The 133,505-nt window shown below is 32.1% G+C and overlaps 1 protein-coding gene across 1 annotated transcript; it reads right to left on the bottom strand.

The window, feature by feature from the left end:
* Nucleotides 1-46,540: 46,540 nt before the first annotated feature.
* LOC110999102 (neuroligin-1) lies at nt 46,541-103,783 on the bottom strand. The gene is made up of 15 exons (XM_045631745.1): nt 103,457-103,783; nt 66,893-66,953; nt 66,357-66,670; nt 65,803-66,020; nt 63,885-64,043; nt 62,985-63,173; nt 61,424-61,509; nt 60,134-60,301; nt 59,175-59,295; nt 58,316-58,512; nt 51,375-51,497; nt 50,777-50,922; nt 50,449-50,576; nt 50,118-50,270; nt 46,541-50,053 (listed from the first exon to the last, which is right to left on the bottom strand). Exons 3-15 carry the CDS (start codon nt 66,545-66,547, stop codon nt 49,167-49,169), a joined length of 2,766 nt encoding a protein of 921 aa, XP_045487701.1. The 5' UTR covers nt 66,548-66,670; nt 66,893-66,953; nt 103,457-103,783; the 3' UTR covers nt 46,541-49,166.
* Between the last annotated feature and the right edge of the window lie 29,722 nt (nt 103,784-133,505).

The raw sequence follows: 133,505 nt of genomic DNA, 5'->3' as shown, positions 1-133,505 counted from the left end.
TATAGTGACTGACGTTTCATGTCAAGTCCCACGGGAACGCTGTCGAACGGGATAAAAAGTATCCTATGTCCGTCTCCTGGCTCTAAGCTACCTCCATACCAATTTTCACTCAAATCTGTTCTTTCGTTCTTGAGTTATAAGTGGTGTAACTAACACGACTTTCTTTTATATATATAGATTTATTGTTAAGTAAACTAAGTAACAGAAAATTAATAATTTTGTCCTGGTAGTTATACAAAACAGTATGTACCAAAGAATCTTTAATCATAAAAGTTTCAGAGCAAAATTTAAACCTAATATATTGTTCAAGTAAACATAAAAACTTAATAAAATGTAATTTGTTTTTAAATTACTTTTCTAGATTTTATAAGAATATTATACCTATTAACTCGCGTTTTCAACCATCGTTCTTCTCCAGGATAGTGTATTTGAACCCCGACTAAGTACGCGCACTTAGTAGATTGAATAATAGAATTGTGAAATACATATGCAGGAATGTGAGGTCCTAGAATATATACACATTAGAACTATAACATCAATATATGTACCTCGTAAGCCAAACCCACTTAAATTGTTAATAAAGATAGATTAGTGAAAGCACAAACAGTTCAAAGAAAACGTAGATTCATGGAAGCCAATTTGCAGTTGCTGTGTTCCGTAGGCAATTTACATTAGTTCAACTTGCGAGCAAAACTTCGCCTACACTAACGAGATTAACGTGAATGCATTCGCGCCTTGTCGTACTTTTTCAGCAAACTCTGGATATCCGAAGTTCAATTTTCGATTTAATTTTTAACCAGTGGTTTATGCAGTATTGCGGTTTGAAGCAAAATAGTTGCTGATCGCAATTTGCAATAACCTTTTACTACTTATACGTGGAATTATGGAGTAAATATTCCTTTCGATATTAATAATACACCGAAGCTACAACCCGGTACCCTTTAGGATACATTACATGAAATCTTCGTGATGGATAATTATTTTAAGCTGTTTCTACAACTTTTAAAAAGTTTAGTACTAGATATGAAGGTTTGAAACTGCATCCGTACTTGATATCTATCTATCCGTATACAAATATTTTCTTTTTTCTCTCTTGTAAAGTAAAGATTTTTGTGCGCATTGATAATATGATCGTAGTATGTGAGAAAGTTAATTTCCTGTCAAGAAAAAAACACAGGTCACGTACAGGGTCTGCTCTTTGAATAATTTTATAAACTGTACAGTTCCTTTGTCAATGGGGGATTATTTCTGTTATGTTAACTATTGATTATCTACTATATATAAACTAAAGTTAATTAATTAAATGCTTAAGAGAGTACCTGCTGTAGTAATGGGACGTAACTATGATGATTTAGATAATAACAGCGGATAGAAACATAAGAAAGCATGTGTGTGCAAAATGTCATGTCAAAAACAAGCTTTGGCTTGTAAATACATAAGCATATTTGTGCGATTTATAAAAGTCATCATAGTGCGACATCCCAAAATTCTTAAACAAGTATGTATATACATTGCTATCTTTCATAATTTAATAGAAAAAGTATTTAGCTTGTTTTGTAAATTCATAAAAGCCTTGATTTTATATTTAATATGTCAAGCGTTTAACGATAGTGAGATCGGTTATTCATTTTATATTTTCTCGAATTTAATAAAATTTAACTCCTTTCATGTCATGTTTAAAATATTCAGTTACGTATTGTGCATGCACGCCAACTCTTTCATATATCATCGTCGAAAAAATGTATTTGTGGCATTTCGCCATAAATATTAATGACTTTGTATTTTGATGTTGAATTATTATGCAAAGTTCTGTATACTACACATTCCGAATATTAACTATAACTTTAGCAACTAAATTTTAAACTTATTCATTCTATAAAAATAAAATAGCTAAAACTAAACGGTGGTGCGTTTTACTTAATTGTGATTGGTTATATCGGAAAGGTGGACGTTATACGTGCTTGATTTGAAAACTCAATTGAGAAAAAAAAAATTGTTGTTATTCATAAGAGAGAGTAATCTCCGAAATCATTATAAAACATATTATATAAATGTAGAATTTATATATCCTACAACTTTTGATTGAAAGTTATATTATATATTTCTGTTCAGATAAAGTCAGAAGTATGTGTTAGTGTTTTATATAATCAATAATACACATTAAAGCTAACATTATTGCAGTTGTCATAACCTAATTTCAATATTAATGTGCTATTTATCTAATACGATAATTTGGAGTATAGTTTGCTATTTATAATAAAGATTTTATAACAACATTGAAATTATATTATTTTATGATATGAATATTTTATAATTATCCTTAATTAACTACTCTGCACTAAGTTTTGGTCTGCAGTTCTCTTTAGAAAATAAAGAGAACTGCAGACCAAAACTTAGTTATCGTTTAAATTATTTAGGAAACAATGAATGTTTGTTAATTTCGTACTTGGCATCCCATGTGAAGACATGCGCGTGTCTAATCGCCAGACAAAAGTCTATCCTCCGCATCTTTCAATTTTGTTAAGAATGATGAGAGCAGTTCCTGGAAAAAAACATCGATGTGGACCAGAAACCATGACCACTGTGAAAAAAATGCACGTTAAGAACAGAAGAGAAATCTTTGTTAGGATTAAACAAATTATGATTTTTTTAAACTCTATTTCATACTAATAAATCATAGTATGGGAATGCTTTGTAATAAAATTTGTAAGTCACTCTCGGCTGAGTACCTGCTGCCACAAATTAATTAAAGATCTTAAAGGAAGAGGATAAAGGACTTTAGCTTAAATTACTTAATAGATACACTTAATAATTGAGGTAGCGTATTACGTAATGGTAATTGACTCATTGAATTAAAATTACAAATTAGACATATGTTCAACGTGTTAACATTAATTAATGTTGGCATGAAGGGGAGGAAATCAAATGAATGTGCGGGCTGCGTAGCATCGTAGAGCCGCAACAGGGTATCGGCGTAGCGTGCTCGATGGCGCGTAGCCGGTTACAAATCTCTCCCGCGGTCCAATGTGTTACGTTCATTTGTTTCCGTTGGTAATTAAGTACCACCTCTTTTTTATAAATTAAATATAAATAAATAAATATTTTCATGATGCAGTTAAAGTATAGGCTACGCTAAAAATCTTTGCATTTTGATCCTATGCATAAAAATATTAGGTACTTACACATGAAATTGGCGTTTTGTTGGTAGGAAAAATAAGTAGATTGTTTTAAAAATAGATACGACTATTGCTAACAATGTGCATATTTGCCATCTTATAGTTAATTCAACGATCCTTTTACTAAAAAACTATTCGCACAGTTACTTTTTTTTACCTTGCAAGAAGTTATCCGATTTCGTAATCTAATCTAAGAGCAGGTTCTGGGGAGTACGGTTGATGTCTTAGACACTTCAATTAAAGCTCCTCTAATTCAGTAGCAGTGTCTAGTCTAGCCTTGTCGTGGCAAGCAGTGAAGCACTGGCCTCGAGTGATTGACCAGCCAGCTGGTTGCTTAGCAGCTAGCGTTTTCATTATATTTTTGGTTTGCTGACAATAGCCATCTGCCATAATCGTTTGGCCGGAAGCACCAATGAAATAGCTGTAAAAATTAATGTTTAATGTTTAAAGAACTTTATTTCTCATTACAAAAACAGAAATATTTTATTTACATGAGAAACTTAATATTAATATGTATATATTATATACGAGCGAGATACACGTCGCCATTAGCCGTAACAATTTTAGTCAGCTATGTTCATTCTAACATGCATCTTTAATGCCTTTTTGAATTTGTCAAACACTCCAATATTGCGAATTTGAGATGGTAATTGGTTAAATAATTGCACACCCTCATACCTAATAGATTTCTTCAAATAATTTGTACGCGGCTTCGGTAAGATAAGCAAACTCGCTCGACGAGTATTGCGTGTCGTTGTGTGTTTGATTTTTTTAAACGACAAGCAACTATGGATAGAGTTATTTAAAATTTTTTTTATCAAAATACAGGTGCTATATACATACAGTTGTTTAATTGTCATAATTTTGGTTTCTTGGTAGATTTTATTAGTCGGTGTTAAAAAATTGTATCTAAATAATGATTTTATTAATTTATTTTGTAGTGTTTGTAAGTTAGAAATTATGTTTTTACATGCCGTACCCCATATTTCAATTAGATATATGAAATGTGGCTTGACTAAACAATTATAAATTAAATGACGTACGGATTGAGGAATACATTTTGATATTGACCAAAATCTGCCTATAAGTGATTTTAGTTTGGTAATTATGTGTGATATATGAAAGTTCCACTTTAAATATGTATCTATTCTAAGACCCAGATATTTTTCCCATTTTTTGTTAGTGATTTCAACGTCTTGAACTTTTAACGGTTGAAACATAGGAATGATTTTATTTTTTGCTCTGAATATTACATAAGATGTTTTTGAGATATTTATGGTTAGCAGATTTTGTTGAAACCAAGAATATAGAGAATTTAGGTCTGACTGAGCTCGAGCAACCATAGTCTGGATATTTATACCGAAATAAAATAAGCAGGTGTCATCAGCGTAGAGAGTGATTTGGCCATGTAAACCGAGCTCGTGAATGTTATTAATATATTAAATTAAATTTGGAATTCCTAACCAAAGAGGATATATTTGAAGTTGAAGTGGCCAGTATGACAAAATACCAACATTTCATATGTAAGGACCTTATTTTAAATATTATAATTACCTTCAATGTATTTTTAGTAAATTATATGTACCATCATTTAGTATAATTCATAAGTATTGATTATACATACTTATGAATTATACTTTACTTACTAAAATGACGGTACTTGTATACAGTAGACGCTCCTAACTGTATATATATAACTGTATCCATAATTATCATATTTATAGAACGTCTTGTAATAACCACAGTTTTAAGTAACTTGATTTAACTTATTTTGTACATTTCGTATCAATACTTTTAACTTTCTTATTTACAAAAACTTAATTATGAAATTCAACGTGTTCTTTTTAATAATAATGTTAGAAAATGATGTACGCAAAAAAGTTTTTAAAGTTAAAAATGTCAAGTTTTTAATAAACAATTCATAACAAGCCGTATTCAACACTTACCGTATTTTATTTGAATAATGTATAACCAAATTTTTCTCCCAACGATATCCCCATTCCCCGGACGAGTCAATTGCATATACACACTTGCAAACTAGATTCTCTATTCAAGTTTGGAGTGCAATCGACGCTTCGTACGATGTGTGTACAAGCTCTGGGACTGTCCCTCGTTGATATACAAGAGAATTTGCAAAGATATCTCCGATCTCAAGCGCTTTACATAAAGCATACGAATGTGAATGAAATAATAGCTTTACCTAATATTTGAATGCGAATAAAATTTAACAATTCAACACGCTGAACATATAAAACGTGTATTTGTACTTATTCAAATTTCCGCAAGAAATACGATACTAATTAGAGATTACAAATTAGATAATAGTCCTAAACTTTTTACTCAAAATTACAACTCGAATTATCGTTAAATACATGTTTTGTCTGGTATATTTTACACTATATTTTTTAGTACAGGGGGTAAACGGGCGGTTGGCTCCACGGATTTTAAATCATATGCCGCCGCCCATGGACACTCATACTGCCAGAAGGCTCGTAAGTGCGTGAGCTTTGTGCGCTTGTTAGAATGTGGTCCGCTCTAACTTGAAGAACTCTAAGTCGAATTTGATCGAAAATACCTACTTTGTTAGGCATCTGGTTCCACATAGTAGATGTGACAAAAAGAGGGCCAGAAAAAGTGCTGCGGAAGGATGGACGTTGGTGGCCCAATGTGAAGTACTGTCTCATCTTACTGAGCAAACCAAGCTACTTGGAGTCCAATTTAGCCTTTCCCTCTAAATGACCGCGAATTATAATGTCGTTCGATATATTAATGCTCAGTAATCCGATATTGTCTGTAGCTTTAAGGAGAGTCTTCGAAAAGAGGCGCAGCGACAAAAGGTGTATTTTTGCGGAAAATGCGCAAAATCTTCACAATTAAGCAATAAATAATATATTGTATGATGTTATAGTCTGCATTTTTTTTGTAATTTATGTGAACAATACATTAACAGAAAGAAGTGGAAATAAATTATTAGCATTTCTGTTAATTCGGTTTAGTATATGCAGCTCGGGTAAACGATTATAATACTTAGTCCAGTCCAAAGTTCTGTTACAATGAAAATGCATTCTGAAGTTGTGTTTATTATTAAAATTTAAGAATACATATTTATTGAAATATTACAAAAAATAAAAAATAAACTATTTGAAATGGCCACCTTTGGCTTTTATACAGGCCTTTAATCATCGGGCCATTTGCCACGACGCTATGGACTTATGCACTGTTTCCCAGGGAAATGTTGCCACTACTTGCTCCAAAGTTTTTGAAGAGAGTCCATGTCGCCGGGTCGTTTAGAACAGGCCCTGTCCTCTAAAACTGGTCATTAGTTGAAGTTTAAAACGTTGAGGGCTTGTCAAAATAGACCAGTGATAGATGAAGCTAAGTTACAGGGTTGGTGGCACAATTTTGCTGGAAAGTCAACGATAGATAGATGTTTACATCACTTTTTATTATATTTATGGCCAGACTAGTTATAATAAGCAGTAGATGGCGTTAATTTGACTACAAGTCAATATCGCTAATATCAAAATCTAAATATCTGAATATCAATACGTATATTTTACACTCCATACGTAGAGTTATGTAAATAATCAAATAAAAATAAAATAATATACAAAAAAGGTTAAATTAAAAAAATATTGAAGTTCAATAAATCAAATTTACGTAATTTTTATTTAGGTTTTTGTAATCGGAGTCACTTGAAAACCATTACCCTCCACGTGCTACCCAAGAACATAATGGGCACTAATAATAAAAGTAAATGAGAGTCCTAACAAATTGCATTATCTGCCGAATGGCTTCGGGGCCGTTCTTCCCGCCAACTAACTCTTCGGTTTGATCGCTCGTAAATTAAATCGCACTAATGACTTCTTCGTAGCCAGTTAAGAGAATATAGATTTTCTAAATTAATTAAAGGGCAGTAGCTTAGTAATTAAGGATAATACAGAATAAGTTATATATTCAAAATTATACAGTATAATTATAAAAGTAAAGTTATTGTAGAAAGTTGCTATTGGAAAAACTTATCCGTTTTTACGAAATAGACAGCTACATTATTTCTGACTATCATGTTACATATTCGATTGTAATTAAATTGTGTATTTTTCAGTTTACTTCCACCGAAGGGCCTAAGGTTGTTACATCATATAAATCCGGCTCCTCCTCTGTTCGCTTGATGATTCCTAAGCAACGTGATCCCAATCCTAGTATGGCAGATGACGACAAAGCTTCTAACTCTGACGACCTCTAGACTGGTATTGAGCCGAAGACGCTTTTGTGATACTTAGGTCCTTCTCATTAGGTAATTTTCCTGGTAAATTTATATTTCATTCTTAGATATAATTCAACCGTTTTTTATCATTAAAAGTTCTTCAAGCGACACGATAGATAGACTTAACGTTTTCGATTTTGAATATTATTCAACTTTACATCGTTAATGATCTATATTTAAACTAATTACATTTTTCCTAATTGATTAAAGAATGTCAAAGAACCGAATATCAATTATTCGCTTTAAAACAAAAAATGGATAATTTTTGAACATCTAGTAGCTTTTTATTAATATATTTTATTTGTATTTATATTGAGGTTATTAATTAATTTTAAGCCCATATATTATCCATACATGAAAATCTTGCTTTAATACGTTAGTTTATTATACGTACTTGTAACAGTCAAAATGTTATTACAAAAACCAAAGGATTCGAATATTTTACAATATTATAATTGATATAAATACAGTAATTGGTTAGATAGTTGTTGTTGCTAACAATTAAAATATAAGTTGCAATATAATGGAAACTGTATGGTTTCATATCGTACTCCGCAATTTGCTTTCCACCGCAAATAAACTCGTGAATTTTATTGAAGCTGCGCTGAAAAGTAGATAGTTATTTGAATTACATGAACCTCTTAATATACATATCTGTTTTTATTTCACGATTTATTCGAAAATATTTTTTTAATTAGTGTTTATCTATGTCATATAATTATTGCGTTAAATATAAGAAGTGTATATAAATACCTCACAATAGTATATTTCTATTTATGGGCAGCTAATATCGCTTTTAACCTTGAGGGCCCTCTATTTCGGCAAGTGGAATTTTCAGTGTATACAAGGAACAAGATACAAAATGTGTCAAGCATAAAAATAATTATATGCAATCTGACTCCAAGAACCATATAGGGATATTATTTTTCACATATAAATTTAGTTGATTTTCTTAATTGAACTTAGTCTAATTTGTGCCATTTGTCGCTTAAGTGAAACTAGCAAGTCTCTTTGTAACCACAACAGTAAATAATGAAAATCCAGCAAACATAGTAATTCATTTACATCACCCCGTTAATGCAGTTTGAACATGCAGTACTCGAGATTTTGTTGTTGTTTTATGTAGCTATAAGACTATTCTGGAAAGAAATCTTCAAAAAAATCAGCTTGGAAAAAATACAACAAAATGTAACTGAAACACGAGTGTTAACGATAGAATACAATGTCACGTTTAAACTTTATAAAGTTTAATAAATGAAATGAATGTTGTGAACGACATTTAAAATGAATGAACACATCCGAAGTTATTTGAATTGTGGTGCGAATATCTCGTATATTGAAAAGATGAATGCAAAGATGGCATCTTGGGATGAGATTAAATTCCATACTTGTCGCTAAACGCTTCATCTGATCCTTATGTATAGGAATTATTGTATCTGTGAAGTCTAGTGCTAGATTGATATGATTTGGAATTCAAGTAGTATTATATTAATATGATTAGGAAATTAGGTATTATTTCCACGTAAAAAAATCTTTTGTCTTACCCGGCTTTTGCTATTTATATGTATTATTATTATTTTCAAAAATCTGCAATCAGTCTCTTGGCTTTTATGAGAATCAAATAAAATTGATAACACATTTCATTTAAAAGTAGTAAAACAACTGAAAATTTTCAAATTGAAGTGGTCATTACGCCGTCTGTGAGAAAGAACGTTATGATTGCATTGAAAGTGTCGCTTTAACTTTTACAAACACAAAGTACGAATTTGCATTTGCGACAGTAAGTGTACTATCAGCAACGCTCTGCTTTTACACCGGAATTTCTTACAGAAATATTTACGCCCCAATTTTGTCTAATCCAATTAAGTTGTTTGCGCTTTGAGATACACCAATATTTGGAGGAGTTGCTTGGTTGCAATTTAAATATATTGTTTGTTAAAAATGGACAAGATTGATAGCGTCAATTCAAGTACATATAGAAATGTTTATCAACAAGAAGTATTGTCTTTTATTAACATAACTTTTACACATTTAAAGAAAACACTTTTTAACGGATTAAAGTTACGCATTATTGTAAACTTATAATTATATTTATTTTATATGCTGTGAAGGACGCAAAACGTCGGTTAAATTTAAATTATGTTTAAATAATTATAAGTTTACAATAATACAAAACTTTAATCCGTTAAAAAATGTTTTCTTTAAATATCAACAAGAAGTAGTAGATCTGAGAGACGTTGTCCTGTATACATGTCTTAAATATATAAAAAACATCTAATAGTAAAACTTAACCATTCTCATAACATCACAACAATAATTCTCCCTCAAAAGAAGAATGACAATTATTTACATACATTAATAAATAGTTGTAACTTATCATGTATGAAGTTTTGTGAAATAACAAAGATTATTATTATTATTCTCGAATTCACTTTAAAAGAAATCATCAAAATCGGTCGTATTGGAAGAGTTTAGTTACCGTCAATGGGTTTCAACAAGTTTTACTCCCGCCGATACTGTTATTGTTACGGGCAGAAAGATTCAATATATTTTTAATAAAACACATATAAAGCCCATTCCGGGCAGTCATACTAATACTAAATCCTTTAATTAAATATCCGTTGATGTTTTATATTCACCGATATTCCATAATTCATTTAAGTTAATTGATTTTGCCGACAGTACGCCTAAAAGCCTCGATGCCGTAACACTTTGGTTACGAAACACCTGCCTATGCGATCGTCTTCACAAACTTGCGTATTACGAATTCTTTTGTCAGACAAACAAATAAATTGATGTAGGTCTTTGTAGGTGAAGGAACCTAATTTTGAAACATTTAGAATTGTATTTGTCTTATATAAAAAGTAATAATATATTTTCATAAAATAGTACTTTGCGTTTATTTGTTACAGTGAAAAGACACTGTAATTATGTAGTGTATAATACAATTTGTATTTTAGTTAAGTAGAATTCAACTTAATTTGGAAATGAAAAACAGTAATTACGAGAAATAGGGTGAATGCATAGCATGCATGACTCACGAGGGAACAAGCTTCTTAAGATTTTCCTTTAATATTTCGTGGAACCCTTCTTAAGTTTTAAAATCTATGTAAGGTAGCATACATAATAAAATTTATGAGCGGTTTTTTGAAGCATGTTCACCCAAGTAATGACATTGAATTTATGATATTATTTTTGCATGGCCAGTGAGGAGTTGGGAGTTTGCTAAGTAATTAAGTTAAGATCTATTTTTATTACTCTTTAATGTATAATATTCTACGGTTTCGATATTTATAAATATGTGAGGAACTTGTATACTTACAATACAATAACAGACCTATATAGTAATTTTATTTTGGAAGTACATTGTCTTCACATATTTATTTAACAAATGTATATGTTACAGCCAAAGTAATTAATCTGGATATTATGTATATTATCTAGCCATTATTTTAATGTCTACTCAATTTAGATAAAGTGATAATTGACACGGAATTAATCACATTAAGTAGGTACTGTTAAGGTTTATATTAAGAATTAAAATGACATTGCCATAGATAATAATTCACATTAACATTGTTATAATGTAATTAAACTTTATAAAGTAAACTTAAAGCTTACTAGCCGTTAAAAACAACAAAAAAGAACAGATTAATACAAGTATTTGGTATCTATCGTTGAAGACTACAATAATAAAATATTTAAAATGAACTGACATTCATTAACTGAGTCATAAGTATTATTTTTGAGTCATAAGTATTATTATTATAGTCAGTTAGACCGTATTTATTACTTTGGCTAACTTTGACACGCTATTATGAATAATATCCGGATGAAGTGATTAATTTATCATATTGTCTAGTCAATTTTGTTATTATATATAATGACCAGTCATTATGTATAATATCTATTTAATCACTGTGACTGTAACATATATAAATATTGTAAATTCTATTTTAAAAGAGTAAGTCTGAAGTTTCTTGCCACTCAAAACTAGAATCATCTTTATCTATTTAACGTTCAAAAGTTGCATTTTAGGTGGTCTAATTGGAATAAATGATTTGATTTGATCTAACCTTCTGCCAGTTTTTCTACACCAGTAACCTGTAGATCACATATACGCGCACCGCTTATAATTTCCTGCTGGTTCTTAATAAGTTATTTTCTTTAAACTAGACGAGAAACTATTCACACCTCTTGAATAAAACATTACGGAGTATAGCCTGATTAAAAAGACGACATATCAACCAGCCATATTGTACATTGTGCTTTCGACGTCTCTAGATTAAAAAGTGGGACAGAGACAATGAAGATCTACCCATAACCTATATATAAGATACTTGAATACACACCTGTAGCTACAAAGTAGCTGTTTTTGCTATCATACGTCTAAGTAGAAATAGAGCGTATATAGGCTGTGCACGTTCGTTTCGACAACCAGCAAACAATAAAACTGGTACATGTATTACAGGGTATGGTTTCTAGGTTATTTACTACTTTTTTTAATTGTGTACTGTAATATTGGATAATAGGCGGGTCCACACACAGCGAGCAGCCTCCTGAGGCATTTGCCACGCGAAGCAGCTCGGTTAGTGTGTACGTGCCTCGGCCGAGGCAAGCGCGCGCTGGCACGGGCTAGCAACCCAGCGCCCGAGCCATCGAGTGTCGGCTTTTTGATTTGCTCAAAGGCGCCTCGCCTCATTCGTTTGCTGCGCGCAACCGAAACGAAACCGAAGCAGTTGATTGATTGATTGGCTCGGGTTTACCGCGAGCGGTCGCCTCGCGTTATTTTTCCTCGCGCGACAAATGCCTCTCGAGGCTGCTCGCTCTGTGTGGACTCTATTGACAAGTTATTTGCGTTAGTATGTGAGGATATATGTTATATTTCGTGCACGTCTCAAGACTTCGACAATGTTTAATTTGGTAGATGATCAATTCTGAAATGTCATTTACTTGAATATGTAGCTGCTGCTTACAATTTTTTATTTAGTCTCCAATAAATCCTCTTAAAGGATCAATTTAAATAATATTACCTTGGTATAATTATAGTATGAATATTAATTAGATATATCGCAGATTATAAAAAAATGCTGTGAGCCATTTGAACAAATTGTTGTTAGCCAAGTTGTTATTCTTCCATGTTCCATAATATTTTGTCATGTTAATTTAAAAATGAGTCAATCGCGAGAAAATTTGCAATTAGTTCAAATTCTAAGACGTCTATTTCTTTTTTTGGAGTTTATGGACCTTCTATTAAAATGCAAGGTGCTGCTATTGCAAATAAAAGCCATCCCATATTACATTATCTACGCCATATTTAAGTTTTTCTTCTAAGAATTATTTACATTCTCAATTTGTATTGTCTGTTGGAACATGTTAATGATTACTAGGGAAAGTTCAATTTCTAAGAATAGATAAGATAAAATAAACCGTTACCGTAATAATAATACCGTAAAATTCAAAGAAAAATAGCATGTTAATACACAGAAATGATTAAGCCATATCTACGCAAGTAACAATTATGACGATTCATGATACTTGGAATATGACGATTAGGGATTAATTTACTGGTAAAATATTCAAGAAACCCTCGTCTTCCTTTTTCGCTTATTCATGTTATTCTACTCACATTGGGACTACATGAATGATAATGTTGTCATCTGAATATTTAGATTAAGAAAATATATCAATAATTACATTTTACTAATTATATCATTCATATAATGTTGAGTGAAAATGTTTAGTTAATTAACATTTGTCATGAACGTTGATAAGAATATTAAACGGATAACAAAAAGTTAATTATGTATGTTAATACAAATTAATATCCGGAATTGGATTGTTTGAAATTTTTATGCTAGTTAAATCGGTGCACTATTTTTGAGTGCTGTAATAATTATTACATATTTAATTGTAGTTTATATTTGTGTTTACCACCTACTTAGTTATGAGAATCTGTTGAAGCACAATCTGTCAATCGCTCATTGCATTCTATCATTTTTTAAAGTTAAGAAGATACTCTGGCAAATTCATGATAAAAATTTAATTGTGAGTAAAATTTAGTATTGAATAAGTCGTCTCATTTTGGAAATTAATATTTGCAAAATTTTAAGATGAAATTGATAGATATCAAAAGCACATGCCTACTTCAAATAAGGAACCAAAAATCAATATTGAAGTCTTGGAAGAAAAGAAAATACTATCAGTTGCAGTTGTATCAAAGTTCATGAGTATTTATTTCAAGTAAACATAGCAGATACCTTTAAGTTTCATCCACTTTTATAGCGCTGCATCTTACTGAGACTTTAGAACTGAGAAAGATTTGCTATACGACCCTTTTTAACTATCACACTTGGCAAACAGACAGCAGGAATTACGGAAACACTCGATAAATATTTGAATCGAAATATAAAACTATTATGATATAATTTTTATATACATATGTCCACATCATCAACTATTAGATACATTAAAAATCGGTTTCTTATTATATATTTTGCTACGGACTTAAAATGTGTAAATTGTCTCTATACAAGTATGTCACGACACATAAGTACTTTGGGTTACATAGTTGCTGAATCGTTGCATAAGTCGCTGAATTTTCTCGTTTGAAATAAATAATACCATAGAGTTTGCTTGGTGGTTTAAGCGTTCATTCGTTAAAATTCTGGCTGTATCAAATATCGGATTGTATATATTTGGTTTTGGTTTAAAGAGGTAGGTGATCTACAAATTTAATCAATATGTATTTAATCAAATTGGTAATTATGTACACTTATGACTGTATTAAAATATAGGAAAATCTAAAAATTATTTCCCAAATTAGGGAAGTACTAGTAAATGTATAATCAGCACCTAGAGCAGCGGAGAATACTCTTTATTTTATATTCTATTTCGATTAAAAAGAGTGACGGAGGACGCTCAAGGAAAATGTAAGGAACTGCAACCATTACACTGTGCTCCATATTGAAACAAAATGTTATAAAAAAAGTTATAATCGCTTGGCAAAATAGAAGCCCTTTTGTTATAGTAAGAACAAAACACAAACACGTAGTAGATCAAAGTTAAAACAACTGGACTGGTGACTTGTTGGAATTATAAATAATATCACCACATACACGAGTTCAAACACGACTAGTCACCACAAGTAGCATCCATTCACGAGCATGACGCATGGCCATAGCTTCCTTCGTATATATTGCAGGAAGAGGAACTCCCCGACTCATGGACAATTGACTTTCTATATGACACAAGTGGATTTTTGCAGGTTTACGATATTCTTTCACTGTACATAAAAACAAATAATAATTGCACGCATTCAGTCAGTTGTCAATGATTTTCGATAGCCTAAATCAGACATTTAAAATGGACGGAAACTTATTTTGGAGGTTTACAATTTATATCGTTTATTGTCTTGCAATGTTGATACAAAGTGTAAGGAGTAAACACGAGCTTCGCTTAAAGATCGTTTCGCACTTGATGTTCACGGCACAAAGTTTTGGTTTGAAATGTCGCAAGTGTTTTGATAAACAGGCAGCCTTACGAATATTTGGCTCATGTTCTTAATCAATTTATTCATTGATTGAGCTCGTTGTAACTATCAAAATACCTTTAAAAACTTTATATGTACTCCGACTCGGACACAGGAAAATGGTATCAAACTAACGAACATTATAGAACACTAATAATGTTAATTACCTAGTTAGTTTAATCTTTTTATTGGTATTCTAAAAATTTAAGTCAACAGAATATTACTTATAGGCCATAATTATTACATAGGCGATACTGAAGTCGCATTATTTTTTGTTTAATTCTGTAGATTTTTTTTTATTATTTATTATAAACGTCGCTTTTTAGCGATAAGGCTGCCCGATATCCTAATTTAAGTCTCATTGTACTATATTGCAACGATGTGTGAAATTAATATAATTCATTGTATATTGTTTTTTCTTCGTTAATGATTCATGTTCAAATTTAGATAACATTTAGACAACCTATTGTAATTTCTGTAACACTAAACTATGATAATATTAATTGGTGTAAAAAAAGAGTGGCAGAGTGTTTATTGGCAGTTCTTGTCTTCCGTTCTAGAAAAATTTGCCCTTGATTTAAGAACTGGCAGTAAATGTAAAATATGAAGAATTGAATGTATTATGTAACCTATATGAATAAAAGATTTTTGAATTTTGAATTGATTTCTATCCAAATTTTCTTACAACATATTATTATCAAAAATCTACTAAAATTGTATGGACTTAAAGGTTATATTAGACTTCGTAGGTAGGTATACGTAAATAATTGGAGGGCGCATTGAGTCCCACATACTTTATACGCCTTTCATATATGATTTCACTTCACTCTATATACCAAGCAAATACTCTATAATATTGGCGAGGCATTGTATAATTTTCTCAAGTTGTGCAATCTCAAGACACTAAGGCTGGGCGAGTTTACAGAAGTGCAGTTTTTCCGCTCGTGACAGACGCCAGAAAGGAACGTATATCTTATAGAATTTATTTCTTAAGTCAATTTACAATTGTCTACTTAATCTTAAAATTCTTAGTAAAAAATAAATTTGAACAAATGATACATTATTTATAGCCGCACCTAGTATCTGGCTGACACACACCATACTTATAATACAAGTAGTTAATAAGCAGATAAAACACTATGTAAACTTATTCAAATTACGAAAAAAGACCGAAATTATTATTATTAAAGGCTATTTCTATGACCATACAATAATTATTAATGTAAGATAAGGAAAAATAGGTACGTATTGGTCTTTCCACTTATTTCTATTCTCTGCATTATGCAGATTGTTTGCCCAAATTGGGCTGCCATTCGAAAGTCCAAAAAAACCTAATTTTTTTAATTCAAAAACAAATTAGATTGTCTTAGCAGATATTGGGGCCCCTGAACTAAGTCTTGATAGATAGATATATCGGGTAGTCTATTTCTTTTAAGTCAAACCAGTAGTAAGATAAAATCAGCTGGACCGATATTAGTTATCTCTTTTTGGTATCTTTTGAGATTTTTCAGCACCGAATAGGAAAATAATTAATAAAATATCGGATATGTTGTTGAATAACAATAAATTAATTTTACGAATGCAAACAGCATGTGGTGCCATCTGTTTACAAAACTACGCATCATTTTACAACGAATTCGTTTTCGTTCAAGAAAGTCCTATATTGAGATGAACGAGGAGATGCATAACCAGCCTTTGAACTTGATCGAAGACATGTGTTACCTCATCAAAAAAATTGTATATCAGACAGTGACATACAGTATCGCAATATTGGCTTTAGAGAGAAGAGGATTAATGTCTAAAACTGCCATTCTTCTTTCGCAATGGCAGGCAATAAAACATCTCTGTATTTGCAAAGAAAGTTTTATTAATGTTTTACTACCTTCTTACCTTTAATTACCATAATGAAATCCTAAATTAAGTTTAGCTAAAGTTAACACGATATTATTAGACTGTTAGGCGGAACGAAGTTAGCCGGGTCAGCTAGTACAAATTTAAAACTGAGACTATCTACTAAAATAAAGATATAGGTTTACATGGTTGAATCGTTTGTACACACTAGTAGTGAATGACTGTGATAATGATTGGGAAGTAATTATTGTTTTAATTTCGTTTAATAAATTACGGTAAATATAAAGGATTCTATAAATTTTGTAATGATACTTGTTCTGTATCCCACGCCTGTCATATACCCTGGCCATTGCTATTATTATTATTAAACAAAATTTTATTAAGAAAACTTAGTATTTAGATATTAACGTGATATAATAACGGATGTTGTCGCGAATATCTTATATCTACATTACTTGTTTCGAGTGCTTTTCAGCAATTGTGGTCTGCAGGCATATGGGCATATCGAATTGACGATCGACAAAAATATATTTATGAAATAAATCAATCAAACGTTAAATTCCTTTTTGGACATAGTTTTGGAGTCATCCCATGCTTAGATTTGTATCACGTTGAACCATATCAGCTTAATAGAAATACTACCAATATTTTGAAATTTCTGGAACATTCTCGTACAATTCAGGTGTGCACGTATCTGGCACGCCCGACGACAGTGTCGAAGAAGCGTGCATCGTATTGTACGAACATATTGGTTGCGAGGACACCACTAGATTTATAAGTTGATATCTGGCAACTATCCCCGACTTCAAGTAAATAAATGACTTTTGAAGAGTCTAATTAAGCTATATTTGTTCCTTTAAATTAATTATAGTCAAGAGATATTTTTATAAAATGCCTTAATTTAGAATGCAAATTTATGTATCTCTTTCCAACAGTGTAATTGCGCCGTTTTAACTATAGTATATAGTTGTGTATCTTTTCATCAAAGCGTACATACAATTTGACACATATGAAATAGTTCTTTAGTTAAAGAATGCATTTACACAGGTTAAGTGCTTATAAATAAGGCGGTAATAAGACTCCCACCTCCGTGTATTTGTTGTGTAAATTGGTTTCGGGAATAGTATTGTTTTGTTATTTGAAGACTTGCTTAGCTAGCTTATATGTTTCCTTGAATTTCTTTTTTAGTATGTAGAGAAAGAAAATTGCCTTTTAATTGCGTTCTAAAGCTCTAATATTACAAATTAAATAGTATAGTTATGTCTGCATTTATAATTCCTTAAAATAAAGTGAAACATGAAAACGAGATTTCGTATTGTTAGTCTAATTTATCAAGTGTTCGTTACAAGACTTTTATAATCTGTATAGTAACAGATTTTCCTTATCTATTACTATAAAGATAATTAAACTAGAGATAATCTACGAAAAATTCTATTGGGGAAGTTATGATAGTTACAGTTATTCTTTTCAAGCATGTAAATTTATCAACGTTTCATTTAAACATGAAAATAAAATAGTAATGCTAAAGCCTATAAATGGCGTCAATCCGATTTAGCCAGAGGGTTCGATCGCAGGCAAGCATCATAAATGCAGTAATCGGGTTCAGGCAGGATATCACTGACACCAATCCCAACCGCAGGCTAAACGCCATCATATCGAGTTACAACGATATTTCAATAGATTGTCGACCTACGTCTTAAGCAAACGTAATAAATTATACTTCACGATAACAAAATAAAGTAATATATATTTAAAATAATATGGTCTAGGTTCTGAATATGATTTTGTCCCATTCGGTGTCGAGACCCTTGGTCCGTGGGGTTCCAGCGCGTTAAGGCTTTTTAGGGAATTATCAAAAAGGTTAGTCGACATCACAGGAGAACGAAGAGCTGGCAGCTACCTCGGACAAAGAATTAGTCTAGCTATTCAAAAGGGGAACGCTGCCAGTATCTTCGGAACCTTGCCTAAAGGGATTCCTTTTAATAAAATTTTTTAATTATAAAAAGGAATCCCTTTAGGCTAAATATAAAAACTAAATTTTAAGTTTAGTTATTAGGTATATTTTTACGTATTATGTTATTTGTTTTAAAATAATACATAAATAAATTAATAAATAAACTAATAATCTGATAGTTACATTTTGATGATGTGATGAATATACTCATCTGTTCTATGTCGTACACGAAATCTGCAGAAACAAGTAAAGGAGGACTTAAAAAAATTACTTTTAGACTGACTTTGAATTAGGTGACAAAATTATTATTATATATTATTAGTTATCGATCAAATATATAATAAGTTACAGAATACAATGCTTTGTTTTTCTTTTATGTTTTTATATCAATATACTTATATTATATATCTTAAAAGCTTATAAGTAAAATAATAGTTAAAAGGGAATTAGTTCTCATCTAAAAAAAGTTTTTTTTTAAATTTATTGTAATTATTTGGAGCTTTCAAACTATTAACATAATTATTATCAATGTTTCTGTGAGTTCATTAAGCAGCTGTGCAATCTTAAATTTGCTAATAAGTTTGACTTTTCGCGTAAATAGATTAACATAGAATGAAAAAATGCGACGTCAAAAAGTCTCAAAGTAAATTGTCAAATTCGCAAAGGTCCTTCTTTCCACGACTTTAATAGAATCTACTTTCATCATTATTAATTATAATTTAGTTTACTTGTCTTTGTTAAGGCAGAGTGGGAGTTTGACTAATTAACGTAAATATATCATAATAGATGATGAACTTATTCCCCAAAGATTGGCTCCAAATGAGTATAGTTCAAAAACCTGCATTCAAGTTACTAGAGAAGTAACAAGCATGCCTGTTGAATCTCATGAAGTAATAAATATAATAAAGCGAGACATGTAGTATAACAGGACCGTAGCAAGTGGAGATCTTTGGTCTCTGGCTTCCAGCGTGTTACGAACGAAGACGTGAAAAAGAAACCAATAATTTTTGTTTTTCAAGAAACCCTCTCCGAGTCTTTATCTGCGAAAAGATGACCTTGCGCCCAATTAAATAGCTGATACATATACAAGGAACGTAAGGTTCGTAATAATAACAAATTCAAGAACGATTCCATACTAACAGAGATATTTACGTGAAGCTAAAGGCCGGCAACGCACTCACGAGCCCTATGGCATTGAGTGTGTCTATGGGCGGCGATATCACTTAACATCAGGTCTCCTGCCCGTTTGTTTTATAAAATAAAATGTGTACAGCTTTACTGTAATAAGAGTATAAGGCATACATAATTCAGTGTCTGCCTCATCTTAAAGATATACCAGCTTTGTTTTATTATTATTGTTACGACGGGAACAAAAAAAGTTAGTGTCCCTTTCAACTGACCCATCTATCACTTTATATAAGAAGTAAATCATACATGTTAACTTCAATACTATTTCTGTATGAATGATATATAATATATGTATGGAGTAATAAAGTGTATTTCATATCTGTAATGTCGGCAAAAACGCAATCTTGCCCACATATTACTCTTTCATATTATTAGATACTTTACGCGTCGGGCAGTCTTTTATTTTATCCGCTCATAAAGTGACCGTTTTGGTAATAACGACACGGTATTTGACACGTTGTTATTTAATGTTTTATTAGTTTTGGCGCAGTTTATCTAAACGTAAAAATTCTTTATAGTTATCAGTTTAAATATGACGCTTATCGTAATCGGTTATTACTTAAAACATGTGCGTACTACTACTACCTCACTGGCGCTGCGACCCAAAGTGCTCCACGGCATATTTCCAGTGACATCTTATGATGAAAGATTGGAAACCTTACGGACGTGTGCCTTAAGAAAATATATTCAAATTCTCTGGGTGTTTGAATTCTCCAGTACTTCCCCATGGGGTAGACTCCTTACATTGAGGAAGAAGGTGATACATCCTTTGATGTATTAGCCTTCTATTCGAAGTTATTATGGTTTGCGCAAAACCAAACCTGTTCGGCTTTTCTGCCATGAGTAAGATACGAACTATATTATTTTCTTTTTATATTTTCCAATACTTAAAATATGTGTGTTATCAAACACACATGGCTTTTGTAATATGCATGGTCAGACAAATGGTAAAAAGGCTTAAAATTTTCCGCACAAACCCACTACGAATATTTCAAAGGCATGCGATCTGTCAGCAGTTGTTTTTTGCTATTGCACTGAAGTTACGGTCCATAAATTGTAGCAAGTGGCATTATTACGATGTTTTAAAACCTGTATGATATTGAAAACATCGTATATAATAAATAATATTTGTATTGAAATCCATACACATTTTGTGTTGTCCTATAGACTAAGCTAATTCGATAGTGGTGAACGTGCCATTAAAATTCTTTAAACATAAAAACTACAACATTTTCCTTAGTGAGCACATATAGTTACAAACATGAAGAAATTATTTAAAATAAAATAAAAATAGACACAATTACATATTCTTACAATGTTATATTATATCTCAAAATTTTAGTACAAATTATCATTACTGTCCGTTTCTCTATACATGCACCATAATATATATATATTATATATACCATCGATTTCTAGATAAGAAACTTAACGTACCTTACGGAAACGTGCGTTAAACATTCAAAGCAGAATTTAAGTAAATCTTGTTAATTATATTAATAATGTTTCTTATACCTATTCAATATTCATACACAGTTTATCTCAATTAAGACTATTACTAAGGCTCTTAAATGATCTACTGGATCTATTTTATATACCTTGCTTGCTTTCATAAAGCTAGTAAGAACTTTTTAGGCAGGCATTTCATACATACTTTGCTCAGGATTTGAACTTTACGAGACGAGTTTAGTCGTAATAAAAGTATAGGCAACACTCGTAAAAACAAATGAAGTACAAAGATTAAAGGGAAGCATTTCAAAAGTATTTGATTTTTATAAAATTCTTGAAAACACATGCCTAACAGTAAATCTTTAATGCAATCAAGAGCGAAGTCTTAAGTGTCGAGGGAGCGACCCATGACACTTCAAGGGGTTAAGTAACAACTTTATCTTCAAGTTATTGGAAACAATAGTTTGAGATTCAGAACTTCATAGATAAGTTAGATCTTTATTTTCTTTCTTTTATAACGCTGAATATTTTAATATCTAATACAGAACCTATTTTCTACTTTACTTAAGTTGAATATTTGTATTACAGCTAAACAATCAAAAAGAATTAATAACCTACACAGTGCAAGTATAAAAGTATAATTCAATTTAAAAAATGTCATTTTTAATTAAGCCAATTCCATGAACATATAGCTTGTGAACAATATTCTCTTTTACGAATATTTAAGCGAATTAATTACATTTATATATTACGTTACATTCCATTAATAGTATAGTACTACGTGCATACGTCTAAGCAAAAAAAGTAACCTTGCACACCATGGCCTTCATTGCCAAAAGATGTGCAGGTGGTTCTTTTCGCCACGCCCCGCTCAACCACATTATACACTCTCTTGCATCCGTCAATTTTCCAGCAGTTTTGGAACCAACAGGCATCGGCAAAGTGGCCGGATACGATGTCATTGTCGCTTGGAAGATGGGACGGGCTTTGGCATGGGATGCGACGTGTTTGAACAAGCTGTCGGACAAGCAAAAGAGCTGGGACGGCCTTCGCCAACTTCGATTTTGTTCCCTTTGGAGATGCTCTTGGGCTATGGAATTCAATTGCATGGACGCTAATTAAGTTGGCGCCTAGTCGATAGCATCGGGTACACCAGAGCTGTTGCTTTCCTCGTTCAACGAATAGGTATTGCAATACAGCAAGGAAATACTGCCAGCGTTTAAGGTAAGGTACACTGTAACAGAGAACAAACTTTTTAAATTGGTTTTAATTATCTTTTCATTAATTTTTAAATATTTTTATTATTACTATGTCAAGAGAATTGTTAATTAATTGTTATGATTAGTATTGAACATTATATGTATTATTGTAATCCTGTTAATATGATTTTCATTGAATTTCAATAAATATATTTTCAGCCATTTCTTTGTTTTAAAAATTTATGACTGAAAGGCAGTTAATATGTATATTCTTGGTTTATAAACGTTTTAATTCTAATCACACCCGTATATTTTAACCAAGTTGTGAAATGACAAACGAAATGTGCCATAAAATTGTCTGAATTGAGTTGTATCTTCTGTGAGCTATCGTTGATTTTATGATTGTGGACTTGCAACATGTCGAACAATGAAATCGTTGTGGCCACTACTACGCCGCAAATTGGATTGACTCGAAATATACTTTCCACAGTGCATTGTCGGCATTACACGCCATGTTCTTCAAGACCAATACGTATTTTAAGACGTAGTTACGTTTTATTTTATTACTATTGTATCGATGTAATTACTGTTACTAACCTAACCATTGAACTATTTACTAGATTGTTTTACTAGTAATATACTTATTTCTGCCTCCTCTGCTTATATATTTTACATGCTAGTTTATATCCATAACATAAGTAAGCCATTGGCGCAACCTTCTAGGTTTGGGCCACAGATATCTGTATATGTTTTTTCTAATAGGTAAATAGGCTACAAATAATACAGCAACAAATAGGTACAGCGTTCTTGTGCCTTACACATGTTTCACACCTTTCTTGTTCCAAGGTCCACCGCTGTACACATCTATATAAAGTCCATACAATAGTAAGGCCGGGAATCAAACTTACGGCCTTAAGTATACGCTGTAGCTGTACGCGTACGCTAAAGGTACTGCCAACAATGCTATTCCTCTATCAACAAATGTTTATTAACTTTACATTTATGTACTTTGAATATTCTGATTATAACTCCTAACTTCCCTGACGGATTATTTTGCTCACGACTCAAGTGAATGCTTAAACGATATTGTGTGTGTTTTAATTAGTAATTTTATGAGTATGTAAATGGAGGAGCATTTCTGCGTCGTTTGTGATAAAAGGGTGATCAGCCCGCTTTGCATGCCAACCCGAAACAAATATTGCTTCTCCTAGTAATGCAGAACATCTTACATATACTGTATAAGCGATATATCAAAGGAAAAAACTAAAAAAACGACCACAAAATAAACAAAAATAAATTATTAATAATAACTAATAACATAAATAATAACTAAAACTAAAAGATAAAAATAACAGTAATAAAAAAACAAAATTAAAACTTAAACCACATTAAGATTTAAGAGCCTGCAAAATAAAGTTACGGTATGTTGGTAGATACCACAATATTAAAAAATATATTAGAAGGTACATTTCTTACTGGGATTAGGAAGTTGCAAATTTGTAAATCTAAAAACTTATTGAACAGTCCTCATATACTAAAAGCAAACAATAAATACATTTTATCCACCTACAGCGCAGATAATGTTGCGCTTTATCATACGTAATGCGATCTTTATTATTTTCGAAAGAGGATATTTAAATTTGGGTTGTTTCCAAGTGAATTTCTTGCCAACGACCTTTTCAATGAATTTATGGTTATGAAAGGACTACTAAACTCAAATACGCTGAAAATGGCGGAGTTCGCTAAATGACCACACCAGTTTAGTTTAGCTAATGATCTTGTGGATATAATATGTGAGTGTTTGCGGTAATTGATTGCAGATTGCACCTATATGGACAGATAAATTTTGTATTCAATTAGTATTACCGTTTATTCTACGAAATAAGCTAAGTTCGGATTATTTGAGACTTAGTCATAATGACTTAAGAACAACAAAATGCGATACCTTTATACCTTTATACCATAGGAGTTATTTTTATTTTATGGCTAAGTGTCTATAGTGAATGTGACCCTAAGAGCATTGGCCTAGAGTTTAACGTGCGATGAGTCGCGACACTGAGGCTACACAGTCTAACACCGGTTGGTTGTTAAAACACAACCGATTTTTCCTTCACAGTGCACAACAATATGTTGAACCCAAAAATCGACGTCGATATTTGCTTACGAAGAAAAGTAATATATTTCATAACCTGCGTTTTCATTTTGTTCTTTATTTATATGGTTTAAGATAATATTTAATCAATTTGTAAAAAGTCAATCAGTAAGCGGCCTATTGGGCACAAATCAATGGAAAATAAAGAATTATGTACAAATGTTAGTCAATCGCTGTATCAGTTGAACTAATTAATTATTCTCTTTTTTTTATTTTTTTGTTATTATGATCATCACATGTGTGTGCGTGCCAATAGAAATAATTTCTTATTAATAGTGGAAACAAATCAACCATTAGCCATAGTCCATATATTTTGTACGGATAATGTAAATTTTAGCACCAAAAATTACAAGAGCAGAAAAGACCGCAAGGAGCCCCTAATATTATCACTGAAAGCCATATTATAATTAATTTGCACAAAGCTGAATACGAAAGAACTCGAAGCTGACGACAGAGATTTATTTTGCAATTCCGGTAGGTAAAAGGAAACCTAGAATCGAGAGATTCGTCGACGCAGTCACTCTGAATATTCATCTCTATCTATCAAGTCGCGTAAATAACCGAGATGAGACAGATATCTCGTTATCACTGAAGAGTTATGTCCGTCGGTATAATTTGGTTCTTTGTTCAACTTCTATTTGGCAAAATTATTCGGCCGAAGTTTTGTTCCTTTTTTAAATCACTCAACTTTTCTATTACGTCAATGCAGCCTCAAAATTATTCGTCACTATTTTCAAGTGATTTATTGATACTGTTTTATTTTAGTTCTACTGTTTATGTGCTATGTTTCTGCACAGATTAAAATATGATGTTTATTACCTAGCTAGTCAAAGTCAAGGTCAGTGTGTCAGGCAGATAAGGATATCTTTTTGTCTATTAGAAACGTATATGGTTTATAATATATATATATATATATAAATGTTGTTGAAACGGTTTAATTTACTATCTCTCGGTGCTCTTATCGGGTCCCATTTTGTAGCGCTGAATGAGGATAAACCTGAAACTATGTTAATCCTCTTCCCAGCCTCAGGTAAAAGGTTTAATATTATTCTATACGACATACATATTTAGAAATTTGTATGAATTTTCTACTAGGTACCCGCCCTGACTTCGTGCGGACCCAGTTCTGTTGTGGCGCCTATGTGTGTTCAAAAAGCTGAAAAACGGTAAAAACTGCATGTCCGCACTGTCTTGCAGTTTATAAACTGGTGGCGAATATACACGATGGACGTTTTATTATAGTAGTCATAGTGAATTGTGATATATATATAGTTGAATAAACTGCGAATTCCAGTTAATAAAATATTAAACGTATCAGAAACTAATAAATCGTTTTACTCACGTTTTGTCACTTTTATTCATACAAAAATTACAAATTAATGGTATAATAAACCTTAATATGTATAGATATATAAAAAAGTCAATATTCTGCATTGTAGATCGCTAAGTTAACATTTAATATATAGCCCCAAATTCATCTTTAGAAACTTTAAATCATATACTGTGTTATCATATAATCCTCGATTTCTCCGTAAGCTAGTTCTGATCGCTTAAGTAAAAATACATATATAATATAGATATACTATTCAGTACTCTTATGTATAAAACACATGAAAATTGTTATGTGTAACAATTTCAGAAGATTATTTTATTTCATACTTGCTGTCTTTAAAAAAACATTACGATCAAAACGATGTGCAGCACTGTATAATGCTGGCAAAGTGTAGTTCTACGAAGTTTAGTTCCCTAATCTTAATTTCCATGAAATAAAATGCAAATACAACCTACGTTAAACTCTCCAACCAACTTGCAAATTATATCTCGCAGTAATTTCAGAATTTACTACAAATACACTGCAAGCTTCGTTAAGAGTAGTAAACTTTTAAAATATATAAGCGTAAACATTTTCAAGGGCCAGCAACGCACTAGCCATGATATACGTTGCTTAATTCTAAGTGTTACTGTAATTGTACTAGCTCGTCTGTGTTTGACTGTAAAAGATAATATTCGATGGAAGAAATCGCTCGAAAGCGATAAGGCCACCAGTTGCTTTTCATTAAATTTGTTTATTTTTTTTTCTTATATGTAATGCAACGAAGTGTTAATGATAAAATAAAAATAATCAATAAATTTTTTAAGTGTGCTGACTGATAAGGGCTTACCATATATCAAGTAAGTTTTTTTATATTACAGCAGCCCATACTGCGATTTAAAAATTCGTTACACGTCTTTAAAATCAACTTACCTAAGGTTTGGTTAACATTGAGAACATCGTTTCCTCAATTATGCACAAGGACTCGTTATATTGAGGACGGATTTGAGATGACTAAGAGATAAGTTGTTTTTATTTTTTAAGGAAAAAAAATTTATTAGAAATTAAACTCCGTATGTCAAAAAAAATATTGTTTGCCACGTATGCTGTAAATAATTAAAAATAAATAAATCTTGCGATAACAATTGCAATAAAAATTATAGTTAACTATTTTTTTGATTATTCACAGTTGGTCTTGGCCTCAGAGAATCTATTACCAATATTTTCATTTTATAAGCAAGTAGGTAAACAGATTTCTGTGTCTGATACATGCCTTATATATACTTGATTCTATCAGGATATGAATGAGTACTAAGTACCTTCATAGAAAGAAATCACACACCAAACACTAACAATGCTTTAACTATTGTAAGACTCAAACCACAAGACAAATAAATGCCATGAATTTTTATCAAAATTATGGTTAAAATGCAATAAATAAATATATCATTAATTTTAATGATGTAAATGTGGATATTAACCGTTATAATAACAATTTCTAATTGAATGATATCATGCGAACAAAACGTATATAAATTATTTAGATATTTCAATGAAACTACTAAAATTAATGTTAATACTATTGGAATAATAAATTTAACTGCACATTTAGGTACAACTTAACTGCAGGTTAAATGAAAACTATAATAAACAAATGAGAAAATAAATGTTTTGTGCTATGGGTTGTAAGCATTCTTTATTTGGGAGTTACTCTGACATATCTGCTTCATAGATATGTTTAATTGCTCCTCTTATATATTTTGTTCCTTTCTATAGATATATTTATCTCAACATCTGAACAAAATTCATACGGTACACGTGTGTTTTAACCTCACGTTTTACGATTCAGGAGGTGGATTCCGTAGTTCCCAATACTTCACCGACTTATGCATATATGAGTGATAACATATATCTAAATTATATGAAAAATAATTATTAGTTTATAATAATACATAGCTTAAATCGGTTAAGAAGGGGTTTTCTTTAAATATATCTAAATCGTTAAAAGTCTTATATCAAAGAAAACGTGGGAACTGTCGTCGTCTGTAATGTCGTCACCTCGCTTTGTTGATATGAAGGGACTCTGTTATATCCTGCATATATATATCGCCAGTGCCCTACATCTGACACCTACATCCCAGCAATATAAGCATTAATGCTTAAGCCGCTTGTAGCTTTATTAAGGATGATTTATGTCGCACCGATTCAATACTGGGAAAAGAACGTGTCGGATACTAACGAATTAAGAATTCATCATCAGTCGAAAATGAACTGAAGACGTTTCAATATTTTAATATATAATTTGGTGTTGATTTCATTTTAGAATTAACTAAGAAAAACGAAATCACAAACCTGAAAAAACAAATTTGCAATTTGTGCGCACTCTCATACAGGTTTAAAAATGTATGTAGTAAAGTAACTACATTACATAATAACTCCTCTCGACTACGACTGCAATATTTTATAAAGACACTGACAATTCATCTCAAGATTTACATTAAACCTTCGTCACAGCGCTGGGAAATAATCCGTATAAAATAAGTAGGATAATTCATTTTAGTATGTATTCTTTGTAATTATCAAATAACCGGATGACTTCGCAATAATACACCTTTATATTTAGTTTACTTAATATTCGTAACTCTATTTACAGGTAAGTTACAATTTGTATAACGGCTATATATTTTCCAAACCTCCGTTCACTCAGGAACCCTCTTGTGCGCCTACCATAGTAAAATAGTTTTATTTTTTGGGATATACGCAGCGTACGCTTACTATCAAGCAGCAAAAAATATATAATAGTAGCTCATTCAAATTGTGGGTCCTAACAAAGGGGATAACTTTTCCTTGAAAGACATATCAAGTTATCATAATGCTAATTAAACTGCAATTTGCCTTCGTAGCTTAGTTGTTCACGAATTGCTTACGCATTTGCAGTTCAATGAATCAAGTAACTGATCTTAGATAGGCTTAAGACACACTACAAACTAATATTAGGGTTTAATAACTGACTAGCGGGCCGTCCCGGCTTCGCAACGGAAAATTAAATTTTTGTTCTAAAATCAACAGTTTTCGCAGCGCATGCGATAATAGATTTTTTATAGGCATTTTTTTACCCCTTGGGTATATTAAATTAGCATTCAAATGGTGAAAGAAGTTTTAAAATCGGTCTAAATATTTGTATGTAAGTATTTACATACAAATATTTTCCCTTTATAATATTAGAATAGATGTAAACGGCCGTATTCATAGTTTCATTTAGTTGCTGAATTTTACTACGGAAACTAAAACATATAAATTAGGGAAGCAACATGATGTCAATAGTAAAAACATTCCTTTACATTCACGTTTTCAATATAACAGATGACGTGTCAAAGAGCCCTTTAGAACCCCTCAGAAAATTCTTAATATAGTAGGTCTACATTTCCTGGTTTTATTAAGCATACTGACACGTAGTTAGCATTTAGTTTACTCTATATAATAATAATATAATTTTCCATTTAAATTATTTACACTTCCGAATCCTTGTAGACCCATTACCAAACCCGTGAATATTTCAGAATCAACGATTCCTTTAAAAAAATTCAATTTCTCATTGTTCTTTATTTGGAACATCCCAATCCCCGGGGAACTCATAAAGAACTGCTCAGTGCTTATCCCTTTCCTTGTACCCGCATCCCTCAATTCATACATGAAATTCAGGTGCGGAATTCTCCATACTTTCTTGTCCTTTACGAAATATTAAATTCCTGATATATTAATATTCACCCGCGATCTTTTGAAAATATTTTGCTGACGAAAGTCATTTGTACCAAAAGCTAATAATCTCTGAACTTTTCTTTTAACTTTATTTTGTAGAATTGGGAAAAAAAACCAAAGTCTTTACTTTCGATTTTTTATTCGAAGTAGTTTCGTTTATTATTGAATATACCAGAGGTGCTGAGTTTGACGTTTGTTGAAAAAAAATATTTCAGGTCGTCTATGTATAAAACGGCTTAAATGCATGTAGCGGCATAGATTGTGGTCATTTTTTCTATGTCATCACCTATAAAGAAATATATCATAAATATAACATATATGCTTCTAAAGGTGTTTCCTTTTAGTATGTTAAGTATCTACTTTATGTAGCAGTCTAAGATTTAGCTACATATTTGTGTTTTTTGAAATATAATCGCTTAACCTGAACACAGAAAAACTTCTATAATTATTTATGTATGGCCAAGCTGACATACCTAGAAACTATGTCAACAATTCTATAGCGAGTGATGAAATTTAAAACTAAATATTTAAAATAATTTCTCTTCATATTCCGATATCAAAATAAAGCAAAATTCATTTGAAACCGGTTGCTGCTAACCACGGACTTACATAAATCATAACAGTAATAATGCCAGCACTGATGATCCAACTTATCTGTACAAGGCTTAACGATGTTTACCTCGTTATCTAAGTTTCGACAGTTAGTACAAGTCTGCCCACTAAGTTCTGACCAAAATGAATTATCGTCTAATCACTCGGTTAATAAGTAATATGTTGATCTTTATTTGTTTCAACTATGTCAAGGGAATGTCGTTATGAGACAAGACGTGTGAAAAATCTTATAAATATTTTTTTTGTTCCATATTTGAACTTAGCATTAATGTAGTTCATGATTCTTTACAATAGCTTTATGCTTGTTTTATTTTCTTTTTTATTATTGCAAATTTATCGTTGTTAATTTAATTATAACCGTTTTTCAATAATAGGAGTGATTGGAAAAGAAAAAATTATGTTACCTCATTAAATATCGTCAAAACCGTTTACATCGACATGGTTTAGAACAACATACTGGTACTATTGACCAAAATCCCGGTCCCGGCTTTTCTTATTGTATTGAATATAGGTTTAGGTATTAAATCCTCTTCATCCTGGGCTGTTTGACTACCGGTTTTTACGACCAAATATGAGAGTAGTCCCTTCAATGTCGTTATAACAGATTTGACTTTATGTTATATTATTGTTGTAAAAAATGTAACTCTATGTCTTAATGTCTTTTACAGCTAGCATTGTGTACAGTGTATACATTACTAAATATTTTGCAACTATGTAAAAATAATTGAGGATAAAAAACAAAAAACGTTTCGTACGGCGCATACATGAACATTATGATAGTAGTTTTTGATTTACAGTTAAAGTTGTTGGAGAAAAACATCGCAATCCAAAATTTCAACACCATTTGTTTCGCAGTGCGCCACGCATATTGTCGTCGATAAAAGGGTGTAGGGAAAAGTTGAAATCGAACACTTAGCGGCCGTACGTGACCAAGGACCGCATCAATATTACATAATGTGTTTGAGTCATATACTAAGGATGACTGAACGGCGACCATATAATGTAAGTCATTTTTATTTACATATTAATATACATGGACGCTTAAGAATGTCGCACTAAGCCAAAGATCACTGGCTTTCGTATATTTTGTAATTTTTTCTATGAACTTGAGTACCTGACGCGGTCTTCAAATAAAGTCAACCATCGACATTTCTCTTTGCTTTTCAATCGGATCCATACTGTCTTGGAATGACAGCTTTACTCGTCTTATAATACACACTAAACAAAAATTTAAAAAACTAAAGTATTAAAAAATAACACTAACATATGCACTTATTTCTAAAAGGTAGTACTTGTATATATAGTATCCGCAATACTTTACACAAAAGGTTTACCTTTGTAATTAGAAAATCCATTATTGTACTTACAGTAATCTCTAAAGTAGATATGAAAAGTATGTATTTTAATTACAATTATGTAAACTAAAACGTAATGCACTTGCCTTTAGTACAGGTTTTTTAATATAACTTTTAAAATAAGTCACACAATAAAATACATTTTTTCTTTCAACTTATTCCATTGTCTCCGCGAACGAAACAAAAGAGGGGCCGTCATAAAAATCAGTACCGCAGAATAAAGACTTAGGTAGCCTCAAGTACTCTCCAAAAGTACACAAAGTTTTGTTCGATGTTCTCATTTTGAAAGTAGGCGGAGGATTGAACGTCAACTTTTCTTTTTCTTACAACAGACACTAAGGTGTACAAAAACTCGCATCGCTCAATGAGTAGAAACTTTGCTCATCCGCTGCAAGTTTCAGTATTAAAATTTCAATGGAACACAAAGTAGAGTGCACAAAAAATGTGTTCTAATAAACAATTTAAGTGATTACTGTTTAGTATAGAAATGTAATCTGACTGATTGCAGTTAACTTACCATCGAACCATCAACGGACTGTGTGATTAATTAGGATATATAATTTAAAACGTTTGTGCCACTATGAGAATAATTATAGACTAATCGTTAGTAATAGCACTGAATTTAACGGCGAGTAACTCGATTCTAAACAGAATTTATTACAATCCCCTACTAGTGTAGAACAGTAGTAGTAGTGTAGAACAGACCAATGTTACAAGTTAACTCTCATACACTACACCTTAAACATTTATCATCTTTAAGAGCCATCAACCCGGCAAATGTGATTGATGAAAAATTTTTTAATCTTTATTTAATTTGCCGTGATGTAAACAAAATTTTATTTAATAACAAGTAAACGAGATCTTCTCCGGATAATCAAATAAATACTAGCGGCCAAATTTTGATAGGCAGATATATATTTTCCTTATTATAAAAATATACATCAAAATTTGGTTTTTAGCAATTAACAGATGAACGCACTAATCCTGCAGCCGGATTTCGTACTATCCGGCGCACTCTCTGCCCCTCGGCGCACTACCCGATAAACTATCCCGGGTGTCTGCCGCACTACCGCACTCAGAGGCTTTCGCATTACAGAAGGAACTTGATACTACCTAATACTTTACTAGTTAAATGAAAAATATATGTATATGAAATAATTGTAGTGGGCAACCCAGGGATCACTCGTAGCAATCAGAACGACCTCATTCGAAGCGAATAGCTTTTGTTTTATTTGAATATGAAGACTATATATGATGTGAATTTTTATATATGATATTTTTCTTGAATATTAAAATGTAGTATCTAGATTACTTATTTTCGTGATTTTTGTAACAATTTTGAGTAACATCTTGACAAAAATTTTCTTAATATACTTAAAGAAAATTTAATACATGAAGACAATGTCGAGAATTTTTTTGGGCTCAAGTGCTCATTACATTTTTAACTTAAGTACTCTTTTGTATCTTTCCGTGTAATTGCACGCTACGGTAAAAAGAGGCGGAAAAATAATTTGTCAAAACGATTTAATTGAATGGATTTTTTTGGTTGAGTCATATGTTATCTATAAAAATAAATAATCATGTATATATGCTATATTTTTCTATGTTATAAGCCTGACACAAATTAAGACGTCGAGCGTGCGATTGCATACGATCATTGTTCGCAGCACCTTACCTCGCCTCTTGACGTCATGTCTACGTGACCGCGCAGACAGCTGCATTAATCCCCTTACCGAGATAATGCATGTGATGTAATTTGAAAAAATCCTATACCAAGACATTACCTCCAGAAAAGGAATAATAACTAATAAGGGGATTACTTGAACTTAACGAAGAGTAATTTTTTTTTCTAACTGTAACGAGCTTCTAACAAAATGGAATTCAATTAATGATAGAAATATACAGTGTATTTACGATGTGTTTTAGTTTTACGTCTTAAGTTTTTTAACTTTAAATATCAAAAACCATTGTCCTAATAAAAATATTCTTCGTCTGTAACACATAAACTAGATAGGTCTTTAAACGTAGTTTCATAAATAACTAATACACATAGGAAATATACTCACAGGTATGTAATATTTTATCTCATAAATAAATGTAGATAATACATATTGGTCGAATAAAACATACATTTAAAACAGAAAAAAATTTGATACTTCACTTGCAAATCTGAAAGATGTGCGTCGTAAAACTAGAAGATATGAAACGTTCTTCCAACTTATTCAAGGGCACACTTTTTATTGTTATCTGATAGGAGCGTGGTCCTCGGTGTGACTGATACGTACGGAATCGTAAAACGCGTCTCAGAATGTCCTTTGGAATTCCTTCTATCATTTTGAGATACCCTTGTCACTTCCATTAGGTTTGCGAGACCCCCGTCCTTCACTTGCGCGAGTTATGGTCTTCTCATATTCGAAATGTCTTTGCGAATTGCACGTCAATCTTTGTTCATATGTTCAAAAGCTTTTAAGTTACATCAATTATTACTTCTGATATTATAAATATAAAATATATTATCTATTTTATTTACCTAGAGCTGAAATCTTTTCAAACGTGCAACACCGTCCGTATTGATACTGAAAAATCACATAAACATATCACTAAAAACGGCTAGTTAAAGGCAGTCTATTATTTAATTAAAATGCAGTTTTTCAATAATCGGAAGATAACAAATTCTTAGAAACCCCATTCAAAGACTTAGATCTCACATTTCCAAACACATAATAGCGAAACTTGACTTTTTATTCAGATTTATTGCAAATGAAGCCGCAGACGAGAGCTAGTTTCTAAATCACTGTGATTTACGCTTTGCCAATGACATATTACCTAACTGCTAATAGATGTGTGACACACGGGCTGTTTTCAAAGCAATATGGAATAAATATTCATGGACATTTATCGCGTACTGGAACATTCTCGTATACATTTGTCTAACATCTTACAACTGGAAGAAAATCGCTTCTGTATCCAAGGTTCATTCATTACGAGTACATATTCAACCATATAGCGAAGCTTTGTAATGTAGTATTTAAGAGCTCGTGTTTACTTTACTGCATTTGTTTGCCAATCTGAAGAAACCGTCATACTACGTAAATTTTCCGATTTTGATCAATTCGATTTCATCAAGTAATTAGCATATAGTAAATTTAGACATACAGAAAGGGGTCATGTTTTTAGTTTGTGCTGAAATGAAATATTATGTTACGACTGTGGTTTCGCGCTTACTGAACCATTTTGTAATTGTAATGTAATACACGTTGAATCACCTAGTAAATTTAAAATAAACTATAAATGAAGTTGAATCCTTATAAAATATGACTGATTTTATAAGAATTACATTTACAATATTTAGTATGAATTAATAATGCTTATTAGATTAAAATCACATGGAATACCTCGAAGCTATTGCTAAGTCGGTCAACCGTAACTTCTCCAGATTGGATTGGATCATCTGACTTGCGGCGAAGATTCAATAGCAAATGTTTGATGCCAGAAATTTATTGAAAATTTTCACAAATTTTAGTTTTTAGTAGTGAAGTCAACTACGGGCATAAATCACTCTATAAATATTTTTTTTAGAAGTACAGTACCCCAGATCTCGCAATAGACGTAATTGGGTTCGACCAAACGATATCCATGTAAATCGAATTCGCAAGTCGGAGTTAATTTTTTTGCATGTACAATATACAAAATCAAATCAAATCATTTATTCATATAGGTAACATAAAGTACACTTATGAACGTCAAATATAAAATATACATTAAATGATTCTAATTTACCATTTACTGCCAGTTCTCAAATCAAGGGCGTAGAACGGAAGAGAAGAACTGGCAATAAACTCTCTGCCACTGTTTTTAATCGCCAAGTTTTTTTTACACAATTTATGTAAGGAGCTGCAACCATTACACCATGTTCCATATGACATCTTAAGTAAGTTTGTGTAATCGGGACAAGAGTCTAGAGGGAACAGTAATTTTGAAGACACATGTTTTTATTATTTAATTACTACAACGGTAAATAATAAAAACAATTACTTTACTATGAATAAAATAATATAAACCGAAGTTATTTGACGGCAAAGGGTTCATATATTCTTCTTCAATTATACGAGACTGATTGCAGGTGGAATAAATAAAAATAAAATAAAATATACGAGGAACTCATTCGAACTTGTCGTAAGCCGAACCCTGACACAGCGGAGAAGGCAAATGTAAAACCGCGTATCTCCGAATTCGTGTATAACCTAAGTCGAGGTCTTACTGTAATATAAAATTTCTCACATAACTGTGAATTTGTTTAATTTTTATGTATTGTAAAATGTTACAGCCCACACTAATATAAAAATTATTATACTATTAAAAATACTAAATTTTTTATTCAATACAATAAAATAATCATAATGATGATTCTTTAATTCCATAATATAAATATTACAAATCAGATGGATGTTAGTTTTATTATTTTACACAAAGTCTACGTTCTTTGTTGTTATGTCCATTACTTCGTGTTCTGCAGTATGGACCCCTTTTGTGTAAAGGCCTACTCCTGAATTTTTCATTTGGATCCTGTTCTTTGCGTTCTCTATCCATTTCTCTAAATCAATATTAGAATGAATAAAGAAACCAAAATGGACATAGTACTATACATATCTCTGATCTCTTGCTCTCCGTCTCTGATGACTCTCTGTGTCTTCTTTTTCTCACGCTTTTATTGACCAGCATTTTTGTACACCTAGTGCGCAAAATAATCAACAATACTAGATGTCATAAGGCTACATCGAAGGATGAGACCCAGGACGAGTGTAATAAACTCGAAACACAGCAAGATTCCAGGGTAATTTTGAGTTTATATAGTGTTTGTTGAAAAGCAAATCAACACGGCGCTGAAAAGCCATCAAATGAATGGCCCATTTTTAAAATTAAAGTATTCCAACTTAATTTGGGGGTCGATTTTTAAACCTTAAAAGTCAATTATATTAAAGCGATAGTCCACTTTCTATAAACAAATAACACTTAATTAACTTTAAAGCAAATTTGTATCTTAGAAAGAATGCAACTTTATTCGGAAAAAGGAAACAAAAGCCTTCCTAGTTGGCGGCTTAACCTAAATAAGACGACCTCAAAGACAGTAAATTAATGTGACTCAACGTAAGAACTGCGCTGACTCTGTTTCAAATTATATACGGATTAATATCAACTACATTTGAAATGGTTTTTCATAGATATTGCGAGTTTTAATTTTTCCGGTTGAATTTTTGTTTCAGATATTATAAACCATAGAAAAAAATTAACGTCACAAATATAAGAGTCTTTTCTTCAACTTTGATTTTGATCCCTTTGGAGTAGAGACTCTTGGGCCATGGAGTTCAAGTGCACAGGCGGTAATTAAAAAATTAAGTTGGTGCTTGGTAGAACGAATAAGTATAATTTGTATATATACAAATTTTTCGTTATTATTATTATGTAGGTTTATAATATTGTAAACACTGTATACTTGTGTGTTTATAGTAAGAAGAGAAATTGATTAAAATCAGTCTTGTATATGCGTATATGCGATGCTAGCCTGATTGTTGATGGAAATTATTAGTAAATAGGGAAGTAGGAAAGTGCTGTGCTTTTCCTCTGACTCCTGAAATGGGACGTTTTCGACCACTTTAACCACTGATTGAACAGCCCCACGACCCCAGGGGATAAGGTCAAGAAGTTGTAAACACTATACAGTATACACCCTTCGCGGTTGGTATAACATATCAACGCGATTAAAGGTATGACGTCAGTACGATGATTGGAGTTGCATGTTGTAGGTGTAGCTATATCAATGAAGGTATAATCATAGCGGATGCTGTTTCTAAATGTGTAGCCTGATTTATACAAATCCTAAAGAAAAAGTTCAGATATAATACTTATTTACGTAATTGTATGTGTTGTATACACCGACACCTAAAAGTAAGCATAGTCAACATATTAAAATAAAAAAGTTAATTTCTTTAATTATGTCTATTTTTTTGTGACATTTAAAAGAACTCTATTTAACTAGAAAATACATTTGAATAAATCTTTCAATGTTTTAAATATCTTTTTTCTATTGTTAGTGTCATTTTTTCTACAAACGTAGTAATAAGGCAGGAGGCTCATCTAATGTTAAGTGATACCGCAGCCCATGGACACTCTCGATACCAGAGCGTCCGCGAGTGTGTTGCTGGCCTTTTAAGTTTGTTGGTGCTTAACCGGGGTTTACCTACAACCTCAGAGATGAGAATCACACTCTAAAGCCACTAAACCAACACTGCCCTTATTTTATTTTAAATCTTGAATATCATATCCCATTATTAAAATCTCATTATTTAGACTTTAATTAAAATTGAAGCAAAGATATAAATATTAAGAGAGACGTAAGGGGTACATCTAACGTTGCTAATCCAACTCATGTTGTGAAAGCAATTTGAAAATACGCAAACAATTCAAAGTGATAGACGGCTGTGAGATGAAATACAATTTCACGCAGCTCAAGACAAGGGTTGACATATATAAAATAATTTTCAAAGCGCAGCGAGGGCTTTAATTGTCGCCTTTATTACTCCATACGAGGCTTTGATGCTTTGAATGTCTTCATTTTTAGCAGACCTTAATTTAACTGCAAATTACTCTTGAATATTTGATAAATGATTCAAAATTTAAAAAATCTTACACGTTAACTCTCTTAGGTGTTTTTCAAACATATAAAATGAAAATCATATATTCATATAGCTAACACAATGTACACTTATGGACGTCAAAAAAGAAATATTTATTAAATGTTTCTAATTTTATATTTACTGCCAATTCTCAAATCAAAGGCGTAGAATGGAAGAAAGAACTGGCAATAAACTCTTCGTCACTTTTTTAATCGTCAACTTTTTGTTTTACACAATGTTAGTTAGGAGCTGCAATATTATGTATACAAAATTAGATGAACTTATCTTATCCTCGTGCTTTAGTTATTACATGTTCAAGGTTTTTAGTTTTAGGTTCATTGTCCTTATAATAATAGATAACTTCATTCGCGTCAAATTGAACCGCTGAGGTACGTACGTAAGTGAATACTTGGTTGAATTTTCTAAGTGAAAACCGTCGTCTTATTAAACTTCGCGTCATCTCGGCGTTTATTATCACTTAACTCATTTTTATGTGCTATTTTGGCTTACTTGCCGTCCCAGATTCGCTATGAATACAAAATGGATCCCTATAATTCAATACATAGCCCACATACAAAGTTCTTACCTAAGTTTATCTATTAGTAACTTGTGACATCCCTTGCGTAAGATGAAAAATATATTTATACTAGCGGATCCGACAGACGTTGTCCTGTCTACACGTCTTTAATTTCAAAATTTCAATTTTTAATGAGCCATTTTGATGAAAATTATTATTCAAATGTTATGACAATATCTAACGATCCAGCACATGGCCACACACGATATAACACAATGATAACAAAACTTTTTTTAAATTTCGGGACAGACTAAAATTCGAAAATTCGAATATTATTTAAAATTTGACACTGCGATGGTAGCGCCGTCTGTCGGATCCAATGTAAAACATTCCAAAATCAACAACAACTAATAAATTGAAAATTAATTAAAAAAACATTGTCCAGCGGACAAAATTGTGAATCTAAACCATTCCCAGATCCCCTTGAACACACACAAAAAATTTCGTCTTAATCGGTCCAGTCGTTTAGGAGGAGTTCAGTCACATACACACGCACACAAGAAATATATATATTAAGATATTATATATTTTAAGTGGCCCGATGAATTATTTTTCGTAAAATGTTTATGATTGCCAAATTATACATAATTGTATTATAATAATAATAAAACTTTTATTTCCGAATTACAAGAATTATATCGATAATAGTTAAAAGCTCTAAGCAAATTCATTTATAAAATAATTCGCAATCAGTGTGCCTTTTTTTCTGACCCAGCGAGTTCTGTGATTGGCAACTCCGGTCCAGTCTGCCCCCAAACTCAGGCTTATGTCATCTCGTGATCGAAAAGTATCGGCAACTTTCTACATTAAACTGTTTTTCATTTTCAAAACATTTTCAGTTTCACCTAGGTATTATAAAAATGTGTATATCGCCAATTTTTACCTTCCTCGTGTTATTCTCATAAGAAAGATAATTACATACGAAAGGTTGTTATTAGCAAGAATTTTTTTATTTCCTTTTCTGTTGTTGTAATTACAACATAATATAATAAAAACTAATAGCTGTTTTAACAGGTTTAGCCAGGCTGGGCGCTGTCTATTTCAAAATTTTGTTCGGACGTTGGATGCTTTGTCTTCTTTTTTACCTGTATTGTGATATAAATAAATTGTTTATTATTATGTATATTAAATCACAAAAGTCTGATTAACTATAACTAGCACGGGCTGATGTGGTTGATAGTCGTTACATTAATAGTCTTAATTCTAAGTACTAGATGATTCGAGATGTTGTAAAAGTATGTGCTGCTGTCAAAACCCCGGCGGAGGTTGGCTGTGGTTCCCCGTCGAATAATTAACGAACTTCCGCGATTTCAGAGTTTATAAATCGCCTCACGATCTTTTCGACCGCGGCTCCCTAGTATAAATTATGTGTGCTCAAAATTAATCTAAGGCTTAAGAATTTTTTATAAGGAATTAAATAAATTTTAACTTAACATATAAAACAAGTGAACAATTACTTGAAATCGGCCTATAAGACCTCAAACTCATTTGATCTTGTGAAATATACGATACGAACACTTCTTAGTTCATGTATATAGTACATAAGTATGTGTCTTTTGTATATTGTCTTCTGAACTATACATAAAACATGCGGAACTGACTGTGTATTTCTGTTAATTACAAACGCGTTATTTAAATAAAATTAAAATCATAATTAAACTCATAAATTGAAGTAGTTACATGATCTGAAACACTTTACATAGGAAAACTATTCATCGCTTGAAATAAACAGTAAGTACTATTAATCTAGTTAGCATACATAAGGGGTCTATAAAAAACAGAATTTTTTATAGACCCCTCCAGCTTGTACGATTAAATACGGAACAATTCAGAAAAACTCCTTGCATTCATTTCTTCTTTTGACACCACAATACATCTCGACGTAGCTTTCAGCATTCGTTGTAAAAACAATTTATTTCAACTGTGTAGGCGGATTTCATGAGACGGGTGATTATTGAACTTCTTTTTCTTCGTATATTGCACTACAATAGATTGTTTTTTAGATATGTGGCATTTAGAGTGTCCATGGGCGCTGTCACTTAACATCAAATAAGTCCGTTTACCCCCTTTTCTATAAAAAAATATTGCAGACGAACGAGTTGTAAAAATATCAACAAAAAACACTTTCATATTTGAAACAAAGAAAGTTTTGATTATATATAGATGGTGTTAGCAAATTTAACTTAAAGGCTATTTTAAAATAAATAAGAATTTTTTAATTCGATATTATTGTTATGTTACTTAAATCCTACAAATAACTTGTTTTAATTATAGCAATTGCTAAATTATCAGTTGTTAAATACAGCTTATAATGAATGATTCTCTAATGATAAGCCCCAACTAAATAGTCCAGGAAAGTCAAAAATATTAAAGTGAATAGCGAGTGTAAACAGAATTTCAAAAAGAGTTTCATTTAAATGTAAACAAGCTTTCATAGTGCAAATACATCGTCGAAGCTTAAAATGTGAGCTTCTAGGAAATACGACTTTTACCGGCTCCCCTATTCCATTAATCTATTCAAACCCAGGACTCGGAATTTTTAAAAGCCTAACTCATATGTGGTAATTAAGGGTTTTTTATAAATAAATTTTTCGTAATATTTTTATATATCGGTGTAACCTTTCATTTTAGAGTCAGGTCTCGCTACACTTATTCTTTGCTAGAAACCGCATATTATTAACTATCTATAATTCTATGGAAAGTAGATATCTCTATAATCTTTTCATCGATGTGTGCATGAAAAGTTACATATCAAACAAATTTTTGCTAGCAAAGTTGTTAATTTGTATTGAAAAATGGTTAAGCAAAATGTCAATTAAAACTTTTACTCTGTTTAAAGCCGCACACATGCTATATTGGCCGATAAGTTGTTACTCAATAGCATGTATATTCAATATTTTATTCACAAGATCGAAATCTAATGTAACTCGAGAGAAGAACTGGCAATAAACTCTCCGCCACTCTTTTAATCGCTAAGTTCACTAATTAAAATTAGTATATAAGAATATTAAAATATTCGTCAAATTTTTAAAAACTTTAGTGATTAATTTACGCTTAACAAGAGCTTTGAATTTATTAAGTGATAATTCTCTAATTTCACTTGGGATTTTGTTGTACAAACGAATACAATTTCCATATAAGGATTGGTTTATCTTCTGGAGCCTGGTTGGTCGTACGCTTTAATAATTTCTGTTTCGAGTATGATACTGGTGAAAGTCATTAATTCTTTTAAAATCGTTTATACTTTTTTGTACATACAACAAGGCTTCAATGTCAATATTGACCAGATAGTGTCATAATATTTAATCCCTTAACATTTTCCGTACCGACTCCGCTGCAGAACAACAAACACTCCAAACAGCCCACTTCTGCAGCACAAATATGGATTGAGCCTCTGCAGTAGCAGCCCACAGTAGAATACGCTGTGAAAGTAGCTATAATGCACAATTTTAGCCCTGCCCTTATCAGTGAACCGTTGTATTTTCTTTATTACATATGCTGCAGAGCTCAGCCTATTCGAAAGAGCCTCTATTTGTGGGACCACTAGAGATTACTATCTATTGTTATGCCTAGAAATACAGTTTTGTCAACAAAGTTTAGTTCACTGTCCTTAACTTTCAGGTTACCAATATTTCGCTTTACGCTACTTGTAAATCTAACATATTTTGTTTTATTCTCATTAAGTAGTAAGTTATTTACATTAAATCAGTTAACAATAGAAAAGATTTTTTTTTAATATTTAATTTTTTAAATCGTCCTATAAAACGTTTCTCCTATTCACCTTAAATAGAAATGAAGTGTCTTCAGCATCTCATGCACTCCGTTATATAAAGTGGATAGTTACTGAAACTGAACATCATGAGAAACCAAGCCAGCTAGTTCTAGGTGTCGAAGCAGCTGTCAGGCAGTATTCGCCTGTGTTAAGTGAAATTCACACTTGCTAGTACGATAAAGGACAAACATCACGAAACTAAAAAACTAAGATATACCCAGGACTATGAACCAATTGTAAATGTACAATTCATACTTATGAATGTTCTTTTAAAAGTTTTAACATTGTTTAAATAAATTTTTAACACTACATTTAGCTCTTCGTTTTGTTATATGTTTTGCGAAAGCATCAGGCCTGGTTAAGGTTCAGTTGTTAGAACTTGTGAAGACTTGCACTACATATGTAATTTGACTCGAATAAGATATGGAGTGGATAATTCACGTGAGAGTCAATGTCGTAAATCGACATCTTTTACTTAACCTCTATCAATTAACCCGAGTGAACCCGATATCTGATAGCACTTGCTATAAAGATGCGTCATCAAATTTGGGATCTTCACATACAAAAATATTATACCTACAATTTTTTAATATATTCTTAAAACGTTTTCTTAACAACTGGTCATCTTAATCGCCTACATAACACCAGTTTTATAGTCTGAACTACTATATGACCGTAAATAGTTTTATAAGTTTAGACCCAAATCTAGTTTAACCACTAGAATGAGGTATATTATATTAGTTGTACTCAAATAACCGCAACCCTCCTTACTAGTGTCACCCTTTATAAGAACACATATTTAAAAAAAAACACTTTTTTATCTGCGGCTTACAACTCATTAAATAGTAAAATGAAAGGCATACAAGTAACCAACTCGTGTATTATGTACTAGCGGCTTATGTACAGCATTAACCCATAAAAACTGGTCTTTTAAAATGGACTTTCATAATGTTATCTTATATATTTAAGGCATTGTATTGTTCAATAACAATTACAAGAAATATATAATGTTTTTACACATTTAATTAGCTTATATGTTAGAGCCAACATTATAAAGAAAACAGTAAACAAACTCTACCCAGGTTAGGGAACAACATGGGGTAGAGTGGCCTTAGAAAGGCCAGAATGGAGTAGATTGGAGGAGGCCTTTGCCACCTGGCAAGCGGACAAGCAGAAATGGAAGAAAGAATCAATCTACGAAAAATAAAAATAAAGAATACGCCGAAATGTCCGATAAAAAAGGCTATTATTATTATTATATGTTAGAGCCGGGCTCGTAGTGTTGCAAGTATCCAGGGGCGATGGCACTTAACTCCAGAGAGTTACCCACCTGCTTGTTTGCCTGCTGTCATAAAAATATTGGAAAAAAACGAAAGTCGCAGTGTCATAGCTAAATTTTAATTACCTATTACGGACTTGAAAAACCACATCCTTCTTTAAGGACTTTTGAAAAGCACCAGTAAAGTATAACGATCCGTCCACGGTTGTATCCTAACAAGTCCTTTGCAGACAACATGAACAAGTGTTTTTTTATAAACCACACTCAACAATTAGTATCGATTTGACGTACTGTATTCCAATATATGGAATAAGTGAACGCGTACCAGTATAACAACTCGTGCATGTTCATAAATTATTTTAAACCTCTCTCAAATCACGGTGTGAACTGAAATCATTTTACGAGTGTGGGAACTGGCGGCACGATATACATATATATAGTCTCGTATAGGCGGACCAGGGTAAACAAATTGGATGCTTAAAATTCAATTTGAAGGTTTCACGGTCCGCATCATTCGCCTCGCTCGTTACAAACTGTTCGCATGTCCAAAATGAAAGCTGTAAGTTGGTTATTTTTAATACGCCACTTGGTATAATTGACGTGGAATGTAATTAAAAAATGTTAAAAGCGGAAGTGTACTAGTAACTTTTATAGTGTGCCTTCTAAACTGGTGTTCGGTAATTTTTTTTTTAATATACTGATGATTTAATTTTGAGTGCATGAATTTTTATTGCCTAAATAAAAACGCCTAGATACTAACTTATGTTAAATATGGCATGGCGCCTTTAAACTATACCCAATTAGTTTAATAAAAATAATGTTTTTTAATAATAACTTATTATAAGTGAGTAGTGTTGGCCTTGTGGCTTCAGCGTGCGACTCTCATACCTGAGGTGGTAGGTTCGATCCCGGGCTGTGCACCAATGGACTTTCTTTCTATGTGCGCTCTTAACATTTGGTCGAACGGTGAAGGATAAACTCGTGAGGAAACCGAAATGTCTTAGACCCAAAAAGTCGACGACGTGTGTCAGGCACTGGAGGCTGACCACCTACTTGCCTATTAGATTTAAAAATGATCATGAAACAGATTCAGAAATCTGAGGCCAGGACCTAAAGAGGTTGTAGCGCCACTAATTTTTTTTCTTATTAAAAGGAGCCCTTTAGGAAAGGTTCTGAAGATACTGGCAGCGTTCCCCTTTTGAATAGCTAGACTAATAGTTAAATTGGTCAGAAATTAGTTGGTTTAATATGCTCATATTTAAATATTTATAACTACATAGACTTACATATATATTATATAGGTTAAAGAAAAAATTAGGTATACAAAAATGTCTCCATAAAGTGTGTCTCCTACTTTATATACATTATTGTTGTGACATCTATCGCGTTAGTGTGTCAAATTCATCTAAAAAGATGGTAGAAATTTAAACACGTTAAATTCTCTAGATATTATTCGTTGTTAAAGTGGAAATCCAAAGGAGTTCTTAAATAAAGCCGGGATTGTGGTACACTTTTATGAAGTGAAATCTGAAATAAACTGCTAAGTAAAGTTTGCGCAGACTTTGTACGAATAAATTAAAGGGGAATCGGTATACTAAAACAATCAACAGAAATTTAAGAGCGTTGTAATTCTGAATCGGCCAATTTTAAATTTATATTAAAATTTACTAGGTGACCAATATTTTAGTTAGGAAATGTTATAATTTATTCTTTATAAGCATATTAGCATTGCAAGTATTTCCGTAGCAATACTACCGTAATTACAATAAATCACTTAATTTGCAACAACAAAATAGACGTAAAATCAAAAGCACGGCTTTTTTAGATTTAAAACATGCTGATTCTTAGCAATGATTTTTACCGTTTAAATAATTAATAGTGTGCTACACATAAAAATCCGTTCTGTATTAATTCCATTATAGGGCGCGCTCTATTCCATAATCTTATACTAGAATGGTTAGACAAGAGAAGACCCTTGATCGACTTTACGTGTTTATCCAGATGTGTTCAATCATTCCAAACTTAGCACTACCATTCAAACTTACCACGAAAAATCGAAGTTTATGTAACTTTTAGCTTAATCTGGGAATGTAAGCCGAGAACTCATGGCCTGTGGTTGGACATGGTAATATTATCTTAATAAAAAAAAAATCTTAATAAATTTGAAGAAATCTATTAGGTATGAAGGTGTGCAATTATTTAACCAATTACCATCTCAAATTCGTAATATTGGAGTGTTTGACAAATTCAAAAAGGCATTAAAGATGCATGTTAGAATGAACATAGCTGACTAAAATTGTTACGGCTAATGGCGACGTGTATCTCGCTCGTATATAATATATGCATATTAATATTAAGTTTCTCATGTAAATAAAATATTTCTGTTTTTGTAATGAGAAATAAAGTTCTTTAAACATTAAAAATCATAGTTACTTTCAAAATTTTATTCAATACTATGTTTTACGCACTCCACATAACACCAGACTGTAACAAAATGCCATCATAAATTATTTACATTCAATTAAAACCAATTTTCAACTGATCTTATTGCATCTAAATAATGTTTATATAAGCTATACACTCAATTCACTAGAGTTAATACATAGTCGACAAATAAACTTTGAAGAAATCATTAAATATATTTTATTAATAGCAACAAGCAGCTTAAAATCATTTTTTTAAACTTCAAATTACATAACAAGTGTAAAAAGAAAAGGTTCATGTTTTGGACAATAACAAATTGTTTATTTTACAATCCTAATACTTACATACACAAATTGATCTTATAAATTAATTTATCATCATAACCAAGAATTTGTCTCAGATGTCTTATTTATAAAGATAAATGTATACACTACAAATTGTGTTCATCTCCGGCGCAGATTTGAAACGATTAAATTATTTTTTCACCTATTTTCAGTCATTTGATTTGAATAAATAAAATATAATAAAAATGGGTGTTATCGCAATATTGCGTTTGCATGCCACACTTGCTACATCAACGTTCAACAGTCAACAAATACACCTGCTATAAACACTGTCAAAAGCAGTAATTATATACCAGAATTATTAATTAACGTTCAAATTTAACATTTGGCATCGAGTTAAATAATTTATCAAATCGTTGCAATGTAATAATCAGGGTGTTACTTTTTCGTGAAATGTTATAAAGTTGCACTAAAAGTATCTGAACTGTTTCAAATTAATAGGAACACTCATGAGCTGGGTTATCCACAAGAATATAGATTTTTTGCTTCTCTATATAAATGAAAGCAAATGTTTTTTGTACATATGCTATTATTTGAACTAAATCATAGGCTCGGATTTAAGATTATACTAAATAAAATGAAGTTATCCCGACGGGAATATTAACTTACTCGTAATTACTAACAGCAATACCGACAGATTCACAGATCAGAGCTGATCCAATAATGAATTTTATTTGATATTAATTTGTTTTAATTGTATTGAGAGAACTACATCAACTTTCATACAAAAAAGGTAACGACAAAAGAGAAAGTGACTGATTATATGTACTTTAATAAGATATTTTCAATGATTAAATGCGCATACATCATACCTGTAAACCTAAAACCATCGACTTTAATATTTAAAGTCTAAAATCTTAAAACATTAACCATAATCAAGTGGTTAAATATTTAAAATACTAATATGCAATTCCTTTTAGGAAGATATCTAATTTATATAATCAATATGGCAAATAATTAACAACAGAACATTTTGTCACAATATGGATACTTTACTTAATATTAAATCATTCAATTTAGATTTTTAAATACTTAATGCTCATCAATTCCTGCAAAGATAAATTATGGACGAACACAGAGCAAATTAAGTATCTATAAGCTGTTATTTTCCAACAATTTAAGATATTATTTTTACGAAGTACAGGGTCACCCGCCTGTCATTTGTTTCATTTCATGATATAGCGATCTTATCAAAGATTAGATAGTGCGGAAACAATATTGTAAATACGATTCATTATACGTTAAATTGATTGAATCGAATTAATTTTGCTTCGTTTAAACATGTACATAGATAAATTTATTTGCAGCGGGATTTGCGCATTTTCAGCGATTTGAAAGTGAGATATGCGTATAAAACTAAAAAAACCTAAGACGAAGTAAGTAAAGGCGATTGATTAAAAAAAATCAAACGGATATCTAAAAGGATTACAAATACGGCTGAAACTTTTATATTTAATATTTTAAAATATGATTTCTTGTATGAATCGTATTTCACAAATTCATTCAATTGATGGAAACTGTTTTACCCTGTTCACCTCAACATATTTAATAAGAATTTGATATTGCTCGTCCATAAAGTATCAAGTATTTAGTTTATACGTTTACTTATCAAAAACTACACACTTTTTAGGTATCATACTTAAATTAAATTTACAAAAAATCACAACATACGCATTGTTCTTAATAATTACTACAACTTTGAAACACTTTGATATATACACCTACATTGGCAAGTTAGTCTTAGTACACTTCTAATATTATTATTGTAATATTCACACATTTCATGTAAAAACAGGATACTTAAATTGTAACAAATGTGCCGCAGTCTGTATTATTGTAACCTATATATTTTCATAGCTAAATGGTTTACAAGCCGGTAATATGGACCCCGGTCAAATTTACTGTCTCTCTCTTTACTGTATCTGTCTCATTAACGTTTCAGAATAATATGATCGTAAAAGATATCCTATATTTTTATAAGTAATAAAATATAGTTAGGGCGTCCATAATTTAAATTTTAAGTAACAAAAATCAGTGTTATTGCTGTATTTATTTTAATATCAAAAAACATCCTATCTATCGCTTAAAGCATACCAAGCTTTATTTATTTGATTTGTATGCATCATATCAGAAACAGTGCGAACAACAATTCACATATTTACAAACATTAAGATTTGTTTCAATTTACATTATATACATTTATTAAGTATAACGTTCATAAAACGTTTTTCACTTTATAATTCAGTCCTTTCATTAACAACCACTTCCGCAGTGTCTAATTTCTCCAAATCTCATACTGATATCTCTTGTATTTGAACTCTTTTCTTCATAATACCAGGAGGAGCTGGTGTTGTTGGTGCAGGTGGAACTCTTAAAATACCTGAACCAGCTGCACCTTCGGAATCCCCATTTGAATCGGAGAGGACTTCCTGGCCATCACATAAAGGGCCAAACTTCACTTGTGTCGAACTATCAACAACCCGAGGCTCGAAAGTACTAGTCCTGCTTACAGCTTCTTGAATGCGTGCTTCTATTCTTTGTATATCTGGTTTTTGTGTGTCTATACACACAACATTACCAGCGTCAATGGCACTACCAACACTCACATCTGGCAAGGATCTCCTTGCGGCCAAATGTTTTTCATCATAACAACTATATTCACCGAAAGTTGGTTCACCACAGTCTGACAAAGTTCGTAAATCAAATTTGGAACCTGACCCACGCGGCACATGAGCCGACTTACAATCAAAGCCAAACCCTTTCCCCTCAAAGGCTCTTACATCATAATCAATTTTTGCGTCATAATTATCAGACGATGAAGAACTTCCCGCCTCAGTAAGATCATCTTTGCATCTTCGAGGTCGCGTCCCTCTTTGATGATAAATCCCAGCAAAAATCAGTACGTTAAGTAGCAATAAAAAGCATCCCACGGCAATTGTAACGGTGAGAGCTGCTGTATATGACTGGTAATGCGAGGAGGCAAGTCTTCGTAGAAGTGCGTCATCAGTTTGTATGGGGGTGACTGTAGCGTTTGGTGGACATTCAGTTGAAGCTGGAGGGGCGGGAGATGGTTTCGGTGATGCAGAACGACTCGAAGGCGTAGTTTTATCACCACCACGTCCAATATTTATAACGTGTGGAACGTGAGCTCTTGACATCGATTGCTCTCTAACTGCTCCTATTGAAAATATGATTTTTTAATGTACTTAGTTAAAGGCTAATTTATAGTAAGATATTGTTACCTTCATAATAATTTTGGCTGTCATCTTGAAAGTGATGGTGCCTCATGGCGGCGTCAGGCAAATCGGAACCAGGTCGGTGCAGTTGTGGGATCAGTGATAACCATAATGACATTTTATGACCACGATAATGACTTCTCATACCAGGCTTAGTACCTAATAAAAACAACATTACCGGTGCATAAGAATTACAATAAAATGAAATAATATCCAACTAAGAATATTTTCTCTGTGGTAAATAATTGATCAGAACTCAGATTAAAAATTTAAATATATTTGTTTTTTTTAATAAGTAATTATATATTTATAAAAAAAATATTTAAAAGTAACTCACTCATTTCCATATAAAGTTGGTTTATTGTATCGTAGGTGTCCCAGTAAGGGATATCATCAGGGCCTACTGCGACAGGTTCACCTAACATTGGGTTTGGTGGTGGAGTCGCTGAGGGATCATTTGGGTTCCTAAAATTATTTTTTGTAAAATAAATTCAATCTTGTTAGGTAAGATCAGGTGATTGGAAAAGGTCCCAGATAAAGCCCTTGTTTGACAGGGAATCGAACGAGTCTTCGGGTTAATTTTCAAGAACGCAATATCCGTGTACCACTAAAGCACGGGGACTGATCGGAAGTAATCTAAGTAATAAAAACTATAAGTTACTCACCCATAACGAACAAAATTAGCCACATAATGCATACATAATTTCGACACACGCTGTTCTTGTAATGTAAAGTTCAAGTGATGGTAGGCCTGAGATAATGGCATTCCAAGGTAGAATGGTACCTCCTCGCCGTGCACCGATCCTGGTCGCTAATTGAATACATTAAGTGGTAATTAGATAAATTAATTGGTTTTAATGTGTAGGTAGTGTAGATAGTTGTGTTTTAAAAATTCTTGTTTCTTTGAAGTTAGGCTTCTTTATTATGTGAAGACATTGCGTCGATAATTATACAGGCAAGTGGCTAATCATCTAACGTCTCGACTCTAGATCAAAAAAAAAACTTTTTTTAATTAGAGAATATATAAATTAAAAAATATATAAAGATTCTGACAATTTCTATATGTTACTAAATTATATTAACTTATACTTTTGTCGTTCTTTCCCAATTCACAATTGAAAGATATTCAATAAGGTTATAACGCAAAATGCCTTTACAACGTTTACTATGTTTTTATTAAATATCAATTTTTACGCAAGCTATAAGTAATATAATCATAAAAATTATGCCTCCTTATTTTGTTCCACAAATCATTATACATACCTGCGGATAGTCCTTCTCTGGAGAAAGGTAGTGAAAATGTGTGAAATAGGTTGAACCGCGACGTAAAGCGTGGAGGTATCCCAATCTTATTAAAGGCGCTGCCGTGCGGCCATCGCTAAGAATCTGGCGAAAAATTCAATTTTCATCACATATTTACGTCATTACACAACCAGTAGGGTGGTTATCTTAATTAACGATGCAACATTGTTTCAGTGGGAATGACCTTTTTGGTACACTTGGTACTTACTATATTATGACTTGCATACCGTTTTATTTAAAACTGAGAAGGCCAAATTTGCTCGCTTAACATAAGTCGTTTAGTGTCATTAACGTGTTGTCATGGTAATTAAATTCAACGTTATATTACGGTTACTAATGTATTCAATTGTATTACTGTATGTTAATAAAAGGATCCTGTTAAATAACGAATCAATATCAAGGATATTTTTGGTTTCTTAGTTGATTGTTCTATCTAAAAACTAATTAATATTTCCACTAGTGAAAGTCAAATTGAATTCAAATAAATGTGATAAAACATTCAAATACCATTTGAGGTTTATATATATTGTCTACATGGAACTAAGACGTTACTTCCATCAACTTTATATTTGGCTTACAAGTTAGTATTGATTTATATCTTATCTGTAAACTAAAACTATTCAAAACTTATTAAATTATAAGTAATTCCAAGAGCGTGCTTAGTTATAGCCTCATATTATCTAAATTTAATTTAATTTGAAATTTTTTTTTTATTCGCTCTACCAAAAGTATTTATTTCCTATTGGGGCGCTAATCATTGAGTTACATTCCAATAAGTGCTATTGTCGCTTTATATTTGACAATCATTTGGACATACGTAAAATAAAACCATATATTTATTATTGTTTCAGTAATGCATTATTTATTCATTTTACAATACTTAGTGATGTATAAAATAAGGACTAAAGTGGAGCAGACTTTTCTTTTGTAGAAAATATCACTCTTAACGGCTGAAGCCACATTAAGCACGCAACAAATGCTACTATTTCATTGCTGCAACGATTTTACAACTCAACTCAATCTCAATGGATTTTAAATTACTAAAGTAAAGAAATTGGATGTTCTTTCCAGTAACCTTTCTATAAATAAGCTTAGGTTCGTTCTAAGGTGAAGTAAATGAAATTTATTTTAGTGTTCCATTTGTGATTGGTTGTGACTGTGGTAACAACACATCATGACAAATCTTTTTCTTATAGTACCATCTCCTTATCGATGGCGATCATAATGGCTATTTTTTATTATTTACTTATAATGAAATAAATAAAAAGAAATAAATAATGGCTATTTTAATTTTGGAACAATGATTTTACACTGGCTATGGCAATGACTTTCAATGGCTTGGCCAAACCACTGTCTCAAGTTTTTCAACCACGACGTGCGGCCAGGTCTCCTTCTACCTGTTACTTTGCCTTGTGTGATAAGTTAAAGAAGCTCGAGTGGACTGAACGAGTGGCAGCTTAGTAAGCCTGTACCCTGTAGCCTGTGTAATGTCGTCAGACATTTTGTTGGCAACACCGGCAAAACAGCGGTGCGTAAGGCAACGGAAAAAGACAACATTATTTTTTCCCCAGGATATCATTATGACAAACGCAAGATCAAATAATATTGAACGTTTAACCATATAAATAGTAAGACATATTCCCTACAGGATAAGATAAATTATCTAAAGCCATTTATGTGATTATTCACTACTAAAGCATTGCTATAGTTTTATATTGCTATTTAGGTCAGTAATAAAATATACTCGACACAAATTAATAGTAGTAAATGAGTTTTTTAAGAGACTTCAGTATTGTTTATTTATAAAAAATCTTAGTGTTTGTAGTTGTACATGAAAGAGGTTATAATAGAACATTACAAGGGAAAAGGTTATCATTAACTTCCATTATAATGAAGTCTCGCCGTAGCGCTGACATTTTCTTAAGCTTACTATTTAAAAATATCACGTGTTCTTTATCCTTTGTTCTGCTTAATCTATCTATATATATGAAAATGAAACCCGTTTTCCGTTGTCACGGCATCACCCCTGAACGGCTGGACCGATTTCGCTAATTCTTTTTTTGTTCTGTTCGTTATTATCAGGAGAAGGTTCTTATGAAAGAAAAAATTAAGGAAATTGCGCGGAAAAAGAAAATTTAAAATTTCTTAACCACCATATAAAATTATTTAACTTTTTAATGTAACCTTTTTTTAATGTAACCTTAAGACATTTGACATAGAATTGACTGAATGCGTGCTGCAAATATAGTCAAAGAGAATGAAAAAAAAAATTACGTTTAAAACCGATTATTCTGTCAGTCTTATTTTATTGATAAACTAGCGACCCGCCCCGGCTTCGCACGGGTGCAATGCTGATATGTACTATTTAGTATCACTACAGAGGACACACTACAGAAAATGTGTGAACGTTGTATATAAAAATGTGAGTTATCCATAAGAGATAGACATATACCATCATACTTAGTACATTATTTTGATAAAACAAGTAGGGTTCAGCCTGCGTTTGCAATGTAAGCGGAAAAAATGTAATTATTTACGAAACCTCAAAAATAACAGTACTTCTACACTATCATCATCCATCATAACATCCATTAAATGTAATACATATAAACCTTCCTCTTGAATCACTCTATCTATTAAAAAAAACCGCATCAAAATCAGTTGCGTAGTTTCAAAGATTTAAGCATACAAAGGGACATAGGGACAGAGAAAGCGACTTTGTTTTATACTATGTAGTGACTAGCTGACCTGGCAAACATCGTTTTGCCATGTACTTATATCATTTATGGTTATTGTGCCTCACTCGACATAGATAGGTATAGTGTGTTCGGGACTTTTTTGTAGATATTTATAAGATCTACAATTACTTAGAACATTTTATGGTTCTATCTTTAATAGTATAGGCAGGGTACGCAAAATAAGTAACTTTTTTGGTTGATTTTTTACACCTTGTGTCCGAAAAACCCTAATATCTTACGGAACCCTATTTTTGTTCAAAATTAAATATAGCCTATATTACTCGTGGATAATGTAGCTTTCGAAAGGTGTTTTTAAAATCGGTGCAGTAGTTTATGAGCCTATTCATTACAATCAAACAAACAAACAAACAAAGTTTTCCTCTTTATAATATTAGTGTAGACAATACATTTAAAATGTATGTGTGTTGTATACCGTAAAGCATTAGAATAAAAAACACTCTTTTTATGAATTATACCAATTCGAATTCAATATTTATAGTCATAACTATCGGGTCAGCTAGATCAACCTGACAACTTTATATAATAAAACAATTAACTTAATAAAATCAAAAATCTGCTCATTTATGGCGTCTAAGGCGGAACAAAGTTCGCCGGGTCAGCTAGTTGTAATAATAACTTTGTAATTTGTATGGCAATAATTATTTTTCAACATTTGTATGTAAATTTACATTTTCTTATAATAAAAATTGTTATAACAAAACACGACACAGATTGTATCCTATTCCGTATCCTTTGAAAATTCAGCTAGCCCATCTCATTTACAATTCGTCCTTATAGATTTCGCAAAATAGCCGCAAAAATGTTTTGAGGGTTACATTGCGTAAAATCTAAACACACTGTCTCCACATACATTCACGCATACTTAAGGTGTTATTTGACTTATGTAATATTCGATGTAACACTTTTTCTAAAAGAAATGGTTTAAACATGTATCATGTACTACAGTATAAATGAAATCTAGTGTAGGAACTGGCGTTAGGTCAATTTTATCACAAATATATTTCTATCATGAATTAAGTTAAATACCGCCTGCGTCAATCACCCTATCGATACAAGTTTATTTTGATGTATGATAATTAAAGAAATATAATATAAATCTACAGTGCTTACGACATAATTGCCGACACTCGGAAACACTTGTTGACAAAATTCACAAGAACCACTTAACCGACTTTGGATTTTTTTTTTACAAAGAACTCTTCATATTTCATTGCCATCTGTAGTTTATTGGGTAAACTATTTCCTAAGCTATCGTTCTACGTCGATAAAAACGTTTATTTCTAACCTCAGTTTGAACTAGATGTTATTTTCTTAAACTCGTCGTTTTGTTTACTGTAGTACCCATGTACGGTTGACGCCATAATTTTTTTGGGTACTGTACGTACATAAGAGTGGATATGTAACGAAATCTACCTTTTATTCTTCAACCCAGCCTGTTTACCACGTAGCATTGTTGAGAAATAATAACCATAAGTAAACGCTAGGTTGGTATTAATAAATAATGTTAGGCACTTTCTCTTGCAAATAAAAAATGAAGGCTCAAACGCTTTATTAATCATTCTAACTACGACCGCAAAAGCGTTCCCTTACCCACATCGTTTTGAAGGGTCTGAAATAAATACATTAAGCCGAATGCCGACAATCTCTTATTTTGGCTTGATTAAAATTCAACATAAACAAGAAAAGCTTTTGTAGCTTAGTTCGAGATGGATTTAATTTATTAATGCTTATTGCTAGCCGGGTCATTAAAGTGAAATTTCGTAATGTATCTATATACATCCAAAGTTACAGTTAAACTGAGATTAAAATACATCTATGGTACATACTCAAAAAATACTGTTCGTTTGACTGTTAGTTTATGAAAGTTGATGAATTTCATTATTATGTAATCGTATCGATTATGTAATCGTTGCAGCTTACAAGCATTTTTCAAAACAAAACTCTTGGCGACTAAAAAGCGTAGCGAAGAATTTGTAGCAGGTTCTCATATTATGTTCTAAGACTTTTTATTTATAGAACAGGGGCAAACGGGCAGGAGGCTCAGCTGATGTTAAGTGATACAACCGCCCATGGACACTCTCGATGCTAGAGTGCTCGCGAGTGTGTTGCCGGCCTTTTAAGAATTTGTACGCTCTTATGCACATTTTTTTTTTCTTTATCTTGAGAATCTGATAGTAAATATAATTTCGTAATAATTTTTACTGATATCATAAGTGTTGTCACCTATATAAATGAATGCTTTTCCGTTTTTTTTCTATTGAATACGTTAAACTTCGAAGCTTGTAGCTCAGATATCATTTGAGTATTCAGGGAATAATTATACATTAAATTACTATACAGTTTGTAATGTATGTCCCCAAATTTAGTAAAATTATTTGGAATTTAAATGACAGTTATTTAATATAATTTTTATAGTTAACAATTTAGTGAACAATTCTTTTTATATATTAAAAGTTATGTTACGAACGGAAGCGTGGCACAAAAAAGGTTGAAAAAATCGGCCTAGAGTCACACAAAACAGAGATGGTTCTAGTGTGAACAAGAGACTATATGAATAAAAACAATGTATTTTTGAATGAATAATATTGTGATGCATTGCCAATAATCAAAATTTATAGTCGAACACAACACCCACTAAACTAACTTATTAATGTGTTGTGGGTGTGAATTAATTTAATTTTATTTAATTTTATTATTCTTTATTACTTAAGATATCATATGGAACATGATGTAATGGTTGCAGCTCCTTATATACGTTGTGTTAAAGAAAAAACTAGGCGAATCAAAAGAGTTCTTCACTTCCTTTATACGCCCTTGATTTGAGAACTGGCAGTAAATGTAAAATTAGAAGCATTCAATGTATATTTTTTTTGAGATTCATAGGTGTACATTATGTAACCTACATGAATAAATTATTTTTGAATTTGAATCAAACCACTTGTATTAAGTGCTAAAATTAAAAAAAAATATTTACACATCAATGTTTTAAGTCCATGAACCAAATTAAATTGTTCTATGTCTACGAGAGGTTACAAATTCATAATAACTTGACACAAATCATTTTGATCTCAATTTGGAATTACGTTTTCGATCTTCGCCCCACATGTTATTTTTATTTCCCTGCGGAAAACACCAGTACCTACTCATTACTTTATGAAAATGATATTAATTTCTTATATGAAAATTAAGAATTTACACAACATTTTTTTTATACAACATTTTTTGTGTCAAACCATTCTCGACTTTAATTGCTGTATTACAGAATAAGGGCCTGTTTCACAATGTCCGGATAAGTTCCAAATAAGCTATTTGTTACTTATTGGTATGATAAATAGTATTTTTGCGTTTCACGACTGTCAGATAGCGCTATACGTCATGAAATTCGAGGTATCTTATTTGGAACTTTTATCTTTCGAATAATTTATCTGTTGCATAGCTATTTGGCACTTTATCCATACATTGTGAAACAGGCCCTAAAACTAATTTCTATTCAAAATATTATGAAAAAAAATGTACAACGAAAATACACTCCCTAATACGTTTCGATTAATTACAAAGAAGAAATTTTCTACAGATGAAACAAAACACATCTCTGTTTGTTTTGATTTTCATTATAACAACAATAATCTTAATATATATAATTCTTGTGTGCGTGTGTATGTGACTGAACTCCTCCTAAACGACTGGACCAATTTTGATGAAATTTTTTGTGTGTGTTCGTGGAGATTCGAGAATGGTTTAGATTCACAATTTTGTCCGCTGGACAATGTTTTTTTAAATTATTTAGTAGTTGTTGATTTTGGAATGTTTTACATTGGACCCGACAGACGGCGCTACCATCGCACTGTCAAATTTTAAAAAATATTCGAATTTTAATTTTAGTCTGTCCCGACAGTTAGCGCTGCGATCAAATTAAAAAAAAGTTTTGTTATCATTGTGTTATTGTAGACCATGTGCTGGATCGTTAGATATTGTCATAACATTTGAATAATAATTTTCATCAAAATGGTCCAGAATGTTTTAGCTTATTAAAAAAAGTTTGAAATTTTCAAATTAAAGACGTATAGACAGGACAACGTCTGTCGGATCCGCTAGTATTATATATATATATATATAATAATAAGCAAAAAAAATCGCCCTTACCTCTAGAGTAGCGTCACGAACACTCAGCGGATTCTGCACGGGTTTATCCCAGTCAGTATACTCGTTTTTGAGAGTTGAATAAATCTCGTTGAGATGGTAGTAATAAGCGTTTCGGACGAATGTACGCAGAATGCGGTCGCGGCGGCTCTCATTGAAGCCAAACTCCAAGTCTTGAGCATTGAATTCCAAGTAAGACTCTGCAAGTAATGGCATGTCATTCATTTGCATAAATTTATGAGTCGACGCTTTGGCATTCACGTCTATTTAATTAAAAAGTGAAAATTCATCCATTTCATAGAATATTTAATTTTAGGTTTTATTTAAAGTATTTTAAGTGCGTCAAATAAAATCAGTGGCGCTACAACCTCTTTAGGTCTTGGCCTCAGATTTCTGAATCTGTTTCATGATCATTTTTTTATCTAATGGGCAATTAGGTGATCAGCCTCCAGTGCCTGACACACGTCGTCGACTTTTTGGATCTAAGAGATGTCGGTTTCCTCACGATGTTTTCCTTCACCGTTCGAGCAAATGCTAAATGCGCCCATAGAAAGAAATTTCATTGGTGCACAGCCGGGGATCGAACCTACGACCTCAGGTATAAGAGTCACACGCTGAAGCCACTAGGCCAATACTGCTCTCTGAGGAGGCTTTTTTATACTTTATAGTATTTTATAAAGTATATAGAACTTTGATATATTACAACATTTTAATTTATTATAAGGTAAATTTATTTTCTTCGTATATATGTAAGTGAATCATTTCTTAGTCCTAAGTCGTTGGTTCTCCGTGGGTTCGAAGATTTCAGTTCAAGGGACGTTTTCAAATAGTTTTATACATCTAAGCTACAACGACCCCATACCCGTAGTAGTGAGTCCAAAAAGCAGTTCTCTGTGCGGGAAGTCGGCTAATTCATGACCGGCGGCGCTGGCCACAGCCGCCGCGCCGGCCCCTAACCGCGAACTATCCGTGGGAGGGGGTGCCTGGTTACAAATCATTTAAATGCATTAAATTTTTTAAAGTCATTATTTTACTAGTAATTTCATTTTATAAATTCTAAAAAATAAATACGTTTATTTTGGAACATAAGAACATGGTATCACTTATTCCACGTCATTAAATTCGAACCTGTTGGCATCTCTAGAAGACAGAGGGTATAGGCCGAGAGAAAAAGCCGGCGTAAAAAACTATTGATACTGTTTAAAAAAAAAGCAAATCATCAAATCTACAATATTTAAAACAAATATAGCAAATTAATTACAAGTAGCCTGCCCAGCACTAGTCCCAGGACCTGTTATCAACTAGATAATCGCTAACTTTATAGTAAGCCTTTTTACACAGCTTTTCTTTAATACATTTCTTAAATTTATTATAAGGCTGAAATAAGAGCCCCTGGGATTTTATTAAAGACATGTTACTTATGGTAATTATATTCCCTGGGTTTCAATATCCAAAATACCAATTGTTATTGCAACAAGTAGTAAGCTTTGAAATAGGAACCCAAACGATAACTATTCATTACGTTATTTCTACTTGTATACATCTACGACTCGTAGCAATTGCGATAGATACTTCGTTAAAACCGAACGTTAGTCATCTCTCATCATTTGTTACATTTATTAGAGAAACTTGATGGCGTAAGGTATACAATTAAAAATATTTTATCTTACGTAATAAAAAATATATACTGTAGCTTCTGTCCTTGTTCACTTACCTACGTCGTAGAATTATTGCGTAACTAATTAAAATGTTATATAATAAATTATGATTTTTTATATAACAACTTTTATTACTGAATAGCAGTATCTAAAGCTCACTTACATGGGAAGGATTAACTATTACTGTTCCGTCAACAAATGGTGCGAAGCCTGCAAGAAATCTTGGAGGATCCAACCGAACAGACAGCAAATCACTCAGAGGCTTGTTGCGGAGGCAGGGTGCTATATCATCTTCTAGAAGGTCACCATGGCAACCGGTATGCTCTGCCACCTAGGACGTCAAATATCACTATAAGTTTATTGTAGGCAAATTCTTGATAACATTACAATATTGGAAAGATGATCGCTTGATTCTTTAGACGTATTTAATGTAATTTAATATTTATAATGAGGCACATTCTCCTTGGAAATAAAAAAAAATCAAAATGTGAATGCGTTACCTAGACAAAATAATAAACAATCAATTATCTTTTGTTTTTTAAATGCAAACATGTACCTAAAAATGGATGAAATGTACGTTCTCGCTAAAATATAATAAACTGCATGAATTTGTTTACTACGGAGCTGGTAAGTCAGAAAAATTATGGGTTCATTCTATGTTTGCGCAGTAGTTCAAGCTTCAAGAACTTCCAATAACATAAACGACGAACGACTTAAGCACGGGACTACATTAGTGGTAACTGAACAAGTGATTAAAATAGTTGAAAATACTATATCTCTTTTTATTTTATATACAAAGAAATGAGGATTTCATTAGGACGTATTCATACACAAGAAAAACGTGTCAACGGTCTGGGTGCCCAAATGTTTTCTGATGCACAGAAATAAACGACTCTGAGTATTTTGTTTTGAGTTTGTTATGTGGGCTTTACTATTATGACACGAAAACGAAGAAACAGTCCATGACTACCATTATCTCCAACTCTAAAGAAATGTAAGGCGATTCCATTCGCTGGTAAGATGCTGTTTTTTCAAGAGGTCGTATTAATCGAATACTTTAATCGGACCTTCTGTTTTAGGGAGCTTGTACGTAGGTAAAATAAGAAAGTTGTATGGCAACATACGCATGCAACGCAGTGGCAAACTCACTAAATTTGTTTAAATTCGGAAAAGCTTTAAAAAGAAGATATACAAAATATACAAAGCTGAAAGTATAGTGCGTCGAAAAATAAAATAAGATTGAATAAAAGATTCATACTCATTATTACTTTATTAAACACCACTATATCAATGTCATAATTTTCCACATGTATTCTTACTACTTTTAATATGATAGCTAACATAACTAAGTACCTAAATCGAACTCTCCTTAACATATCGCATTGGAACAATCTTAATATTCTAAATGCACACAGATAAGGTTATAAGTTAGTAAAAATATATAGCTTCGAACCTTTCGTTTTATTGACAGAGGATCCCTTTGCAGTGCCCATGAACTGAGTCCGGATCCGCTTAACAAAATGACACGCCTCAGCAGCTCTGAAACGAATGAACGTATTTAGTTTTGTTATTTACGAAATGGATTATGTAAATAGGCCATCCATATTATTTGTGAGAGCCATATTTAAAATGCGGCAATGTGAAGTGGCGCGTTAATAAATCTTAACAGGTATTGTCATTGATATCTTTCCGTGCATAATCTTTTTACTGACCGGCATGTTTTGAAACAAAACACAAAATTAAGCATGATGGCAATTATATATTAATACTTTTGGATTATTTTTAATCGACATTTTATCACGGCACATTAATCAATACAAGAACTTGTAATATATTGTCGTTATTTGATTTTAAGTTTTCAATAAGTATAAAATAATTTAAAAAAATTTTATCAATGGACTCAAGTATTATTTTGCAAGTATACAATTTAATTTTTTTTTATTTATTATTATTTATAAACCCGTAAATTATTATTTATTACAAAATATAGTCTCATTATATTCGAATTAAGTGTAAAAAAATCTCTATTTCAGTAAATTCAAGGAGCAAAATACAAAAATATATTATCATAGTGTATAATAGTACCCTAGATAACGGAAAGTCTCGGCCTAATTACAAACAATGGGTCCCATGCGTCATTCATAATCACAGACTCAACAACGATCCAATGTTACCATAACCGCAATTTATATTTTTATAGCAATGGACGGGATAAAGGAAATGACGATAATTATAACCCCAACATCCATTGTTTTGGGGACGTTTGTGTAAATAAACCTAAAGAATTTGTTACAGTATTATAAAAGAGAAGTTTCGTTTGTTTTTTAAACAACAATTCAATACAATATTTGCATGATTCTTTGTGATATGTCAAAAACGAGCGCAGCACTAGACAAATGGCAATCGCTCTATCTATGAAACTATTCATTCTACACAAACGTGTACGCTTCATATAGATGACAAGCCCAAATGTTTTTCAGCCTCTCATCTAAAATTTAACTGCACTAGAACATGTTTATTTATGGAAATTGATTTGAATCTACCGTGTGATACTTTTTTTGTCGTCTAGCGTACATTCAAAAATAATCCAATTCTTAAAAGTCCTGCAATGCACTCGCGAGCCCTCTGGCGTTGAAAGTGTCCATGGGCGGTGGTATCACTTAACATCAGGTGAGCCTCCTGCCCAGTGTAGATATAAATGCTGCCTATAGGAAATTAAAAAAAAAGTTCTATTATAACTATTATCAGATTTTTAGACAAACATTAGAGAGAAATACACTGTTGGATAAAACGTATTTATACGCTTAAAATAAAGCATCTTTTTTAAATAAGTCATTACTGGAAGATTAATAAACTCAATAGTAAAAATTTATGTATGTCATTTGTGGTATCATTTGTGTTAATTCAGAACTTATGAGACAAACTGTAAACAATTATTTCTTTAAAATTATAAATTGTTCCGTCATTTCGTATTCTCAGTATTACTAATTCTAATGTTAATTTATAAACAATACCTCTAGATACAGGTGATACGGCCAAGAAGTTAGCCAATGCGGCACCAGTACCATGACCCATCAGAGTCACCTTTTCAGGATCACCTCCAAAAGCAGGTAGATTTTCACGTAACCAATGCAGTCCGGCAACCAAATCCATTAGGCCAAAGTTACCCTGCGCTGACCCTTTAGCACCAGTTTTTAAAAAACCTGTGAAATTATAGTGACAAATATTTAAGAACAAGACTGTTGTATATTTACCCGTATCACTTCAAAAATATAAGTTGAGTTATTTTTGTAATACTGTTTATAGATAGATAAGACTTAAAGTTACAGACTTATATATTTTTCTTGAGATTTTGTTGTACATAAAGTTTCTGAAATCCTAGGTTTTTGAAGTTATACTTCTTTAGTCGCGTTATGAAAAATTTATGAGGGTGAAATTTTACTTAACTTTTTTTTAATGTGACACAAAATTAACAGAATGAAGTTAGGTCAAGGTGGCATGAAAATCAATACCTATTTTCAATTTGTATATACTAGTAATTTTATATTTAGAACTCAAATAAATAAATAAATAAACTCGTGTTTTGTAACAGTACAATTAAACAGTGTGAATCAATAAATATTATTTTGGTGTTTTTAAATCAATTTCATATACGACGGTGATAGTATTTTTGATTAATTTTAATATTTATTCTTGATCACTACTGCATTTTAGTTATTTTTTTTTTGATACGGCAAAGAAGTATAACTTCTAACGCGTGTACATAAGTACACACACTCTTTTTTTTACGTATTGTACGTACGACGAGTGTTGTAATAATAACAATAAAATGTATTCTTATAGCTTCCGTCTAACCTTTCAACGTTTATAAATTTGATTATGGTATATACAATATATGTATTATTTTAACTTACCCAAAACACCTAATCTAAAGTTGATAGTAACTACAATGATGTTGCCATGTGCGGCTAAAGTTGTTCCGTCGTACGCATTGCCCGAACTCCATTCATAAGATTCCCCGTGCACGAACAAAAGACATGGCAATCTTGCTTTCTCAGACTCCATCTCTGCACCTGTAGAATAAGTTAAAAAGGCAACTTCAACTTATAGTAAAGAAGGAACTTATAACAAAACTCACTATTTCGTTACACAAAGGAATTTCTTCCATTGCTATATTCAATACATTATAGTGAGTAGAACGAGAGCCAAACATATCTAGACTAACCAAAATAATATTACTCTTAATGTTTATAAATATGCATTGTTCATTATTATTACAATACAATAATTATTTGTTTCAATTGTCTATGAATAAATACAGTAATCACAAAACTTCCGATCCGGTAGAATTTCAACCCGGGTCGAACAAAATATATTGCTCTTAATTACCTCCGCGAGTTGCTATGATACAACTTCAACTAGGACTAGAAGTTTTGCGATAAATTCATAAATATGTGCGCACTAGTCTTCACTCTACTCTACCAATGGGACGCTTGTCTGACATAACCTTGTTGTATTACATTAAAAGATAAATAAAGTTTATTATATAATCATACCTCTTATTCTAGGCTATAGTGGTTGGTGGTGAACATGGTTTCAGAGTAATATAAGCAATCACATTTTTTATATCACTAACTTACTGAGAACTAGTTAGGACTCAGTTGGTTTTAGTATTAAATCTGTTGTCCTAAGTCAACTTCCTTTAAAGCAATTATTTTGTCACGTTTGCTAGAACAATTTGTGAGTAGCGTAATGGTGTTGTTATCTTAACATTATTGTTTATAATAAAAACTATTATTTATTAGCTACATGATATATGAATCCTAAGGATGTTGTGCATTAGTGCAGTTATAAAGTAGTTTAAGAAACCGCTATAAATTGTCCTGGGAGTCTTGAATCGCTGCTTTAGAGTGTCTTAACCTCACTTCCGCACTGCTTGCAGGGGGCAAGATGCACTGCAATGCACTACGGAATTGAGGTCTTGACACCCTTCGTCGCCCTTCCACTCTATATAATTATATTGGTCGCCGTCTCCCTTAAGCTGTTAACAAACTAATTAATCTGTAACAAAATCTGCAAACTAATTTACCATAATAGCATAATAAAATTAAGAAAACTAGTCTAAGCAAAGAAGGCAAGGTACTGCATCTTAATGTTGACGTTTGACTACAGGGAAAGAAAAAAAATTAAACAATGTTTAGTACGTCAACTATTAAGCGTTGACTATTGAAACGTCTGTATACTGAAAAATATTCAGTCCAAATTCACAAACCTAAAAATTAAATTAGCCTTTCACGAACATCAAATGTTTAGAGTCAAAATTTACTTGCTTAATAAACACAGCAAATGAATTCCTAAAATGTTATTACATGCAAGCATAGCGATGCATATTTAAATAGCACCTTATTTAACGGACACTGAATTAGCGGCGAATGATGTGAATAAATTACGATTAAACTGGCAAGGAATAACGAGCCATCTCACCTATCTCTTATTATATATTTTTTGATATCAAAATGATAATTCCGTTTTAATGTACATGTCACGCATATATATCGAGTTTTATGTTTTCACCTACTGCAAGTAATTGAAATGTACAATACGTTTTTAAATTTTTTAATAAATTAATTTAAGATAAAAAATATATAGTAAATTGACTTAAAATTTAGTAAATTGTGATCAAATTCGAACTATAAACTCTGCGTCACTGCTACACAAAATGTTTCTAAAGGAGCTGAAGTTTTTACCGAGGTTTTATAAATCATATATAGCTATGAAAAATGTTGTTCAATATGCCTTAACTTCTTAAAATATTAAAATTAATTAACTTACCAGTTACAGGCACGTACAGGTTGACATAAAGGCAATCTTCACTCTGGTTAGTAAGCATGGGTAGCAGTCTCTCAATCTGCTTGATTCGAGCGCGCGGGTGGATGAGCAAGGCGTCGTCCCATGGGGCGGCGGGGGGCGGACGCTGCGGGCAGGCGGGACCCGCGGCGTCTGCCAGCCGTGGAGTACGCCACTGAGACGGCGTCACAGGCGGCATGTATCTTTCGAAAAGGGTATTGTAGAGTAGTCGTCTAAGACTGTAGGTTATGATTAAGTACAAATTTCGAGACTTATATTATGCTGTAACTACGAAAGTGCCAACAGTTTTTAGTTTTAGATTTTTTTATTTAAATAGAACAGGGGGCAAACGGGCAGGAGGCTCACCTGATGTTAAGTGATACCGCCGCCCATGGACACTCTCAATGCCAGAGGGCTCGCGAGTGCGTTGCCGGCCTTTTAAGAATTGGTACGCTCTTTTCTTGAAGGACCCTAAGTCGAATTGGTTATTCAAAAGGTCATGAATTTTATTATTTCGTTGCGCTCAAAATGCAATTTACCTAAGGCTACCGAGGGGAGGTGTGGCATACGGCACTCCCAAGTAAGCCTCTACTTGCGGGTGTGCATGGACCACAATGCCCCGTAGGGGTCCGTATTTGGTGCGAACGACGCGCGTGCTGTACTTGTGCGTGGAGAGCGCGACGGCGCAGCAGACGAGCCACGCGTAGAGCGCGGCGCGGTCCGCGCGCATCACGCGCTGCGGGCGCGTGCGGGCGTCGCGCCGCCCGGCATCACGCGGCGTCGCGTCCCGCCCAGCGAGCCCCGCATCGCCCTTTCATCTTGACACTAAACTCTTCTTGCGTGCTCGCGCCCACTAAGCATACATACAATTAACGTGTAGCATGCTACATAATATATATTTTACTACTCATGAAAATTCAAAAATGGTGGCCGAATTATTAACGTTTAGCTTTAACTAATTAGAAATAAACGATTATTTATCAAAATAATAAATACTAAAAATTTAAAATGTTTTTTTATTATTACAAATAGTTAAAAAATTACGGGTTTTTTATAACAATTGCTTACGACTTACCCAAGTCATGCTGTCCACTTAATATAAAGAAGTGGTATATTGAAGTCAGTCATCGGAAAATCTGAAACAATATAATCCCTTTATAAATATTAAAATGCTACCAAACATTGATTCTAAATCAGGCTTTATTTATTAAACAGCTATAGATGTTGCGGACAATGGTGTCGAGTGTAGGCAGTTGATGTTTATCTTAACAAACCTAACTCGCTGTTCGTAAAATTTAATGGAACACAAACACGACAAAACGAAGCTATTTTAAACGTTACCAGTGGCAATGCATGCTTGATGCTAAATATGCGTGATTCGGTGCAATAGCTTTTAAATTTAAAACAAAGGTCAAACATTTTATAAAATGTTGTGTACTAGGCATGTAATTAAGGAATTACATTTTGGATTTGTTTTGTATTTTTATTACTCTCAACACGCTGTCCTAAAAGGCTTTGGGGCTTTGGGGGACAGTGCGGTTTCGCTATTGTTTTGTATTACGGCCATCATGTACGTAATAAACATATATTTTTACAATTTATAAAAATAATAATGTTAATATGGGACTGCACTATTTCCCATTTAATATTTTTAAATTCTGAATGTTTCAATTCCATAAAGACAATTCATAAAAATAAAGCGTGAAAAACGTAGCTTTATTATGTATATGTAATATTAAATAATTGTAATATTTCGTGGATTTAACGATGGGTACACGTAAGCAATAAATAAATTAACAGTATCAATCAATTATAATAATTTATTAATCTGTAAATTATGTACATAATTCTACGTGAGCAAACACTACACAGTCTGTATTGAGATGACTAAATCAATAGCATAGAGTAGGCAACATATAACTGTTTTGTCAATGAATTATATTAAAAAACATGCGTTTGTACGGTATATGTTGCCATGGTTACCTCTCATTATATTATGAAAGTGAAAATAGCATCGTACCACGTTTTATCTATTGTATCACTTTGAATGTGATTATTGATCGTTTTGAATCAAAGTCTTTACCTATGCAATAATAACTATGGACACATAACATTTAAATTCAACTTATAAATTTTGATTATTTTTTATTAGCGCATATTTTATATGAGATTATTAAATTTAGTACGCGAAAAGTGAGTAATTGAAAGTCTACTTCGACACTACAGTCGACTAGAGTCGACTTAGAATTCTATAAGAATAAAAACAGTTTCCATAGATTGTTTACTTACATAGAAAGATATAGCATCGAAAGTTGTGCCCGTCACTGCAGTGATTGATGTTCACGTCTTTTTACAAAACGCTTGGGTAACCAAATAAGCTTGTAAATACCTACAATGACTCTTCATGTCAAAAAGAGAAAACTCTTTTAGAATATAAGCCCCTTTCATTCTCATTCTTGATACAAATATAAAATTGTAAAACAAAATCTCAAAAGGTCAAAGAATCAAATCTTTTCCGATTTTATTTTCCTGTTTCTGATGTAAACGTTAAGCTTATTGTATCTTACATCAAACGATAGAAAATATAGTATCAAAAACGATTTATTTCTACGAGAATATTTATTATTATGTTCGATTGACGTATTAACTTATTCGAATTGTTTTTGTAATATGCATAAATTATAATGAAAAACTAAAGAGAAACAATCTTAAGAGACTGCGAGAGATATAGATTAATAAAAATATCCAGATGTAAGATATAACGAGATGCGAGTATTACATCATTTTAAAGTATCAATTAAACGAAGTAAGTTAGTTAAGATTATAAATTTGCTTGCTTTCTATATAGGAGGACATCATAATACTATTAAAGTATTGCATATAATCTCAAACCATTATGCTCAATGTTTTAAAACATACTGTAATTTTTTTTTATCATATACTTGGTGTATGATCACTTGGTGGTCAAATCTGCTTTGTTATTTTTGATTGTCTTCGTGTTAACCACTGATTCATCACCATTAACAACACGTGCTTTTGTAAAATCATTTCTCAACTTAATTTATATTACTTTATTCAAATTCTATGGGCAGCGATGACTGACTTTTATGGGCGTCCCATAGTCTCGTTTGCAATTATAATAAACAGATTTATTATAAATCTATATGTACAAATTATATTATTTTTTATTATTATTATAAATATATATGTACAAATTATATTACTTTTACTGTAACAAAAATCTGTACTTCTCTTATAAGATTTTAAAAATATTTTTTTAAGAAATGAACTACTGAAACGTTTGAAATAAATGATAACAGTCTAAGACACTAGAAACCCTTGCCTGTAATTTTTAGATAACTTGGTACTTATCGGATTCTACAGCGAAAGCGAAACCGAGCTAAGTAACTAGCTTATATAATGACATAAGCGTTGATATTTCTGATAAGTTAACGTCGATTTGCGGGCAACATGTTAATCTTGAATGTGAGCTCAGAGCGTCGTATCTCCCTGAAGATAACATATACCGATTACTCAGTCCTCGATTCTGCGAGCGTCAGTGATCGATGGCATAAAACGTTCGATCTCATCTCGATTCAATTTTCCATTTTACGATTTTTTACGTTTATATTGTTGTTTTATAATGTATATAGATAGGTTATTATTTAAATATATTTATTTATAGAAAAACAAGTAACTCCGCCCCGTCTGTGTTAATTTTTGTTATCTAGCTCAAAAAGCTAATTAAAAGTTCTAGACTGACCTTTGACAAGTGTTTCTTTAAATTTCAATTTCACTAGAGCTCTAAATAGTGTATATTTCAACTTAAAAGACTCTTTAATAATAAGTTTTAAGCGTAGAAATTTTGTTATTATTTTTGTTCACTGATTTTTTGATTATAAAATACCCTATAAATTATAATTATTTAAAATAGTTAGTAGTAACTGGCCGGCCGGTATGACAATTTGCCTTGTAAACAATAATGGTATTTCAAAGTTTTTAACATTAAGGGCCTGTTTCACAATGTATGGTTAAAGTGCCAAATAGCTATGCAACACATAAATTATTCGAAAGATAAAAGTTTCGAATAAGATACTTCGCATTTCATGACGTATAGCGCTATCTGACACTCGTGAAACGCAAAAATACTGTTTATCCTACCTATTGGTAACAAATAGCTTATTTGGAACTTATCCGGACATTGTGAAACAGGCCCCAATTCTAGAATTTTATAAGCCGACTTTTAACCGTGAATCCGTAGGTTCCATCCTCGGCCGTGCAGCAATGGAATTCTTCTCATGCGGTGAAATAAAACATCGCGACAAAGAAAAATCGACGTCATGTTTCGGACAGGTTGATTACCATCTCCTAAGAACTAAAAATAATCAAAAGAAGCTGGTGTAATCCTTAGCCAAGACCCATATAGGGTTATAGCGCCATTGGATTATTGTTATAATTAATGATACCATAAGTTCAAGTAATTGTACCAGAAGTTTCTCGCACAGCTGTAAGTGTTAATTAATATATGTGAAAATTTATTTCCTCTAACTTAATTGATAAATACCAACGAACTCGTTACGAGCATTGCGGTTTCATTAAAAGAGAACAGAAGAGTTCCGGGCGTAATAAATTAAATTAATAGAAGGTACGCTGAATTCAGGTGTTGCGGTGGAATTAAAAATATCTATTGACTCAGGTATACTTTTAATTTAGGTCACCTTAGTTTCTAGAAAGGAGTTATGCGACTGAATATATAAGAATATATTTATTATCTGATTATTTCACAAATGTTTTAATACTCGTAGTTCAGTCGACGTGTAGCTTTTCTATAATTGCAGAAGCAAGTGAATATATACACAGTTTTGAATCTACATGTTAATCCGCGGCCCATAGATAGCAAGGTTCATTTATAATGAAATTGTATTTTCTGTTCTTAGATCATAAATGGTATCTGTTTGAAAATGACTCAAACAGCTCCGCAAGCTCGCTTTAAAATAATGAGAGCAAATCTCTTATCTACAAAGCATTGATGAAGCTTTTATAGAATTATAATATACTTGATTTATCAACTACTAATACAGTGGTTCCTTTGTACGGTTGTATTCGATTCTTATTGTCGTATTTTTAATCGAAGTCAAGCTAGTTCGAACGTTAAATAGAACGATTAGAACTCATAAATATCAATAAAAAATGTTTAATAAAAATAATATATGTTACAATATTTTGGTAACTGTTTAAAGTTATCCCGTCATTTTATGTTTAATGATCGGCATTTATCTAAAAGTACCTTTCGCATTAGAACAAGCATATGTTGATAGTCAATTTATAAGTGTCACATTGTCAAACTTTTCTCAAAAAAAATGGAGATATTACAGTAATAATTGTTGGATAGATGTTTTAGAAGACATACATGGAAACAATAACCATGCTTCACCTATAACCACATAAGTAGCGTGTAATAGTGACAGGCAGGATAAAGCTGCGGTAATGGCGGTGGGCAAAGTGTCCAACGCCATACGTTGCGGTAGGAAGCGGCTACAGTGGAGAAGTGGCGAATTAGTGTCATCAATCACCAGTCGCTCTGACAGACGAGTTTAATGGGTCCGGACCCCGATCTTACTCTTATTTTTCACAATAAATATTTGGCCTTGTTTTTTATCGATTCATGTTTATTTGTTACTTAAAAACTCCAAAATTATTGCATAATTATTTATCAATTATATATTACCCCATTGATATAGTCGGTGATTGTCAAGACTTTGATATGGAATCGTATCTATTCCCGTCGGCGATAGTTACTGTCTGAATTAAAGTTTGTAATTGTGTAATACAAGAAGGATATTTAACACTTGAAAACTTCAAGTTTGTTTATTTGCTTATAGGCATGGTATGTCACAAGAATTGGTGCGACGCCATCTTGCCTAGAGTAGAGTTCTAGCGGATTCTTAAAGTATCAATGTTTAATACGAATTCCTACATACCTTAAATATAACACTCTGTATAGGTATAGTACATATATACCTATATAGTACCTAGGCTGAAGTGAATTTAGTAGTCACTACAATTGTTTTTGATAAATAGCACTAATAGGATCGATATAATCCAAATCTTAATCACCGAATAAATTTCATACTCTGTTTACTTCACGCATATATGTCACTTGTTTATTATATTTATCAGCCTATCAGAAGCCAGACGTATAAGAGATTATAATTAAGTGTATGCAAAGTCACGTTTACTCATTATTTATATCCTTAATATCACGAACCGCGTGTGTTAAATCACCAGAATAAAGAAGTGCCCGTGTTCGTTAAACTTTAATTATCGAAGTCAATCGCAATATTAATCAGTTTACCTTTGCGTGATTGTAAGATTATGCTTTGCCAATGGCGGAGCTGGGTGACGTAAGTTAGAACTGAAATAGTTTAACACGCCCTACAAGTTTCAATTAAAAGTATGTACGAGTTTTATCGGTATAGAGTAACTATCAATGCCGCCACGACCGCTGAAGCTCCTAGATAAAAAGTACCAATTTCTATTAGAATAACAAATCTCTAACGAAATGTTTGGAGATTTAATACTGATTCGTTTAATATTTCTTAACAAAATAAAGAATAACTAGCAAATACTTTCAAAGTGACAAGCGCCGGAAATAAGCCAATATGAATTACAAATACTTTCGTCTACAATATATATTCGTATTCTTTTAAATTAAATCTAATTAGTCTCCGAGATGTATTTTTTTATACGTATATAAGATATATGTTTAAAAAAATCGCCGCAATCAATCACAGCCGCAAAATGTGAGATTTTCCACCGCATCAGTAACTAAAAGCGTTTTATCACAGACGAAAAAGCTCAGTTTTCTGAAAATTAATCAAATCTCGGCCATCGCATCGGCACGTCATTAATCTTCTTTTATAATCCAACTTTTAATATTTGTTGAATACAATAAGTCTTTAGCCACTTTCAGCGATTCATGGAAATATTTGTTATAGTTACGCTGACTGCTCCTTTGTCTTTGGATAATAATGACTTGATAGATCGATTATACTAGAAAGAGATATATTTAAAATACTAGCCATGGTTTAGCGGTAAACACTTGGAAAATGAAAAGCCTTTCCCGGTGAAACAGTGATTCTTTCTGATTTATACAGAATGCTGAGTACCTTAATATACCTTGAAATCAATAAAACAGAGCCAAAATATTTTCCCATGTGATGTCATTGAGCGTTTGGGACTTTAGATATAAATAAAGTGTTGTTCAGAATACGTTATTTTTTATATTTAAAAAAAAACTTTATCATTAAGTGTTTTTGTTTTAAATTTAAGAATGCTTTCTTCCGTCTAAAAGCTGAAGGGTGTTTTATAGCGGTTTGCTACATGGGTGAAGCTAAGATGTCTCAATACAACCTTTTCTAATGTATCGTGTAGTGCTATAATATATCGGCTGTCAGATTGAGTGGGTTGTAGAAGAAATGTGAGGCTATTTGCGCTAGACCCTCGACGCGTCGAGACTCGAGCCCTCTTCACGACCGCTACGCCGAGCAAACAAGATACGACCTCGTTCTAAACGTTTGAATCAAAGTAATAATGCAACTCACTATAATTATGTTAATTATTTAGAATCATTAGCAAAATGAACACTAATTCTATAGACTTTGGGTTAAAAATTGTTTTTGTCGTCATACGTCGTATGAGATTTTTTATTTTACAAGCTCACGAGACTACAACATATTGTGTGAATATTTGTGTTATAATTATTATTAAGCTGTTTGCTCGCAAGTTTTGAAGATAAGTACATTAAAGCAAAGTATCTCCACCCTGAAGATGTTGGTTAATATTCACAAGGTAATTTAATATTTTTAACAATTAACAAAATATTGTAACAATAACTGTCTTCACCATATTATGTAATTCTTCACAATATTATTTTGTGTACAATTAAAACGTGTTTACTTTTGTACGCACGTTAGAAGTTATACTTCTTTGGCGTAACATGATAAGAATCTTTTAAAAAATGTATCTTTCGCCTTATTCTACTTTTGAAGACACTAACAATAGAAAAAACTAAAATGTTAGCTACAGGGTGTCGGTTGTTTATGACGGTGTGCGTTGTGGTAAAAAAATGCTCTCATAATTTTTCCCTAACACGCCAAAAATAATTAATGAAATTAAATACAAAATGGTTACATTCTAGAATGACCTATTGTATAATACTCTGAAATTATAATTCTTAAATACTGAAACCCTTTAAAAATACGTTTTCCTATTATTTTAGTGCTGTATGGCCCTTACTTTTACGAAAATGACTTACAAATGTGCTCATTTACATTCAATGCGCACATAACGGCGGCATGTTGATCTTCTAAACATAAAATCTAATACTAGAGATATAAACGCTCAGACTAAAGTAGTCTAAGTTTTCCCAGACAACCACAAAGCTAAGTCTACAATACACATAAAATCAATTTGGAAAAGCTACTTTAGGCTGACCCCTTGGAATCGTCCCCAGATAAGAATAAAACTTACGAATTTACTCGAAAAGTCTTTTAAGTAAACATGTCTACTCTATTTTTTTCTTCTTAAAAACAAACATATTTTTGCTTCAAAAAATTATATAGAGAGCTATAATTTGATTATATATATATCAGCAATATAAATAAAATTATTTATTCTAATGAAACTTCGTAGCCTATAATGTCTTTATCACAATACACTTAGTCTTTTGGACTTGATTTTTTTATTTTCAATAAGGTGGTCAAAAATTTGATCATAATATATTTATCAAATTATGTTAAATTATACAGATTATAATGTATGGTGGTAATGTTATTACAATTACATTATTTTGAACGACGTTAAAGTATAACACAAGATCATTATAAATTTATTATTGATTTGCCAACTATGCTAGACGTGAACTTGAGTGAACGTTAGGTGGAACCCTTTTAGAGGGCTTCGTACCCTCTCCATTTTTGCACTCTTGATTCTATAAGCACTATTTTCATTCATATAATCTTATTCAGTGGCTTGTGAACCATAACAATTGAGAGAAAAATTCATTGGGTTCAAGTTACGATAACAATGGAAATCTATTCACGTTCCAATTTTAAAACTGAGTAACCAGAAAATTATATTAGGGAAATACATTATTCATTAATCATCCAGCACTAATGAATGCAATGAACTCTTCTTAGACGTGGTCTAACTTCAAATGCACTAACGGACAAACTTTGTTATCCCCATTTTTAAATTAGCGAAAAAGGGTAAAGGTTTTTGCCACCGCCCATCACCAAGAGACGTAATTAATAAAAATTGTGACGGTAAATTTTTTCCAACGCCGATAAAGAGTTTCACTTCAATAAAAAATAGTGAAGTTAGTGCACAGGAGAATAGTCAGAAGCTGTCTCGTATATTTGCAATGACGACCTTAACGTAAAGGACGTCGCTAGAATTATTAAAAAGATTGCTGAAGCCCACGAACAAAGGCTTGACCATCCCGTATTGTCAAGGCTTTTTAACATCTTGACACCACGGGCCTAGCGAGAAGATAGAAAAGGACAAAATCAATCGAATTTGTGAATTAGTTTAAGTACACGTCTTAAGTCGTAAACAGTAATAGGTAAGTGAAGAAATGGAACACAAGAACATAATATAATATATATAAATGGGTTGTGTTATTGGACATCGGAAAAGTAGACTATTTCATGATGTTTAAGAATTCTTACTAAACATCCTCATCATGTTAGGCTTAAATTGCTAATTAGTCTCAAGTTAGGCTATATCGTAATGTTCAATGATGGCTCAATGAAGATATAATGTATAAAAAAAGAACCAATACAGGAAAAGACACAACTTCCAAATTAGCGACGTCGAAAAGCAAAGCGAGCGAAAGAGACGTTTATTTCTGCTACGTCTTTGTAAACATAAAATAAATGCAATTTATCTAGTATCGCTAACTTATTTTAAAAGTAATTTTCTACAGCTGTGATACTTTTTGACATTTAACGCATTTGTCTTCAGTCACCGTGACCACGCACGCGAAACGTCGGTTAAATTTAAATTATGTTTAAATAATTGTAAGTTTACAATAATACATAACTTTAATCCGTTACAAAAGTGTTTTCTTTAAATGTAATTTTTTACCAAAAATGTAATTGAATTTTGGTTAAAAAAAAACTGAAAATTATTGCCAGTAAAATGTAATAATATGTCTGCCGTCAGGTGAAAATTAAACAGATTTTTACGCAGAAAATTTAAACGGTACAGCTAATCCGATCGACATCTTTTAATTCTCAATCTATCTATATACCTTTTCTACAATAAAATTATTTCAAAAAACAAGAGTTTCGTAGGAAAAATACTGAACTGAAGTAAACATTCTCAATTGAACAACGTTATACTAATGGTTGGATTTAAATGCAGAAACGCTGTATCGATAGTTCGACAAAACGTCTCTATCGCATTGAACTTGTTCATAAATAACTAATGACTTGGCAAAGTAAAGGAAAAATACTCGCAAATTGAACAATTTAAATAATAACTTAACGTTAAATATTGAGTATTACAAATAGTCTCGACCCGCTTGTTCGGGATAAGGTGTTCCAAGGTTAAGGCTAAATAAGTTAACAAAAAATAATACAAAATATTTATTTAATCTTGAGCACCCTTACAAATCATAGAAACAGAGAAAATTTCATGCTTCATTCATTTACCACAAAGAACGGTTCTGTGGCTACATAATTCATACTATAAAATAATAGGTCCTGAGTTCATACCTAGTTATAATGTCCCCTTACCATCAAAATAGACACAATATAGTCAGCCGTAAGGATTTGGAGAAATTCTATTAGTTTGGGAACAAAGAGAGGTTAGACTGATGCTGATTGATACCTTGCCTCACAATAGCTCTCAAACACGCACTAAACACTCACTATAAAATTCTAAATAGTGGACGTAACTATTGACAATTAAAATAAACAAAAAGTATTTATAAAAATGCATTTAACGTAAGCCGATGATATCTCAAAAAAATTGGGATCACCGTCATCAAATATTATAAAATTAAAATTTCGAACAACACGTGTGTACAAAAAAAAAACAAAGCAAAAACTATTTAAAAAATACATAAAATGTTATTTAATCTCCTAGATAAATGTATTTATTTAGTGCGATCTTTGTGGTTGGACAGTAATTGGTTTTGGCAGCCTGCAATAAAAAAGAAATAAAAAAGTATTTTTCGTAGTAAAACTTGACATCAAATAATTAAATATTTGTAACGAATACGATTCTATACAATTAATATCGTTAAATCGACATTGTTGAAAATCAATTAAATTGACAACTTTTGACTAAAGTACTCTCTCGTATCTTTCTATTAATAAAAGACAAATTTGTACTTTAGCTAAAACGGTGAAAGATTGGCTCCTTATTTGAAGTCGCGTGTCCTCTATGTGAGTCGAGTTATTTCAAGGTAAATAAATGTTAATTATGGTAATTTTAGTACCTACTGCATAACAATAAGTGCTTTGACAGTTATCGAAATCAGATCCACCGGGCTGTCGTGCAATAGTATTAATAGGTGTTAGATTAATGCAATTTTTGAGCAACTCCCATTTCCGATAGTGTGTGATCAAATTAAACGAAAAATAAATAAATTAATAACATATTACCAAGAAATTAATCATGATTAAAAACAAAACTATTTTTATACACTAAATTATGTCAAAAACTGTATATTTTTTATTACAAACTAACTAGTTTGTACTTAACTAAGTCAAAAATAAAACCTAGACATAAATTCATTGGTTAAATCGTTCACTTTACTAGCCTTTGTCTGGCCGATGCGGAAAAGTGTATCTTAGTGTAAATAGTTTCATATTTCAAAACTTATTAATTGACAGGGCCTGACTTGAAAAAAATCTTTGAAATCTAAATACACTATAAGCTATTCTTATTTTCCTAATTAAAATAATAATCGCACCTCGGATAAACCATATTGCCCCTGCACAGTAAGTTAGTTAGTCTTTCGGTCTTCTTTTGAAAACGTACAACGTTTGTCTTGAGGTAACGTAATATATTAATTAAAGAACATAATTAGTGTCTGTGGGCTAATAATAAAACCAACAAAGCCACAGGCTTTGTTTGATCACAGCTTATTATAGGAAAGGATTAAATTGATCAGGATCGTGCGCACAAAGCAGTTTTAATCTTTGTTTAACAATAACAACTTTTTCAAAGTTCTAGAAGTATATTACGTAAAAAATAACTATAAAATGTGAAAGAATAGATTTATTGTAAACCAATTCCATACACCACGTTTATAACTGATTGAGGGCTAAAGTTTTGAGGGATATAAGAACGAAAAGTAATAAAAACAATTTTATTAATTTATTTATTTTATTATGAACCCTTGATTTAATTGCGTATTAATCTTTGTTTAATTAAAAAGTTTTATTTTCACTTCATATTTAGTCATATTGTATTGAACACATGATCAGAACATAAAACCTAAAAGCGAAATACAGACACAAACCTTTGTATTACTTGTGAACAACGGGTCTATAGGTACTAAAATAAATAAAAAAAATAGACAAAGTACAAACTGCTATTAAGAACTACGTCATACGTGTTGTGTGTGAAAAATAAATAAAAAGTCAACAATTTGTATAGGTTTAAACAGTATTTTTAATGTAATTACTTACATCGCGGAAGGCTTAGTATTTCCAGTTGGTTGCATACGTTGGCTACGCATGTTGTAATGCAAATCAGGCCGCACCGCGCCGCTTAGCCTAGATTTTATATAAAATATTCGTCGAGGATTATACAGTATTCTGCATACGCAAGTACGTATTGTTATTCTCCTATTATTTCATCGGGGATGGTTTTTATATCAAAAATTATTTTTCGAAACCAAACAGTTCTTTTGTCGTGCATATTTTGAATTTATGACGCAATACATTTTATCTAAAGACATTTTATCATACATTGAAAACAAGTATATATATCATTTGGGTCATTAACACTTGTTTATAAAATTCACTTAACCCGATTTAAGTGAAAATGTGTGATAATCATTTTTCACCTTTCAACATTTTCATTAACGAGACAAAATTATGTTTTTACCACCTCGAAAATTATTCATGGTTATTAAATAGGTTAGCTAGAATGTTTTAACCAAATAACGATTACTTTGAACTGTGATAAGCTGAATTTAGTATCCTGATATTATTGTTATTCGATATATCTTGAGCAATTATCGAAACTCACGTATTAACTTTAATCGTTTATATACTAATTAAATTATTCTATAGAGCGATATAACGGATAAGTAGCATTCAATTAAATTAATTATTAGGCACTACCTTTGTATAGCACTTTAAGTTCTGTACTGATATCGGTGAAATGACAATCAAAGGTCAATCTTATATTAATAAATATCCGAGCGTTCACCACATAAGATTATATTATATTTTAGTTTATTTTATTGAACTACTAATAGAAAACATAGCTTCTTATTCAGATAAGCCCCAAGCCTATCACGGGTAGAATCTAAGATTCTATTGGTAATTATGTATAAATATTAAGTTTCAGTTGGTATTATGTGTGTAACGATTTCTGTACCATTAAAAATATTCTCTGTAAATATTTCCTGTACATTTCCGAGAGACTGCGCTAAACTTGCTAATGTGGCGTCTTTTAAAGCTAACTTTTGTCACAACAGTGTAAGAGGGCTTATTTTGGATTTAACTTTCTACACAGATTTGATATGTAAAACTATCTAGTAACTTATCGCCTTTATTAGCATTTATGTTCACAAAACTATTACATTATAAACATTATAATATACGAGAAGAGAGAATTATGGAGATGATTCCATAGAATTTGAAATCTTTTCAGTTAATATCACGATATGTGTAGCCATTTTATTTAAATATAAGTAAAGTACACTATATTTAAATAGACTTTGTTACTCTTGTATAAACGAATGCGACATAATATCTTTCGCTTATGTTCCTTACCTTTATATTTACAAACTTGATATATTATTAGTAAAATATAATAGAATATCAACGGAATTGTAATTAAAATTGTTGCAACAATTCATTTTGAAAAAACAAATAATTTCGGTCAAAAAATGGCATTGTTTAATCCGGATAACGTAAACCTCGAATTGTTTTTCCTGTAGTTTGTTGTTTTCTGAGGGAAATAAAATCGGTCTGTGTAATTACTGGTTTTAGTTCATGCGTATATAGTCTATCGGTTACCCATTCATGAAATTTATATATACTGCTGCTATTTTATTTACATTAAACATTATTCTTTCATAGTTTTCGATCAAATTCCCATCGATTCAAAACTATTACACGTGAAATGTAATGACTGAAACATAGGCTAACAATCATAAGCCACAAATATAATAACCAACAATACACTCCCATGTGCAAAAAAGATGAGATCATCTTTAGATGACCATAATGCTATTTTTTACATACAATAATTTTCTAGCTATTGGAAGAAATCAATTATTACAAATGAATTAAATCAGTTGAATAAATAGGGTGTCTTGTGTATGATCTGTTTTAAATTTCCTATAATGCTTCTAATGTCACTTGCTAAGACTTTGCAAAGATTTAATGAAGGCCTAAATAGCGATTGTTCGTACTTCGTAATTTCAATTAACAACTTCAGGGCATGAATTTTCCAAATGGAAATAACTAGATTAAACTGGCATAGGTTTTTGACGTGACAACGTCTTGTAATTCGATGGAGCCGGCTGCATACACGAAAAAACATTCATGCATGCTGCGTTACCTCGCTCTTGACGCACGCGGAGTTACCTCGCTCTGAGGCGTTCCATTTAAGGCTTGAAGTGCAAGCGAATGCGCGGAACGAGCAACAAAGAGGCGACTAACCATAAACTTAGCAATTCAATTCTATTTACTTTCTTCTTTAAATCCATACAAAATATCTACCAAACAAATAAAATTAAAGTTTTCTTTTGAAAAATGCAACCATTCCAACAGTACTTTCTTATGACGTTGTCACGTTCAACTATCGTTAGTAAACCGACTTTACAGACAACCGATTTTTTTCTAGATTCAAGTTTGGAGGCAGGAGCAAGAGCTTTCTCTGTGAAAGGATATAAAAAACCTCGTTACTTATTTATAGTTTATATTACACAAACCAAAATGCTTCGTTATTTTCAAAAATCACCTAATCGTTATTATCTTAGATCTTCATACATACGAGTAAGCTGCTATACATGTAGAATTCATTTTAATATCGATTAAAATTAATAAAATATTAATGTTATTAAGATAAATATATTATATTAATATATAAAATAATATATATGAATAGTCTAGAATGTCCTAAAAACATTAACAAACCCTTATAAAGCTTACAACGAAAACTCTTGCCAACATTTTAACTATTTCAGAGTAGATGTAGTGATAATTTAATAATAAAACATTAAGTGGATAGTTGAGTACATGAGAGAGTTTCAAGTACACGAAGGTTGAGGCTTTTGGCACCGGTCAAAGGTAAAAGGTTGAAAGTAGTTTCGTATCTTTTTGTATTTTTAGCATGGCCATTTGGTTCAGTCGACTTCCGATATGTTTAAGATGAATTTTCTCAAGATAATTCTCTCTTTTTGCCAAGGCAAATAATGAAAATTTATGTGAAGTACTAACCAATGCTTTCCATCAGTAGCTTAGTGGAAGCATAAGAACAGTCCGAATTCCTAGGTTCGATACCTGATAAAACCATTACGAGATTCATGTATCAACAACAACTTGATGATGATCCAAACCGCTTACTGTTTCTTTATTATAACTTTATTGTCATTAGAAAACTTTGTTAATTAAATTATAAAAACAAAAATACATAAATATTTATGTACAGTATTGGTTTCTATGTGATTCTATTATTATTATATTTTAATTATTGCTTTAATTATATAATTAACTTCAAAGCTACGCTTAGAATCCTACAATTTAGCTGGCCATAACACTATATTACTATTATATATAAGATATACCTAATTATCATAGTGGGTTAAATACGATGTAATAATTCTACAACCATTAAGGGAGAAGGAATTCGACAAATGAATTGCGTTAACTTTAAAAATGTCTATAGAAAAAGTGTACAATAGCTGTTCCGGAAATAGTAGAAAGTTCTCTCGTAATTGTGAATTATAACTTGCATAAGAACATGTGCTGCGATGAAAAATAATAAAGTTTCTGCATAGCAGCTTTTTTACATTTTATTTCTGCCTTTCATAATATTAACAATGAAACCTATATAACTACATATTTCATTTTAACAACATGTGCGTATTAAACTACATTATGATATTTTGCAATATTCACAATTTTATTGCCAGTTCTTCTCTTCCGTTCTACGCCCTTGATTCGAGAACTGGCAGTAAATGTAACATTAAATTCATTTAATATTGCTTTTTTTGACGTTCACAAGTGTACATTGTTACCTACATGAATAAATAAATTTTGAATTGAATTTTAATAGTTTCGTGACAGTTTAGTGGTTTAGCCACCGGCTCTCGCGATAACTTCGAAACCTGACTGTTTGACCAATAGTATTTTCCTAATACAAGTGCAAGTATATGTGATGAAAAATATTATGGTAATTGTTTCTGACAAATTCAGTATACTTTACATATAAATTATTAAAAATACATAAAACTTTCTAATTTGTTTCAAATTTGTTAAGTATATTTAAACAATAATAAAGTATGTACACTGTATGAAGTGTGTAATGCATGTTTGATTGTGCCCCGTGACTTACACACGTCGTCGACTTTTTGGGTCTAAGGCATAGCTATGCGTGTGGACTCAACATGTTTTCCTTCACCGTACGAGCCAGTGTTAAATGTGCATATAGATACAGATCAGAGATTGGTGCCCAGCCGGGAATCGTACCTACGACTACTCAGGGAAGAGAGTCGCTCGCTAAAATCACTAGGCTTTTATGTGCAAAAGAGAAGCCAATGTATTATAACGTAATACTAAAATACACGTACCTACTTGATCATTATTAAACAATAATAAATAAGAGAAATGCGATCAAAATTAAGTAAAGCTGGTCTGTTAACGCTTTGTTAGAAGATATTTACAGAAGTAGCGATACCCTTATTTAGGAAAGAATACAATAACATCAGAAATATAAACATCAGTTCTTTCATTTATTTCTACCAACGGATCTGCCTCATAAGTAGGTACCCAAGAAGCGAGAGAGACCTACAATTCTAGTTGGCGCAGCTGAAGGCTTTTATAAACCTAATGTCTTTTTTTCTTTTAAATGTCGTGAAAGGACTTACCTTTCACGACATTTAAAAGAATAATGATTTTTAAGTGCAGCTTACGTAAACTATTTTAGAAATTAATTTTGCTGGGATAGCTAGATACCAATAATACAGCTTTAACGAGGTTCCAATGCCTAGGCATGTACCTTTAAGTGAAAGAGGAAGTGCTCTTAGAGGTATTGTATACTGCAGATGAGGCAGAGCGTGAGGTAACCGGTCGTATTAAGGAGATAGAGCTTTGTCTGGTTAAAACGAACAAGCGAACTTATGCATCTACTTGGATATTAAACTTGATACATTCCTCGTGACTCTTGCTTGAGGTAATTATAAAAGCTAAAAACCTAAAAAAATTGTAGTTTTTGAGTTCTCAAAGAACAAATATAATCTGTTTAGAAGCACACCAGCTAAGTTATTCATTTTCGCTCTTTAATCGGCCTGAGAGTCATTGTGAATGTATCCTCTGCAAGTTATTAATTAGAAGAAATACTATCTCTTTAATTTACTAAAACGTCATCGTCTAGTGTATCTATCGCTGTCAAGGGACAAGCTCAACTTTCCAACCCATCTTAATTGAGAAAATACGATCAATTCCGTAACCAGTAACAACTAAGTGGATAGATTTTCATCAGGCAAAGTTCGTAAATAGTTTTCTGAAAATTAAACCTTTAATTTATAATTTACAAATGGGTCAGTCGTCAATCGGTTTAGTATATAATACAATAGTTATTACAATGATTTTAATAATATAGCTAGGTATCGGTCGTTATTAAATTACTTAAAAAGAAAAATCAATTTTTTATATTCGTCATGCTTTTTTCAAAGCAATAGCTTATATTTGAGCCGTTCTTATTTTTTTAATATACCTTAACATCAATTTAGATTATTTTTAATATATCAATGAAATTATCTTCAATTAAGTTACTAAAGATTATTTTTACCAACAACATAGATAAAAAGAATCTTAATCCATAGCTAAATGTAGCTAATTACAGTTACAAGAAGCCACCGTCTGTTAATGACATTTTTATTAAATATCTTGTGATTGCCCTTTAATTAATAAGCGTCTCTCTTGATGTATTTTTAATTGTATATTAAGTATTATAAAAGCTTATAGTAAATACAAAATGTAATTTAAATTAACGTATCGTGGAGCGTGACTTTATTCGTTTGGCACGATTTAAATAGTGATAGACGTATCACTACAGCATTTTAAAGAAAATTGCGTAGTTAAAAATATTTTAGTGTCAAGATGACTACGGCAAACGAATTTCATCGATTTTTATACTCATATCAGCCGGAGATATAAGTCCAGCCAATTTTCTTATATTAATTCAAAAAGGTTTTTTCCAATAACTCATGACTGATGTAACATAATCAAAAACATCAGCTGAAGTTACTACGTAACATATACGAATATCACATCAGTACGAATGTATTTTAATTAAAATGGTACCTCTGTGTAATGCATAGGGATTCAGTAAAATTTAAACAAACATTTGAATACTGATTTTGCTACTTGAAGTCGGAAAAACGCTTTCCCGCACTCCTAACAAGGATCCTTGCAGGATATTGCTTTCTTTCTCTTTTCTAATAAGATTAAATTTTCCTAATGAAACAGAAAATGAGGAGATCTTCACCAAAACGAAATTCAAAACAAACGATTCGCGAACGCCGTTTCGAAATAAATTACAAATTCAAATTTATCTCTTGAACAGTTTTATTCATTTTTGTAGCGTAATAAATGAAAAACTGTCGGTCCTACTTCTTTCCTAAAGTAGGATCCGGTCTTTAACTGAATAGGAATAAGAATACCAAACTGTACCCCACTAGTCCTCGAATTATTATTTCAGTGACTGCAATTGTCAATGTGCTCTTTACTAGTTTAAATTTAAAAGTCAGTATTAATTTATCACCTGCGTGGCTTTATAGAAAAATAATAAAAGAAACGGGAACTCAACTCTCCTGGGGAGTTCTGTAACATCGCCTAACTACGTCTACATAATACATACATTAAGAGCGAGAATCCATTGTTTGTACTAGTATTTAATCTATGTTTGTATTACACACTTTTAAATAACAAATATTTTACCTGTGTGGAAGCAGTAGCAAGGAAGTAATACCTTGTAGTTATATCATAAAATCTAAATTAAATAAATATTATCAGCATTAGCATCTGGTATAAGTATTTTTCTTAGTATTATTATTATATAAATGCAATTCGTTGTTTGAAATTTTATTCAATTTGGGTTAAAATAACAATTTACTTTAAAATATTTTAAGTGATAGCTCGCGAACAATATAATGGTGGCAGAAAATATTTTGAGGCTGTATTTTAAACTAGACAGAGGTGAATATAGACTGTGACCTAGATCCGGTTTAAGATGCAGCCGAGCCAAGTGTTTCACGAGATTCCGTTAAGCCTAAGCTATTTACATTATGCAAAACATAATTTATGACATTTTTCAAATTAAAACTACAGGTTGACAAGTTTTTAGGTCAGTATTTAGTATTTATATAGAAATTTTATAGATTTTAATACCGTATTTGTGATTTTTTTGGAAATACCGGTTTTGTTGTCATATAAGTTCTTCTAAAGGGTTTTGCTTAACAAAACATAATTTAAAAGCAGTATTGCAGCGTGCGATTCTCATGTTTCAAACCCAAAAATCCATATGTGTGCCTTATTACCTATTTGTCTACGAAAATGATCAAAGAACGAATAGCAGTACTATGAGGGCCACAGGATTACATTATTATTATTCTTACAAAAATTACATTATTGGCATTACTCGAACGAAATAATTCGGTAGGTTAGTGTCCAGCTATGAGTTTTTTTTAAGAATAAGGGGCAAACGGGTAGGAGGCTCATCTGATGTTAAGTGTCAGCGCCCATGAAAACTCTCAATGCTAGGATTCGCCAGTGCTTTGCCGGCCTTTTAAAAGTGGTCCGCTTAAAAGGACCCTAAGTCCTTCAAGAACATACCAATAAGTTTAATTGGTTTTTCGTGTGTCATGTATATATATATATTTTCATGTAAAAGTATCCTGAACATTTCAATGATATACATATATAACGTATAAAAAACGAAAAGAATTGTGTGTGATTCTTATATATCATTTCCTAAATGAAGATAATTCGTCTTATCCTTAAACAATAAATCAATCTTAGACTGTTTTAATTAAATTGCTCTCACTGCCAAATTGTGTTTACCTACTGATGGAAAGAAAAAGAATTCAGAAATAAAAGAGACAGTTATGTTTCTATCAGTGTCATATACAACACCTAGGGAGCTGGCAAGTATTTAAGAATATGATTTGCTCGTATTTGGGATTAAATTTCGGATGAAAAGGACATAATTATCTTCGTGAATAATCGTCGTATGATGCATTTTCAAGCTACAAGAATTTAAATTTGTAAATATATCTAACATAGTAAGGATGAGTCATGTAAAAAAAACTCCACAGACTAAAAATAAAAATAAACGTTCCAAAAATTCAGATGCTCTGCTTTCAGAATATGGCTATCTATGTCTGCCTCATATATGTTTTTTTAAAGCAATGCGATAGTCAAAGAGGCAAACACGAGCAAGTCGTATAGTAAACCTGTTTTTTACGTTTTTAATTGATTGACAACGCAGCGCTGCCGTGGTGACTGAGGTAATCCTTAATATTCCTTATACTGTAATTATCGCTATTAAAAAAATAGTAGGTATATTTAAAATCACAACCTGATTCAGACCAAGGCTAGACAGTTTTAAGCTAAACAAACATTTATATTTTGTAAATTATATTTTGAACACGGCTAAACAATTAAACAAAGCAATTATTGTCTCTTACTTTCCTTGAATAACTGATATCTTAATTACAATACTGAATGAAACCTCTATCTTTATTAAAATTTCACGAGAGATTCGTAAAGCGAGGTTTGTTCTTGAATTTCCTTTAATTGGAATTTATCGGTGATAATGAATTCGTAAATATTAACAAGAATTGAATTATTACATTTCAATGAATTGGAGTTCCCAATCACTTTATAAACTGTTTTCTTCTACGATATAAAATAATGGTGTATAAGCAGATTCTGATATCAATTTCCGATAAAATTATTCATATTATTTATATTTAGTGGCAAAAAAAATTATATATTTCGTATTAATTTGCAGAAGCCCGATCAGCTACTTGCTTTAAATAAACAATTAACAGACAGAAATATATGGTCACGGGATGTAACAATAACTAAGCCGAAAGTTTCTCTTCTATTTTCGGTATCATTGATTGGCAGTATCTAAATGAATCTATATTATATTATTTTATATAATATAGTTTAAGTATATATTTAAATTATACCGTAACTAGTATGTTTTTTAATACCATAAACGTGTCAAACGCGCTAAAATCAAAATACAGTACGATTCGTCATAAAAAACGACGAACTCGTAGCACTTAAGCAATTCTGACACCTTTAAGTAACTAAAAGCAAGTTTTTTTTCAAAATTACAAATACCCAAAAAAAATTACAAAATATTTTAGAAACAAGACATTATTGCAGTATACTTTTTATAAAACTTCTAACACTTAAGTTTAATACCCTTTGAGAAACTTGTATTCCTCGTTGAATACCAATTTAATTCACACTGAATACGTATAATTTTATCACGCTCTGACCAAGCAATTTTAGCTAAATCCACTCAAAGAAGCCGTGGACAGCAACTAGTTTAACATAAAATGGAAAATCGCCAGAAAAACTTTGTAGCCGCTCCAGTTTGCACTAATTTAGTAAACATGTTACATGAAAAGTGCTGTTTCCCATACTTTATTAAATGCTATTTTATGGCAAGGGTTTTTATTTTTTACCGTATGAACTGTGAAATCAGTTATAGCCTGGCCAATGCTTTATCGCCACAGAATATATTATTTCATGACCATTTTTTTGACGTCTTATTATTCGATGGAGCCGGCTGGCGGCACGAAAAAATATGACGCATGCGGCGTTACCTCTGTTCAATTTAACGCTTGAAGTGCAAGCGAGAGCGCAGAACGAGCGACAAAGACGCACAATCGGCTGCGTTAGACAATCGGCAGCGTTCGCTCGTTAAAAAAATGACATAATTGTATTTATGAGTACAAATGAATGAAACTTGATGAATTCAATTGTGATTTCCATTTATTTTATCTCTATATATATCCATACAAAATATCTATTAAACATATAAAATTAAAATTTTCTTTTGAAAAATGCAACCATTCCATCAGTATTGTTCTATTATCTATCTAAATTTCAATCGCATGTTATTTTGTAAAATACAGTTAAAGTCTTTTCACATATTTTATATTCTTTATTTAAAACTGACTTATATTCATCACTAGATATCAAACCTAAAATCGGCTTTGTTTGTGAAAACCCGTCAAAACGATACGACATTATCGAGCCCATAGGTTGGGTATCTCTGCCTTTGTAACTGTTATCTATTCAATATTGCAGCCCCCATTTGACTACTTCCACTAGAACGCTTTTAGAACCTGATTTCACATTGACATGTACATTGATCTATTTTGGCCGAATTCACACCGGTTTTGCTGCCTACAATTTCCAATTTGTACCTACCATGTTTAGGAATATGATAAGGATCTTGTGTTGAGCTTTTTCTTCTTATCGTATTGTTTACGCAATTAATAAAATTCTGTTATAAGTATATACATACATATTTAATAATATCTCACAACATTGCGTCATCGGTGTAAGAAAAATAAAATCTATCGAGTAATCGCATGACGTATGAAATCTTGTAACATAACGAACTACATACAATACTCGTATTCAATAGCCAACTATTATGACTCATACATTATATACGTCATTTGTATAACTCAAATAGCTATTTAAATCTTAGTAAATGTATAAATATATAACAATTATATGAAAAAAATGTCACAGTTAATACCTGAACAACATCTAATCATTGTTTTTAAATTATTATTAGCTTAGAAAGTATAAATAGGTAACACTTCAATTTGTTGAGTACGTATCTAAATATTCAATGGGTAAAATACTTCAATATTAAATATTATCTCGTATATTCACGTACCTAACGTAACATTTCATTAACAAACGCCATATTTGAAAGAGAGGATAGCTTACATTTATATATAATTCTTATGTACTTGTGTATGTCACTGAACTCCTCCTAAACAGCTGGCCCGAATAGAATTATTGTTTTTGTACGTGTTTGGTTGGAGCCCTGGTAAGTTTAGTCACAAATCAGCCTGGTGCTGCAGTTGGTACTTTCATATTTTGTTAAATATCCTAATCGCTTGAAATATCATGAAAGACAACGTCTGTCTGGTCAGCTAGTTAAATATAGAAATATCGAAACATAACAACCAATCAACAATGGTTAAGGCTCTAAAGAAACAATATGCCGTAACATAATATTCATTAAATCATGCCCAAGTAGCGAGCAGTATTGTCCTAGTGTCTTCAGGGATGGACTCTCATTCTCGAGGGCCGTAGACGTTCGACCCTGGCTGTAAGCCAATGCACTTTCTGCATGCCTTAGAAGGGAAACATCGAGAGATACCCGACATACCTCAAATCAAACAAATCAACCACATGTGGGAGACCAATCACCTTCCAATCTATAAAAAATGATCAAAGAAATGGATGCAACCAGAAGCCAAAGCCTGTATATAGCCGTACGTACCCGTGGTAGAGCCACTGAATTATTATTATTATTTGGCAATAGTGCGGATCCGACTGGTACCAATACAGTTTGCAATACTGAATAATATTAAATAATTACTATTTCGTACTAAAGCCCGGTAAATTTTTAGCCTATTCATTTTACATTTTACACTGTACAATAGATACCCAAAATTAATTATATCCTACTTTTATTTATATTTCATTGCTACAAGTAGAAGATTTTTCATTACTTAAAGCCTTTCAGGATGCTGAATTAAGTGACTTAGGTAAAGCTGTTTGTGAACGGACCATAGCTAACGGCAACGATCGCCTCTGGCCATGATTTGTATCGCTTCACTCCGTTTCTGGCTTTGATGTTTGATATTTAGATGCGAAAAAATAGACGTACATATAGAATTTTTATCATTCATAGTGAACGATAGTCATCTGTTTCTTATCTTGAGGGTTAAAATAATTCATTCATTGGATAATAGCTGTAAAGCCCTTTTCATTTAGCAAACTTATTTCTAGTAAAATAACTGTAATTAAAAAAATACGTTTATTTTGGAACATAAGATCATCATGGTATCACTTATTCTACGTCATTAAATTCGAGCCTGTTGGCATCCCTACTCATCGGAAAAGAAGACAGAGGGTGTTGGCCGAGAGAAAAAGCCGGCGTAAAAAACTCTCGGTACTCTTTTAAAAAAAAGCAAATCGTCAAACAATTCTACAATATTTAAAACAAATAGGTATAGCAAATTAATTAGAAGTAAATTAATACTCGCAAGTCCAAATTTTATCGCAACTATTTGTATTCTTCTAAATCTTATTTGTTATCACATCATTAACCAAAATTCGTGACTCAAGCTCGTAAAGTAGAAACATAAAAATTCATGAGGGTTCTAGATGAATTTCCTATGACTTTACGATTCTAATAAAATACTTGCAACAACAGCGGTTTATTCGCCTTTAATGTTAAGTAGTCATATATTAAGTACTTTAAACCTAAATTCCTTCACGGTAGCTCTATTTACTTGAGATTAGCAAGTTTTGGTGCAGTGCAAACATTACGGTATAACTTTTCATGGCTTATCGAATTATGTACTCATTTTTTTTTTAATTGTAACGATCTTAGTAGATACTTTTGAGAAGTACTTAGTTATAATGGAAAATAATCGAACAGTACCAGTTTTGTTACAAGATAATATTTTGTTTTGATCATAACCAGTAAGTTTTTTTATGTTTGGAGTTTTATTTGTATAATTTTATCGAAACATGTAGATGAAAGGACTACAGTTTTTTAGTTTAATACCATAAGTTACAAAATAATAATAAATACAGCCTGTTTTATTTATCATATAGGTATAAAACACTAGTTTTAGAATGGATACTAATTAATTAAGCTGCTACAGTCTGCAATCCCAATTAATTATCTAAAGTATTATTAGGCTAACGACTGACTATAAGCAACATAACAACTAACTTAACCTAACACCCGTTGTTATAATTATGTGTGCACAACTTTTATGTAAACTTAAGGGCCGTCTAGATAAAAGTGCATCAATACCTTAAGACCCGTAATCGCACTTACAAACCTCCATGGTATCCATGGAATGCGGTAATCGGTTAAGTTTACGTGACCCACTGCATTACTCATTTACCCCATGTCCCATAAATAAAAGTTTTAAAGCTGCGACTATAATTTTCCTTTTAGAACAGTGAGTAATTTTGTCATGTAGTCGTTATTTAAATGAAATACTCGCATGAATATGCCTATCATACCTCAGGTATGGAATGCGCATGATAACGCTACTGCTGACACAACAAATTTGATATGAATGACACTTTGCTGCTGAGCGGCATAATTGCATTTCCATACGTCCATGAATACAATGTTGCCATCAATTTACCGGTACACTTGTCACATAGATTCCATTAGCGAATAATTAACTAACACGCGTGAAAAGAGTTTGTATATTCAAAATTACTGCAAACACTACAAGATCGCTTAATTATCTGCAGTGTCTATTAAGATTACATAGATATATTTTAGGTAGGTAAAGAGTAAAGAAGAAAGTAAGTGAAGTGTATAAGAATTTGTCGAGATATTATATACTCAAACGGTAAATTATTAAATTACAGTATCATAAATAGTAAGTTAGTAGTAATAGTATAATAAAGTAATTCATGTTGCAAACTATGACGGTAAATATATATAATATATAGTTATAAATTATATTAATCTCGCAAGTTAGCGACGAAATTGAGTGCGATAAGTAAATATCTAATTCAAGGAAGCATTGGTCATGGAACTTCGAATCTATCGATTTAACTTCGCTTAATCATATACATAATTTCGTTATGCTTGTTTAATATTACATATTTTATATAACAAAAACAAATTTACCGTTTGAGTATGCTACATGAATTACTTAATTACACTATTACTACTTACTTACTATTTATAGAAAACTGAGTCGATACCAACTCCGGGGAAATAAGTAAAGATAATACAACATTTTCTACAGCTGTGATACTTTTTTGACATTCAACACCTTTTGTCTGTCGGTTACCGTGACGACGCACGCTGTAAAGCACGCGAAACGTCGGTTAAATTTAAAATTATGTTTAAATAATAATAAGTTTACAATAATACACTACTTCAATCTGTAAAAAAGTGTTATTCTTTACATGTGTAAAAGTTATGTTAATAAAAGACAATACTAAATATAACAATGGTCTATGTATGACAGTCATTTACAGAATTTTAACCTAGAATTAAAAATCGTTTTACAGGCTTGGTATACCAACTCTATATTAGAAGCAAATTGTCCCCGTGTTTTGTTTCCTGTTTTCCTGGTATCCGCCAATCCTTGAAAGGTTTCTTATTAACATTTATTGCATTAACTCACACAACGTAAATTGATTTTCACATCGAGGGTATCTTTTATATAAATTAAATTATAAATATAAAAGCTTTTGTTCCTTTATACCTTTTTTAATTCCATAAAAAGTAGTCAATTAACTTAACATTAAAAAATAAAACTTTTTTCTAGTCCAGTACACCATAAATAGCAGTTTGTCTCTCGGCTTTCGGAACTATAATAAAGGCGTGTTTGGGACAACTATACACGGTCATGTGTGCCACTGGAAAAACAATTATTTTGTATTATTTTCAAAATCAAATACTAAATTAGGCATTATTTATTAATCTTATTTTAAACAGACAGTAATTATAAAGTAATTTGTTAGCAGTTTTTCATACAAGTAAAAAGTAATCAATTACGTATACAAACATGTTTTTAAATCTTGCTGAATCACATCGTATTCTAACGTCTAAAGGTCACTTCATGGAATATCGAAATATCAGTAACAAAGTAATAAATTATTTTTAAAATATTTTACTATATTATTATTTATTATTTTATATATTTATAATTTTCTTTAATAAAAAAGTAATAAAAAAAATATTTCAACATTATTAAATTAAAAAATTTAAAAAGTTTGGTCCCTGTGGCAGTATACCTATATTATATTTTTAAATCACAAAAAGTGTCGATAAAATGAAAGTTAATGAACTCTTCCTACTAATGAAGACAGATAATTAACTGTAGTGGTTGGCAACTGTCGATAAATTAATTAATTATCAGCCTGTCCGAAGCGACACTCAGATGCCGCGAAGATTTGTGCAAATATTGATTTTAAATGACATAAGTTGCAAAATTTTCCTGATCAAGTTGATAAATTTGTAGATATTTTAAAATAAAAAAATCAGTGGCCCAGTGGCTACAACCCCTTTTAGGTCTTGGCCTCAGATTTCTGAATCTGTTTCATGATCATTTTTAAATCTAATAGGCAAGTAGGTGATCAGCCTCCAGTGCCTGACACACACGTCGTCGACTTATTGAGTATAAGACATGTCGGTTCCCTTACGATGTTTTCATTCCTATTAGTAATCGCACGAAAGAAACATTCAGAAGTCTAACGTCACTACTTTTTTTGCTAAAATCTATGGTTAACACAAGATTTTAAATTAGATATTAATAACGGATATTAACGAGCACTTATTTTCATTACTTTTGTTACTCAACAGCGCTAAATCGCCTGCTTACTACTATTCTGATGTCATTTGTACAGGCAAAAATAATATCTTACATACATACATTTTCTTTGCGTGCTTTTGTAATGAAACTGCTCCGACTCGACCGATTTTGATGAAATGTTTGAATACGAGAATGTTTTACAATTAGTTTTTATTTTAAGTTTGAATGATTTTAAGACGTGTGTACAGGAGAACGCTAGTCGGGTTAGCAAATTTATTATAAGTATGTATTTACACTGCATCATTTGAAAAATTAAATTCGGAACGATACATAGATTGCTTTTTTTATTTCGAAATCGACTTTAGATTATTTAATTCTTTAATTTTATTACATTCAATATTGTTATTTAATGAAAACATAACGTGCGGTTGTGTTAAGTTTTTTAGTTAAGTTTAACTGGAGGAGGTAGGTATTGCTACAAAAATAAAACTACTAAAAGTGGTTTCGAGCAAACACTCCCTACATAAGTTATTTACAAAAGGGTTAGATGTATGGAAAAACAAATGCACGTTATTTTTGCGAGATTGGTCTAAATGTCACGTTTCCTTTGCACGTACTTTCATGTTTATGCTTTATGCAAAACAATAAAATTGAGGCAATGTTACTCTTCTAACGTTTCCATAGATAAATAGTGCCTATAAGCTAAGATCTTGCTTATAAAGTAATGGTAAAGCATGTCTCCTATAAAAACAAATGAAATTATAATTACATGGAATGGACCGTACGGATTGCGAAGGATTGTAATGATAAACGAGGTTCTTAATTACCTCGTATAAATCAAAATACAATAAAACTGTCACTCTCAGTCGTACATTGTAAGAGAAATACCGAAACAGAGGTGCTAACCAGCCAGTATATCAGAAAATCAAATAACAAAACCCCAAGTTTTGTTTTGCATATTTTTTTAATTTACCTTCAAATTTACGCACGTATGTATGAAGTTTTAATCGAAATATATCTTATCTTGTGCAACGTTTGCATATAGAAAACCCTGGATTAAGAAAAATTTGCGATAAGCCTATAGTATTTTAAAAAACTCCTCGACATTTCACAGTGTGTAGCTTATACTGTACCATGTCATACAGATTAAATGAAATATAAACGAAATTAAATTGTTTTGACGTTTGGACAATTACATTGTTTTAAACATATTTTTAAGTGTAGATTAGTCCTGATGTTATGTGAATACGTATACTACTTGGAGTATGATATTGGTCAGCCTCGTAAAAATTGCCAGACTCCTAAAGCCTCCTCTTATTGAAAAAGCAATCTCACCAAACTACATTATATAATATTTTCATTTAAATTGCATAAATTGTCTCTAAAACATAACAAGAATGTAGACTATGATTAACCTTTATAAAGAATACCTAGCAAAAGCATTAACTCAACAGATTGACTAACAGGAATTTAAACAAAAATCTGTAATTTATACTGCGATTTTTGTGACTGAAAACTTCTGGGAATTGACTGAGCTCACTCTTCATTCTGTGGTATTACTATAGTCATGTAATCTATTCTACAATCTATGAACAGAAAACAATAGAATAAAAGAGCGATCGTTTCAGAACCTATAACTATTGTTCAATAGAAATGTAGCCAGCTTCGTGTATCGCATTTTAAAAGAGTTGTATTGTTTGTTCGTACAATATTTTAATTTTAGTTTTTCAAGATGTAAAACCATGATTTGAGCAGTTTTGACCTAGTGGCTTTAGGGTGTTACCCTAGTCCCTGAGGTTTGATCCCACGGCTGCATGGTCCATGCCCCAATGGACTTTCTTCCTATGTTTTCTTTTCATTTAACATTCGCTCGAACGATGAAGGAAAGCATCGGGAGGAAACCGGCTTGCAGAAGCAAAAAGTCAGGCACAGAAGGCTGATCACCTTCTTTGCCTATTAGACAAATGATCATGATTGCGAGTGCTTTACACAAATAATCAAACACAGAAATGTGTCAGGCCCTTGTCTTTTTACGCAAAGGTAGGTATGTTATTTGTCAATTTCACGGCAATGGTAATAATTGTACTACAAAGGTTTACCGGAGTGGTTAGGGTTTATTATAGTATGTCATGGTTCCAAAGCGAAAGTTCAAGTATCAATTAGTGAGGTGACCTGTCGTTCATAATTCATGCGTCTGATGCACCTGTTGGTAACGGTTACCTGGCTTGTCAACAATTTTGCACGAAAATACCTTGAACCATATTTTACGAGTTAAATTGAGTTTATTTTTGGTTTTTATATGTATGATAATTACTTTTATAATCCTATGATTATTAATAAATTTTACTACTACTATTAATATTGCTCTACATAAATATTTTATTGGAATTATTATAAGGCACGACTGTCCTCGTGTACAACTTGCCTTTGTGGCACAAATTCAAGCTAACAAGAAAACCTTAAAGAACTTTCTTATATACATATATATTTTTGTAATCTTTCTCTTGTATTAGTTGTAATAAAGGTTTTGAAATTGAAATTACAAAGCAAGTAATAAAATGAGTCGGAAGATCGAGAACATTTCGTTTATAATGAAAGTAGTTAGTAGCAACAATAATATTTTGTCCTTTGCCGCCAGTTGCACATCAGAACACAATATCAAAGAAATACCTTTAACCGACGTTGATTTTATGGCGTATCGACAATAGAGTAATCAGAAAACGCATCTTTCGTAGCCGTTAGCCGATTTTAGAAGTTATCGAACAGTTTCCTTAAACTTATGTGTTATTTTTCATTTTCGTTAGTTAAATTTGAGACGTACATATAAATATATTTTTTGAGAACGACAACTATGCTTTGTATCTATGTAAAATTATCTTTTGGAAAAAAATAAGAAATAAGATTTTCGTTCAAATATATTCGCTTGTAATCTGTATTCCTATACTCGTAAAATACTGTCGAAGAAACTTCTGAGTGACCTAGATATGTTGTAATATAAAGCGCTCAACTCCCTTCTGCAAGACTTAAAAATATTGTTAAACATTTTGAAGCATAACATATCATGTATGTACAATGTACACTTCTTAAAATAGACAATAAAATACACATGCCGTTGGTAAAATGTTGATTATTAGGGCTAAGAATTCACCGCGACTCAGATTGACTAGACGTACTGTCTCTCTCATTAACGAAAGTAGTTATAAATACTTGCTTGAAGGTAATTCAATTAAAATAAACGTGTAACATTTCTGAGTTTTTTAATAAAAAAATATTTTAACTTAACAGTGATAACATACAAAAAAATAGCCTCTTAGTTTTTTTAATAAGTAAGTATACCTAGTCTTGCCATAAATACTGAAACAAAGAAAAATATTTTTTTTTCTGTTGTAAATAACATTTATTACTTTTACAGTGTGTTAGTTTAATACATAAATAAGAAACAATTTATAATATAAAAAGCTTATTCGTAGTGGTCTCCATTGGGCGCGATACAGTCCTTAAAACGTTGAGGCCAGTTATCGATAGAAGCACGCACTCTTTCCATGGGAAAATTCTTCACTGCCAATCGTACGGATTGTCTTAGGGCCTCCAAATTATTATGCCGTTTAGAGCAAGCCATACTCTCTAAAACTGACCATAAATCATAATCTAGCGGATTAAGATCGGGACTAGACGACGGCAAGTCTTCAGCGCTGATGAAGTCCGAAACGTTCATTTCCAACCAAGACTGCGTGGACCGAGCTTTATGACCCGGTGCCGAGTCTTGCTGGAAGGACCATACTTTATTATTGAAAATGGTGTTATTAAGGGGCTTCACTACCTTCTCAAGAATGGTATCTTGATACACTTGTACCGAAGTTTTGCTACCTTTTTCACAAAAGTATGGCTCAGTCTCTCCTTCATAGCTAATACTCCACCAAACCATCACTGAAGTCGGATAGTGCCCACGTTGCACTCTGTCATCTAATTGGGAAGCTTCCATAGAGCTTTGAGAATAAATACGGTAATTTTGTTTGTTAAAATGTTGCTTGATTGTAAAAAAAATTCTCATCCGTAAACAAAGCTTTTCTGTGACCTACCTTTGCGTACCGCATCAGAATTTTTTACGATTTTATCACCCTAATCTTTTTAAAATTATCACTTAAGACATTATTAGTACGTCTCTTATAGGCTACAAGTCTAAGTCAATTTTTAAAATACGCGACATGGTCCTAGGTGCTATCTTCATCTCCCGATATGAAATCTTTTGCTTTCGGACAGGATTTCTTCGAATTCTTTTCCTTACTGCTTTGACCATCTTTTTCGTACGAACACTACGTGGACGGCCAGATATTTTTCAGTCACAAACAGAGGAGGTCTCATTGTACCTATTAATAGCCCGGTACACAAATATTTTTCTAATACCAAGCGTATGGAGAGTTTTAAAAATTGCATTTGGCTCCATACCTACTTTGTGTAATCTAATCACAGCGATTTAATTCTCTTCATCACCCCACTGCATTTTAATATCGCAAAATATTATATAAAGAATTGGCGCCAAATGAGAAAACTTAATGGACAATCATATAAAAATGACACATTCCAAATTCAAATGTAATATTTTGTTTATTTTTAGTTGTATCAGTATTTATGGCCAGACTAAGTACATAAGTATACATTATGTTATGTACCATCAGAAATTTGAGGCATAACCCAATGGATTTTTTTGATATTGTTTTTTTTCTGCATAGCCGTAAATTATAATAATATATTAAGGCAATCATTACTTTTAAATACATATTTATTAATTAACACAATTTACCTATTTCAAATCACTAATTCCGATATTAGAGAAAATATTATGATGTGGTACTAGTAAGAATTTAATTTCATACATTCACCTAGAATGCCCACTATCTGCGCGGACTTGGTTTTCTCGAAGTGTCCGGTGAAAAACAATTGTTACGGATAAATGTAAGGCAACGAACAAGGGTTTTGTTCCAGTCACTATGAGGACGACCTTCCTTTTTAGGGACAGGAGGCAAATGAGTAGGCGGTTAACTCAAAGTTTACCATCACCATGGCCCTCGACACGAAGAGGTTTGCAAGTGCGTTGCTGGTTCGATAAAGTGATGACTTCTCTCATGACTTAGTATTATTTCTTTAGACTATGATCTTGATGCCTCGGTTACATAATCTGTTACGCAAAACGGACCAAATTTGAGTATAATTGCGGAAAATAAGTCCACCTACCTCGGTAGCCATTTCATCACAAGAAACATCAGCCTACGCTTGCGGATGAACATAAATCTACTCATGTAGCTCAAGTCATTGCAAGCCGAACGTACTTGGTGTACGTTCGTACAGGATATTATTTGAAAAATCAAAATTGATACACATTTGTTTACCTTTGTTTTAATCAAACAATGAATAAGGTATACATTATCAAAAGCAATTAATGCCTGTCCCTTGTTGTCGAGCCAAACCAACATCGTTAAGAATTGTTTCAATTTCCCAAAATTAAACCCTTTATGTAATTTAATTCTCAGTTTAGTTCATTAAATATCGTATTTTACGCTCATTTTATACGGAATGATTGGTGTTGTTAGGTGAATCTTCGTAGGGTATATTAATTATTATAATTTATGTTAGTATTTCTGAGACTTTCAATATATTGATATAAGAGTTATTTTTATTTAATTAATATATGTATTATGTCAAATTGGCAGCTAAAATAGGCTTCCGTTATTTAGTTAAAAAAAATGCATTGTAACCGTTGGTCGTACGGGGAATGTAAGCATCGTGAGGAAGTTGGAATGTTTCAGCTGCCCACTGAAGTATTTCCGAACCAATTCGACTTAGGGTCCTTCAGGAAAAGAGCGTACCAATTCTTAAAAGGCCGGCAACGCACTCGCGAGCCGTGTGACATTGAGAGTGTCCATGGGCGGCGGTATCACTTAACATCAGGTGAGCCTCCTGCCCGTTTGCCCCCTGTTCTATAAAAAAAATGTCGCTAAAATAAAATGTTATTCTTTGACTCCTTTCATAAATTTTATCAATGACATGGGCGAGACACGAAATACTGATTATCAAAAAAAGCTATAAACATAGTAACAAATTTAATATATATCACGAAACGGCTAGATACGTATACTGACCTGATTTAATGTTATATTATTTAAATTTTAGTTTCTTTTTGGCGGTTTTCGCACTTAGGAAAATGAGTTTTGCTATCGCATAGCCATCGTGATTAATTATAAAAATAATTACACTGACTAATTAAATTGATTTTGCAAATCACTGAATCATCTAGTTAGCATAAACTTGAACAATAAACAATAAAAAACTATACCTATGATAAAAGATACCCACGAGCAACTAGTCATGATAAAATTAAATATGTATCAGGTGAAAGGATTGTTCGGAACATTCGAAAGTTACCCTATTTGCGTACACTCAGGCGAATGTGAATAAACAAGCCTACGCACGTGACCAGAATATTATCCCTTATATTCACTATAACCAGGAAAAGCTCCATAACCGCCTAAAATATTGCGATAAAATGAAGCGTGCTCAAATGATTTGCCAGAATAGCTAATGTGATGCAGCAATCCTGAACAAGTTAATATATGTAAATAGTTATTCTATATCCCACGATGTCTCCTTAACAATCTGTATATAATAATAATTAAAGAAATAATAAGTAATGTCATGTTTCTCTTTAATTATAATGATTTCGTCGCATACCCCTCATTGTAGGGTGTAGAACTTCTGCAGACGTTTCCATGATATAAACATAAGTCTGTCCAATATAATTTTTCAAGTTGAACTAATGGGTTCAACCAGACGAACTCTTCAGCTTTATCGTAGTAATGATTCTTAGTAATATTAATCTATTTACAGTTATCTCACTGTGTTTAGTATTTAATTTTTTTATTATACGTTTCGTAATTGATTTTTATTAGCTAAGGCCGAATACGCTGCCGATAAAACACCGGCGCTCACAAAAACTGACATAAAAATGAAAAACGTTTTTGATTGACGTGACATTTGATAGGATTTGGCGTCCAAAATAAAATATTCTATAGTCTTTTATTTAACTTATATCAGTTTTTATGTGATTTCTAACACACGAAAATTACTAGTTAAAAAAAAACAATAAATATGATTCAAACGTTTTTAAAGATTCCAATCTATAAATTAAACATATAACAACAACAGTCCAACTTTGACTTGCTTTATAGCAAAAACTATCACTGGTTATCCTGGTTTGAACTCGGTAAAAAGACTGCTAAAATATGATACTCGTCATAATAAATTCTTCGCTACGCCTATACAAAATCTGTTTAATTTTATTGTAAGTATGTACAAAATGTTACTAAACTATAAGTGTCGTCTTTTCCTACAGCGGATGGACGGACTTACGACGGTCATACCCAGAATAGGAAGGGTCCTCACTCCTATAATATTTATGCATGGTTTTGACTGACTGTTTTCAAGCACATTCCGAAACTCTTCGTGTACGAGCAGGTCTACCAGCCTCACTCTTACACCCATTAATATTGTTCGCCAAGTTCGCCTTGTAAGTACATATACACATTCAATCCTGGAGCTTAGACTTCAGAGCAGGACGTCAAAATCCCCCTTATACATCTTCTATTCTACATTCTAGGCGTAATTCACTACTCATATACAAGAATATAAACTACATTTCTATACAGCTATTAGGGATATGGATGAGACCCAAAGATCTAGCATATTCCAGTCCATTATATTAAACGCTTTGAGAGAATTTCATGTATTATTGACGTGATTTACTAATTGAAATGATTGAATGAAATAAATCCAATAATAGGCGGCGTATAGCAACGTAATTAGTAATCGCTGACTGGTTTTTTTAGTATTCACCGAGTAGCGGCAATCAAAGGTAATTTTCGCATTTATACGCGTCGAGCTATCCCCACAAACCATTCAGTTTTCGGTCAATTCACTTCTTATCACCTCTTTATGGTTTTTCTTTACGGCTTGAATAAAATTGTGATTCTGAGGCACCTTGAACAACTCTACACGTAACAAGTGTTGAAGTTTCAACAAGTTTAATATACAACATATAAAAATTATAAAACATATATACACTCTATATAAGACTTGCATTTTAACTCTTTTAGTAATGACATTTTGAAAATGCAATAAACATGCCAACTATAGGTTAATTATGCATGCATGGTTAATTAAATGCTTTTAAAGTTATGAAGCTCCCAATGGAGCATTAGACAGCTACTACTCCTGGCTTTACTTACCATAGCGTAGTTTTTAAGACACAAAAGACCGCAGAAGTATTTCCGAACTGATTGGACTTAGGGTCCTTCAAGAAAAGAGTGTACCAATTTTTAAAAAGCCGGCAGCGCGTTTGTGAGCCTTCTGGCAGTGCCAGTGTCCATGGTTTGTGGTGTCACTTAACATCAGGTAAGCATCCCGTTCATAAAAAAAAACAAAAAAAATACTACTTACGATAACAAAAAAATAGAGAAGAATAAACATAAACAATAATGTGATAGTACAAATCATTATTGAGGTTTAAACTGTACTATAATTACAATTAATCATCATCCGAAAGCAATTTTGAAGTTTTGTTTTAGGAGTAGACACAACACAGATTGCGTGGTTAATACTTAAGTTGAAAACGTAAAATGTCCGATTAAAACTAACTCTAGCACCTAAGGATTTAAACTATATATAGGTCTTAGGTAGAAAATAAAAATGAACGTAGTAACCAAGGTAAGTAGTAAGAATTCCACCATATTTATTTAACAGAAATCCGAGTATGTCCTATTTGCTTGAACTCCACCAAAGTCAACTTCCATTACCCCTTGGCTTTGAGGAAATACGAGATTTTAACAAATAAACTTCGCGCTTAGTCGATATCAAATTATTCTGAAACCATAAAGATTTACAAAAGAATTATATTCACAAAATAAAACTTTATACGTTCTTCAAATCATAAAAAGTAACGAGTTATTTTATCTCGAGAACCCTCCTATTGTTTGAAATTTTTAATCATAATCCTAGAACTGAGAAGTATCTTTTCAAGTCTGCCTCAGTTGCGGTATGCTTAATCAAATCCTTGGAGTTTAGTAACAGTAAGTTGCGAATAAATGAAATGAACATCGGTTTGTTTGTAACGTGTTTCTTTTGTTTCTATATGTAACTCCGAAACTAATTGAAATACTTTTCATAGTAACTTATCTTGTACTTTTTTCTAGTAAAAAAGAATATACTATTCTGGCACGCCGAAAAAGTTTCGCCTTAGTTTTCTATAATTCATATTAATTGTCCTTTAATCTTAATTTTTTTTAATTCGTCCAACAAAATATATCTCTTATTATATCTTATTATAATATCTCATCTTTACTTGTATTAAGTGTAGCATGCTCAAGTAGATGGGTAAAAGCAATTTTATTTATAAAATGGAATGGGTTGTATATAATGGAAAAACTAGATTGATCTCAAAGCCATTCTACTATCAGTGATCGGTTCAGTAAGCCCACAGCTCTGCCACAGCGCCTGCCGCGATAACCCTTATCACTACACGCTCCTTACCGTTTGTCATAAATTTTATCACTCCAATGAGCGGATGTAAGCGACGATCTTTTTTCGGCTTTTCTCCTCCGAGTTAACGAAGCGTAAATTCACAACCTTCCGAGTGTCTTTTTCCTTGTCACAAACACACGAAATTTTCACAAAAAGTCTCTTGCACAACACAAAAAATGTCTAATATATTGATGAATTCAGTTGAAAAGTGAAAAAAGTTCAAATGTTTATAGTATAGCAATTCCTGTTAGAGGTAAGGTTATCGTGTTATCGCGCGCTGGGCAAGTGTCAAACCGATTAGGTTCCTGTTGCAGGCAGTCGCTCGCCCGGCGGCCAGCTGCGAACTGCGCGGCGCTGTGAAACTGAGTGAAGTCACAAGGGATGCCTCCCGCAGACACCGCAGCGCACGCGCCCGCCCAGATCGATACCCCGCCCTACGCCACCCTGGGGGGAAGCGGCCCACACACGCATTCGTCGCGTCACACTTAAGACACGTTCGCTCCTTCACTGCGTCTTGATTTTTTTAATAATTCTATTCAAAATTCTCTCTAGAGAAAAGAAACTGTTATTAATTAAAATTATTTTTGTCTTACTAAGGCATAACGTTTAAATAGAATCTTAAAGGAAAACTGTAGCTGTTTATTATTTAATGTTTAAGTTTCAATTCATTAAAAAAGTGTTAAATTTTTTTTTATATACTTTATTAAAATAGGTTACTTTAACGTTATATTTGTATTTGTATATTGTTATTATAAATAGACTTTGTCTTTGTATTAATTATTATAATATTATATCGTAGAACTAATCTTAGTCATGCCCGCAATGGTTGGTCAGTTTTGTGTCCCCATCGCATAGCTAGGTCAGGTATATGAATCAATTCCTTACTGAAACCCAGAATGAACAATAACAGAATGTACAATAACAGAATCGCTCTACAGGACCAACTCTAACTTTCCTTGGTAATTACGGACCCTTAAGTCTCAAGGGTTAAGTTATCTGAATAAGCTTTCGCATGTGTAACTGATCAATGCAGAATATTAAGCCAAACACTTATATATTTATGTCACTGATCATTTTACTTTATAGGCAAGATATAGCTATATATATTTTTTCTGATATACTTTTCCATCTAAAACTATTATACATACTTACTTGAGTAAACCTACATATTGCATGAGAAAGCAGTGTTAGTCGAGTGTTAAAAGCATTGGCTTCTCGGGATTTATATCGTGCGATCAGGAATCCATTAATTTTTCTTTCTATGCTGACAATCATCTCGTATTTGATAATACAAGCCGAATAAAGATCCTAAAAGGGACAAGGTGAGTCAATAATTCTGATGCCCTAAAAACAAAAATGCTCAAAGTAACAGATGTGCACGTCTATCCCATGCTCAATATGGACAGTATATAAGTAGATATTTAAATTTCTATTCCATATCCCGAATATAATAAAAAGTATAAAGAAGTACTTTCAAATACCAGGCCATATTTATTCTATTCTACGATTGCTACGAGATTTTTTTATACAAAAACTATAATCTTAATAAAACAGTGTTAAGTGGTATTCGTCTATTCAGCTGTCTCGTAACAACTCGGTCTGTTACTAAAATAATGCCCGCTTTCACATATTTATAAATGCAGTCACAAGAGAGAAACAGCGTGTCGAAATATTAATTCCACATGAGTTATTCAAGTGCTTAATTAAATGTTAATGTGATTCTTATTTACTCGTTACAAGTACTTCTGTTAATACAAAATAAATATTATTTTAACATAAAATTTGATATTTGAGTGGGATTAAAAAGGGTTTGCTACGAATAGTAAACAGTGTGACATATATATTATAAGTTGTCGAACAGGTACATTGTATAAAAAAGCAAACAAAAGCATTAGTATGTGTATTTATACATATACTTAACTCTATACATCTTTATTTTACGCTCTATTCTATTCGATTATTCAACGCTTGGCGCACTAATGCATACACTAATACACTAATACAAAAAATATTTTTTGTGTAGTAGTAGTAGTAGTAAAAGTGTTTTTAAGATATAAGGGCATAAGTACGTGTGAAAACAGTATATAAAATACTGTTTTCACATGTACTTATGCCCTTTGTGTTATGTTATAAGATGTCAAAACAAAATGTATACGAAAGACTTAAAAATAGTATAAGATTCACCTAGAATATTTTTTTACTTCAAAATCTATGACGTATACTACGATTATAAACAAACACTTGTTGAAATCTATTGTTTATTTACTAAAAGTTAATGTTTATAAACGATCGATATATCGATCTCCATAATGTGTATCACGTATTGAAATGTATGTAGTATGTTCTAGCTTAATTATTATAATTCTATCGTGATTACCTTTTTTGTAAAGTTTGTTGAGTTAAATGATTTTTTTGCTAGTACATTTTGCCCAGATTTGCCCAGTTACACAAACTGTTAGTTCAACAGTTAGTTCGTGTACATTAAGTTGGTAAGTAAGGTGCACGAATATAAGTCTGTCAAGTTAATTTTTATCCTTATTCCTGTATTATTAGATTAATAAACCTTATGCAATAAGTAGAAAAAAACAAGTAGTATTAATTAATTGCGTAGATTTACCCAGCTAAATTGTGTGTTATAAAAAGATGAAAGATAAACGTTGAGAGACACGTGAAAATAATGATAATACAATTATATTATGGAGGGAATAAATTTCTCGAGAGCGTCACACACGAGCGATGACTTGAAGCCTGGCAAAACGAGTTCTGAAATACACGAACCCTTGCAACATCTGGGCAAACTGCTAAAGAATTTTACTCTTGAATGCATAAAATATCCTTAAGTATTTATGAAAACGCTTTTATTATATTAAAAGGATACTTTTTTACGTAAATAATAATTAATACATATTCAAACAGGCCCATTACAATATTTGTAGAACAAAGCAAAAGTATTGTCGTTTAAAACCTTTTCTCGTATTATTCTTATTACAACCATTTTTTATAATTATACATGATATCGGTCTTAATAATGTAGACCATTATTAAATGAGCTATTTAATGTATGCAAAAATTTTACTTTTACTTAAAAAGGTTTCCAAATCTTACAGTTAGAAATGAAAATGAATAAAGACTTTTTATTATTTTTATTATATAATTTGTATGTTATATATACTTATGGTTTTATCTTTTAATATGGACTTTGCGTTTTGTAAATATTTCAAATTTGCATACATAAACGCGATCATGTCTCAGATCCAACCTCCTCTAATTTTTGATCCGCTTAGAGATATCACTGGTAGACCTAAAATAACTTAAAACTCATTACGTAGCAGGTGTTTCGGTCGACGGGCAATAAAACAACGTTTATTGGTTTCACTTTTACGGTTTTCTTATTCAATTCTTTCAAGTTAGAGAATATTACGGATGAAGTAATAAAATATGTTTACCTTGTTATGACAAATATATATTTTTTATTATTGTGGGTGCTTTCTGTGTATTCCTTCCAACTGTACGATTAGGAGAGTATATAGAATTTAACTCATGCCATAAAGATATATTACTGCTTACAAATTCAGTTGATAAGTCACTAAAAACTGCCTTACCATATACAGGCTTTCGGGTTTCCTATGTAAAATAAATTGTTTTGCCTTGAAACGATAGACCAGTATTTTAACAAACAACAATGATATACTTTGTATTGGCGTATAAACAAGAGCAAGTGTTCATATTTGACGCGGTACGCCAAAATAATGCAAAGTAAGACGCATCCTTCTTATAGTATACGAAGTTCGGTAATCGTAGCCTCAAACCAAAATCACGCGTAGACGGTCTACGAAATTGATTCGCTCTACACATTTTATGCACGCTGCAAGAAAAAGCCAATTTTAAAAATTGATATTTTTCATTAAAAATATGCATTTTAGCTATAAATCATTACGACTCAAAGAACTTAGTAATATTTTTACAGTACAAAAACAGACAATGCCGGACTCGAAATCGCCTGAATAATTTTGAATAGTATAAAAGAATTCTATAGAACCACGGCTTAATGAGTAACAAAAGATAAATTAGGCTACCTCAAATCAATAAGCGATATTAGCGCTCATTCCAATCTCTGGATTATGCATCACTAAATGTATTTAATAAAATCCATTTGTTTATGAGGCTATTTCCAACTGAATACAAAATTAAGTACTGTCTGGGCTAGCAATTAAAACGCAGTTATTAAGGTTTATTTCGCAACTCGTATACATTGCAGAACATAATAAATATTTTAAGGATGCAAATTCTATGGATACTTTATTAGTAGTGAACGAACTTATACGTTCCTTATATACTGAGTCAATGATAAAGACTTTATGTCCATGGAAATAAGACTTAGGAAAGCGCACAGCTGTCTAATAAACTACCCACAAATATAAAAAAATATTACTTTTACTTTAACTACGATTTTTGATTTTTTGAGAACGACTACAATGTTATTCTTAGCTGAAATGTTGTTCTCATGTAAAAGGCATTTTTGCCTTTTTTGAGAATCTTAAGTCTTTAAACCTAAATAGAAGACCTTTTTTTACATGTATTAAATCCAATAAATAATTTAGTATTACGTCCAACCTTACTCAATCAGTATACTAGAAATTTACATTTAATGAAATAATTAGTTCAATTTATTTCAGTAATTCTTTAAATTTTGAAACTTTATAGACAAGACTGCAAAAAGCAGTGCAGATAATTATTGACCAAAGTCAATAGGCGAGGACTGTTTGAGTATTTACTTCGTCCTGAAGTATCATTACTTGGCAAACACTTGGCCCTCCACCCCTCTCCCCTTCCCACAAAACACGCATATCACCTGTAACCCGATGTGAGCAGTGAATCGCAATTTTATTGACTTCTAATCAATGCTAATATTATAAAAAGAATTGTATGTAAGTATGTTTGTAACGAAACGGCTCAAATAGTACTGGATAGATTTTTAAAATTCTTTCACCATGCTACATTATCACCGATTTATATAGGATATTTTAATAAAAATAAGGGACCCATATTTTTTCTTGGAATTAAACAACACAACGACGACATACACTACAAAAATTACATCGCATGCGCTGCGAAAACTATTGATGATAGAAAAACATGTTCCTCAATGTTAAAGAATATATCAATATCTACGAAACTTGTTTAAAAAAATAAATGTCCACCCGTGCAAAGCCGGGACGGGCGGCAAGTCTTATACGTTTTATTTATTCACATACCTTATATTCTAAGGCTTATCAGCTGATAACTGCCCCATATTGTTGTGTTACAAAGATTAATGGACAACTTAGTAAAAACCCTACTGCTAAACTGGTAAAATAATATCTACTGGGAACACGCATTTATAAAAAATAAAATTATTTATTTCTATAACAGTGAGAATGATAATGAATTGTCTACTTTCTCATAGGTTATTTAGCAATAATCTTAAAATATTATTGTTTTAACTAGTATATAGATGAAAGTATCACATATGTGCACTAATTTAGACAGTATATTAATTTATTGAATAGAACAGTTGTTCAAAACCAAGGGCGGATTTTAATCAACTCTACTCTTGGTCAATAAAATTTATTATTACATCTTAATCTAGTAATAAAAATATAAAAACAAAAGACACTATATTTAGAAACATAATAAATAGGAAATACAATTATAATGAAACAATATAGTGTTAATCTATAAAAAAACAGCATACAATCGCTCACTAATCTAGCGGTCTGAAATGTAAGGAACAATTTGCGTCGAAAAGAGAAACTTTCATCGCTCTCTATTCTGAGCCTTTTCCCGCTAGTTACCTACAGTAATTGTTTGTTGTACCCACAGAGTAAATACATAGGTATGGAAGGGTAATCTAGGTACCACAACTGTGTAATATAAAGTTTGAAGGTAAAGGATGTGCGGAGTAAAATGGTGGGCTTTATAGCCCTAAATAAAGCCCTAAATAATGATACTATTATACAATTCGACCTTGATTATAATGCATTATTTTAATCTACGTTATCATTAATTTACATTTACAAGTAGCTTACGAGTCTTGTAAAATAAATTAATTATTTAGACATTTATACGTGTATTTTTCAATAAATTATATTTATTTTTCATTTGAATAGATGCCTAAAACCTGGTATTTTAGTAATAAGTGAGTTGCGTTGTAAAGATTGTATTCGTGAGTTCCAAGGACAAATGATGAAATATTTACTTGATGCGTTTATAAATTAGAAATTACGAACTTTGACATTTCATAACAATAATTTGAGTATTTGTATAGAAAACACACTATTTAGCTTTGTTATTTGTTAATAATTTCAAAAATTAACTTTAGTTTGAAAACAGCAAGCTGTCATAAAGTTTCCAAACGCTACGTGGTTTCAAAGTTGGGCTAATTACTCAATGCATTACATACAAACATGCTAATCTGTATTGTTTGCAGTTTTCCCTAATTAATTATATACTATAAAAACTAGTTTGGGAATCACGAATCACGACGTATATATTAGCAACGAAAGGAAATACGCATGAATTAAGGGAAAAGGCGAATTAGAAGTGTGTTAGAATAGAAAAGCAAATCGGCGTGCAAATTATGTGAACTTATGCATAATGGTTATAGTAAATAAAACTTTTACACCATCATACAACACAACCAAATTAGGCTTAGTCAATATGTTACTCTTTTTGTAGTAAAATGTATCATGTATTCCATCTTTGGCTATATTTTCAGTGTATTTGTTTGTAATTATATATAATTTATGTTAGCTGTAGGATTACGGAATAAATAAATAAAAAATATAGTTTTTTTTAAATAGCAGTCAAGAGGAATCCTATTGAACTATAAGTACGTGTTGTTATAAAAGAAGATTTATCAACTTCAAATGCCATGACACTTCTGTTTCTGCACAGACTTTATTAAAATTAAATATTTATCCGTTTCATTAAATTATACAACAAATATTAGAGATACTTATATTTACAGTTACAAAATATCAGGCCTACTTTATCTAACCGATACCCATTGACTTACTCAACAACGACGAAATCCAATTTAAATGTTCAATATTCGATATTACGGAGTCGATATCGCCATTTCAGTTTTGAGGTAAGCTCTTATTACTGAGTCACCTACGCAACACGTGTATACGAAACAATTCAAAAGTGTTTTCACTATATCTAATATATTTATATTTAGAGCAGTGTTGGCCTAGTGGCTTCAGAGTGCGACTCTCATACCTGAGGTCGTAGGTTCAATCCCCGGCTGTGCACCAATGGAGTTTATTTCTATATGCGCATTTAACATTTGCTCGAACGGTGAAGGAAAATATCGTGAGGAAACCGACATGTCTTAGACCCAAAAAGTCGACGACGTGTGTCAGGCTGATCACCTACTTGCCTATTAGATTTAAAAATGATCATGAAACAGATTCATAAGACCAATATTCTGAGGCCAAGACCTAAAAGTAAAGTAAGTGACCTTTAAGTTATTTAATGCCAGAAAGATTACTTGGTTTAAAGATATTTGTAGGTAGATGATTACTATGCACCGTCGAATCTAGAAAACTACCTTTTAAAGTATACTAAATATATAGAATATATATTTTAAAGTAACCGAAGCGAAACGAATACTTACTTGAGACATCAACTTCTAATTCTATGGCCTGTTTAACGGTCAGTTAAGATTGAGAAGTTGTTAGTGGCTGGAATAACTGTGTCATCGCAGCGATTGTATCCGTAGAATGTTGCTTTTGCTACAACTTTCTTTCATAATTCTCATCGTAATTTGTAACCAAAACCTAACCCAACCAATGTTAAACCTTATCATAACTGAAATGCTGCACTTCAGGTTGACCTAAATATTATTAAAAAAAAATACAACTTCCAAATAAGTAATTTTTCGTTTCTTTTTATCAGGTACATGAGATATCCAACTTTATTCCTTATAGGTTCTGAGGGCTACAAATAACTCGGACCGAGAATTTACGCCTAGTACTATGTATCTGATAAAGTAACGGTACGTCGAAAGAAAAATAATCCAACAGTGCTCCAGTCCCTAGGCATTAGACTGAACTGACAAAAATTTGATTTATATCAGTTCCTATACTGTAAGAAATAGCCTTTTTGTAAATATTTTAAGCTATTACCGATTAATGTGAAGTTTTCCTTTTTCCTTTATATGTAAATAGTTACCGCATTGATACTGCAATAATCTGTAATGGTCTTTCTATCGATCGATCAATTCTATTAAATCAAATGAGTAGTGCAGTTGAAACGGGGATATTAGACTATTTTCTACATGAATAAAAGGAGACTATGGTAACCAGATAAATGAAGAAACTTATGTGAAACATTTCAAAATTATCGCTCTCGTCACATCTCTGTATTTACTGTTTACATGTTATGTTTGTAAACGACATGTAAAAAATGTAAACGAGAACAAAGAGAACGACATTCCGACGGTACAAGCTTCGCAGAGTTTCTCTCAAATATTCACCCACAGAGTGAAATTTCTTTTCAATTTGTAAGGCGAATTGATACGCTCGTATGGAAAATCGTAAACCATGGGATATAGATAAATGTTTGCATATGTTTTTCTTTTTCTTTTAAGTAATAATATTGTATTTTACGGTTCATAAAAACTCTATCTACATTTATATTGAACCATGTACATACATGTCTGTAAGTTTAGTACAATATACACAAAGGTATGTTCCTAATTAAATAAATAAATAATTCTACTGCGGTTTGTCCGTACCTTTTCGGATCCCCGTTAACGGGATTCCGGAAGTAATCAATTCGTCGCTCAAGTACCTTTTTACTAAACTATGTACTTTCATGTATATTTATTATTATTGTTTTTATATATATATATATATAAAACCAATAAACAGGAGGGGTAAACGAGCCTGCGGGACGCCCAAAAAGGGCAGTCATCGCAGCCCATAGACACATCCATTTTTAGGTCCGTTGCCGACCATTAAGGGAGGAGTACGCTCGAATTTTTAATAGTTGGAGGTCATATCTCTCAGGGAGGACCCCCGCCGGTAGTCTACAGTATTCCACAGTTCGCTAGTTCGCAATAGAAAATGCCTTGTGAAACAGACTGTGGAAGATTTCCAGCCATCGAGGTGATGTTATTGAAATTTAGAAATCATACGGCTCGTACGATGCTGAAACGAGGCAAGAGAGATCACCCCAAACAATTTTTTAGAACACTCACCATAGTACACTTTATAGAAAACGCAAAGAAACGCTATGACTCTGCGTAGAAAGAGAGAATCAAGCTGATCAGTAAGACATTGGGCATTTACAATTCGACAAGCCCTTCGCTGAATTTGGTCAAAGGGAAGAAGCTGGTATTTGGGAGCACCGGCCCAGATATGTAAGCAGTGTTTCATATGAGGCCGTACTTGAGCCTTAGAGAGCTGCATACGTTGTGCCTCAGTGAAATACTGCTTAGCCCTGTCTAAACACCCAGCTTTTTGGAAGCCAATTTGGCTTTTTCTTCCAGGTGATTGCGGAATTGAACTTTCGCAATGCCAAACCCAAGTATACTGAGGGTGTGTGACGTACAAAAGGAAAGCGCCCTCAAATTGAGAAGACACGACAAAAGGATATTTCTTGGCAGATATTGAGATATTGTATACATTATTCAGTTGTGTGGTTTAATATGTGCCTAGATTATCTGAAATTAAAAGAGGCGGAGTTTCTGTTTTACGTACTTGATTTAAGAAGAAATTAAACTGTATAAATGAATTTATTATATTAATTGTGTAACGCAGAATCAACATAAATTAATATTTTAATTGTAACAAAGTGAATATTATTGCAAATATATTTTTCTGCTTTGCTTACTAAGTACAATGATTAAGTAATGATTCTTATTATCACCCTAGAAAATTCGTTTTGATATGACCAGAAATAAAAACATTATACAATGTTGGGAATTAAAGAATTATTCTCTGAATCTAACCCACCTTGTTAAAGTAACATTTCATTGCAAGAACTGTATTTTTTTCACATATAAAATAAAACAAAAATGATTTTATTAAATGAGTCACAGATTTGTTTGAAGCGAAAATACGATCATAATTATAATTAATAATAATTAAAAGATATCTTTAAAGTTAGTCTTATATCAAGTCATTTTATGCCAGTTTTGGGTACTCAGATAATGGTAGAGTTTCATGAGCAATTAACTTCAGTCTCGTTTTAATATTATGATGGCTTACGATTGTTTAACTTTCCTTTTGTTAAAACCATATTATCCTTGAATGCATAAAGAACAAACTTTGCCATAATAATACTCCTTTTATCAGGCTATTCAGTATTTTGTAGGTAAATTCAAATCTGTACTTATTATCGAATTGTTCGGTTCGTGGTAGACAATTAATACAATTTAATAATTTGATATTATAAAAAAATATAATTTACTAGCGGCCCGCCCCGGCTTCGCACGGGTGTAATGCTGATACTAAATACACTACAGAAAATCTGTGAACGTTGTATATAAAAATGTGGGTTATCCATAAGAGATAGACATTTACCATCATGGACTTTTCTGTAGACCTTTTCAATGTTCAGCTCAAATAGGGTTCAGTCTGCGTTTGCAATGTAAGCGGAAAAATGTAATCATTTACGACATCACATTAGAAACCTCAAAAATAACAGTACTTCTCCACTATTTAATGGATGTTATTATACATACCTTCCTCTTGAATCACTCCAACCTCCTTAAATCCGTTGCGTAGTTTCAAAGATTAAAGCATACAAAGGGACATAGGGACAGAGAAAGCGACTTTGTTTTATAATATGTAGTGAAGACAATTTTCCTTAGCTCAGAAAGTTCGCAAGAAGATTGATTTGTGCGTTTGGAATTAATTATAAATGCGAACAGTTCTCTTTATTGATGAGAGTCAATCAACCCATAACTTGGAAAATTATTTACGTATTTGTATCAGTGGAAAGGATATAAATACCGATGGATTAGTTTCATTCAAACTAACTAATTGTCTACTTAACTAATTGTCAAACTAACTTATTGTCTAATTAACTAATTGTCTAACTAAATGTCTACTTAACTAATTGTCAAACTAACTAGTTAAGTAGTTTTAGTTTTAGTTAAGTAGACAATTAGGTAGACAATTAGTTAAGTAGGCAATTAGTATATATATATATATATATATAGATCAAACTGCACGCGGTGTGTAAATTTGATTGATATCGGTTAAGTAGTTTAAGATGTAGCGGACAAAAAACATTATGCGTAATTTATATAAATCAAGATTTATAATTTCTTATAAAGGTAAGTATTTTTGTAGGTATACAAATAGGTAGGTATACAAAGTTATAAATATGCTTTACACATGCTATAAAAATTTAGCTAAATGGAGAAAATTGTATTTAAACTAACCATATACTATAATTGAAATATTCATATGAGAAATAAAGTTATTCTATATATAATTCATATGAGAAATAAAGTTATTCTAACCGTAACCGTAAATATTTTAAATATATATACATGACTACCATTCCTTACTTTGCTATTTCATTTGTAGTATGGAAATTAATTCACTTCACTTTATTTGCAATTCACTGTTAATAGAAATAAAGTCATGAATAGTTTTTGTTGATTGTCCCGACAGTTAAAAACTTATCGGTCTTTAACTTTTATTCAAGCAGCATTATTATAATGCATCGATGTTTAAATTTCAACGTGTCGCGGTTTAGGGAAAGAAATTTGGTGTCTCCTAAACGATTAACGTAATGTATCATTAAAATTCATTCATATTCATAGGAAGGACAGACCTAAATATTGCTCTCCAATAGAATATTTCATAAATGCGAGGCAGAGTTTGTTTTAGTGTTACACATGAAACATTCTTCTCATTGTGCATGATAAGTATTTTTAAACAAGTGTGCGTTGTGTTTCATCTGAATATTTATTCTCGAACATGTTTAATGTTCGAAAATAAATATCTAACTTATTGTAAAAATAATACCCAAAAACTTAGTACGTAATTAACTCTTTTTATTCCAAATTTTTATATATAATAATAACACTAATTGCCTCATGATTAATTCGTCTTTGTTTCTTTATTTCAACTTGGTTTGTAAAAGACAATAAAAGGAATTATTTGTCCATGAATATTAATGAACTGGGATTCGCACTCATCGCTTCGCAACTGCTTTTATCGCGAAATAATATAATGGCTTCCGAATTCTTATTGAGCTTCCAATAAGTCGTTATCATATATTGTAAATAAGTGGGACTGATATTATTAATACATATTATAACATGTATTGATATATTTACTACCGCCGAAGTGGTGATGTCACATAATTATTTTTATACATAGATTTAACACATAAATATTGAAAAAAAAACTTATTTATATACTTATTATTATATTTACGTAATTACAAACATATAATATAAATAAAACATAAAACCTAAGCTCTTAATAATGTTCAAATTGTTTTTCAGTACATATGAGGACCAAATTTGGGGTGTTTAAGAATATAGGAATGCAGTGATCGCCTTGCACAAAGTAAGTATGGAGCCGTCTTATGATCGTATATCGTACTCTTAATAGATACAACAACCCTTCGTCTATCAAAGACCAGAAAAGATCGGGGTGTCCGCCTACTGTTAGAACTACAAAGGCTGTTATAGCTGTTACAGCTAGAATTCATCGAAACCCCGTTAGGAAGCAAATAATCTTATCGCGAGAAATGAAGATTCCTGCTAAGACTCTGTCGCGTATTGTAAAACAAGACTTGAAGCTCGGTGCTTATCGTCGATATACAGGACTACATCAATCTTTACAATCAAAGAGAGTGGATCGATCAAAACGCGTTCTGTTGCGATACACAGGTGAAAAGCCAAAGGTGGCCATTTCGAATGTAATATTCTTTTATCTTTTGCTGATACTTTAATAAATATATACTAGGTATTATTATGTTACATTACTTCATAAAAAATAACTTATGGCTGGACTAGGTACATTATTTGTATATTTCAAAACTATTACACTGGGAAATATAAAACTTAAGGTGTTCGACCGTTACACGCAACATATTCTTTTACGACCACGAATTTCTACTACACAATTGAGGTTTTCTGCATTTATGTCAACAGTATTGTAATTTTATTCGTCAATTTCTTTTCATTACGGTTATAAAATCCAATTTACAGTATAAATTTATATTAAGTTTGTGTATGTGCATATAGTATGTGTGTTTGTGTAAATCGCAGTTTCAATCAGCAGAATTGGTTTTGTTGTCCAATACATACATATATCTAGAGTGGGAATATAAACTATATACAATAATAAATTCTGAAAATTGTATTTGTCTCTTGTCACAGTTCATCGTTAATCATAATATTAACAAATACAAATTAATGTAGATAATGCATACTGAACGATTTTCTTTTTCTGAAATTTGTGTGGCATCTATCCACATAACAGTTAATAGTAAGGTAAAAAATAAATTAAAATTACGTTTAATATAAGAGAAGACATATGCAGAACATTAATTGAACATCTGTCAATACGCATATTATGGCAGCAAAATGTTTTCATAATTTACCGTTTGTATCATGAGCATACTAATTTATTTACACTATTTAAGAACAAAGGAGATATTTGGCAACAAGGCTGCTCGCTCTTCTACACAAATGAATACGCTGTTCTGACCTCCGATTGCCAAGTATTTAAAACTTTCACTAACAGAAGCTTGCACAAACTAATTGTGTTAATTGAACATGAATTTATTAAGCTTTCTAATTTAAGAGAATGTTTATAGATTTGCTAACAATGTCCTTATTAAAAATATAAATTTTTAAGTTATAAAGGAGATTCTTATGTACACAACAATAATCTTTTGTTTTAACAGTATGACTTTGTATAGTACCTAAGTTTATTTTTTAAATCATTTTTTTTAACATAATTGAATTACACAATACATTGTATTATGTACACAGACTTCTCTTGATAATAATAAGATAAAATGTGAATAAATTGAGCCTGAAACAATTTTCGAGTTGTTAATTAACACTTATTTTTAACACTCCTTTAACAAGTTGTCGCTACGCTTTTCCAAGAGTCCAATTAATGCGAGTTGAGAAATCTCTGATTTCAACATAAATATTGTCACTGATAATTAAGAGGTGGTCACAGATAAACAATCTTCACAACTGAAATTAATAAGCGTACACTTAACTGTTATTTCAAAAATTTAGAAAAATATCGAATAACCACAAATTAATTTAAATTTCAAGGCATAAATCCCATAAGATTAATGTAATAGATGTCTCTGAATATAGCTAATATGAATGATTATGAATGATGATTATGAATTAAATACCTGAGATAGAGACAGATTAGTTTTCATCATAACACAGAAAAACTATTAAATGAAATAAAAATAGCTATCCGAGACATCTTAAAAAAAATTACAAGGCCCAAGAAAACTATACTATAAATTTCTAAGCTTTGAAATAGTCATTTTGTATTATGAGGCAAAGAAATCCATTTTTGACTCTTAAATGATCGGTGGGACAGACAGCACAACCATTCTTGGCTTGAAGGTTGCGAGACTTCATTACCTAAATAGCTAATGGAGCCTTTTACAACGTAATACCCTTTCCACCAGATTTTAACTTAATACCACTGAGATAAGCGACTAATTACCTAGAGAATTTTCCTGATTTAATGTACCCGTACAAAAGTTTAAAATTAAAGGTGCTACAAAATACCTTACGAATATGAAATACTGATTCCGAAACTAACCATAATTAAATGTGTTTAGAACTTAGAATATCGTATTCATCACCTATTATAACTAAATTGTGTCTCTAAGAGAATATTACGAAAAGATATTGAAGATGTTTTAGGATTCCAATATCATTCCATGAGGTGAAAATTAAAAAAAACACAAAAAAATAATTTTAGTGATTTTAATATTGTTATATGTTACTCAATAATGCACACACATAAATATTTAAAAAATCATTCCTTTTATGCAGGGTACAATAATAAACAGATTAATATTCGATACATTACAACCTAAGTATGGCAATACTCATAATGATAATGGAAAAGTTATAACAACTTGTCGACAGATAGCCCCACGTTCCAGATCATTTAATTTCATTAGAAACTTACGTTCTTCAAAGTCAGTGAATTGCGCTCATAACCGTAAAATACGTAGATGGAATCTTAATTGCAAATCAAATTATAAGACGATGTTTTATTTTACATTACGATCGGTAAATGTTTTAAAATGATACGATGTGATTATATGTTCTAAATATTCTTTGTATTTTCATGAATTCTATTTATTTTACATTATACAATTCTAAAAGTCATCATCTGAAGCCAATTAAAATTATTATTCTTCTCTGAGTATTTATCCAAACAATTTTTAATGTTTAGGTATGGTATTGAATTATGGGTGTGGCAGAGAAAACATGATGGTAGAATAAATACCGTTAAAATGAGAGCGTAGAGAAGTATATGTGTGATACAAAAGATAATGCCTAAGTGGTTTAGCCACATACAAAGCATAATTGAACCTGGGCTGGGTAGGCCTTATCGTACATACAGGACGTACTAGAGAATGGATATTAGTAAAGTACCCATAACCAACGAGCATGCACGCTGAAGGAGATATATGGCCAGATGTATTTAACATTCCTATCCATTTAGGAAAAAGTAAAGAGAAATGAAAGATCCAACTTCATAACGAGAGGAACCAATAAGCAACTCTCCGCCACACGTTGCCAAGTTTTTTCTTTTATGAGCTTTTTTCAAAGTATACAGAACCTATTGGAACTATCAATACTAATTATAAAAGAAACGCCTTTGTCATCCGTAGGCATGACGAAATTGAATGCGCATACAAAACCAAACCAACGTGCTTCCTTTATATGGGTATTAAGTATTAATTATTACTAAGGACGGATAAAATAAACGAACAATATATTTTTAATTGATCAACCTAAATTTGGTTACATAAATACCGCGTGAAAGCGAATAAGACTGACCAAAAGAGGGGCAAAGAATTATCTGTACTTTATCTTACAATAGTATTTAATGTAAAAATACGTAAATTGAATAAGTTGGCAGAAGAAAGTAGCCTTGGATTAAATTTATTTGAGAACTTTTTGCAATTTCAAGTGAAGGTTAGCATAATTGAGAGTTTGAACTCGTTTAGAAGTGATGTATTCTTGCGACTATCTTCTGATATTAAGATTTTAGAAAACCAGACATTTTATTATTATAAACTCCCTTAATTTACACGAAGAAATGTTTATTCCAAACGCATAATTTCTTGGCAATCTAAGTGCATGTTTTAGTATTTTCTCATTTTAAGGTTGAGTTTTAACTTCAATAACTCTAACATTTATAAATCTTTTTTTGCTATTTGTAAACGACAAATGTTATAACTATTTTTAATAAGGCACAATAATTATTGTTTCGAGGCAACATTTGTCAGTAAGTCAGTAAGTAAGAAAAGAGCGTACCATTTCTTCAAAGGCGAGGCACTCGCGAACTCTCTGGCATTGACAGTGTCCATCGGCGGAGGTATGACTTTTTTTGACGTTCATAAGTGTACTTGTTTACCTAGATGAATAAAGATATTTTGTTTGTTTGTACAGTCATATCGCTCAGAAAGCAGTAAATTCAAATCAGGCTGTACTATGTATTAACAAAGTTACTTCAACTGGTCAAGGCTACGACCGTTTCCTTTACTTAGATTAATGTTTACTCCTTTAATTATCAGAGTAGATACTCTGCGATATTATACGATAAATCTATCGATTTAACTACGGTCAGTCTGTTTATATGGTATATTTGAAGTGCTTAATTCTCAGAAGAAATTGGTTTACATTTTTTTTTTACCACGTTGGTTGTAATTTCGCTTATTTTACTGATCAGATTTTTTTCAAATTTAGGATAGTAAATTAATATTAATTTGAAATTAGGCTTAATTCCGTGTATGATGTAACTTGCACTTTCATGGAAAGAATCATTTCGATGTCTCTTCCGTTAGTCATTTTCCATTATATACTAGCGGGCAGAAAAGACGTTGTCCTGCATGATATTTCAAGGGATTAGGATATTAATAGGGGGAGTAAGGGGAGAACGGAAATAACATCTTTACCGGCCCTACAGTCAACCTCACCTGCACGCGTTGGTGGTTCGTTATGAATAGCCGACGGCGGCACCGGCCGCGGTACTCCCTGCTAGATAACGGACGAGGCTCTGGCGACCGAGCAATGGCGGTATATCCATACAACCGGCTGGGCAACCAACCGAAGAGGCAACAGCGGCCTTGAAGTATAAATAACTTCAAAAATGTCTGGGAGTGGAAGGCAACGGGAAACCACCTCTCCTAATTTCCCAAGAGAGTCAGCATGAAAGGTCTAAGAACAGAAAGTGGTATGTCTGGCAATCCGGATGACGCCCGGCGCCATCTTCCCGGGAGAGGTGGTGTGAAATATGCTACCGGCCATGCGGCAGTGGATCGTCAGGCGCCGCATGGAAATTCAGCTACTGATGAAACTAACATCTACAAATCGATTCGTCATCCCCATCTCATCGGAACGTGGAATGTGCGCGGTCTTAATCAATCAGGTAAACTGAGAATTGTGGAAAACGAAATGCACAGAAAGAATATTCACCTGCTAGGGCTAAGCGAAACACACTGGAAAGGACAGGGTCATTTTACAACAGACCTAGGAAGTACAGTATATTTCTCGGGCCCGGAACTCGAACATAGCAGAGGAGTGGCCTTTGTTGTGCCGCAATCGCTGAACAGGTGTGTTATAGGATATAGACCAGTTTGTGATCGTATAATTACAGTTAAAATCAACACCATACCTTGTAAGCTAAATATCGTACAGATATACGCGCCCACATCGCAATCTACTGTAGAAGAAGTGGAGAACTTTTACGAAACGCTGAGTAAGACACTGAAAGAACTTCCAAAAAGAGAAGTTAACATCATCTTGGGGGACTTCAATGCCAAAGTTGGGATAACAACAGACGATGACCATCTTCGTCGTATTGCGGGCAGATTTGGGATCGGAGAACGTAATGATCGAGGCGAGCGTTTGCTACAGTTTTGCTGTGAAGAAAACTTTACCATCACCAATACATGCTTCAAGAAACACATCCGAAGACTGTACACCTGGGTATCCCCTGGCGACAGATGTCGAAATCAAATAGACTATATATTAATAGGGGCCCGATGGAGAAGCTCAGTGACGAACGCTACTACTTACCCGGGTGCTGACTGTGGATCCGATCATCAGCTCCTTGTGGCAACTGTGCAAGTGCGTTTTAAGAGAATATATAAACCTAAGCAGGGTCCAAATATGCAACGTCTAAACGCCGATGGATTCAGACAAGGTATTGCTCAGAAAATGATTGTGTTTCATAATGAAGAGAGAGATAGTAACAGCAAATGGGAGAGTCTCAAAAGGGTGATCGAAGAAACAGTTAGAGAAAACATGCTAGTGAAACCCGTAATGAAAGATTTCATAACACCAAAGACGGCCAAAGTCATCCTAGAGAGACGGGAACTAAAGGAAAATGGTATTCGCTCGCTAGAAGATCAGCAACGGTATGCAGATTTAAGCCGTCTGGTTCAACTTTACTGTCGGAAAGACTATGAACATCACATCAACGAAATCTGTCTCGAAATCGAACAGCACTCTTTGAAAAACGAATCCAGATATCTTTTTCAAAAAGTAAAAGAACTGACTGGTACTCGTAAGCCAAGAACGTGTGCTATTGAAGGTACAGATGGGCGTCTAATTACAGATGTGGCTCAAGTGTTGGACCGCTGGAAGAACTACTGCGCGGAACTATATGACGCTGAAGGGATTAGCAAGAGCAGCTCATGGGCAACAGAAGAGCCTGATATTCTACCATCTGAAATTGAGCATGCCATCAAAGCTCTCAAGTGCAACAAATCGCCAGGTAAAGATGGTGTGACAGCCGAAATATTAAAAAACCTAGGTCACCGAGGTACAAAGGCTATAATCGAGATCTGCAACACCATCTGGCGGTCTGGAAGGTGGCCAAATGACTGGACAGAATCCGTGTTTATACCTCTGCACAAGAAAGGCTCTTCTAAAGTCTGTGGGAATTACAGAACTATAGCATTGATATCTAATGCGAGTAAGATCCTTCTACATGTAATTAACCGACGTCTTAATTACTACCTTAGCCGACAAATACCTGAGGAGCAGGCAGGCTTCGTTAGAGGCAAAGGAACGCGGGAACAAATCCTTAACATTCGCCAAATCATTGAAAAGAGTAGGGAATTCAACACTCCCGTGATCTTATGCTTTGTTGACTATACAAAAGCCTTTGACTATGTGCAATGGGATAAACTATGGAGGGTTCTACTTGAGATGGGAGTTCCTGAACACCTCGTAGCTTTAATACAGAATTTGTACATAGAAAACCGTTCCTTCATCAGGATGGGCACTGAATACTCCAATATGTTCCAAACAAAAAAAGGTGTGAGACAGGGCTGCATTCTGTCACCCGCACTATTTAACATATATGGAGAGTACATTATTCGGAAGACAATGGAAAATTGGGAGAAGGGTTTTGCAGTAGGCGGAAAGAGAATAGCAAACCTACGATATGCTGACGACACGGTTCTTCTGGCAACATCCATGGAAGATATGGAAGAACTGTTCCAAAGACTCGAGTTAGAAAGCACAAACATAGGCCTCGCAGTGAACAGAACAAAAACTAAACTGATGTTAGTGGATCGAGCCAGTAAGCTTCCACGTGTCACTTGTAACATTCCTGGAATTAATATCGTAGACCGCTTTATATATCTTGGATCCCAGATCTCCAACGACGGCAGCTCTGTCCCCGAAATAAAAAGGCGAATCGGCATGGCTAAGGATGCCATGACATGGTTAGGCAACATCTGGAAGAAAAGAGGAATTGGCATCAAAACTAAAATAAGACTGATACGGGCTCTGGTTTTCCCTATCTACCTGTATGGAGTAGAAACGTGGACCATCCTGGCTCGAGAACGACAAAGAATCGATGCCTTTGAGATGTGGTGCTGGCGGCGAATGCTCAGAATACCGTGGACTGCGAAGCGCACCAACACATCAATCCTGACCCAACTTCGCATACGAACTCGCTTGTCTACCGTATGCCTACAGCGAATCGTATCGTATTTCGGCCACACAATGCGCAAAGGCGATGAGAACTTAGAGAAGCTGATCGTGGTTGGTAACACAGAAGGCAAAAGATCACGTGGCCGTTCACCAACCAGATGGACCGATCAAGTGAAAGACTCATCGTCTTCAAAGCTATACAATGTTATAAGAGAAGCGCTGGACAGAAACCGGTGGAAGCAGATAGTCCGCGCTAAATGTTTCGTTGCTGACCACGACGCTCAGAAATGAGCTGCCGACTAAAGAGAGAGAGAGAGAGAGAGAGGATATTAAATAAAGCATGAACCAACTGCAGCGCCATCTGATGGGCTGATTAATAAATCTTAAACACCGCCCAAACGTAGATAGAAAGTAGTAGATCAAATTGCACATGGTGTGTACGTAACTACGTAACGCGTAATTTATATATGTTAAGATGACTTCTGAGTCTTCTAATCTGAATCAAAACATACTGAAAATGTTTGCCTTGAACTATCAGGTATAACATATATTGTTTCGTATTAATTTATCTTATTTTAAGTAATGTGATATGTAAATGTAAAGCAGTATTGGCTTCAACGTACGAGTGTTATCGGTTATCAATCAACAATGGACATTCCGTATATACTCATATAACATTTATCGTACGTTGAAGAAAAACATCGTAATGAAACCGGCATGGCTCAAATCGATAACATCGGTGTCAGCAGATCACCTATTTCCTTATAAAAAACTATATCTAAGAAACGGTTGCTTTCTCAGGTATCCATATAAGTTTGTACCATCACTGCATTACTATTATTACTAAATAAACGATATAGTTTATTTCCACAATATTTATTACAATCTTCCATTGATTAACAGCCCGATTATAAGCAATACTGTATACTTTACACATAGTAAACAAAGAAGAATAAAAGTTTTATGTGCGTTATAAAAACGCAACTATGGCGCGCCCTTTAACAATATAACAGTGCTTTGAGAGATATAAAGTTCTAATTTGCCGATTAGAAATAGGTTTTTTTCACACAGTTAGTGAGTAAATTTTATACGTTAACAATGATGATGAGTCTTAATAAATTGGTTTATAATACTCAAACTCGGAAGTTTGTTTTGACTTCGGATAAAGAGTTGTTTCTCGTTGTACGGCAGAAAATAAAATAACTAAATTTCTATGCCTATAAAAATGTTTAAATATCAGTTTTCTATATTAGATTTAAGCAGTTTTAATATATTTTATTCTAGTGTGACGTGATGTTACATAAGTATAGCTACTATAAAGAATATATGAAAATTTTATGCTTACTTTACAAAAAGAAATTTCCGTTCTCACAGTTATGCCAAAAGATATAAAATTTCGGATCAGCCACACCGAAGCATACAAACCATCGGCCTCAATATCTTTCCACTACATAAAAAGAACATTGCAGCAAATCTCTCTATCAGTTTAACACCCTGCGAATAAAACGAGCCTCCATCACCGAACACATCCCTAATACATGTACCATGTTGAACATATGTACATGTATTAGGTTACGTTGCAGTACTTATAATACTAATAAATAAGATAAATAATACAATACATAAAAAATACAAGAGATGCAACGGGCGCCCTTATCGCTAATAAGCGATCTCTTCTAAGCAACCCTAGTAAGAACATAAAAATATAAGTGCAAGAAGTGCTAACCAGAAGTTATATAAAAATATATTTATATATACCTTACTCTAGAGAAAAATAAAATTTACCCAATTGTATAAGAACTTTAATCATATTTAAGTGTAGTTGTATTAAATTAAATCTTTATTGCCAGTAGTAAAACTCAAAAAATACAATACCTAACATGATTGTGAAGGTTTTTTTTCATGTAGCCTTAATCAGTGTGCTGGCGTATTATTTTAACTCGGTTCGATACTTAGAAATTATATTCAAGCACGCTTGTTCCATCAGAATTTCCAACTAACGCAGTAGGCTAAAGGCTATTATTATAAGGTTTAAAAAATATATTAACTATTGTAAGATGGAATAAATATCAATAATAAGCAAATACTTTTTGAATTTAATTATATTATTCATTATTATGAAAAAATAACTCTAAAGTGCTTAAAAAACGCTAAAAGAACAATACAATCAATTTCAATTATCAATGATCATCGAAGCGTACAATTTAGAAAAAAATTAAATGCTTGGACGTTCTTGGTACAGTTTTGCTATAAGTTAGCGTTTGACATCGATTGGTAAGTGCCCTTAAGGAATACTGAGACAACAGACAAAGCTTGCATCGTAAAACAGGATAACAAGTGACGATCACAAGTAATTTTCTTAAATATTTTATACTATTATTTACCGTGAACTTGATTTAGTGGTACGGCTAAAACTGAGTTAGATTGAATTATAAAACAGTAACTTTGTGCCACAAAGGTACATCCTAAACAAACAGATCTAGTTATATTCTAAATTTTCCTTTGTCTTTCTATTATAAACTTGCATATAAAACTTCACTGAAATGTATGTTACGTAATTATCAAGGATTTATATATCACTAGATGATCCGGTATACTTCGTATCAGCTACATATTTGAGTCAAAACGTATTACAACATTTTTAAAACGTACCAAAATTAAATTAAATTTCTAAAGGCATAAAAGTATTACTCGATAATAATTGTTATTATATTAATGGTAAAAGGCAAAAGATATCATATATATCCCATCCCAGCTAGGAACAGTTTTATAGTAAAATGCCATTGTCATTTTTAGTATTGTCCTTTACTCATTTTTCGTGTGTCCCATGGTTTAAACCCTCCATAAACTTCTACAAATATTCCAAGCCATTTTATCACAAGCCAAATCGGTCTAGCCATTCTCGAGTTTTAGCGAGACAAACAATATAGTATATACCTAATCCAGCCATAAGGTATGCTACAAAATAAAATACCTTTTTTTAATGAAATAACGTAATATTACTAAAATTTATACCTACATATTTACTAACGTCTCCGGAAAAATTAAAAAATATTCTATTCGAAATTACCACCTTTGGCTTTTATACTGGCCTTTAATCCATTTGGCCACGAATCTATTTTTATTTACGCACTGTTTTTCAAGGGAATTTTGCCACTGCTCGCTCCAAAGATTTCTTAAGGGCTTCAATGTCGCCGTGTCGTGAGATACGTGAGACTGAGGCGTTTATAAACATTTAAGTATAAATTTTAATATAATTACATGACTTCATTTAAAAAAAATCATTCGTAGCTCGTCGTTCGTATCTTCCGCCTTGTTGACTTATTATGAAGCGTTTACAAAATAAACAATTCAGACGTCATTATGCAAATGAATTAATTTAAAAAATAATTTATTAATTGAGCAAATTAAAAGTAAAAGTAAAATCACTTAATACTATTAAAAGTTTAATCATCACTTATGAAGTAAGATTTAAATTCCCAGTAAAAGTAAAATAGCAGGCTAAAATCCACGTGCAAAGCAAGAGCTCTCTTGTTAATGAGAAAGGATGCCGTGCGGGCACGCGTTTAACACAAGTGAAAATTCCCTGAACTTTCGTAATATCGAATTTCTTTGCACTAACTTCGTTTTTAAATTATGTATTCAAGCATCAAAACTTTGGATGATCAGACGGTTAGATAAAGGAACTCTCTTCTTAGACTTAATTAATATTTTTAATTGAGTGCAAGTTTGATTGCTATTCTTGCGACCCCTAAAGGGTATAGAAGGTAAGGGTACATTTTTCGCGTCTCAAATTGGTTTTTGTAATACAAGCAAGTTCCCGAAACAAATATTGGTTCGGCGGAAATCAACATCAAGACCTGTCAAATAAAAAAACGCCGGGATCAACTAAGCCACGCAACTTCTGTAATATATATTTATTTATATAAATTACATATGTATAATATGTTTTAAACTTTCGAGTTTGTCGCCTGTTTTTACTTTTTAAATAATTAAACCTGTCTTGTTAGCAAATTATTTTCCCCTGGTCTAACGCTTGAAATAGAATATTTAATGAAATTTCTATTTTTAGACGTTGTAAAATATAAGAGTTGTATCCGAGCTCGTACCATAGTCTCAAAAACACTAGTATTTTGTGGAAGTGTTTTAAGCGCAGCTTTAAGGGAATCAGGATGAAATATTAACCAATTTTTAAGTTACCTGGCCGCAACACAACGCTATATCACTTGCAAAAAAAATATAACTTACCACCTTTAATATTCACATCTTACCTGGATCTTTCTACTCTTTGGTAATTAAAGATGTTCTACTGTGAACATCTTTAATTACCAAAGAGACCTAACAACGACGACAAGTCAATGACGCGCGGTTTTTTATCTGTGAATTATGAATAACAGAATTTTTTATCTGGTTTACGCCATCGCCACACCATAATACAATTACGAATCTATTACAATTCTCACCGTTTCGAATACCTTTCAAACGTACTCAGCGAAAACCTCTTATAATAAATTCGCATTTCCGTTTAAGAAGTATTAAACATGAACATCATATTCTTGTTTAAAGTAAAATCTTACAAAATACCGCACTATGATTAGTAAAAAAAACGAATCAACAGAAATACCCTCAGGGAGTGCGTTATATTTTAAGATAATCGTGTTACAAAATGAAAGAATTATTCAGAACATGAATAGTGTATGTAAAGTACAGACCGCGGATTGTCACTTTCATTATCGATGGAAATGCTATTCGGCACCCGTGAGACTCGCCCGTATAGAATCCATACGAACATTGCTCGGGTTTTACATACCCCTTAACAAATGGGGGAACGTAGACAAACAAAAGCATTAAATTTATTGTGTATTATTATTCAAGACATTATCATTTAGATTACTTTTTTTATAGATATGATCAATTACTTAGAGAAATTCCGATGGAATTGTTCTTATGCAAACTTACTTAATGAAATAACTCAGGCGAAGAAAAAAGAAAAAGGTAAACGCTCAGTGTTGAAATATACATATACTAAAATTGTATCAAACTGTCTGTTCACTGAATAAGCTAGACAATTTTTAAGGGCACGTTACGAAAACCACAATTCAGCCACAATAAATCTTTAATATAGGTTGCATCAGTTAATCATCAAAGCAAAAAATATTAATAATTATAAGGATTATCAAAAAATTCACCTAGACTTATTGACGTGACGTCTCATAATTCGATGGAGCCGGCTGGGCTAAAACCATAGGTTACCTCGCTATGAGGCGTTCCATTTAAGGCTTCAAGTGCAAGCGAGAGCGCGGAACGAGCGACAAAGAGGCGCAACGCGGAGGGCGTTCGGCAGCGTTCGTTCGACAACGAACTGACAACAAAAAATTGACATAATTGTATTTTTGCGTACAAATAAAAGTAACTTGATCAATTAAATTGTGATTTCCATTTACCTCCTTCTCTATATCCATACAAAATATCTATCAAACAAATAAAATTAAAATTTTCTTTTGTAAAATGCAACCATTCCATCGGTATTTCTTATGACGTTGTCACGTTCAATTATCCTCAGTAAACCATCTAAACAGACAACCAATTTTTAGTTTATTTTCGGCAAACACAACTCAAATTTGTTGTAATTTGATGTCTATTTAAAAATTATGTTTATATTCAAGTCAAAAAAACTGTATTACCAAACGATGCCAGGCGGACAACTAGACCTCTATAATATTAAAATGGTTTTGCGTAATTTGCTAGGCTTTTATTTTGAAGACGTTGTAAAGAAGGCAATTAGACATTCTAATTGTATTTTAAAGTCGAAATGTTTAATGTTGAAAGTTATTATTTCTGTCTTACTGTTATTTTTTTCCTAAACTTAAAGATATCAGAAAATACTCGCAAATGCGAATAGTACACATTTGATTTGAGAAGGTTTGTTTAAATATATTTTTGTTGACGCTCACATCACGTCATGTTGTGACTAGGTCTTGAAACTTTAAGAAAATATCAAAATTAACAATTTAAAACGCAGTTTCGAAGTGATTGTCATTAAATACATGATTGTATTTAAAAAACCCGTGCGCATGATTGGCGTAGCCACTGATCAGAGAGCAATTGAAACACTTATGATAGATTAACCTGTAAGATGTCTATAATATTACCTTTCGAATAAAATACCGTCGTGGTCTCTTACTACATCATCTCCGAAATTTCTATAAATTACGATTATGTATATAAATATGTATTTCAAACTGCCGTGCTTTGGTATCTTACACCTGGCTAGGGTCTTCTTATCTTCCATCAGGTAAGAAGATGCAAGCAAATTATAATAAAAAATAATAAAAAATCCAATACTTACTTATTGGACATAATTAGGTATGTTTCCATATTATTTAACCTATACATCATTTTATAGTTTTATAGATAATAGTTTAAATTTTGAGTTCATTGTTGTTTTGTCTTATTATATTGTGTTTTATATTGCGTTTTTTTCTGTTTTAGTTCAAGTAGTTTATTAAAAAGTACCTACAAGAACATATTTTTATTGGGGATACATACACAGAACTGGCAAAGAATTGTCATTCTGTAATAAAACTAAAAGAACTAAGAATAGCTTCTCGTTAACTAATTTCGCGTAGAAAATAGCCAACATAGTATCAAAGCGAGTTATTTAAAAATTGTAAGAATTTCTAAAGTTCTATCTTAGAAGTTAAACTAGCCGAGAGAGCAATAAATTGTGTAAACAACTTGTCGTCTTGTCTGTCGCACACTCCGAGGTATTCCCGCCATAAAACGTAGCTTTACAGTGTTCTTTATTTTATCTTCAGCAATAAAATCATCAAATATCAAATTATATATTTTATATGTATGTATATTTGATTGTTTTCATAAAAGCTCGGAATGAATCAAACTGATGTAGTAATACTTTATAGATTTTAGGCCTACATACCGAGGTTTTATTTTCTTATTGATGATTTTATAGATACCTTTTAACAGATTTAATAGAATCTAGACTTTATTAAAAGAACTAACACTTCAGATATAAAATAATAAAAAGAAACGTGTGGAACTCGGGGACTCCCGCAGTAATTACATAGAATTTTATATCATTTTATGCAATTACAAATATTTATTTGTTTTTAATTTATGCAGTTTTTCTTTCTTTGACATTAATTTAATCTACCACTGTCTCACTCAAACGCGTACCGGCCGCGCTTATGCAACGTCACCGATCTCGTCAGACAGATGTGAGACGCAGTATGCGTTCTGTCCTGCTCTAACGCGTATTGGCCGCACCTTTATTTGTCATTGTGTGTTAGGTTATTTTCGTTACGGAATTTCTTGATAAGGTCGCTGCGCTCAATGCTTGCGATAAAATCTATGCAATAGCTTAAAGACGCAATCAACAGAATTTGCATAAATATTTCATTTTCAGTAGCAGCAGTTGTGTTCACAGTGTGACTACGCGTCACATTTTTTTCACATTCGCGTATTTCGTGTTCTGACGATGCTTGCATAAATCATTGTGAAATTATAATTATTGTATAGCTATAACTATATAAATATCAGTGCTGAGAGATAACCGGAACTTAAGCTCGCCTTTGCATTGTCATCGTAGGCGCAGAGGGCCTACGGGCTACGGTGCTACGACACTCACGGCAAGTATTCGTAACTCATTAGCGCGCTCTTATAATCAGCGTGCTACTGCAATAAAAAATATAACATCTTCACATCTACATATCTGCACTCTTAGCAATTTACGAACCTAGGATTAATTCATGAAAGTTTTATCAAGTATACGATAATGTCAGGTTCTGTTGGACCGAACGCATAAATAATCCATACAGTTTTTTAAATTGACACGAAATATGCAAGTAAAGTGCTTCCGTTTAGTTACAAATTGCGGCTTCAGATCATTGCTAAAGTTTTACTATTACAATACTATTATTTTTGAAGTTGTACGTTTTCTTCCTTACAACGTGTTGTATCATACTTCAAATTTACGAAATTCTATAAATAAATGTATGGCGCTAAAACTTTCTTTGTCTCGGCCTTAGATTTCTGTATCTGTTATATGACCATTTGTTAAACAACTTTATGGGACTAAGACAAGCCGGTTTCCTTACGATGTTTTCGCTCACCGTTTGAACGAATGTCAAAGCCGAGGAACGAACCTACAACCTCAGTGATGAGAGTCGCACACTGAAACCACTATGCCAACACTGCTCATACAACACTCAACACTATTTAATAATTAAACAAGGTACATATCATACGATCCACAGAACATAAAATCTTAAGCCGACACCTGCCAATACTCTTAAGCAGTCGCTAAATAACAAATTTCAGAATGATCCATGCGATCAATCTAACATCTCTTTATATCAATATCAGTAATAAATTGTGTTTTATTTTCTAGAAAAGAAAAAAGAGCCACAATGGCTCTGAGCCAATTGTATGCTTCACCGGGATTAACAATGCTCTCAAGTCATCGCTGTACATGATATGAACGATTCTCCTATCCACTCAAATATTATTACCTCATAAATATCGAATAAGCTTTTTATTTATCTGTTTTTGCACTAAATCTCCATTACCGAACAAACAATAAATATGGCCGGACACGTTCTGTGCTATTAATAAAATATCCATTTAGATACATACGTTATAAAGTTGATAAACTTGTTTTTATGTTTGGAATATTACAGTGGAATATTGCTACGAAAGTTAGTATTAGAACAATCAATGGCGCACCATTTTAGTTTTTGATATGAGGAATATATATCTTTGTCTGGCGCAATTTTAGCATGGACATGTTGCAACATTTACATAATCCCAATTATTTGTTTATTAACACAATGTTTTCAATGTCACTCTTTATTCATGGACTTTATATTTTGGTTTATAAATTCGAATTGGACTCTATTGTTATTGCATTGTTTCCAGAAAACATTTTAAATGTAGATATAGGTACTATGAACCCTCATCCTCTTTTTAAAGAACGTAATTTTAGAATATTTCTAACGTTTGTAATTCAAATAATATTCAGTGAGTAATTTTTTAAGAAGTAATTCTTAGTTGTCTATATTATATTATATATTATATATCCATTTTTTTACTTTGCTCATGTCCTATGTTTAATTTGAAAAATTTAAACTAATTAATTTAAATTTCCCATGATTTATGTAACATGGTTGATTAAAAATGTTATCAGAAGTAGTGCCTTTGCATCTTGGCACACGGTACGAGGCGTACACCTGCGAGGTTTGCTACGAATGCTGCCAAACGTAATGCAATTAAAATTGCTTCATACAGTCGCGGTGGAAGTGAGCTCAGAGAAACATTATAAAAATTTAATAGTTTAGTATAAGTTGCCGTTTCCATCAATAAATATTAGAGTGCCGTGCAGTAACTTTAACGTTCTACTCACAACTAAAGTAATGTTATCAAGTTTATTTACTTCTGTAAGTGCCAAACCTCGGATAGACATATCTTTCTTCCTTCTCAGACCCCTTAGCCAAAAAGCAAAAACCTATGACTATACAACGGATGAGTCTTACTAAAACTCGTCTCCCAATGTTACGCCTATTCTCGAAATGTTTAGCTTTAGCTTTGATACATAACATACTAAGAAATAAATGACTATTTTACATCCAAAAATGTGTATGAAGAAATGCAGCTAGGAATTAAAGAAATGTAGGTAATTCTTTCTTTGTGAAAGCCAATGATCCAGTGAAATATGTAACACACAGTATACTGGCGAGGAGCCAGATACTCGCCCCACCCTAGTACAAAGGGACAATTCATATCAGAAATGTTAAAACAAAAGAATGTGCTAGCCTTTTATTACAATTAATGCCAAGATTATCGAGA

This window comes from Pieris rapae, chromosome 16 (genome assembly GCF_905147795.1).
Source record: "Pieris rapae chromosome 16, ilPieRapa1.1, whole genome shotgun sequence".
Lineage (NCBI taxonomy): Eukaryota > Metazoa > Arthropoda > Insecta > Lepidoptera > Pieridae > Pieris > Pieris rapae.
This window is presented reverse-complemented; position numbering and strand designations above follow the sequence as displayed.

Bases quoted from the DNA above. Each gene is read 5' to 3' on its own strand.
- LOC110999102 (XM_045631745.1), bottom strand. From the start codon at position 66,547: ATGCGCGCGGACCGCGCCGCGCTCTACGCGTGGCTCGTCTGCTGCGCC. The intron at 59,296-60,133 runs GTAAGTGAGCTT...ATTTGTAACCAG, and splicing joins TAATAGTTAATCCTTCCCAT to GCACCCCCTCCCACGGATAG. The intron at 50,923-51,374 runs GTATGTATAATG...GTATTCAATTAG, and splicing joins CAGAGAAGGACTATCCGCAG to CGACCAGGATCGGTGCACGG.